General features: G+C 42.7%; 3 protein-coding genes and 1 pseudogene across 4 annotated transcripts in view; 1 reads left to right on the forward strand and 3 right to left on the reverse strand.

Annotated features, from left to right (window-relative positions):
- The window catches only part of LOC101403985 (cytochrome P450 4B1), a 20,267-nt gene extending 15,470 nt beyond the window's left edge, over nt 1-4,797 (reverse strand). For both annotated transcript variants that reach the window (XM_087445991.1, XM_004442051.3), the window contains exon 1: nt 4,618-4,797. In XM_087445991.1, the coding sequence (XP_087302117.1) occupies nt 4,618-4,797 (180 nt within the window). The remainder of the gene's footprint in view (nt 1-4,617) is intronic.
- Nucleotides 4,798-16,837: 12,040 nt separating this feature from the next.
- LOC147914054 (cytochrome P450 4X1-like) lies at nt 16,838-77,214 on the reverse strand (annotated as a pseudogene).
- Nucleotides 77,215-84,124: 6,910 nt separating this feature from the next.
- Nucleotides 84,125-112,197, forward strand: LOC106803782 (cytochrome P450 4A6-like). Its single transcript, XM_087447080.1, is given in 9 exon segments — nt 84,125-84,247; nt 85,162-85,303; nt 85,985-86,029; nt 86,509-86,636; nt 87,584-87,708; nt 88,084-88,238; nt 88,700-88,800; nt 88,887-89,020; nt 112,098-112,197. Coding segments are annotated over 9 exon segments (1,053 nt in total).
- Nucleotides 112,198-128,448: 16,251 nt separating this feature from the next.
- On the reverse strand, nt 128,449-134,983 carry LOC147914055 (cytochrome P450 4B1-like). The gene is given in 9 exon segments (XM_087445993.1): nt 128,449-128,926; nt 129,326-129,408; nt 129,509-129,573; nt 130,347-130,480; nt 132,301-132,506; nt 133,309-133,415; nt 133,566-133,717; nt 134,008-134,132; nt 134,963-134,983. Coding segments are annotated over 9 exon segments (1,062 nt in total). The 5' UTR covers nt 134,969-134,983; the 3' UTR covers nt 128,449-128,742.
- Nucleotides 134,984-144,179: the final 9,196 nt, after the last annotated feature.

A 144,179-nucleotide genomic window follows, 5' to 3' on the forward strand; every position in this document is an offset into this window, starting at 1 on the left:
AAAATCTCCCTTGGTTCTACTTCCTCCTCTAGCTAACACCCTATTTCCTCCTCCTTTCATAACCTAACTTCTCAAAAGAGCTGACTCCTCAGTTTCCACTTCCTCCCTCCTTGACTCCCACCTCTCTGACACTGCCCCTCCTAAGGGGACCAGCACCCTCCTTGGTGGTAAGCCCAGAGGACTTCCAGCTGCCATGACACAGTTGATTGCCCTCTCTTTCTTGAACTCTCTCCTAGATGTCTTCCCATCTCTTCTGATGCCCCTTCTCAGGAGCTCCTCACCCAACATTTGTCAATGAAAGACTGAGGCTCCTCAAAATCCAGCCCTTGGCCTCTTCCCATGCTGCACCTCCTCCCTGTAGGCTCTCACAGCTCCCGTGGCTTCCTTTGCCATCTACCTGACACTGGTTCCTAAATCAACAGCTCATCCCAGTTTATCTTTCTCCTGAGCTCCAGAAACATGACCAACCACCTCCTGAACACCTCTGTATGACATCCTCCAGGACCCCCTCAGACCCAGCATTTCCAAACATGAACACAGCATGTTTGCCCCCCAAATCTGCCCCTCCTCTCGTACCTAGGAATGGAACCACCGTCCACCTTGATACCAGCCAGAATCATGGACTGGAGTTTTCCCCATAATTTATAGCAATACCAAGGGGGCTGCCCTGTGGAGGATGTCCCTCTCTCCTGCAGGTCCAGAAGTGACTATTACTTTGGAAGCCACAAACCAGAACTAAGAGAGCAAGATGTAGCAGTTCCCACAGGAAGGTCCTGCCATGAAACTCTGCAAATCCAGAACTCATGGCTCCTGTGCCCAGACACTGACAAGTGCTGCCAGCTCCTGAGCCTCCTCTTCCTGGGTCTCAGATCCCCACATGTTTGCACTTAGACGTAGAAATTCATTCCTCCTGGTTACAATCCAGTCTTGTGGCTCAAGGGGTCCTTATCCCTCTTTCAGTGACTTTGCCAACTCTGCTGTGATCAGCTACATTGATGCCACAGTTTAACAAAGCCCCCAGGGCAATCTTGTGCCCCCATTTTCCTAGCGCATAAAGGAGGCCTCACTGACACCCTCACATCTGGCTGTGGTGGGGGCCTTACTGCCTCCCTTTCCCATGCCCACGATGCCAAGACAGCCTGTTCTGCCTCTCATTTCTCTCCACCTCACAGGCTCACTCCACCAATCTCTGCCTGGATCATTGCCTCAGCCTCTGCCCTGGTCTTCCTGACTCATCTGTAGTCTCTGTCAATCTAGTCACCACCCCAAAGCCAAAGTTATCTTTCTACCACACAAGTTTGAGCTGTTACTTCATTGTCTGAATTCCTTCAATGGTCCCCCATTGTCCTCAGAATAAAGTAAAGCCTTCTATCATGGCCTACAAGGTCCTATGTGATCTGCCCCTACCCACTTCCAGCTTCATCCTCTCCATTCTGTCCTCCCTCTCACCACTCAAGAAGTGCAGAGCTACTAACATAGGCATACACTAGACCTCCAGAAACAAATATTTGTTGAACAAACTTATTTCCTAAACACGCAACATTCTTTCCAGCCTCTGTGCCTTTGTGCAGGTAGTGTCTTCCACCCTTCCTTCTGCACTTCCACAGGCTGCTACTTCCAGATCTCTTAGGACTCACCTCAGCATCCCCTCCCTGGGCCCAAGGATCTGGAACACTGTGCTGTGTTATGTCTCTCCTACAGACTGGGGTCTTCTAGGGCCACCTCTAGTCTTGTTTCTTCATCCTCTGGCTTCAACATAGGGCCAGACCCGGAGTTATTGATCAGAGAATGCTAGTTGATTGCGAAAAGAGAGACCTCCCAAAGACTTGGTTGATTTGGGAAGAAGGAAGAGGAAGAAGGAAGCAAATGTCTCGGGGTGTTTTGTAGCAAGAAGACCTCTATAATGATTTAACACCTGACATCTATCTGCCCAGCAGTTTGCAAAGTACCTGTACTTGATCCCTTCTGATCCTCTTCTAACCCAGTAAGGTAAAAAGGCTTATCTCCATGTTATTGACAAGGAAAGGGAAGCCCAGAGAGGAAGCACAGTGAAGGCCCATGATCAATGTCTGCTGAATGAAAATGAGCCACAGCCCCAGACCAGGGCTCTTCACTACACAGCACAAGGTCATGGGAACCATCCCAGCGATGAGCAAGGCCAGGGAAGAGGCCTATGCCGTCTCAGGGGATCACCTTTCCTGGGCTTGCATCTGGCATTCCCCCCTCCTACCAGCCCCCCAACACACACACACACAGACACACACACAGGTCAGATTCGTGGGTCCCTGCCAGGGGCCCCAACCTCAGGCCAACAATAAGGCTGAGCACCTCCTATGTGCAAAGTCTTCCCTGGGCCGCAGAGTGTAGTGAGGGGGACCCTGGAAGAATAGGACATGACCCTGCCTCAAGTGGACACATTCTGAGAATTGAGGAGGATGACAAGTACATGTTTCCAGGGCCTCTGGACTGTAACTGGAGACTAGAAGGGAAAAGTTAATCCTGATGGGCAGCTCTTCCCCGCCCCAGGCCCTTCCTTCCACCGCCAGTCCTCCTCCTCCCCATCCTACTTCCATCATCGCCAGGCCTAGGAATCAAATTTGCGGTCACTTTGTATGGACTTATCATGTCCTAAATGAAAAGGCACAAGTCTTGGGCCCAGCCTTGACTTAATTCTCGAGCTACTACACGGACATAGGCAAATACCTTGCCTTTCTGAACCTCAGTTTCCTTGTCTTTACGTTAGAAAAAATAATCCCCTCCCTCCCTCCCCATTTCTCAGTCTCAGGCTCATTTCTCTCTGACTGAGAGCAGAAGTGCCAAGCCCTGGAGGAATGCAGAGGTGTTGGGGCTGCCAAGGTAACTGGGAAACCTTTGTAGCACCCACGAGCAAACACTCCTACAGCCCTGCCAGCCATTTTTGGCACCAGGACCTTTCAGATACTGTGTTATAGAGCCAAGAAGCCAGAGCTACGCTGTGTTCCAGGCCCTCTACACACTCTCAAGGTGGGAGGCAGGGGCATTTGCAGGAAAGGGGACAGCCAGTTCTGACACAGGAGGGTGAACAAGGTCCCTGTCCTAGGGAAGCCCACTGGCTGAGGGCAAACATAGCCTTGATGGAGAAGTGGAGAGAACACGATAGGAGAGGGATTGATCTCCTTAAATGCCTCTCATACCCCCATCAGGGTTAGACTTCAACTTTCCCATGACCTCCTTGTGGACTTAGCAAAGCCTCTCCCAAACTCCTTCTGGTCCCTCCACTTGTCTTCTCCATCACTCTGTCTCCTCCATCAATTCCCCTCCCTACCTTCATTTTTGGTTCATTTGGTGATGCCTGCTCCATGTCAGGCTTTGTGCTGGACCCTGAGGGTACAGGGATGAATCTGACCAGATCTTCATCTCCCAGGTCTAGTGGGGAAGATGAACCAGTAAACAGAAGATGACAACCCAATGGCACAAGTGCTGAGATACAGAGCATGGGGCTGATGCTAAATCCTAGTTAGATACCACACCCAGCATGAGGCAGGGAAGGCTCTGGTGTCTGTTTTCTCCTCTAGATAGCAAGCTCCTTGAGAGCAGGGCCTGGGTCTGATTCATCTCCCTGACCCATCCTTTCCTTTCCTAGGTATCTCCAGGATGCATGTAGGTGTCTAGGCCATCCTGAGAGGGTGTTATTTGTAGGGGCAAGAATAAGCCTGAGCAGTCCTCATCTGGAGGTCAAGCTCATTCCCAGCGTCAATCATGGAGGAGAGGCAATTCCCTTGACTGTGAATGGAAAAGTGTACTCAGGAGATAGAAGAAGTCATTATGCCTCCTTCTGAGCCTTAATCTCTGAGTTCCCAAACCTGGCTGCAGATCAAAACACTTGGGGAGGTTTTTAAATTCAGACTCCTAGTTCCAATATGCTAATTAGGATCTCCAGGGGCTGGGGGCCAAGGAATCTGCTTCTCCCAGTTGATTCCTCCAGGTGTCCCTTGCCCTGTGTTCAGAAACCTCTAGTCCAGATCCCCATTATGGTAGGGAGATAAGAGGTGTTCCTGACAATGGGTGCTAATGTGGACCCCACTACCCTGAGATAACTGGGGAGGACAAGCCAGGATCTGAACCCAGGAAAATACCACGGCTCCTGAGCCAGCCCACCTTTGGGGGCACCAACTGCTTAGATGCTCCAGGATGTCTCTCAGGTGACAGCCCTTATCTCTGCCTCCATTCGCATTTTCTGGGTTAAAAATGGAAATCTTTCCACTGCGCAGAACAAAGGAGGTGCTGGTTACCCTCTAAACAAGACTGCCTAGTTCTATCAGACTGTCCAGGGCTTTCTCCCCAACTCTCTGACTGAGGCTTTAGCAGAGCTTTGTCTAAGCCTTGGGCCTCAAAATGATGGGAAGGAGTCTGTGGCCTGCTTGGGCCCCAACTTTGAAGTGCCCCCATCTGAGGCCAGCTGGAAGGCAGGAGTGAGGGGGAGATCGGTGGGAAAGCTGACTGGGAACCATGGCTCCCAGGACATCATCCCCACGCCCAAGCGTAGGGTCTCCCTCCAAGGTGCCAGGAGATTAGGCTGGATTCTCTGAAGGAGAGGAGGCCGTTTTCTTTCTCTACCCCTCCCTCCCCAAAACGTACCTCGAGGGCATGCCCAAAGAGCCAGTGGGTGGGAGGCCCTGGGAAGCTGTCCATAGCCCTGGCCAGCTTCTGCCTCCGCAGCAGCACTCTAAGGAGCTTGAGGAAGCCTAAGACCAAGATCAATCCAAAAGCCCAGAGGCCCAGGCGAGACAGACTCAAGGAGAGCAAGACGGGCGCCATGGCTGGAGACGCAGCTGCCCTGGCTCTGGTCTGCCTCCTGCTGCCCTGGGGTTCCCTTATGCTCTGGACCCAGGCACCCTGCCAGCTCCTACCCCCGGCCACGCCTTGTATCCAGCAGCAGCCCAGGCTGGGCTGAGCTCCACGGGGCGGAGACAGCAGCCTCAAAGTCACGGATAACAGAGGAGACAGGACTCAGCTGAAGAGAAACCAGGTGGTGGGCTTTAAAGAAACCAGGCATTGGATATCTGGTCTTGGTTCCACGGAGGAACACGCAGAAGGCAATTCTTGGTGTGATCATCACATAATGATGACTGGCTTTTTTTTTTTTTTTTAATTTTTTGTTTATTGCAGTAACATTGGTTTATAACATTGTAAAAATTTCAGGTGTACATCATTGTACTTCTATTTCTGCATAGATTACATCATGTTCACCACCAAAATACTAACATGAAAAGATGTTCAAAATCATTAACTATCAGGGAAATGCAAATCAAAACTACAATGAGATATCACCTCACGCCCGTCAGAATGGCTATAATTAACAAGACAGGAAACAACATGTGTTGGAGAGGTTGTGGAGAGAAGGGAACTCTCATACACTGCTGGTGGGAGTGCAAACTGGTGCAGCCACTATGGAAAACAGTATGGAGATTCCTCAAAAAATCAACGATAGAACTACCATATGATCCAGTTATTCCACTGTTGGGTATTTATCCAAAGAACTTGAAAACACCAATTTGATGACTGGCTTTTGGTAGGAGCACCTTGTATGTTTCAGGCACTTTCTACACACTATCTCATTTAACCCAAACAAGTAGGTCTTAGGTACTCAATCTTTTTTTTTTTTTTTTTTTAAAGATTTTATTTATTTATTTTTTCCCCCCAAAGACCCAGTAGATAGTTGTGTGTCACAGCTGCACATCCTTCCAGTTGCTGTATGCGGGACGCGGCCTCAGCATGGCCAGAGAAGCAGCGCGTCGGTGTGAGCCCGGGATCCGAACCCGGGTCGCCAGCAGTGGAGCGCGCTCACTCAACCACTAAGCCACGGGGCCGGCCCGGTACTCAATCTTTATACTCATTTTTCAGATAATGAAACTGAGGCTCAGCTTGCCTGTGGTTTCTTAAAAGAAAGCTTCCACTGTCCCCTGCTATATGAACCACTGGGAGGGCTTGCTTTTCTGCCAGGCTCATGACATTTTGAGTCCTTTTACAGGAGGCACCTTCAGGGACAAAGTTCTAGCCCCAGAAGGGAGATCCTGGGTCAGAAAAAAGCTAACTCCACCCCCAAGACAACAGTACAGACTTGACACTTAGGAACATAGCATATTACTTTCAGGGTAATGAGGAGAGATCAACACATTCAATCCCTCCTGGACTGATGGAGAGAGACACCTGGGCCCAGAGAGGGCAGGGAATTGTCCAAAGACTTACAACAAGGCAGTGGCAGCTCTCAACTCCCCATCCCAGGGTTCTGTTGAAGAACAAGTTTGGCCCAGGCCCCAGACTTGCCTGGGGAGAGTCTGCGATTTCTCCCTCCAGTCTTGGGTGGTAACATTCCGTGTCCCACAGGAAACAGAATTCACTGCTGATGTTTCAGATGAAGAGACTTGGATGCAGGGCTCCTTTCAGAGGGATCAAACAAGGTATGATGTGGCATTCAGAGACTAGCAACAGGGGAAGCCCATTGACATCTCTAGGCTGAAGGAACATGGGGAGGAGACAGCGTTGCTGGAGCCAGGTGAGGCAGCTATTGCCAGAGAAGTGATGCCGGAGCAGGGAAGAAGCAGAGAAGAAATATCCAGCCTCTTTCCTCTCCCACCTCCCAATCTCTTATTGGTATCTCCTATCAGCCAAAACCAGCCAGAAGTGAGAGGGCAAGGGAGCCTAGGGAGTCAGTATGGGGAAGTCAGTCTCCCAGCAGGGCAGAGAAGAGCAAAGGCTGGGCCTGGTGTGGAGGTGGCAGGGGGCAAACCAGCAAACAGGTGGACTTGTGACTTGATCTCAGAACTCAGATCACAGGTGTGACCCAGAGAATGGTAAAGTATCAACATGGCCTCCTCCTCCTCTGCTGAAAAGACAACATTATCTGGTCCTACTCATAGGCAGAGAAGGCAAGATGAAAGCACAATAAAAGGAACTCCAAGGAGTTCCTGAAATTCCACATTTGTGCTTCATGTCCTTAGATCAAGACTTGAGTGCCTCAGTAAAATGCAAGTCATCCAGTTCAGAGAGTAAGGGAGCAGGCAGTGCTATCAGCAGACTTCCACGCTTTACAGTGTGGTCGCAGCCTGGCAGTGTAATGAAGGGAGTGTTTAGGGGAGAGCCTCAAGGAGCTCCTACCTGATGAAGGAGCCATGGCTCCTGGCAAGGATCATTTAATATTCCCCTGGGAAGTGAATAGGGCTAGCCTAGAAGGTGGTAAGTGGGAAGAGTGGACATTGGTTGAATGACTCCCAGCATTCATTCCCTGCTTCCCCTGTCCAACCGGTGCCACAAATTTCTTGGCTTAGGGGTGCAGTGGGACTGGGCTCACCAACTCCAGCATGGGCCTGTATTTATTTAGGACAGTCTGCATTGACCTTGCTCACAGTGATTGTTTCAAGGGTGGGCACACGACCAAAGTAGTCAATCAGGGCTAGTAAAACTCGATTTCTGTCTTTAATTTAAGCTCTCTGGAAACAGACTCTCTAATATTGGATTTGAACCTGAAAGCATGTGCTCTCATGAGTCATCAGTGTGGGGAGAGCCAGAGAAGAAGGTACTCTAGGTCAAAGGACCCAAACTGAGAACTAGACGGAGAGAAACTGAATACTCATCACATCGTTTGAACTCCTGGATCAAGCTTCACCTAGTGCTAAGAGTGCCTCCAAATCTTTTAATTATGTGAGCCAGTAAATCCTCTTTGTTCTTTAAGTTCAGTTTGAGTTGGGCTTTTTGTTACCTGAAGCCAGAGGATTCCTAAGAGGTATACTGGGGAAAGCCCAAGAAAGTGGGAGGGGCTTGGTTAATTTGGGCTGAAATATATTTAAGGGCTAGCCTCGACAAACTGAATGGAATTAAACTGGGAAGGGACAAGTGGGAAAAACATGGTGTACTTTGAGCAGTGGAGCTAGCCTGGGAAGTACTGAGAGGGCTCATAGAGGAATTCTTAGTGAGATTAACCTGGGAAAAGCTCCCATAAGAAGGAGCAAGAAACAATCTGGAAAGTAAAGGGCATGGCTTAAAGGAGAAGCAAATATCTGAGGTATTATGAAGCAGAAACCACATGGGGAGGAGCAGGTCAGGAAATTGGAGAGTCAGGAGCAGAGTTAACATGGAGCCTCAAACAGAACAGAAGGGTGAGGAGACTTGACTTTGTCTTCCATGCTGTAGGGAGCCATGGAGGAGGTGTTCAACAGAGGAACAAGGGTGGTCAGAGGTGTGTTCCAGGAAGATCTCCCCCTGTGTGTGTGCAGTGGCTCTGAGCTGGCCTGGTGTGGAAGGGGCCTGGAGCCTGGGTTGGCAATCAGGAAAAGGAAGTCAAGGGAGGACCAGTAGGGTGGATGTTGCTTATGGCTTGAGAGGACCTGCATACCTTCTCCTGCCACAAACATGGCCCAGAACTCATGGTCTCTTCATCACACACCCTGATCTCCACTCCCTGGCTGAAATCTGGCAGTCGTCCACACTTATAGAGCTGAGGACAGGTCACCATGTGGCCAGAATCAGAGACTGGACGGTAGCCAACTCCCAGGTCCTGATCCTACCAGCTACGCCTCTAGCTACCTTGGTAGTGTGATTCTTGGAAGCCAAGATGTGCCTTGCTGAAGCTTTCACCCAGTGGTCTTAGTTCTGCCCTTAAGGACCTAGTAGAAAACTTCAACTGTAAAGAAAAGCTTGGAGATAACCCCCAGTCCAGTAGTGTGTGCGTTGGGAAGATGGAGACAATGAAATTCTGCCTTTATCCAAATGCTTTCCAATTCTCCTCATCCAGAAATCCTTCCTCCACACACACACCACCCACTCCACTTCAGAAACACCAGTTAGAGCCAGTCTTCTAACTCTGCCAACTTCATCTGCAACTCTTCTCGGATTTGTTGGCTTTCTCCCTCATAGCAGTGATAAATAAGTGAAAAGCAATAAGATATATTGGAGTGTATAAGGAAGCCATTTGGTTTAAAACTAATTCAGCCTAACTTTGTTTTTCCAAAAAGGCCTGACATGGCCTGTTGAGCACGCATTGTACATCTGCTTTAAACATTTACAATGTCCCAAAGACAAGAATGATGCCCTTAAAGATAGGGATGTAGCTTCCCCCCATATCAGCATTTCGTTAAGGATGGGTATCTCTTCCTAGAAACTAAGGATTAATTACTGACCCACTGTGCTCACCTGTGACCACTGACCTGCTGTGCCAGCTAAGCATCTCATGACAGTAGTGAAAGAGATATTCCTATCATATGTGACGTATGCTTTCTGTTCCAAGACAGTATATAACCACTCTGTACACCCTACTTCTTTGGTGTGCTTCCTTTGTTTGGAAGGAAGCCCCCTGGGCTATAGTCCTCAGACTTGTTTCATAATAAACTCACCAAAAATTTTGATTTATAGATTGATTATGGATTATTTGCATTGACAGCAGTTATCTGAGTTTGTCTTATCCTGAAATCTTTCCATTCTGCTGCAAGCCAGAGACTGAGCTTGTCTTTCCCTCACTTTGCATGGCTGAGATGGGACAGACAAGTTACAAGCACTCAGTGAATCCATGACTAGGTGCATACATGAAAGAATGGACCACCCTTGAGTGTTGTGCAGGCACTGAGTTTCGTGGGAGTTGAGAGAATGTTGGCAATGTGCACCCATCACACCACCCCTCTCCTACCCACAGCTCCATAAACCTTCAGGGGGGCTCCTTGTCAGGGTCCTCTCTGCTTCCCTAACACCCAGCACACAGTAGGCATTTACTAAACAATTGTTTGTTGAATGGATGTTGAAGGGATTTGCTATTATAGCAGGGGATGTGTAGAGGTGAGGAAAGGTTGACTGCCCAATGCAAAACATATTGGAAACGCCATACTGGTGCCCTTCTGGACAGCAGATGTGTCATCTCTTGTGGCTGGGTCCCAGTAGCCACTGCCTGGTGGGGAGCCCAAAGCTCACCACCGTCCTCAACCTGACCCCTACCTCAATTTCCCAGGGATGTCAGACAAACTGAGGGAGTAGTGAGTGTGAATTCTTGATAGGGGAAAACAGGGACCAGATTACACTCAGAATAAAATTTGTATCTAAAACAATAGTTCTAGATCTTGGCTGCACATTGGAATCACCTGGGGAGCTTTAGAAACACCTGATGCCCTCACTGCCTCCCTGTCCTCTGTGCTTGCCCGCACCCGTCTCTCCTGCTCACATGGCCTTCTTCATGGGATGTGGTGAGGATCCTGAGAGCATGGCAATGCTCTGTGCATGTTGTAAGGGTGGTGCACAGGTGAGGGGTGGTTTTCATTGCTACGGTCACTGCCCAAAATGAGTGGGGGGAGGCAGGGGAGATGGCTTCCCACCCTGGCATCTGGAACTTCTGATCTTTGCAGTCTGCCCAGCTCCTTCCACCTAGGCTGTATTTGCCAATGAACAATCCCAACCAAAATGAGTGAGGACCTTAGTCCTGAAAGTGTGAGATGTAGAGGAGGGAGGTGTGGAGGGTGTAGATGGGAAGGGCAGGAGAGCAGTGAGGAATGTGAAGTGGCTGGGCTGGGCACAAGTTGGTTATTCTGCAGGCTCTGTCCTGAGGTGAGGCTCCAGAGAGTGTCGGGGCCTTCTTTCAATGTGCTCTGATCCACCCCAAGGAAGGCTTTGCCATGAGGACAGGTTACTAAGGATACAGCATGATGGGAGAGGGCAGGTCTCAGAATCCCTGCTCTTCCAAGGACACCACCTGGAATGGTGTGATACTTTAGGTTCTAGGTAAAACTGTGAGCCATGTAACACTTTGAGGAAAACGAGTAAGAGACATGTCCCTGGGAAGGATGGGTACAGACTTGGCAAATGGAAGGATAAAGGGAGGTGAGGGAACAGAAGAGGCAAAACCCAGCAGACCTGAGTTACAGTAAGCGAACAAAGACCTGTCAGTGCTGTGAAGATCAACATCAAAGAGGAGGACCGTCTTCATCTGCACACAAGAGAAGAAGCCAGGAGTGGTGCCACTTGTCTCCTATCAGTCATCAAATGGATTCATTCGCACACATCAACACACATGTATTGAGTACCTATCGTGTGCCAGATAGTATGTTGGGTACTTGAAATAAAATTATAAAAAGACAGACAAGGAGCTAACATTCTAACATTGTTCTGCCAAAAAACAGACTTGTCCCTGTCTTCCCAGGAGCCTGGATCCAGAACTCAGGCATTCTCTTGCTTGCCAGGTGACATTGTTCCTGGGAAGACCACTTCTATATAAGCCCAGTAAAATGAAGACCTTTGGTTGGGAATCAGGAAATTCAGGTTCTGGTTTCAAGTCTCTCTGTGGCTCACTGGTGACCTCAGATGAAACTCTGCTGCTCTCAGTGCCTCAGTTGCCCCACGTCAGTGAATCAGGTGGCGTCCAGGGGTTCAAGAGCTGTGGTGAGGATCCTAAGAGCATGGCAATGCTCTATTCTCTCCTGTGTGCAAAGTGTGCTATGGCTGCTCTGGCAGCATTTATGCCCCGTCTCACATCCTCTCTACCTGTCTTTTTGCTCTGACCGTTTCAGAAGTAGCCAGTTGCATGCAGGTGTAGCCTGTTGGCACCTCACCTCACTTCATACTTCTTGTTTTCTGCCCTAGGACTTCCCCGCTGCTGCCAACCAGGACTCCTATAGGAGGCTGTTTGGACATTCCACACAAGTATACATACCTGCTAGGGCCAGAGAGTTGACAGACCTGAGGCAACCTTTGACCAGGGAAGAACAGGAGCTACTAAATAAACAAACACTCTCCTCTCCCATGCCCTGGGCAAGCAATTCTGAGGTGCATTTTACACAGTCCTTCAGAGAGTCGCCTAGCAGGACTGAATCTGGTTGCCTCCAGTGGTAACCAGCTCAGTAACACACCTTGGGTTGTCTTTGCCTCCTCCCTCTTCACCCTTCCCAGGCACCAACCCCCTCCCATTATCTGAGATCAACTACCTGCTAATGAGCCTTTCCCTCAAGCTCTGCATTTTGGAGGAGCCCAAGCTAAGACATATGGCTATGTGACTCCTGGTTACGTGACTCTGTGTGGATGGGGATTGCTGGGATGACAAGGATCAGAAGGCAAGGGGCAGGGTTTACATGCTGATGCTAAATGTATGTGCTAATCCCATTTTATTGCACTGATTAGTGCAATGGACCCTGAGTCAATGGGCAGTTCCAACAGCCTGGTCCTGGGAAACCATGAAGCTTTGGGACTCCCACATGAATACTCAGTTTCCCAGATACCAAGGAAAGAGATATGGGTATTTCTCAATTGCTTCAGAACCCATAGGGGGAGGGGATGTGTTTGGCACATCAGAGAAAACTCCATCTGACAGTCCAAGAGGACCTGTTTCCTCTCCCTCCCCTTCCCTTCTTTCCTCTTTGTCCTTCTCTCTTCTAGCAGGGATGATGTCTCAGAACTTTTCCTGATTGGCTCCCCTGGGGGAGAGCTAGACCAGTTGGCAGTGTGACCTCAGGCAAACAGGCCTTCCGTTCTCCCCTGGAGGAACCCAGGTAAGAGGGCATGTTTCCCCATGAAGGTGGGCTCTGATAAGTGGACTCGTAGCCTTTTTCTTCTGGACAGATCGTCCCACAAGATAAACTTGCTTCAGAGTAATTCCCACTGCTCATGGCTGGTGCCTAGGCCTGGGTATATACAAAGTGCAGGGAGATGGCTCGGGATGTGGAATGTAGGCAGAGCAGGGCAGGACCAGGAGGCCTGGAAGTTGGCTATGTTCCATTCAGGCACTACCCAGTAAAGCAACCAGGATTCTGCCCCTGGAGAAATAGAACCTTTAGCTGAACACATGGTTGCCAGCAAATACCACCTCTTCCAGTCTCCCTTTCAGCTAAAGGAGGGGCTAGGTTTATGTGTCTACATTTTTGGCTGAGCTGTGAGCAGAAATGATGTGTACATCCTCCAGCTCATATCTCAAAAGGAAAGGTGCATGAGTTCCCATTCCCTTTTATCTCCTCCCACTTGCTCGAAGGCAGATGTGGTGGCAGGAGATAGCAGCTATCTTAGATCATTAACTGAAAGCCATGTGTCGAAGATGGAGAACAAGCTAGAAGGAGCCTGGATGTCTGATGACATTGTAGAGCAAACTACCTTACTAGCTCTGGACCACCTACCTCCTCAAGACTTTCATGTGAGAGAGAAAGACATTGTTACTGATGGAGATCAGGGCAGGCTTCCCCAAGATGCACCTCTCTGGTATGTGGATTATTTCCAGCTGAAGACAATAAAGGCTCAGAAGACTCAGGAAGAACATTTGACCTTCCCCCAAACTGCCTAAAAGAATTTAACATGGAAGGCCTGTTCCAGGATAGCTATAGTATAATGTAAAATAGTTGTGGTAAGAAAGGCACCAACAAGCCCATCTTATCAAAATTCCATGTCTCAGGCCACATTCTCTATAGGTGGCCCATTAAAGAGTTGTCTGACAAACACTTGCATTTCCATCTCCATGTAAATTGTCTTCCTCCCCTCTGAAATCCCAAACCACTACCCACAACATCCTCCTTCTCTTTAGCTGGATAAAGAGATCAGCTTAGTCAGAGTGGCCCAGTTGCTCAGTTTTTTGTTTTTTGTTTTTGTTTTTTGAGTTTCTCCCATGTATACATGTTATTAAACTTTGATTTTTCTCCTGCTAATCTTCCTTTTTAATTATTTGGCCAGCCATAAGAACCTTAAGGGAAAAGCAGGGGGGAGGGGAATTCTCCCTCTTCCCCTACATTATCTTGTGTTAGCTCCTCTATTGGGGGATCTTTTTTGTTACAGTAGACTGCTATTGATGTGACCAGTGCTTTATACTCATTTCCTATTGATGGTGCTCAGGGCAGGTTACCCCAGGAAGCACCACTCTGGTATGTGGATTATTTCGAGCTGAAAACAATAAAGACTCAGAAAACTCAGGAAGAACATTTGAGTTTCCCCTCCCAAACTGCCTAAAGAATTTAAAACAAAATATCTGTTTCAGGAAGGAGTTATTATCATGATGGCTGTAATAACAATGTAAAATAGATGTTACAATAAGAAAGGCACCAAGCCCCTCTTATCAAAAACTTTGTCTCTCCCTGGCCACATTCTCTATAGGTGGCCCTGAAAAGAGTTGTCAGACAAACATTTGCATTTCTATCTCCATGTGAATTGTCTTCTTCCCCTCTGAAATCCCAGACCACTACCCACCCCCAACACCTTCCTCGCCTTTAGCTACAATACTTAAGCGAGCAGCTTAGACAGAAGGACGAGCTGCTCATTTCTGAGTTTCTCCCATATATACATGTTATTAAACTTGGTATTATTTTCTCCTGCTAACCTGTTTTGTTGATTATTTGGCCAGCCATAAGAACCTTAAGGAAAAGGGCAGAGGGGGATTCTCCCTCTTCCCCTACACTATCCATCCAGATAGTCAAGATCAGTTTGCTTTTACTTGGCAGGGACAATATACTTCTAATGTTTGTTTCAGGGTGATTTAAATTGTCCACCTATTTGCCATAATTTTGCTGCCAGGAAGCACATGAGAAAAAGCAGGGGTAACTTCCATCATGACCTTTCAGGTCTCAACTTATATGTCAGATTCTTAAACAGGATTTTCTAGTCAAGTCAATTTAAGGTAAGTTCTCTTGGACTACACTCTAGCTCAGCCCACTCATTTCCTTCATGGCACTTAGGACAATGCGTAAATGTTACCACCCAAGGGCAGTCTTCTGCTAGCTGCAAGACATGCCAATAGTCAAGAGGCAAGGAGGTAGGAGAGAAAGGACTTTTTATTACAGCTTGCTAGCAAAGGGGAAGATGGCTGACTAATGTCCAAATAAACATCTTTTAGAACAAGATTATGGGCCTGTTATATAGGGGGCTGGTCTCTGGGTGGGGGAGGCATCTTGTCTCTGGGTGGGGGCATCCATCTGACCTCCAGGTGGGGGCAGACATCTGTTCTTAGATCCTGATAGTCTTTGGTTTTACTGGATATGCATCAGAGACCGGAGCAATGCCCTATACCCTGATCTTTTAGTTGTTCTTGATGATGGCTATCAGCATAGACTCTCTGCCCAGGGATCATCACATTCCTAAGGAACTCAAGAGAACAAAGTTATCAACTTATAGTAGCTGAGAGGGGCCAGAAAATCCACAGAGTGTGTCTGGGCTAGTTAATCAGAGGTCATTCAACGTTACAATAGTGTTTCTTTTCTATAGTATGGCTTCCCTTATGTCAACCTTGTATTGAGCCAGTAAAATAAATGTCTATTTCTCATCCATCTTCCACTTTAGAACACAAGCCCCAGGAGGACAGGGACCATGTCTATTAATCCACTGAATTCCTAGTGCTTGTCACAGTATCTGACAGGGAGTAGCACTTAAATTTCAAATGAGTGATAAATCTGGAAATCATTAACAAATTCCTGTTCAGACTTCACAAGAGTTGTTAGCACCAGGAAAATATGTAGAATAGCTTGATAATATTCCAAATGAGGCTTTCTTAGCCAAGACTCAAAACCCAGAAAACATAAAAAAATGTTTATATATCTTACTTCTTGAAAATTTAGAAGTTCCGTATGGTAACAGACACCATAAATACAGTTTTTAAAAAGTAAAATGATGGTAAAAAATTACAAAGAAAAGTTACAAAGATTATCATCCACAATATATAGAGAACTCATATGAATCAATAAGAAAAAGACAAACAACTACATAGAAAAATAAATAATGTACAATCACAGAGAACAAAACAAAGATAAACACAGATGGCCAATAAGCATGTTTTTAAAACTACAAGTAGCTCAACTATCCAATATTATGAAAATAGTTAAATTATTATAATACATCCATATTACAGAATATCATGAAGCCATGATTAGGAATGAGATATATTTTTATTACATGAAAAAAGCAAAAACAATATGGATATGATTCCATCTATAAGAATACATACATACATGTGTACATATGAAATGTACAGCAAAAAGTCTGAAAAAATGCACAGCAAACTATTCTGTTTTAGGAAAAGCAGTAGGATTAGTCAGGGCAGGGAGATGTGAGCTATGTGAAGTGGGACTTTTACTTTTTACTCTACATAGTTTTCTAGTCTTGGAAATCTTTTACTATGAGCATACATTCACCTATTACTTCTGTAATTCTGAAAATTATTTTTAAAAACAACAGAAAATGTATGGAAGTCACCTAGCAAAACTCTTTGTATCTAGCACTAACAGTAGCCAGAATCAAACAGAAAAGATCTGAAAATCTCCCAAAGTCATACAGAAACAGATCTAGGGAACACCCCATGTGGTTGTCAACCTAAAAAGAAGAAACTGATTCAAGAGATAATAGTTTATTTGGGATCAAAGAATTGCAATTCCAGGCACACAGATTTGGGTAGCATCCCAAATAGTGTCCCACTGTGGAGCAAAAACCAAGTATGGAGTGTCATTTTAAAGAGAAAAAGGGAATGTTTGCATAATTTTGATCGGTGTTGGCAGCAGAAAACTCAACTTGGCTAAACAGAATTGGTTGCTAAGGTTGACTGAGCAAAAGTTCATTACTGTAGAAATTTACAAGTGTTCTTACAGAGTCCTTGGAATATTTGTGGTTTGGCCCAGTTCAACAGTTCATGATTCCACTCAGTACTATCTTAATGGCCTCCCAGCTCCATTTTAAAACACTGTTGCGTAAGTGGCTCCATTTTATTTCAACTTTCACACTATGTTTTTGGATATTGTGCAGCTCCACAGAGACCCCCATCCCACCAACCCCTAGTCCTCCCACCACATTTTGATGCCTCTTCATTTCCTTGGACCATTAGCTGTAATTTAACTTTAAAACAAAATATATATAATCATCGTACCCTGGGCTGTAGCATTAGGGGAGCTTCTTCAGGTGCAAGTGGACCCCACTCTTGGGTTTGAGGATAACCTGGGGCAAGAAGACAAGAGGCCTGGTGGGGTCTGGAGTCACCTTGAAGTGGAGCAGAATCAGAGCAATGGCCACCTTTAACTCAGCCATGGCAAAGTGCTGCCAGATGCAGTTCCTGCAGACACCCAGGGAAAGAAAGAGATACTTGAAGAAATGCTGTTTCTTCTGACTCTTTAATAAGATACTAGAATAACAAGTCTGATGTTCACAGAAAAGCAACATTTTCACAGTAAATGCCACAGAAACTTCTGGACTTTGGACTCATTGTCCCTGTAAGAATGTGAGCTGGGAGGTTCCAATGTGACACCCTCTCTAAACAAGGTGACACTTGGAGTTGCTCATAGAATGTGTCTCCTGTGAGGATCTAATGTAAAACATGATGACTATAGTTGATGACACTGTATTGTATAATTGAAATTTGCTAAGAAAGTAGAACTTAAATGTTCTCACACACACACAAAAAGATAAATATGTGAGTTGAAGGAATTAACTAGGTGGGGAGATTCTTTCACAACTTACATGTACATCAAATCACCGTGATGCACACTTTAAATATCTTACAATTTTTTATGTCAATTATACCCCAATAAAGCTGAAATTAAAAAAGGAAAAGAATTGTTTCTCCTGCACTTGGGGTGGGCCTTCATTGAGCCTATGAGCAACTGCTTGCATCGTGGGTGCAGGGGATTTGCCACCCCAAAGTTTGTCTCTTTGGCTTGAGGATTATTTTGGGTTGATTATGTTAAGAACAAAAGACTCAGGAATCAACTTGGAACTTCCCTCTAACTGCCTAAAAGAATTTAAGATAGAAGGCCTGTCCCAGGAAGGAGCTGTCACCGTAGATAATTATAGTATAATATGAACTAGGTGTGGTAGGCAGGGAGGAATCTAGCAAGGCCCATTCGATCAAAGTCCTCTCTGCGTCCCATTGTCTCTAGATGGCCAAACAAACATTTGTTTACCAAATATTATCTTTTTCTATCTTTCTGTAAATAACCTCCAGAAAGGAGGTGATTGAAAGTCCAGACCCCTGCCCCTTTTCCTTAGTCCAGAATGACATATGTGTCTTATTTTGCCTGACTGTATTTGCAATTTTTCATGCTCATGTGAATTCCCTGTGCCCACATATTAAACTGTTTGATTTTCTCCTGTTAACTTGCCTTATGTCATTTTACTTATTTGACCAGCCATAAGAACCAAGAGGGGAAGGGGGAGAATTTTCCCCTCCCCTACAGGGAAGAGCTTTCTGAGGCATGGCTGTATAGGATGTGATAGAGAAGAGTGTTGTTCTTTTTGAAATTAATGGGACCTTTCAGGGGCTCAAATAGGCACCAATATTTACCTCATGGTCAGGTGAAAAGATGGGGTTCCATGGAAGAATTTATAGAGCTGAGGGGCTAAAGAGAGAAAGCTGTTCTTAAGTAAACATTTTTGTGTACTTTCAACAATTTCAAATTGTTCTCACCTTGGTCCAGCTGGAAATGGAAAGAAGGAGTGGGAGTGTCTCTGATCAGAATTCTTCCAAGAGAACCTCAAGAGGTCAAAGACCCAAAATGCAAACGCAACCCCACCACCACATCCAGAACACCATTAACATATTTCTTTAAGCTATTACTTAGCACTGATGAACAGAAATATACTGTGACCCATAAATGTAATTTCAAATGTTCTAGTAGCCACATTTTAAAAGGGCAAAATTAATTATAATAATAGAATTTATTTTACAGAAAATATTATCATTCTGTAACCGCGGGCCCTCCAGGACAAGTTCAATTGACGCCAACTTATCAACAGAGTGACTAAGAATTGTCTTTCAGAAAATCTGCAAAGTCACAAAGCCAGAGCATGCATGGAAGAGGAAATCTTGACCTGAAATGACCATGGGACCAAAGATCCTCCTTCCCATGGAAACCAAGGACAAGGACGTGGCCGGAACTTGAAAGTCTGACTCATCAGAAGCGAAGGGTCCCTCATTCAGGAAGATCTGGTCCTAAAATGCCTTCCCCACCTCATCAAAAATGTTTAGAACCTCATCATAAGTGATTAGAACCCTGTCATAAATGTTTAAAACCTTACCATACATTCTTGAAACCCACCAATCAAAACCTGTCCTGCCAGCATTTCTGCATGCCAGCCTGTTCTCTGTATCCTCTTAAATTTCACCCCAAATCCTGAATCAGGGAGACAGATCTGAAGGCACATGCCCCCTGCATCCCTGCAGTTTGATCTCTCAGAACAAAGCTCATCCTTCTCCCAAAGGCTGATGCCATAATTAATTGGCTGTTTATGTGCATCGGGCAAGAGAACCCCAATTTTATGCAATAACAATTCCAACATGTACTCGATGTAAATAATTATTAAGAAAATATTTCACCTTTTTTCCACTACATCTTCAAAATCCAGTGTGTATTTTACATTTCAAACACATCTCAGTTCCGACTAGCCACGTTTCAAGTGCTCAATTGTCACATGTGGCTGATGGCTACCACAGTGAACAGAGCAACTCTAGACATGCAGAGCTTGTCTGGCCTCCCAGTGGACTAGTCTGCTACCCAGACTAAGTAAGGGGAAAGCAGAAACACTATGGCCAGTGGTGTTTTTTCACTTTGGAGGTAAGGGAGGACCTACTTAGAAGTCAGGCCAAAATATATGAGCAGTTGTTACTGAGACATGCGGTCCAACTTCCCATTACATGTAATAGATCTTAAACTCTAGCAGATTATGTAAAAGGATATGGCTGTACATGTTGTGAGGGTTTAGAGTTTCAAGAACACTGAATCAAGGAACTGAGGTATGTTACACATCTTCTTTTAGCCTCTCCAGATCCTCTCTCCTCCCTTCCCTACCCTGCTCTGGGCACCAAGAAGCTGACGCACATGGTTTCCTGTTGTGTTTGGCCAATAAAAGACACTAATAGGCCATCTGGAGAGTGGGAGGAGAGAGCGTTTGGGTTATTTATTCCCAGGGCCCCTCCCTCCCAGGCTGCATCAGGTTGGCTGCAGACTCTACTGGAGCCACAACTCCTGTCTGATGGCCTTTCCTAGCAGCAGTCTCTCTCCAGGTTTGTAACCCTCTCTCCCATGTCCCATCAGGCCTAGAAGCAGTAAGCACTTGTTAACATGAAAAGCCTCGACATGAGTTTATTCAGGAATAGCTGAAAGAATTGCAATTTGGGATGTGCATGCTATGGCAAACCATAGGCAAATTCAACAATGAATAGGAGCTGTCTTTATAGAGAAAAAGGGGGAGTAGGGAAGGGTTGTTCTAAAGGAAAGTCTATTGGGAGAAAGTAACAGTTCAGGGTGGCAATGGCTTCTCTTTGGCTGAGCTGAGGCTTTTCTCATTGGCTGGGATGTTGCCACGTGGAAAGAGAAATCTTCCTTCAGTAGTAAAGTAGTTTTACTTCCTGTCCAAGATGCAAGCATCCCTATCTTCCCCTTTGGTGTAATAGATGATGTGTGATAGGGCATGAGAGCTCCTCCTAAGGCCTTCCTGACTGCAATTTAGCTAAGGTTTCTTTTATTAATTTCCACACGCTTCAGTAGTTGTTTGCTCCATTTTCCTTTTCCTAAACCCTACCCATACCTTTGTAAATAGTTCCTTTATGAAACTCTCCTCAAATTGCCCAGCTTGAGTGTCATTAGTTTCCTGCCAGAACCCTGATTGTTACATCCAGCAAAGGGATTTTGTATTGCCTGAATTACTATTGGGAGTCTACACTCTTGCAGATATCTAGGTAAGTGTTTGGTAGAGCTTGTTAAGTAAATGACTCCTGTGTAGACTGTGGCAATTTAGAGTAGATTGTGTGGCATTGTGCCAATCTGCTTATTCAAAGCAGAGAGAAGGTAGGAATAGGGGAAGAGGAGTTTTCCTTTGGGGGAAAAGTTTTACATTGTTGGTTTTTATGTTTATTTTTGCTTGCTTTGTGTCATTGGCCACTTCCATGCATAGGTACAAAAAGTGACTTGCACAACATTAGTTCTTTAAAGTGCTTACATGTAAGACAGTCATCCTTTACATTTTCCCAGATGGCAGAGCTGTGGTGAAGACCCCAAATACTGTGAACCACAGTTATTCCTGAAAAAGAAAGGAAATAAAGAGGTCACAAGAGAAAGAGCAAGTTGTGGGCTACAGTTATACTGCTCTTGGGTAAGAATTTTCTTCTTGAAGGGAAAGAGCGATCTCCCTCCAAGGCAGAGCTCTGAGTGCTGTAGCTGATACCAGCAGTGAAGGACCCATGGGAAGATGAGGCTGGGTGGCACCTTAGTATTCAAAGCAATGATCTATTTAATACATGATTCTATCTTAAGGAGCTACTGGTATCATGTCAAAATGGTAACCCATACTTACGTTTTCTACTACCTCTGGGTATTATTTATATATCTATTAATGGACTAAAAAGTATCCACTGGAGACAGTCTGGGTGCATAAGAACAGAATCATAATGCCATTGTGCAGATCCAATGACAAATTTCTGATGGTGCTGTTCATATAAGGAAGCTGGGGAATTTGGGCAAATATCCATATGGTTTGGAGATTTTTTTTTAAACACAGAGAAAAGATAATTTGAAGATTATTTGGTTACCAGAAATACTTCTGGTAAATTAATTCTGGATCTGTCAACAAAGTCACAGTAAGTGACAGGCTGTTGGTATTTGCTACAAGCAATGCAACTTGTTTCCAAGTTGCCACCTTGTTTCCAAGGGCAAGAGTCAATAGAATAGATGCAGATGAGTGAAGGCTGTCTCATGTGATCCCTCTGCCTCCCACTGGCCCTGCTCAGAGACCTGTGTTGTTCTGAAGAGAACTGGTCTCAGGGCGTAGGAGCTCTGTGCAAGTTCTAGCTCTGCTCATCTGCACATTGGGGCTCCCCAGTGGGTTTTTGGCTACACCAAAAATATTTGAAATTGCTTTCTAAACTGCCAAGCACTGTATAGTGTCTGCTAAGATCATGTTCGAAGAGAAAAAAAAATGAAAGAATTTTTTTGAAGGCTCTCTGTAAACTATTAAATGGTGCACACTTACAAGGGTGATATTATAATGATGAAGACAAAGACCATCCTTGGGTCTTCTAGATAAAGATAATAGTGCTCATCTCCCAGTCTCATCTGGGTCTCAAACTCAGCCAAACAAGAATTATCTGAGAAACAGTGTCCCACAATGGAAGAAACCCCGGGTTGGGATTCTGGCAACACTGGTTCTGGACAGATCTTTGCTGCAAATGGTTATGTGCCTTGGGGGAAGTCTCTGAAACCCAGATCCGATCAAGGCATTACCCACTAAGCTCTTAATAGATGCCCAACCCTAAGCCAGCTGTCCTTAGGATTGTGTTTTGACTACTCCAAGAGTTGAGAAACCTGCTGGTCTTCATCTATGTGGTCCCAGGATCCCACAGTCTCTAGGAACTGCTTAGGAAAGTAATGCAAAGAGCTGCAGGCACGGAGCGTCCATCTGGGAAGGTAATGGGCTTGCTGAGTTCTCTGGAAATGGATGGGATTGGAGGGGCCAATCAGAGTGACTCCTTGATCCACATTGTGGTTTATGACATCTCACCCAGCTGGTCCCTGTGAGGACAAAGGAGGGAGGGAAGGGAACCCAGACACCATAGCCAGTTTGTAAATACTGATATTATTTTTGTATTTGATGTTTGTTCCTGGTATATATCATTCTCAGATTAAAGCTATTATGCAATTGGTTTATGTAACAGAAAGTTAAAATGGGACTCTTTCTGCCTCAGGATCAGCTGATATCTGAGAGCAAGAGGAACGAAACATTACAAAATGAAGAACCTCATTACAAAGTGAGGAGGGTGCTAAACTAACAGTAAAGGATTTGCTAAGGAGATTTCTGAAAACCAGTTTTGCAACCCTTAGCTCATCATATAAATCAAGAATGTATAAGGATTGAAGAGAGGAGGCTTAAGAGTTTTCAGAGGGAAAAAGAAAACATCCTTTAAAAAGAATTGTTGGAATGCCAGAGTGCCGGGGAAAATGGAGGACGGTACTCCACCCCTCCATGTGAAGCAAAGGGGGGCTTCAGAAGGGTCACTTATATGATCTGACATGTGCTCCCCGGAGTTTGGGAAGCATAGGACTGATAGGAAAGGCTGTGACTCAGAACAGAGAGGCAGGGGAGAGCAGCATGGCAAGGCAGGAATGTTCCAGTGTGTCCTGTGGGCCAATGACCTAGGACAAGAATTCTCTTGTCCCTTGATCACCATTGCAAAGTCCCACTGGGGGACTCTCCAAGAAACCCACAGATGCTCCCATCAAGAGTAAAAGGAAGCATTGACTATCCACCAAGTTCAGAGGGGAAGATCACAACAGTACCAGCTCCTTTCTCCTTATCCCCTCTCCCTCCTGGTGCTTTGCTAGAAAGGTCAGAAGAAGGAGCTACTGGGTAAGGGAGGAGCTGGTCAGTAAGAAGAAGATACCACAACCCCTCACCCACGGCTGGCTTCCAGACCCAAAGAAGTACTGAGCTGGATGGGGGAAGACATTCCCAGTGGATCAGAACTTGAAGTTTTTATTATGACACTGGACCAGACACCTTCATTACTGAAATGAGGCTATTCTTGAGATTTAAATAAGGGAATGATTTAAAAATTTAAAATAATTTAAATGAAGGGAAATTCTATGAGATTCACTCACGTTACACCCCTGAGATGAAAAGAACTTGCCCCACACTGGAAGTGTGAAGTGCCAGTGGGAGAAGAATAAAGTTTTTATTTGCATCCTAGCTGGTCAGGTTGGTTCAATAAAATGACTGCATGTATTCAGTCTATTTGCTTTATTGTGTTTCTATTTGCTTTTCTGATTACTTACTTTGAATGCAGGCTTTAGCCATTAGTTAATGTGAAATTTTAATTTTGAACTCCCTCCTCCTCAATGCCAGAATAAAAAGAATAATTCTGCTTAGCCTGTCACTTTGCACGCTTAAGAAAAAACAATGTTGTCCATCTTAGCCCTGGTGCAAAAAGAAGAGAGGAATTTTGACCCAAAGCAGATGTGGGCTGACAAGGAGCCAAATGGAGACGTTAAATAACTTTCCAGCTTTTCCAGAAATTGTTCTTTGCAGTGTGGTTTTATTATCTGTCTAAAAGAATTATAAGTTCTCAGATTGCTATATACAAATGTCATTAAATGTATGCATAAGGCCATATTGTGGAATAAAACTATTTTATGGGAGAGAATAAAATGGGACAGAATATCCACAGTGAGGCTTAAATGATGCAGATGCTCACTCAGGTCCCTCAGAAGAGGAGCCCACTTGAGCCCAATCACTTAAGCTCTAAACGTAAGTCTTGGGATCAAATCCCCATTTCCAATGTGCCAGAGCCTGGGTGAAAGACAGAAATACGATATTTTACACATCACCGATTAGGAAAATAAATGAAATAGATAGCTTATGGATGAGTGAACTTCTTTGGCAAAAGACAAAGGGATAATTGAGAGCCCTCTAGAAAAGAGCAGAATGGTAGCCTGCCTCTTCTGCTTCCACATACACGTATCTTGAAGCACTATGGTCACCAAGGTACAAGAGGAAAGAATAAAGCAGAATCCCAGGAGGAGAACTAGGATGAAATGTTGAGGGATGCAGATCTTACTTACCAGGTGATGGAAGACCTGTCTCCCAGGATGCCCCTGATCCCCTCCCGGCATCTCTCCTGATGCTCAGGGCTCAGAGCCAGGTGGTAGAGGAGCCAGGAAATGCCCCCTGCCATGGTGTCCAGCCCTGCCAACATGAATGTGTTCACTTCAGATCGCAGGTCAGTGTCTGAGGAGTTTTCCGCGTAGAAAGTACAGTAGAGATCATTTTACGCAATGTCAGTTTATAGATGTTTGGAGCCCCAATCAAAATAATGATTTACGGAAAAAATTAGAGTTTCAAATGAGATTTTCAATTTTAATTCAGTTCAAGAAATATATACTATGAGCCACACTTTGTCCAGAGAATAATTGAGAACAAAGTTAGATTAGGAAATCAGTCCTTGCAAAGAGTTCCTCCACTCATCCTGCCCGATTTATCCAGATTTCCCAGCACCTCCTCCTCAGCATTTTGCCAGCTTACTCAGTGACCCTTTCTCCTGTGCTTCCCTGCACTACTTTGCGTCTTTACGATAATCTCGTCAAAGCAGTAGAAAATTTAGTCTTCTCTGACTCCCTCTAGTGACAGAGTCGCAGAATTCTATCTTTACCTCAAACTCTACGGAACCAATCCATCAGTTCAGAAGTATTGTCAAATTTGGGTGATCAATTTTGCTTGTGTCTCCCCTCCTCCCCGCTCATCCACCTACTCACACAATTAACTAGATATATGAGCAGGCTCAGAAATTTGAAAGATTTACTTTGGCAGAAAGGACAACATCCTGAAAATCCTGGTACCTCCTCTTATGAGTGTTATCCTGCCTCTTCTCATCCTTGAGGGATTTCTTTCCATCCTGGATTACCTTTACTGGGTAGAATAATAATACACCTTTACCAAAGGATGCCAAGACTATTCAATGGAGAAAAGACAATCTTTTCAACAAATGGTGCTGGGAAAACTGAACATCCACACGCTAAGGAATAATGTTGGACTCTTGTCTAATACCACAGACAAAATTAACTCAAAATCGATCAAAGATCTAAATGTAAGGCCTAAAACAATAAAACTCTTAGAAGAAAACATACAACGAAAGCTTCATGACATTGGATTTGGCAAGAATTTCCTGGATATAACACCTAAGGCACAGGTAACAAAAGAAAAAATAGAAAAATTGGATTCCACAAAAGTTAAAAATTTTCCTGCATGAAAAGACAATATCAACAGAGTAAAAAGGAAATGCACAGAATGAGAGAAAATATATGCAAACCATATTTCTGATAATGGCTTAATATCCAGAATATATAGCAACCTTCTAAAACTCAACAACAAAAAACAAGCAACCGTATTCACAAATGAGCCAAGGCTTGAATAGACATTTCTCCAAAGAAGATAATACAAACAGCCAATAACCACGTGAAAAGATGCTCAACATCACTGATCGTTAGGATAATGCAAATCAAAACTACAATGAGATACCACCTCACACCCATTAGAAAGGCTATTATAAAAACAAAAACAAAAACAAAAAATGTGTTGACAAGGATGTAGAGAAATTGGAACTGTTGTGCACTGTTGGTGAAAAAATAAACTGGTACAGCCACTGTGAAAAACAGTATGGTAGGTCCTCAAAAAATTACAAGTAGAATTATCATATGATCCAGCAATTCTACTTCTGGGTATATATGCAAAACAATGGAAAGCAGGGTCTCAAAAACATAACTGTACATCCATGTTCATATCAGCATTATTCACAATAGCTAAATATGGAAGCAACTCAAGTATTCATACATGGATTAATGGATAAACAAAATGTGGTATATACATACAATGGAATATTTTCAGCCTTAAAAAGAAAGGAAATTCTGATATATCCTACAACATGGATGAACCATGAGGACATGCTAAGTGAAAAAGTCAGTCACAAAAAGAGAAATACCATGTGATTCCATTTATATGAAGTACTTAGAAGAGTCAAAATCTTAAGACAGAAAGTATAATGGTGGTTGCTAGGGCCTGAGGGAAGGAGAGAATGGGAAGTTATTGTTTAATAGGTATAGAATTGCAGTTCTACAAGATGAAAGGAATTACGGGGATGGAAGGTGGTGATGGAGGCACAACCATGTGAATGTATTTAATACCACTGAACTGTACATTTAAAAATAGTTAAGATGGTAAATTTTATGTTATGTGTATTTTACCACAACTAAAAAGAAAAAACCTACAAAGACACACACAGACACACACTCACACACAAATACAAATAGATTAACAAAGCAAAAGAAAAAGCAATAGAAATGAAAATAAATACATTAAATCCTAACTAAAAAACTAGAAAAAGAACAATAAAATAAACCAAAAGATAGTACAAGGAAGAAAATAGTAAAAATTAACAATGTAAAGAACAGAAAAACAGTAGACCAAATTAATAAATCAAAATCCTGGCTCTTTAAAAAAAAAATTCATACCAGGTATATTACAGCTAACTTAATCAGAAAAAAACGGGCAGAAATCACAAATATACAAAGTAAGAAATGACAAGGGGGAAATAACTATTGATATTGAGAAATTTTTTAAAAATCATGAGCCTACCAAATTCTATTCAAATTAATTTTAAAACCTAGTTGAACTGGAAAATTCAATGTACCAAAATTGACCCCAGTAGAGATAGAAAATTTAGACTAATTTCCACAGAAGAAATAAAGTCATCAAGGAACTACTTCCACCAGGAAACTAAAAATAAAGGACCAAGGAGAAGAAAGAGAAAAAAGGAATACAAAAATATTTGAAACAATAAATGACTGAGAACTTTTCGATATTAATGACAGAAACCAAACCACAGAACCAGGAACCTCAAGGAACACCAAGCAGGAAAATATCAAAAAATCTACACCTGTACACATCATATTCAAATTGCAGAAAAATCAAAGACAAAAAAGAAACTCTGGAAAGTTAAAGGAATGTCATGGTTACAGGAAGAAAACACCTTACCTATAAAGGAGGAAGAATAAGATTTACATTGACCATCTCTTCAGAAACCAGGCAAACAAGAAGAGAGTGCAGTAAAACATTTAAAGTGTTCCCAAAAAAACCCACCAACCTAGAATTCTGTAAAATTACCCTTGAAGGTAAAGGAGAAATAAAGACTTTCTCAGACAAACAAAAATAGGGAATTTGTCACTAGTAGACTGGCTTTGTAAAATAGTAAAAGAAGTTCTTTAGAAAGAAGAAAAACAATACAGGTCAAAAGCTCAGATCCACATAAAGAAAAGAGCATTAAAGAAGGAATAAACAGAGATAAAATATTTTCATTTTCCTATTCATAATCGATCGACAGATACCATTTTGTTCAGAATAATAATAACAACAATGTATCCAGTGATTACAGGTTAGGGATAAGTGAAATAAATGATAACAATTTTATAAAAGATAGGAAAAAAATTGGGACTACTCTGCTATCAGGTACTTGCAAACATTATTTGAAAGTGAACTTGGATTAATTGTAAATATATATTGCAAACTCATGGGCTAAAAAGAAGTGTAATTTATGTGCCAAGAGAGGAGAAAAATAGAATCATAAAAAATGCTCCCTTAAAACCAGAGAAGGCAGAAAAAGAGTGGAAGATTTTTTTTAAAAAAGCAACAAATAGCAAGCAGTAACAAATATGGTAGCCGCTAATCCAGCTGCATTAACAATCACTTTTAACATCAACAGTTTACTACACCAATTAAAAGACAGAGACTGTCAGAGTGGATTAAAAAACAAGACTCAACTACATATTGTCTACAAGAAACCCACTTTAAATATAAAGATACATATTGATTAAGTGTAAAGGGATAGAGAAAGATATACCATGCTAACTAACCAAAAGAAAACTGGTGTAACTATATTAATTTCAGACTGAGCAGATTACGGAGCAAGAAAACTTATTAGAGATAAAGAAGGGCATTACATAGTGATAAAGGGGTCAATTCTCCAAGAAGATAATAAACTTTAATGTGAGTGTGCTTAACAACAGAGTGTCAAAATACATGAGGCAAAAACTAACTATAAGGAGACATAGATGAATCTACTTTTATGAGTCAGAGACTTCAACAACCCTCCATCAACAGGAGAGATCCAGCAGGCAGAAAACCAGCAAGGACATAGTTGAGCTGAACAACATCATCAATCCACTGGATCTAATTGACATCTATAGAATACTTCACCCAAAAATAGCAGGATACATCTCCTTCTAAAGCTCACGCAGAACATTCACCAAGATAGACCACATTCTAGACCATAAAACACACCCTAAACTTTAAAAGAACAGAAATCACACAAGGTATGCTCTCAGATCACAATGGAATAGAAGTTAACAACAGAAAGATAGTTGGAAAACCTCGAAATACTTGGAGAATAAACCACACACTTCTAAATAACACATGAGTTAAAGAAGAAGTCTCAAGAAAATTTTTTAAATATTTCAAACTATACAAAAGTTAAAATACAACTGATCAAAATTGTGGAATGCAGTGAAAGCAGTGTTTAGGGGGAAACTTTAGCATTGAATGAACAGACTAAAAAAGAAGAAAGATCTAAAACCAATAATATAAGCTTCAATATTAGGAAAGTAGAAAAAGAAAAACAAATTAAATCCTAAGTAAGTAGAAGAAAAGAAAAAATAAAAATTAAAGCAGAAAGCAATGAAATTGAAAAATAGCAAATCAAGAGATAAAAGTCAATGAAACCAAAAATTCCTTCTTTGAAAAGATCAATAAAATTGATAAATCTCTAGCCAGGTTAACTAAGAAAAAAAAGACAGAGACACAAATTACTAATATAAGAAATAAAAAGGGGCCATCACTACTGATCCTATTAACATTAAAAAGATAATAAGGAAATATTATGATCAACTCTATGCCACAAATTTGATAACCTAGATGAAATGGACCAATTTCTTGAAAGACAACAAACCAAACTCAAAAAGCAAAATAGATAATCTAAATAAGCCTATATCTATTAAAGAAATTGATTTAATAACCTACCAAAACAGAAAGTACTGAGCCTAGATGATTTCACTGGTGAATTCTACCAAACATTTAAGGAATACATTTTACCAATTTTCTACCATCACTTCCAGAAAATAGAAGCAGAGAGAATACTTCCTAGATCATTTTATGAGGCCAACCATTATCCTAATACCAAAACCACACAAAGACATTACAAGAAAGGATGTAAAAATCCTCCACAAAATATTAGCAAATCAGGAGTGACGTCAGCATCATGGCGGAGTGAGCTTTCCCGTGAACTCTTCCCCCGAGAAGATACAACAAAAGCAACAGCCACAGACCAACAACAGAATCCCAGACAGTGAAAACCTAGAGCGGAGGGATCCACACTGCCGCACATCTGAGAGCGGAACGTGCTGGGCCTCCGGAGGAAGTGGGGAGAGGTAAGGAGAACTCCGCTCCCTCCCCATCAGATCAGCGATCCTGGTCCACGCGGCTCCCAGAGAGGGCAGAGGGGCAGCCCTCGGGGGGGAAACCGTGGCTCTTCAGACTCTCTCAGCAAGTGGGAAACTCCCGCACAGAGGACTCAGAGGAGCCACAGGGCTACCATCAACATCTGAGCACCCCAGAGAGCAGATAAAGAGGGGCAAATGAGAAGCCTCCCACGTCAGGGACACAGAGGGCAAAAGAGAGAGCTCCCCCCTCCCCGCAACCCGGACTCTGCAGCTCGACCAGACCAGACCTAGCGATCCGAGGCAGACCTGATCAAATGACTGGACCCGTGGATCGCAGCGGGGGAAAAAAAAACAAAACTGCGGATCGCAGCAGAAAAACCGGGGCAGAGCGCAGGGGCCTTAGACTACACAGCCCTTTACCACCAGACAGTGGCGGCAGGTGGAAATTGCAACCAGAGACTTCCAGCATGAGGAAAAACAAAACCAACACAGGAATCACAATGCAAAAATATATGAAATCACCAGACCAGAAACAAAACGACAAGCACCCAGAAATCAACCCCGAAGACACAGAAATCCATAAACTAAATGACAGAGATTTCAAAATAGCTATCATAAAAACACTCAACGAAATACGAGACAACACAGACAAACAATTCAATGAGATTAGGAGTTTCTTCACAAAAGAGATTGAAATCATAAAGAAAAACCAATCAGTGCTGATGGAGATGAAGAACACAATGGAGGAGATAAAGGAGAATCTGGAATCTTTAAAGAACAGAGCTGACAATATGGAGGAAAGAATTAGCACTTTAGAGGATAAGAATACAGATATACTCCAGATGGAAGAGGAGAGAGAACTAAGACTAAAAAGAAATGAAGAAAGACTCCGAGAAATATCTGACTCTATTAGAAAATGTAACATAAGAATTATAGGTATTCCTGAGGGAGAGGAGAGGGAAAAAGGAACAGAGAGCCTATTCAAGGAAATAATAGCTGAAAATTTCCCAAATCTGGGGAAGGACCAGGAAATACCAGTAAGCGAAGCCAACAGGACACCTATATATATTAACAGACAAAGGCCTTCACCACGACACCTAGTGGTAAGGCTAGCCAGGGTCAACGACAAAGAAACCATATTAAGGGCAGCTAGACAAAAACAAAAAATAACGAACAAAGGAACTCCCATCAGGCTCTCAGCAAATTTCCCAAAGAAACTTTTCAGGCTAGAAGAGACTGGAATGATATATTCAAAATTCTGAAAGACAAAAACTTTCAGCCAAGAATACTCTATCCAGCAAAAATATCCTTCAAATATGATGGAGAAATAGTAACTCTCCCAGATAAACAAAAGCTAAGGGAGTTCATGGCCACGAGACCCCCACTACAAGAAATACTCAAGAAGGCCCTCAGGCCTGAATAAAAGAAGAGAAAGGGAACACAAAGCTTGGAGGAAGGAGAAAAGTAGGTAGACAAAATCAGAGAAATAGTAGATCTTTACCGGAATAGGTTAGCAACCACTTAAATACTAAACTCAAAGATCAAAGGAAGAAATTCACCAAAAATAAATTTAACCTCATCACTGTAAACACACAGCCACAACACAAGGTAGAATAGGTATAAAAGAGCAACTTAGAAGAGGAAGAGGAAAGTGACTGAATTGACTTACTATAAGGAAATAGGAGGCTATCAGATAATGGACTATCTCATACACAAGATTTTTTGCCCAAACCTCAAGGTAACCACTAAACAAATAATCAAAGCAAAACCACATATGATAAACAAAGAGAAAACTAGAAGAATCATAAGACAGAACAACCAAACTGAATTGGCAGTCCAAAACAAATGGGACAAGAAACAAAGGAAATGCAAAAGAACCAGAAAATAAGTGACAAAACAGCAACATTAAGTCCTCATATATCAATAATTACCCTAAATGTAAATGGATTGAACTCTCCAATCAAAAGATACAGAGTGGCAGGATGGATTAAAAAGCAAGACCCAACAATACGCTGCCTTCAGGAAACACATCTTAGCACTAAAGACAAGCACAGGCTCAGAGTGAAAGGATGGAAGACAATACTCCAAGCAAATGGCAAACAAAAGAAAGCAGGTGTTGCCATACTCATATCAGACAAAGTAGACTTCAAGATAAAACAGGTTAAGAAAGACAAAGAAGGGAAATATATAATGATAAAAGGGACACTACATCAAGAAGACATATCACTTATAAATATATATGCACCCAACATAGGAGCACCAATGTACATAAAGCAACTATTAACAAACCTAAAAGGAGAAATCAACAACAACACAATAATAGTAGGGGATCTTAACACCCCACTTACAGCAATGGATAGATCATCCAGACAAAAAGTTAATAAAAAAATGGTAGACTTAAATGAAAAACTGGACGAGATGGACCTAGTAGACATATACAGAGCACTCCATCCAAAAACAGCTGACTACACATTCTTTTCAAGCACGCATGGAACATTCTCTAGGATAGACCATATGTTGGGAAACAAAGCAAGCCTCAATAAATTTAAGAAGATTGAAATCATAACAAGCATCTTTTCAGACCATAAGGCTATGAAACTGGAAATGAACCATAAAAAAAAACTGGGAAAGTGACAAAAATGTGGAGATTAAACAACATGCTACTGAACAACCAAGGGATCATTGATGAAATTAAAGGAGAAATCAAAAACTATCTGGAAACAAATGAAAATGATAACATGCCATATCAAACCATATGGGATGCAGCAAAAGCGGTCCTGAGAGGGAAACTCATAGCGATACAAGCCCACCTTAACAAACAAGAAAAAGCCCTAATAGGCAACCTTAAATTACACCTAACAGAACTAGAAAAAGAAGAACAAACAAAGCCCAAAGCCAGCAGAAGGAGAGAAATAATAAAAATCAGAGCAGAAATAAATGATATTGAGACCAAAAAAACAGTAGAAAGGATTAATGAAACAAAGAGTTGGTTCTTCGAGAAGATAAACAAAATAGACAAACCCTTAGCCAGGCTTACTAAGAAAAAAAGAGAAAAGGCTCAAGTAAATAAAATTAGAAATGAAAGAGGAGAAATTACAACGGATACCATGGAAATACAGAGGATTATAAGAGAATACTATGAGAAATTATATGCCAACAAATTGGACAATTTAGAAGAAATGGATAAATTCTTAGACTTATACTACCTCCCAAAATTGAACCAAGAAGAAATGGAGAATCTGAATAGACTAAAAACAAGTAAAGAGATTGAAATAGTAATCAAAAACCTCCCAAAAAATAAAAGTCCAGGACCAGATGGCTTCTCCAGTGAATTTTACCAAACATTCAAAGAAGATTTAATACCCATCCTTCTCAAACTATTCCAAAAAATAGAGGAAGATGGAACACTTCCTAAATCATTCTATGAGGCCAACATCACCCTGATACCAAAACCAGACAGAGACAATACAAAGAAAGAAAATTACAGGCCAATATCGCTGATGAACATTGATGCAAAAATCCTCAACAAAATATTGACAAACTGAATACAACAATACATTAAAAAGATCATACACTATGATCAAGTGGGATTTATACCAGAGACGCAGGGATGGTTCAACATCCGCAAATCAATCAACGTGATACATCACATCAACAAAACAAAGAATAAAAACCGCATGATCATCTCAATAGACGCAGAGAAGGCATTTGACAAGATACAACATCCATTTATGATAAAAACTCTCAATAAAATGGGAATAGAAGGAAAGTACCTCAACATAATAAAGGCCATATATGACAAACCCACAGCTAACATCATACTCAACGGGGAAAGACTGAAAGCCATTCCTCTGAGAACAGGAACGAGGCAGGGCTGCCCACTCTCACCACTCCTGTTCAACATAGTACTGGAGGTTTTGGCCAGAGCAATTAGGCAAGAAAAAGGAATAAAAGGAATCCAAATAGGTAACAAAGAAGTGAAACTCTCACTATTTGCAGATGACATGATTGTATATATAGAAACCCCTAAAGAATCTGTTGGAAAACTATTAGAAACAATCAACAACTACAGCAAAGTTGCAGGGTACAAAATCAATCTAGAAAAATCAGTTGCATTTCTATATGCTAATAATGAACTAACAGAAAGAGAGCTCAAAAAGATAACACCATTTACAATTGCATCAAAAAGAATAAAATACCTAGGAATAAATCTTACCAAGGAGGTGAAGGACCTATACAATGAGAACTACAAGACATTATTGAGGGAAATCCATGACGACATAAAGAAAAGGAAAGATATCCCATGCACGTGGACTGGAAGAATAAACATAGTTAAAATGTCTATATTACCTAAAGCAATCTACAGATTCAATGCAATCCCAATCAGAATCCCAATGACATTCTTCACAGAAATAGAAAAAAGAATACTAAAATTTATATGGGGCAACAAAAGACCCCGAATAGCTAAAGAAATCCTAAAGAAAAAGAACAAAGCAGGAGGCATCACAATTCCTGACTTCAAAACATACTACAAAGCAATAGTAATCAAAACAGCATGGTACTGGTACAAAAACAGACACACAGATCAATGGAACAGAATTGAAAGCCCAGAAATAAAACCACACATATACGGACAGCTAATTTTCGACAAAGGTGCTAAGAACATGCAATGGAGAAAGGAAAGTCTCTTCAATAAATGGTGTTGGGAAAACTGGACAGCCACATGCAAAAGAATGAAAGTGGACCATGTGCTATCGCCATTCACAAAAATTAACTCAAAATGGATCAAAGACCTGAAGGTGAGACCTGAAACTATAAAACTCATAGAAGAAAATATAGGCAACACACTATTTGACATTGGTTTTAAAGGAATCTTTTCGGATGACATGCCTACCCAGACTAGGGAAACTAAAGAAAAAATAAACAAGTGGGACTTTATCAGATTAAAGAGCTTTTATAAGACAAATGAAACCAGAATCAAGATGAACAAACAACCAACCAACTGGGAGAGAATATTTGCAAAACATACATCTGACAATGTGTTGATCTCCATAATATATAAAGAACTCACACAACTGAACAACAAAAAAACAAACAACCTGATCAAAAAATGGGCAGAGGAAATGAAGAGACACTTCTCCAAGGAAGATATACAGATGGCCAATAGGCACATGAAAAGATGCTCAACATCACTAATCATCAGGGAAATGCAAATCAAAACAACACTAAGATACCACCTCACGCCTGTTAGAATGGCTATAATCACCAAGACAAAAAACAACAAATGTTGGAGACGATGTGGAGAAACAGGAACCCTCATACACAGCTGGTGGGAATGCAAATTGATGCAGCCTCTATGGAAAACGGTGTGGAGATTCCTCAAAGAATTAAAAATAGAGATGCCCTATGATCCAGCCATCGCACTACTGGGAATCTATCCAACGCACCTGAAATCAACAATCCAAAGAGGCGTATGCACCCCTATGTTCATTGCAGCATTATTCACCATAGCCAAGAAGTGGAAGCAACCTAAGTGTCCCTCGACTGATGATTGGATTAAGAAAATGTGGTATATATATACAATGGAATACTACTCAGCCATAAAAAAAGACAAAATCGTCCCATTTGCAACAACATGGATGGGCCTGGAGCGTATTATGTTAAGTGAAATAAGCCAGAAAGAGAAAGACAAACACTGTATGATCTCACTCATATGTGGAATATAAACCAACACATGGACAGAGAAAACTGGACTGTGGTTACCAGGGCAGTGGGGGTGGGGGGTGGGGGGTGGGGGGTGGGCACAAGGGTTGAAGGGAGTCATATATGTGGTGATGGACAAACAAAAATGTACAACCCAAAATTTCACAATGTTAGAAACCATTAAAACATCAATAAAAAAAATATTAGCAAATCAAATCCAACAATTCATAAAAGGAATTGTACACCATGTCCAAGTGGGAATTATGCCAGGTATGCAAGCCTGGGTCAACATTCAAAAATCAACTAATATAATCAATCACATCTAGAAGCTATAGCAAAAAATCATATGACCATATCAAAAGATGCAGAAAAAGCATCTGAAAAAATCCAACACCCATTCATGATTTAAAAAAACAAAACAAAAAAACCTCTCAGCAAACTAGGAATACTGGGGGAACTTCCTCAAGTTGATAAAGAAAATCTACAAAAACCCTACCACTTACATCATACTTAATGGTGAGAAACTAGATGCTTTCCTGCTAATATCAGATACAAGGTAAGGATATCCCCTCTCATCATTCCTATTCAACATTGTACTAGAAGTTCTAGCCAATGCAAGAAAAGGAAATAAAAGTTATATAGATTGAGAAGGAAGAAATAAAACTGTCTTTGATCATAGATGACATAATTGTCTGTGTAGAAAATCCCAAAATCTTAAAAAACCTCCTGGAAGTAATAAGCAAATATAGCAAAGTTATAGGATACAAGATTAATATGCAAAACTCAATAGCTTTCTTATATACTGCCAATGCATAATTAGAATTTGAAATTAAAAACACAGTACAATTTACATTAGCACCAAAAAACTGAAGTACTAAGGTGTAAATCTAACAAAATAAGTACAAGCCTTATATGAGGAAAACTACAAAACTGATGAAAGACATCAAAAAAAGATCTAAATAAATTGAGAGATATTCCATGTACATGGATAGGCAGATTCAATATTGTGTTCTTCCTAACTCAATTTATAGATTCAACACAATCACAATAAAAGGTCCAACAAGTCATTGATGGCTCTCAACAGACAGATCCTAAAGTTTAAATGGAAAGGCAAAAGACTCAGAATAGCCAACACAGTATTTAAGGAGAGGAACAAAGTCAGAAGACTGACTACCCAGCTTCAAGACTTACTCTACAACACAGTCATTGAGACAGTCTGATATTGATGAAAAAGAGACAAATAGATCAGTGGAACAGAATAGAAAACCCCAAAATAGACAACACAAATATAGCCTCTGATCTCTGAAAGAGGAACAAAGGCAATTCAATGAAGAAAGAATAGTCTTTTCAACAAATGGTGCTGGAACAACTGGACATTCACGAGCAAAAAAGAGAATCTAGACACAGATCTTATAACTTTCACAAATATTAACATAAAACGGATCATAGACCTGTAAATGTAAAACTGTAAAACACCTAGAAAATAACATAGCAGGAAATCTATGTGACCATGGGATTGGCAATGACTTTTTTTTTTTAGAGAACAATATTGTATTTTGTGTGTGTGTGTGAGGATGATCAACCGTGTGCTAACATCTGCCAATCCTCCTCTTTGAGGAAGACTGGCCCTGGGCTAACATCCATGCCCATCTTCCTCCACTTTATATGGGATGCCACCATGCTGGCGTGCCAAGCGGTGCATTGGTGCGCGCCCAGGATCTGAACTGGCGAACCCAAGGCCGCGGCAGCAGAGCGCGTGCACTTAACTGCTTGCGCCACTGGGCCGGCCCCAACAATATTGTATTATACTCATCAAACTTGCTAAGAGACTGGAACTTAATTATCCCAACCACTAAAAATAAACAATAATTATGTAACATGATAGAGGTGCTAATTATTGCTACAATGACATTCATATTACAATGTATAAATGCATCAAGTTAACATGTTGTACATCTGAAATTTATACAATGTTATATGTCAAATATATTTCAATTTAAAAAAACTCTCACCTTTCCAAATGGTCCCTAAGTACACGGTACCACCCTCAGTTGAGAACCACTGCTCCAGATCAAAGAGACTGACCCTCTCTCCCACCCACATTAGAAGTTCTTTGTTTTTTTGTTGTTGTTGTTGTTTATTTTGGTAACATGGCTTTAGAACATTGTATAAATTTTAGGTATACATCATTATACTTCTCTTTCTGCATGGATTACATCATGTTCTCATGTTCACCACCCAAATACTAATTACAATCCATCACCACACACATGTGCTGAATTATCCCTTTTGCCCTCCTCCCTCCTCCCTTCCCCTCTGGTAACCACCAACCCAATCTCTGTCTCTATGTGTTTGTTTGTTGTTGTTATTATCTACTACTTAATGAATGAGATCATACGATATTTGACCTTCTGCCTCTGACTTATTTCACTTTGCATAATACTCTCAATGTCCATCCATGTTGTCACAAATGGCTGGATTTCATTGTTTCTTATGGCTGAGTAGTATTCCATTGTGTATATATACTACATCTTCTTTATCCGTTCCTCGCTTGATGGGCACTTAGGTTGCTTCCAAGTCTTGGCTATTGTGAATAACGCTGCAATGAACACAGGGGTGCATGTATCTTTACGCATTGGTGTTTTCACGTTCTTTGGATAAATATCCAGCAGTGGAATAGCTGGATCATATGGTAGTTCTAGCCTTAATTTTTTGAGGAATCTCCATACCATTTTCCATAGTGGCTGCACCAGTTTGCACTCCCACCAGCAGTGTATGAGGGTTCCCTTCTCTCCACATCCTCTCCAACACGTGTTGTTTCCTGTCTTGTTAATTATAGCCATTCTGACAGGCGTGAGGTGATATCTCTTTGTACTTTTGATTTGCATTTCCCTGATAGGTGATGATGTTGAACATCTTTTCCTGTGTCTGTTGGCCATCTGTATATCTTCTTTGGAGAAATGTCTGTTTGGGTCTTTTGCCCATTTTTAAGTTGGGTTCTTAGTTTTTTTGTTGTTGAGATGCATGTGTTCTTTATATATTTTGGAGATTAACCTCTTATCAGATGTATGGTTTGCAAATATCTTCTCCCAACTGTTAGGTTGTCTTTTTCTTTTGTTGATGGTTTCCTTTGCTGTGCAGAAGCTTTTTAGTTTGATGTAGTCCCATTTATTTATTTTTTCTATTGTTTCTCTTGCTTGAAAAAATGTTGGAAGACAGATGTCAAAGAGTGTACTGCCTATGTTTTCTTCTAGAAGTTTCAGCGTTTCAGGTTTTACATTCAAGTCTTGAATCCATTTTGAGTTAATTTTTGTGTTTGATGTAAAGTAATGGTCTACTTTCATTTTTTTGCATGTGGCTGTCCCGTTTTCCCAACACCATTTGTTGAAGAGACTTTCCTTTCTCCATTGCATGTTCTTGGCTCCTTTGTCGAAGATTAGCTGTCCATAGATGTGTGGGTTTATTTCTGGGCTTTCGATTCTATTCCATTGATCTGTGTGTCTGTTTTTGTGCCAGTACCATGCTGTTTTGGTTACTATAGCTTTGTTGTATATTTTGAAATCAGGGAGTGTGATACCTCCAGCTTTGTTCTTTTTTCTCAGGATTCCTTTAGCTATTTGGGCTCTTTTGTTGTTCCATATAAATTTTAGGATTCTTTGTTCTATTTCTGTGAAAATTGTTGTTGGAACTTTGATAGGGATTGCATTGAATCTATAGATTGTTTTAGGAAGTATGGACTTCTTAACTATGTTAATTCTTCCAATCTAAGTGCACAGAATATCTTTCCATTTCTTTGTGTCTTCTTCAATTTCTTTCAGCAATATTATATAGTTTTCAGTGTACAGATCTTTCACCTCTTTGGTAAAGTTTATTCCTAGGTATGTTATTCTTTTGTAGCAAATGTAAATGGGATTGCACTCTTAATTTCTCTTTCTGCTACTTTGTTGTTAGTGTATAGAAATGCAACTGAGTTTTCTATGTTGATTTTGTATCCTGTAACTTTACCGTATTTGTTTATTAACTCTAAAACTTTTTTGGTGGGTTCTTTAGGGTTTTTTATATATAAAATCATGTCATCTGCAAATAGTGAGAGTTTCACTTCTTCCTTTACAATTTGTATCCCTTTTGTTTCTTTTTCTTGCCAGATTGGTCTGGCTAGGACTTCCAGTACTATGTTAAATAGGAGTGGTGAGAGTGGGCATCCTTGTCTGGTTCCTGTTCTTAGAGGGATAGCTTTCAGTTTTTCACCATTGAGGGTCATATTAGCTGTGGGTTTGTTATATATAGCCTTTATTATGTTGAGGTACTTTCCTTCTATACGCATTTTATTCAGAGTTTTTATCATAAATGGATGCTGTATCTTGTCAAATGCTTTCTCTGCATCTATTGAGATGATCATGTGATTTTTTTTCTTCATTTTATTAATGTGGTGTATTACATTGATTGATTTGTGAATGCTGAACCATCCCTGCATACCTGGAATAAATCCCAACTGATCGTGGTGTATAATCTTTTTAATGTATTGTTATATTCGATTTCTGGTATTTAGTTGAGGATTTTTGCATCGATGTTCATCAGAGATGTTGGCCTGTAATTTTCTTCTTTTTTGTGTTGTCCTTGTCTGATTTTGGTATCAGGATAATGTGAGCTTCGTAGAATGAGTTAGGGAGCTTCCCCCGCCCCTCAATTTTTTGGAAGAGTTTGAGAAGGATGGGTATTAAGTCTTCTTTGAATGTTTGGTAGAATTCACCAGGGAAGCTGTCTGGTCCTGGATTTTTATTTGGGGGGAGGTTTTTGATTACTGTTTTGATCTCCTTACTGGTGACTGGTCTATTCAACTTCTCTATTTCTTCTTGATCCAGTTTTGGAAGGTTGTATGATTCTAAGAATTTCTCCATTTCTTCCAGATTGTCAAATTGGTTGGCATATAGCTTTTCATAGTATTTTCTTATAATCTTTTGTATTTCTGAGGTGTGCCTTGTAATTTCTCCTCTTTCATTTCTGATTTTACTGATTTGAGCCTTCTCTCTTTTTTTCTTGGTGAGTCTAGCTAAAATTTTGTCAACTTTGTTTATCTTTTCAAAGAACCAGCTCATGGTTTTATTAATTTTTTCTATTCTTTTTTAGTCTCTATTTCATTTATTTCTGCTCTGATTTTTATTATTTAATTTCTTCTACTGATTTTGGGTTTGTTTGTCCTTTTTCCAGTTCCTTTAGGTGCACTGTTAGATTGTTTATTTGAGATTTTTCTTATTTGTTGAGATAGGCCTGTATTGCTATAAACTTCCCTCTTAGAACAGCTTTTGCTGTGTCCCATAAATTCTGGCATGTCATATTGTCACTTTCATTTGTCTCCAAGTATTTTTTTATTTCTCCTTTGATTTCTTCATTGACCCAATCGTTGTTCAGTAGCATTTTGTTTAATCTCCACATATTTGTTGCTTTTCTGATTTTCTTCCTATAGTTGATTTCTAGTTTCATACTGTTGTGTTCAGAAAAGATGCTTGGTATTGTTTCAATCTTCTCAAATTTATGCAGAATTGTTTTGTGGCCTAATATGTGATCTATCCTGGAGAATGTTCCATGTCCATTTGAAAAGAATGTGTATTCTTCCGTCTTTGGATGGAACTTTCTGTATATATCTACTAGGTCCATCTGTTTTAGTGTGTCATTTAAGGCCAATGTTTCCTTATTGATCTTCTGTTTGGATGATCTTTCCGTTGGTGTAAATGGAGTGTTCAACTCCCCTACTATTATGTGTTACTGTCTATTTCTCTTTTTATGTCTGTTAATAATTTCTTTATATATATAGGTACTCCTACGTTGGGTGCATAGATATTTACAAGTGTTATGCCCTCTTGTTGGATTGTTCCCTTGATCATTATGTAGTGCCCTTCTTCATCTCTCGTTACAGTTTTTGTTTTAAAGTCTATTTTGTCTGATATGAGTATGCTACCCCAGCTTTCTTTTCATTGCCATTTGCATGGAGTATCTTTTTCCATCCCTTTACTTTCAGTTTGTGAGTGTCTCTAGTTCCAAAGTGTGTCTCTTGTATGCGGCACGTATATGGGTCTTGTTTTTTTATCTAATGAGCCACCCTATGCCTTTTGTGTGTGTGTGTGTGAGGAAGATCAGCCCTGAGCTAACATCCATGCTAATCCTCCTCTTTTTTTGCTGAGGAAGACTGGCTCTGAGCTAACATCTGTTGCCAATCCTCCTCCTTTGTTTTCCCCCCCAAAGCCCCAGTAGATAGTTGTATGTCATAGTTGCACATCCTTCTAGTTGCTGTATGGGGAACGCGGCCTCAGCATGGCCAGGGAAGCGGTGCATCGGTGCACACCTGGGATCCGAACCCAGGCCACCAGTAGTGGAGCGCCCGCACTTAACCGCTAAGCCACGGAGCCGGCCCCCACCCTATGCCTTTTAATTGGAGCATTTAGTCCATTGACGTTTAAAGTAGCTATGGATTAGTATGTACTTACTGCCATTTTCTAACTTTTTTTCCTCAGTGTTTTAGTAGTTCTTCTCTGTTTCTTTCTTCTTTGCTTGCTCTCTTCCCTTTTGGTTGGATGGCTTTCTTTAGTATTATGTTTGGGTTCCTTTCTCTTAGATTTTGTGTATTTATTATAGGTTTCTGGTTTGTGATTACCATGGGGTCCATATACAATAACCTACTTATATAGCAGTCTATATTAAGTTCATAGTCTTTTAGTTTGACCTCTCTCTGAAAGCTCTACTCTTTAACTCCCTTCCTCCCACATTTTATGTTTTTGATATCATATTTAACCTCTTTTTTGTGCATTTGTATCCATTACCCTCTTATCATGAAAACAGATAATTTTTCCTATTTGTGGTCTTGTCTTTTCCCCTTAAATAAGTCCCATTAGCATTTCTTGTAGTACTGGTTTCATGGTGACGAACTCCTTTAATTTTTGCTTGTCTGGGAAACTTTTTATCTATCCTTCCATTTTGAATGATAACCTTGCCTGGTAGAGTATTCTGGCTATAGGTTTTTTCCTTTTAGCACTTTACACATATCGTGCCACTGTGTGAAGAGGGAGAAACCCCCTCTGCCCTTTCCCTTAAGGTTCTTATGGCTGGCCAAATAATTAACAAGACAGGTTAGCAGGAGAAAATAATACCAAGTTTAATAACATGTATACATGGGAGAAACCAGGGACACTGCGTTTCTCCACGCAATAGCAGAAATTCTCGTCTTAAATACCATCTTCAACTAAAGACAAAGGAGGATGTTGGGGGTGGGGGGAGTCAGTTACAGGAGATTACCACTAAAGCACAGTAAACAAAAGTAAGGTTATTATGCAGATTTAAGGCCTCACTTTCCACATTGATAAGTTTCTAGAAATGAAGTCATCCCCCCTCTTCCCAATACAGATGGGCGATACCTTTACAAATGGAGATTTCCCTTATAAATGTAAATGTTTGTCTGGCAACTCCTTGCAGGGCCATCCAGAGAATGTGGCCAGAGAGACAGAACTTCCGATAAGATGGGCTTGTTGGTGCCTTTTCTACTGTAACATCTATTTTACATTATATTACAGCCATCAGATGGAAGATCTGTTCCAGGAAGGAGTTACTATGTCAAATTCTTTAGGCAGTTAGTGGGGGAGGTCAAATGTCTGTCAGAGAAAACAATCAAGGTAAAGAGATATATTTCAGGGTAGCCAAATCTTGATCTCCCACACCACTCTCTTCTAGCCCATAAGGTTTCTGCTGAGAAGTCAGCTGATAGCCTTATGGGATTTCCTTTGTATGTAACTTGTCTTTCTCTTGCAGCTTTTAGGATTCTCTCTTTATCTTTAATTCTGGACATTTTAATTATGATTTGTCTTGGTGTGGGCCTCTTTGGGTTTATCTTGTTTGGTGCACTCTGTACTTCCTGTACCTGGATGTCTGTTTCCTTCCTTAGGTTAGGGAAGTTTTCAGCAATTATTTCTTCAAATAGACTCTCTGCCCCTTTGTCTCACTATTCTCCTTCTGGGACACCTATAACATGGATGTTAGTGCACTTGATGTTGTCCCAGAGGTCCCGTAGGCTGTCCTCACTCTTTTTAATTCTTTTTTCTTTTACCTGTTCAGCTTGGGTGATTTCTTCTAGTCTTTCATCCAGCACGCAGATCCATTCTTCTGTATCCTCTACTCTGCTTTTGAGTCCCTCTAGTGAATTTTTCATTTCCAGTATTGTATTCTTCATTTCTTTTTGGTTCTTTTTTGTATCTTCCATTGCTTTGTTGATGTTCTCACTGAGTTCATCCATTCTTCCCCCAAGATCAGTGAGCATCCTTAACACTGTTTGTTTGAACTCTCTGTCGGGTATGTTGCTCATTTCTGTTTCACTTAGTTCCTTTTCTGGGGTTTTGTCCTGTTCCCTTACTTGGAACGTATTCCTTTGCCTCCTCATTTTGCCTCTTTCCCTGTGCTCGTGTCTATGTATTACATAGGTCAGCTATGTCTCCTGCTCTCAGAGAGGTGACCTTATGTAAATGATGCTTTATGAGGCCTTGCAGTGTGCTTTCCTATGTTCCAGATGTTCCAGGAGTGACCCCTATGTGGGCTATGTGTGTTCTTCTGTTGTGGTGGGGTTGTTCTTCCTGTAGGTGCCCAGGGAGGTTGAGCTATGCCCCTGGACATCTGTTGTAATGCTCAGCTGCTTGTAGTAGTTGTTAGCCCTTCAGTCTCTTTATCGGGTGTGGGGAGCCGCAGCACAGTTAGCTGCATGGTCTAATAGCACATTCCTATTGCCATATTTCTATTAAGTGAGTAGGTCCCCAGTGTGGCAGGTTGTTAGGCTCAGGGGTTTACAATTGCTATAAGCCTCCAGCCTTTAGGTCTCTTGTCAGCTCTCTCAGGATTGCAGCCATGTGGGGCTTGCCTCTGTCATGAGAGCATCCAATTGTTTCAGGCTTTGGAAGGGGGGGCCACCCCCCATGTGGCTCTTTGAGAAGCACAAGTCTTCTGCAGCTGACAAGCCCCACCACCCACAGGTTCACACACACAGTCAACACAGTCCTGACCTGTGTGCGCACCCCGACCTCCTGAAGTGGACCCAGTCTCTCCAAGGCAGGAGCTCCACACACTCCACCACTGCCTCCCACTCTCCACCTCACTCCTTGTGCACACCCTGCACACAGAGGTGGACCCAGTCACAAGTCTGTGGAGAACCCAGGCAGCTCCCTTAGCAGGCCCACAAGTTGCCTGAGGGCTTGTTGCTCGGTGGGGCCAGTCCCTAGTGTGGGCTGCCTGCCCTGGCTGAGCGGGATTAAATCAGTGCTCTAGTGGATGGGGCAGACCTTGGGCTAGCAGGCCCCAGGGAGAACTCCAATGGCACCTGCCAGCGTCTGTGTCAGCACGCCCACACCAGGTCACCACAATGGCCGCCACCAATGTCCCAGTCCCTGGAGAGGTCTCACCTCTCACCGAGATGCACTCAGATCCTATCAGGTGAGCCGCTTTTCACCAAAGGGCTGTGCACTTTTTTTTCTGGTGATTTTAAGTTGCTGTCTGAAATGCATGAGTTTGTGCTTGGGCCCTTTAAGAGCAGGCTTTAATTTTTTTGTGAACCAGCTTTTCTGGGAGTACTCCCCAGTGTTCTAGTAGCAGGCAAAGTCAGATATTATGCTGCTCATCTCAATTGTGCTGGGTCCAAAAAATGCCTACAGTGGGGGCACTCCCAGGCTCAGGCTCCACTCCTCCAGGGAGGGCTGCATACCTTTGGGCTGCTCCCGGGCGGCTGTGAAGTGCTGCAGCTCTCAAAGGTGGCATTTTTTCTCTCCAGAAGGGAATGTCTGCCTCTTCCACCTCAATTAGGATTGCCATTTGTTCCAGGGGTTCCTCTTATTCAGTTTTCAGTTCTCTCTCGGGGGTAATTTTTCCAAGAGTAGTTGTAAATTGGCTGTGTCTGCGGGAGGAGGTGAGTTCAGAGTCCACCTATGCCACCATCTTGACTTCTCTCTGCCAATAACTTTTTAGATACAACACCAAAAGCATAATCTATGAGAGACAAAAAATGATAAGATGAACTTCGTTAAAATTAAAAATTTCTCATCAAAATACACAGTGAAGAGAATAAAAAGGCAAACTCCATATTAGGAGAAAATGTTTGTAAAGACACTTCTGATAAAGGACTGTTATCCAAAACATACAAAGAACTCTTAAAACTCAACAATAAGGGAAAAAAAGACCTGATTGAAAACTAGACCAAAGACTGAAACAGAGACCTCACCAATGAAGATATGCAGAGAGATAATAAGCATATGAAAAGATGCTCCACATCATATGCCATGAGGGTAATGCAAATTAAAAACAACAATGATGATTTTGAAGTCAGCATCACGGTGGAGTGTTATTCTTTTTGTCTCACCCCTCTAAGTTACAACCAATGGGACATCCATTTACCAATGGAGGACTCCCTACATTGCACAACAGGTCATCTAAGACATTCATGCACCTGCACATCTGAAGGTCGGTGGACTGGACCTCTGGGAAGCAGTAGAACTAGAGGAACAGCCACCTTCCCTTCTCCCAGCAGTAGCAATCCAAAATGCAGGTACCCACACCAGAGCACATGCATACAAACATAGGCTGCAGAGGCAGACATGGCACTCCCAGCTTAGTCCCTGCCCCCAGTCTTTCCAACAGTGGGGATAGTATACAAAACGTGGATTTTCCTGACTGGGACAGGGTTTTCAGACCTGAGTTTTTGACACACTGGCTCGTGCCAGCTACCAGAGGCTGCACGACCAAGCAGCAGTGAAAATCACTCCCTGATTAGCCCCTGCTCCATCTGTGGTAGCAGGTGGAACCTGCAACGTGAGGCTTCAGGAACCACAATAGAACCCATCACACAGCCCCCAGTGGTGGCACCCCTGACACTGGCTCTAACAGCAGCAGGGGCTGCATACAAGTCCCCGGGTCCCTGGGCCCCAGCAGCAACAATGACACCTGTGAACCCAGCACCCCTGACAGCAGTGCAGGCAGTACCCCCAGACAACACAAGAACAGCCCCACAGGTGCTGCACAGGGAAGCATCTGAGCCTGTGGACAGCCCCTGGAGATCCAGTGGGGGAACAAGAGATCCAAGTGACCCCAGAAGCAGCAGAAGTGCTGATAGCCTGATGACCCCGGTGGTGACACCAGAGACTGCAGTGACATTTTAAGCAGCAAGGCACCAGCAGCCTCAGCATCACAAACAGCATGAGGAGGGCACTGAAAGCACCTCTAGCTGAGGCAATGGAGACTGGAAAGTGCAGGCTCTCACGTTCAACCAGAAGCAGCTCAAAATGAAAGTAACCAAAGCCTTAGCCAAATAAGAAAGGTGGCTACCACCACAAATCTGCCAGCAGGTGATTAACTCATCAAACACCATGAAGAACTACAGTAACACCATAATACAGAAAGAAAATGACAACACTTCAGAAACCAAATTTGAAGTCACAGAAGATTATCATCTAACTGACAGAGAATTCAAAATAGCTGTTGTGAAAAGACTCAATGAGTTGCGAGAAAACTCAGAAAGACAGTTAAATGAGCTCAAGAATAAAATTAATGAACAGAAGGAGTACTTCACAAAAGAGAGTAAAAATATTTTTTAAAAAGCAGACGGAAATTCTGGAGATATAGAACAAAATTAATGAGATGAAAAATAAATTAGAAAGTGTTAAAAATAAGGCAGACCATACAGAATCAAGAATTAGTGAGCTCAAAAATAGAACTCTAGAAATTATTCTTGGTTTCTAGGAGGAAGAAGAGAAAGAACTAAGATTCAAAAAAATGAAGAAATTCCATGAGAAATACCTGACTCAATTAAGAAAAATAACATAAGATAATAGGTATCCCAGAAGGATAAGAAAGGGACAAAGGATCAGACAGCTTATTCAAAGAAATAATAGCTGAAAACTCTCAAAACCTGGGGAAGGAACTGGATATACAAGTAAATGAAGCTAATAGAACTCCTAATTATCTCAATAGTAAAAGACCTTCTCCAAGGCATTTAATACTAAAACAGTCAAAAGTCAATGACAAAGAACGAATAGTAAGGGCAGCAGAGAGAAGAGAATAACATACAAAGGAACCCCCATCAGGCTATCAGTGGATTTCTCAGCAGAAACCTGACAGGCTATGAGAGTGGAATATTCAAAATATTGAAAGACAAAAACAATCAGCCAAGAATACTCTATCCAGCAAAGTTATCTTTCAGATATAAAGGGGAAAGAAAATCTTTCCCAGACAAAGAAAGCTGAGAGAGTTCATTGTCACCAGAACTCCTTTATAAGAAATGTTGAAAGGAGCCCTCCTACCTGAAATAAAAAGGCAAAGGTTTACCAAGCTTTGAGCAAGCTCTTAAAAGGATGGACAGAATCAGAAAATTGCAACTCTATATCAGAATTGGTTAGTAAACAATTAATTATAACATAAAAGCTAAAGGGAAAGAAAGCATCAAAAATGACTACCCCCACTTCAATTTGGTCACAAACTCATAACACAAAAAATAATAATTTGTGACAACAAAAACATAGAAGGGGAAGAGGAGAAGGACAGAATCCCCATGGGTAATGGAGATAAGATGCTATCAGCTTTTTGGAAAGGACGCTCATGTATGAGATCTTTTATACAAACCTCATGGTAACCAGGAAACAATCAGAGCAGAGTCACAAATTATAAATAAAGATAAAATTGAGAAAACCAAGACAGAAAACCACAAAATTGAAAGGTCAGACAGAAATACAAAGGAAAAGGTAACACTGGAAATATGGAACAACCAGAAAACAAAATATAATATGGCAGAATTAAACCCTCATATATCAATAATCACTCTAAATGTAAATGGACTGAATTCACCAATCAAAAGTCACAGAGTGGCTGGATGGATGAAAAAGAAAGACTCAACAATACTGCCTCCAGGAGACACAGCTCTAAAGACAAATGTAGGCTCAGAGTGGAGGGATGGAAGATGTTACTCCAAGGAAATGATAACCAAAAGAAAGTGAGTGTAGCTGTACTTATATCAGACAAAACATACTTCAAGCCAAAAAAGATAATAAAAGACAAAGATGGACATTATGTAATGATAAAAGGGACATTCCATCAAGAAGACATAATACTTATTAACGTTAAAGTTAATACCTAACATAGGAGTACCAAAGTATATAAAGCCACTATTAAGAGAACTAAAAGGAGAAATTGACAGCAACACAATAATAGTAGAGAACTTTAATACTCCACTAACGTCAATGGGTAGATCATCCAGACAGAAGGTCAACAAGGAAACTGTGCCCTTACATGAAACACTAGACCAGATGGACTTAATAGGTATATATGGAACAATCCATCCAAAAGCAGCAATACACATTCTTCTCAAGTGAACATTAAACATTCTCAAAGATAGACCATACACAGAGAAACAAAGCCTCAATAAATTTAAGAAGACTGAAATCATATCAAGCATCTTTTCCAACCACAAGGCTATGAAACAAAATCAACTACAAGAAGAAAGCTGGAAAAGCCACAAATATGTGAAGAATAAACAACATGCTACAGAACAATGATTAGAGCAATGAAGAAATCAAAGGAGAAATCAAGAAATACCTGGAAACTAATGAAAATGAAAACACAACATACCAAAACCTATGGGATACAGCCAAACCTGTACTAAGAGGGAAATTTATAGCAATACAGGCCTACCTCAAGACACAAGAAAAATCTAAAATAAACAATCTAAAATTATTCCTAAAAGAACTAGGAAAAGAACAACTAACGAAGCCCAAAGTCAGTAGAAGGAAGGAAATAATAAAAATCAGAGCAGAAGTAAATGAAATAGAGACTGAAAAAACAATAGAAAGGATCAATAAAACTAAGAGCTGGTTGTCTGAAAAGAGAAACAAAACTGACAAACCCTTAGCCAGAGTTAATAAGAAAACAAAAGAAATAAGGCTGAAATAAAATCAGAAATGAAAGGGGAGAAATTACAATGGATACCACAGAAATACAAAGTATTATAACAGAATACAAAACAAAAGCTATATGCCAACAGATTTGGATAACCTAGAAGAAATGGATAAATTCTTAGAATCATACAACCTCCCAAAACTGAATCAATGAGAAACAGAAAATCCGAATAGACCAATGACAATTAAAGAGATTGAAATGGTAATCAAAACCCTCCCAAAAAATGAAAGTTCAGGACCAGAAGGCTTCTATGGCAAATTCTAAGAAATATTCAAAGAAGATTTAATACCTATCCTTCCCAATGCTTCCAAAAACTGAAGAGGATGGGATACATCCTAATTCATTTAACAAGGCTAACATTACACTGATACCAAAACCAGACAGGGACAACACAAAAAAGGAAAATTATAGGCCAATATCGCTGATGAACATAGACGCAAAAGTCCTCAACAAAATATTAGCAAATTGAATACAACAATGCATTAAAAGGATCATACACCACCATCAAGTGGGATTTATTCCAAGGATGTGGGGGTGGCTCAACAACCGAAAATCAATCAACGTGATACACCACATTAACAAAATGAAGAATAAAATTCACATGATCATCTCAATTGATGGAGAGAAAGCATTTGACAAGATCCAACAGCTATTTATGATAAAAAAAAAACTATCAATAAAATGAGTATAAAAGAAAAGTACCTCAACATAATAAACGCGATATATGACAAGCCCACAGCCAACATCATACTCAACCATGAAAAACTGAAAGCTCTAAGAAGAGGACAAGACAACAATGCCCACTCTCACCTCTCTTACTCAATATAATATTGGAAGATTTTTTGTGAGGAAGATCAGCCCTGAGCTAACATCCATGCTAATCCTCCTCTTTTTGCTGAGGAAGACCGGCTCTGAGCTAACATCTATTGCCAATCCTCCTCCTTTCCCCCCCACCCCAAGCCCCAGTAGATAGTTGTATGTCATAGTTGCAGATCCCATCCTTCTAGTTGCTGTATGTGGAACGCGGCCTCAGCATGGCCTGAGAAGTGGTGCGTCGGTGCGCGCCCGGGACCCAAACCCCGGCCACCAGTAGCAGAGCGTGCACACTTAACCACTAAGCCACAGGGCCAGACCAATAATATTGGAAGTTTTAGCCACAGCAATTAGTCAAGAAAAAGAAATAAAAGGGATCCAAATTGAAAGGAAGAAGGAAAACTGTCACTATTTGTGGATGACATGATTTTATATATATAGAAAACCCTAAAGAATCCACCAAACACTATTACAAATAATTCACAAATACAGTAAAGTTGCATGGTACAAGATAAACACACAAAAATCAGTTTCATTTCCATATTCTAATAACAAACTAGCAGAAAGAAAAATCAGGAATACAATCCCATTTACATTCACAAGAAAAAGAACAAAAAACCTATGAATAAATTTAACCAAAGAGGTGAAAGACCTATACACTGAAACTATAAGACATTATTGAAAGAAATTGAATAAAACATAAAGAAATGGAAGTGTATTCCATGTTCATAGATTGGAAGAATAAACATAGTTAAAATGTCCATATTACCCAAAGCTATCTACAGATTCAGTGCAATGCCAATTAGAATCCCAATGACATTTTTCATGGAAATTGAACAAAGAATCCTAGAATTTATTTGGAACAATCCCTGAATAGCCAAAGCAATCTTGAGAAAAAAGAACAAAGCTGGAGGTATCATGCACCCTGAATCAAAATATACTACAAAGCTATAGTAATCAAAACAGCATAGTACTGGCACAAAAACAGACATACAGATCAATGGAACAGAATTGACAGCCCAGAAACAAAACCACACATCTATAGACAGCTAATCTTTGACAAAGGAGCCAAGAACATACAGTGGAGAAAGGAAAGTCTCGTCAATGAATAGTGCTGGGAAAATTGGACAGTCACATGCAAAGGAATGAAAGTAGACCATTGTCTTACACCATACACAAAAATTAATCAAAATGGATTAAAGACTTGAATGTAAGACCTGAAACCATAAAACCCCTGGAAGAACACATAGGCAGTATGCTCTCAGACATCCATCTTAGCAGTATCTTTTTGAATACCTATCTCCTCAGGTGAGGGAAAGAAACAAAATAAACAAATGGGACTATATCAAACTAAAAAGTTTCTGCATGGCAAAGGAAACCTTCAACAAAACAAAAAGACAGGGCCGGCCCGTGGCATAGCAGTTAAGGGCGCATGTTCCGCTGCTGGCGGCCCAGATTCGGATCCCAGATGAGCACCGATGCACCGCTTGTCAGGCCACACTGTGGCAGCGTCCCATATAAAGTGGAGGAAGATGGGCAGAGATGTTAGCCCAGGGCCAGTCTTCCTCAGCAAAAAGAGGAGGATTGGCATGGATGTTAGCCCAGGGCTGATCTACCTCACAAAAAAAAAAAAAGACAACCCACCAACTGGGAGAAAACATTTGCAAGTCACATATCAAACAGGGGGTTAATTTCAAAAATATATAAAGAACTCAACAACAAAAATAACTTACAACCCAATCAAACCTGGTCAGAAGATATGAACAGACATTTCCAATGAAGATATTTGGATGGCCAACAAGTACATGAAAAGATGTTCAACATCACTAATTATTAGGGAAATGCAAATCAAAACTACACTGAGATATCACCTCACACCATCAGAATGGCTATTATTAAAAAGGCAAGAAATAAGTGTTGAAGTGCATGTGGAGGAAAGGTAACCCTCATTCACTGCTTGTGAAAATGCAAACTGGGGCAGCCACTACAGAAATCTGTATGGAGATTTCTCAAAAAATTAAAAATACAAACACCACATGATCCAGCTATTCTACTTCTGTGTATTTATCCAAAGAACATGGAAACACTAATTTGAAAAGATATGTGCACCCCCATGTTCATCACAGCATTATTCACAATAGCCAAGACTTGGAAGCAAACCAAGTGCCCACCAACAGATGAATGGATAAAGAAGACGTGGTATATATATACAATGGAATACAACTCAGCCATAAAAAAAATCATGCCATTTGTGACAACATCGATGGATCTTGAGGGTATTATGCTAAGCACAAAAAGTGAGACAGAGAAAGACGAATACCATGTGATTACACTCATATGTGGAAGATAAACAAAGAAAGAAACATGCAGATAAGGAGAACAGATTGTTGGTTACCAGAAGGGAAGGGGGTGGATGGAGAGTGAAAGGCATTAAAGGGGCACATATGTGTGGTGATGGATGGAAACTAGACTTTTGGTGGTGAACACAATGCAGTCTATACAAAAGCTGAAATATAACAATGTACACCTGAAATTTACACAATGTTATAAACCAACGTGACCTAATAAAATAATTTTTAAAACTATGACAATGAGATACCACTACACATCTATTAGAATAGCCAAAATATAGAGCACTAGTAATACCAAAAGCTGGTGAGAATATGGAGCAACAGGAACTCATTTATTGCCAGTGAGAATGCAAAATGTTATAGCGATTTTGGAAGACAATTTAGCAGATCCGTACAAAACTAAACATACTCTTACCATACCATCCAGCAATCATGCTCCTTGGTATTTACCCAAAGAAGTTCGAACATTATGTCCACACAAAAACCTGCACACATATGTTTACAGCAGCTTTATTCAAAATTGCCAGAACTTGGAAGCAACCAAGATGTCCTTCGACAGGTGAATGGGTAAACAAACTGGTACATCCATACAATAGAACATTATTTAGCAATGAAAGGAAATGAGCTATCAAGCCATGAAAATACATGGAAAACCTTTAAATGCACATTGCTAAGTGATAGAAACCAATCTGAAAAGGCTACAGACACCATGATTCCAAATAATGACGTTGAAAAGGCAAAACTATTCAGACAGTAAAAAAATCAGTGTTTGCCTGGGGTTCAGGGAGAGGGAAGGAGGGATAAATAGGTGGAGCTCAGTGGAGTTTTCAGGGCAGTGAAACTATTGTGTATGATACTGTGGGAGATCAAGATTTGGCCATCTTAAAACATATCACTTTACCTTGATTGTTTTCTTTGAGGGACATTTGACCTCTCCCACTAACTGCCTAAAGAATTTGACATGGTGGCTCCTTCCTGGAACAGATTTTTTATCATGATGGCTGTAAAGATAATGTAGGATAAATGTTATAATAGGAAAGGCACCAACAAGCCCATTTCATCGGAAGTTCTGTCTCTCAGGCCACATTCTCTGGATGGCCCTGCAAGGAGTTGCCAGACAAACATTTACATTTATAAGGGAAATCTCCATTTGTAAAGGTATCTCCCTCTCTGTTTTGGGAAGAGGGGGGGATGGCCTCATTTCTAGAGGCTTATCAATGTGGAAGGTGAGGCCTTAAATCTGCATAATAACCTTACTCTTGTTTACTGTGCTTTAGTGGTAATCTCCTGTAACTGACTCCCCCCACCCCCAACATCCTCCTTTGTCGTTGGCTGAACATGGTATTTAAGATGAGGATTTCTGCTATTGTGTGGAGAAATGCAGTGTCCCTGGTTTCTCCCATGTATACATGTTATTAAACTTGGTATTATTTTCTCCTGCTAACCTGTCTTGTTAATTATTTGGCCAGCCATAAGAACCTTAAGGAAAAGGGCAGAGGGAGATTCTCCCTCTTCCCCGACAGTTTTGGCGTAGTCGCCAGGAGCCACTCTGGCTGGCAAGTTGCCTTCTCTGGCTGGAAGACCTGCCTTCTCCCTGGACTACTGCAGATGATGAGATACGGGAACGCCTGACGAAAGCCGGCAAAAGGTAAGACTTCTTACCACGTCAGTGTCCTGGAATCTCTATCTGCAGAGTCCGATGGAAGGAAGAGGTGAAAATTTTTCTCTTTCTAAATTTAGAGTGGCAGGAGAAAATATTTGGGAAACTAGTTTCTTGTGCTTTTAGTGACTCTTGGTTTAAATTTGGTAGAGTACTCTTGGTTTTGATCTTGATCCCTTTTCCTCCCAGAGTAGTCTCTGTCTTGTTCTGTGTCCTGAGAAAACTTGGCTTTGTGACCAGTGACAATATTCTCTTTGGTCTCCACCATACGGAAGGTGCATTTACCAGGGTGCCCCTTGGTGGTCAGTCAAGTAGACTGGGGTTCCGAACTGTCTCTTTGTCTGGCTGTGCCAAGCTCTCAGGGGAGTTTGTCATAAAGGGCCCAGTCCATAAGGGCTTTTGTCGTCTTAACCTTCTTTGCTTGTTAGTGCAGGAAAAATCCCATTCCAGTATCGCCCGCCCGGTGTCACAGATTAGCAGGTCTGTGACTGGAGGCGTCCCACACTATTGTGGGAGACCAGAGCACCACACCATCCTTACCGCCTGTGCAATGAAGGTCTTTACTTTCTCTGAATATCTTTGGGAGTGAATTCTGTGGATCATGGGGGCAACATCCTCTGCGCCCTCACCAGGGACGCCTCTTGCGTCCATGGTAAAGATTTATTCTAAGTGTGGAAAGTTACCTCCGTGTCTTTCCTTAAAAAGGCTTATTGGATCGAGTCACTATTGGAATAAATATACAAATAAAGATCCTACTCATCAATGGCCAGATGACGGATCCTTTAAATTAGAAAAACTTCTAAATTGGGGAAAAAAATTGTTTTGAGAGCTCTCACATAATTATTTATTTGGTACCTAAGAAAAGGCCAGAAAAAGGAAGGGAAAAATTTAAATAGCCTTAAGACCTTGACTCAGGTTACAATTAAATTGAGAACATGTAAAAGTATAAGTGTTGATAAGATTATAAAGGTTGGAATGTTTGAGCTAATTTTATATAAAGAGGTTACATCAACTTTGCTTGAGTATGTTTTAAAATGTCTGACTGGGAATGCTTCTCTTGTCCAAAATTATAAGACCAAGACCTATTGATAAAAATCTTAATGATAACTATGTTTAAAGGTATAAGAGATGATGAAATTTACATGAAATTTTGTAGGAAAAAACTGATGTTATTTCTATTACAGAACTGGTTAACAAAAATAATAATTTAAATGATAGCTAATTTTATCTAATGTCTTATGAAGTCTTATAGGCAATCTAAATAATTATTGGGAATAAATAACTAAATAGTTGTGAAAAAGATGAATGTTGGATGAAATTTAAACAATAATTATGTGTTATGGTGGTTAGAGCTTCCAAACTCTTTTTGGTGACTTAAAACTTTAGAGTTTTGCTAAATTTTATGATAAAAATTCAATTGAGTATCTAGATCGTTTCCAAATAAGATAAGATGTTAGACATTGATTGCTAAATGTACGTGTGTCTACTTTTAGCTTTTCATTACAGGAAAACTAAAAGGTGTTTTGGGTCTATTAATAAACATGTGTTTTATTAAAAGATTGTACTATAAAGTAACATATTTCTAGAAGTTACGAAACGTTCATAAATTTTCCAAGCCACAAGATACTAATGTAAAAGAAAGTTTATAATTGTTTACTTAGTTTTTACTTACAAATTAAGGTTTCTAGAGGTTAAAATTTCTAATTAATATATGTGATTGAAGCTACTAAAAATTTTAAAAATATATCTGTGTACAGAGAAAATAAAATATATAAAAAAGATACAAAGAATGAAAATATTTTGTTTGATTGATTAAGAAAGATAAATTTGTCCTCAAGTACTAGGCGGGAAAAGAAAGACATGAGACAAATTCTAAATGTAAAAAAAAGTTATAGGTTTGTGGAAGAAGAATTCTGGAAAAAGAGTTTTTGCATGGTCAAGTTGGCTAAGATTGAAATGAATTTAATTAAGTAAATGAGTTTTAATATCAGAAGTAAGCTCATACAAAATTATAATTTGGTCTTATTTCTCTTAAAAAGATAATTTTCTTAAACTTGATAAAGAGGTTATAAAAGATTTTTCTTTACCTTTGGGTAAGTTTACCTAAAAGACAGAAAAAAAAAAGCTGTTAAAATAATTTCCTGTGTTCAAAAGACTGAGGTCTCTCTATTAAGGCTTTTTAGACTATTAATGCTCTGTTTGCTTTGACTTTTTATATTTTTGACAAACTCCCCAAAATTCATATCTTAAATAAAGTCTTTTTTTTTTTTACTTTTCTTCTTTGAAAATTTTCAAAGGACCCTGGAATTTCTCAAAAAAATTTGCTCTCTTCCTATAAGGAGAAAGATACCTAACTTATTAGGCTTATTCAGTATGTTAAATTACATAGAAAACATTGTCAGACAAATGATGATAAGTCTGCTTAGGTGGTATTATGTGGGCAAGTGTTATTGACATAGGTGTTTTAAAATTGTATAACATTACTGAAATTCTGATCTGTCCTGGTTATCAGTCATAATTCTGGTAATTATTATTTTAAAGTGTTGTATGTCACAAAATTAACCAAATTTCTCTGTCAATTGCCATTTTGAGGTCTTGTTGTTTACAGACATTTCTTTGCTCTAATGCTTTTGCGAAATGTTTCAACTTCAGAAAAATTCATAGAAAATACTCTGACATTTACACTAGAATACAGGTTTCTGACAAACTTTCTCATCATAAAACTAAACTTGGTAAGAAATTACAGAAATCTGATAAAGAGACTGATAACTTCATAAAGCTGCTAACAAAAAGATTGGGATCAAGAATAGATTACACAGGACTAAATGAACTGATAAAGATTATTATAATTTTTATGACTTTTCATTTAAAGTATTGCTAAATTTTTAATGTTTTGTTTTTTCAGGTTTAAAAAAAACTTCTCTTTTCTCCTGAGCTAGCTATGACATAACAATTTGGTAAATGATACTTTTATAAGTAAAATTAAAATATTTATCTTTTTCTCTCTATCTGATCCCTCGAATTTAGAAACTCTTAGTAAGTGAGTATTGTTGTTTTCATGGCAATATAGTTATTTACATAAGTTCAATAAAAATCTGTTCTCCTTATAACAGGACACAATTAGAAACACTGGTTATATTACCAAGGTTGTGACTAGAACATCATATTTGCGATATAACCATACAGCTTTTGAGGAATGAAGATTGGACTTTATAGAATAAAGCCACATAGAAATATTGGCCTGGTACCTTATGTTCCAAACAACACTTACCAGGATAAGTAAAAAATGTCACTTATCTGGCAAGTACAAAGAACCTCGAAATATTTTGGGGGAACCACGGAAGAGAGAAATTCACCCAAATCTGTAGGTATTGCAGGCAAAGTCTGATGACAAAATCCTTGGCTTGGCTTTCCTGGCCTCAAGAGGCCTTTAAAGTTCAATGTGAGATTCCTTATAAAGAGTTCCAGCAAAGCAGATTTAAATTTTTTTTCCCCCCAAAGCCCCAGTAGATAGCTGTATGTCATAGTTGCACATCCTTCCAGTTGCTGCACGTGGGACGCGGCCTCAGCATGGCCGGAGAAGCCGCGCGTCAGTGCACGCCCGGGATCAGAACCCGGGCCGCCAGCAGCAGAGCGCGCGCACCCAACCACTAAGCCACCGGGCCGGCCCGCAAAGCAGATTTAAAAGAGCCTATGTGATCAATCGCTATTCTTGCTATACTTATGTAAATAATTGGGCCAACTCTATTGGAACTAGACTTATTTTGCAAACTAGTTAGTTTTAATTTGGCTATCTTAATAAAAATGAGGGTGATTTTAGAGAAAAAAATTATATTTCAATAAAAACTATAGTATACATTTGCAGATATTAGATCCTAGTTTTGTTCATTGTCTTTTGAGGTTTTTGTTTTATATCTGTTGACTGGACTGAATCCTGATTTCTTCTAGTCTCCTGAAATATGTGGCTACAGATGTCCAAACTAACGTTTTTGATTTTTTCCATCATTTTCATTTAGAATCACTGAAAATTGAACCTGCCCTTTTTCCTGAAGCCTTACAAACTGAAGCTGATGGACTTGATATAAACTTAAGAGATGACCTGATGACACCATCAGAGACATTTTAAACTGCAAAAGATACTTTGACACTGAAATCTAAAAATCTTCTTAACTGGCTGTCCTCTTAACTCAAACTCATTTCCAATTTGCTCCAACCATTAACCTTGCTTTTCTTTTGTTTACATAAAAGTGCTTCTATAAAATACTTGATTGCTTGCTTCCACAATATAGGCATAACCTTGAGAGCCCCCACCTGCATCACCACCTTCTAAAATAAACTTAATTAAACTGATCTATTATCAGGACTAAAAAATGTGTTCAGTGAGATGAAACAGCCTACCAACTCAGCTTCTGGACTATAAAACTTCTTTAAGTTTCAAAAGGACTGTGAAACTTCTAGTTTCAAAGGTGGGACTGTGGGAGATCAAGATTTGGCCATCTTAAAATATATCTCTTTACCTTGATTGTTTTCTCTGAGGGATATTTGACCTCCCCCACTAACTGCCTAAAGAATTTGACATGGTGGCTCCTTCCTGGAACAGATCTTCTATCATGATGGCTGTAAAGATAATGTAGGATAAATGTTACAATAGGAAAGTCACCAACAAGCCCATCTTATCGGAAGTTCTGTCTCTCTGGCCACATTCTCTGGATGGCCCTGCAAGGAGTTGCCAGACAAACATTTACATTTATAAGGGAAATCTCCATTTGTAAAGGTATCTCCCTCTCTGTTTTGGGAAGGGGGGGATGGGTTCATTTCTAGAGGCTTATCAATGTAGAAGGTGAGGCCTTAAATCTGCATAATAACCTTACTCTTGTTTACTGTGCTTTAGTGGTAATCCCCTGTAACTGACTCCCCCCACCCCCAACATCTTCCTTTGTCGTTGGCTGAACATGGTATTTAAGACGAGAATTTCTGCTATTGTGTTGAGAAACGCAGTGTCCCTGCTTTCTCCCATGTATACATGTTATTAAACTTGGTATTATTTTCTCCTGCTAACCTGTCTTGTTAATTATTTGGCCAGCCATAAGAACCTTAAGGAAAAGGGCAGAGGGAGATTCTCCCTCTTCCCCCGACAATACTGTAATGTGGATACATATCATTATACATTTATCAAAACCCATAGAGTGTGCAACAAAAAGAGTGAACCCTAAAGTAAACTAAGGACTATAGTTAATAATAATGTATCAATATTGGCTCATCAATTATAACAAATGTACCAAACTAAAGCAAGATGTTAATAATAGGGGAAACTGTGTGGGGGAGGGGGAAGTGTATGGGGACTCTCTGTGCTTTCTGCTCAATTTTTCTGTAAATCTATAACTCTCTAAAAAATAGTTTCTCAATTTAAAAAAAAAAACTACAGGTTCTCTTTAAATAAATGTGTGCTTCTAGCACATGAATTGATAGACAAATGGAATAGAAAAGAAAGCCCAGAAATAGGTCCAAGTATATATGTCAATTTAAAATATGTTAAAGGTGGTTATCTCAAATCACTGGAAAATATGGAACTTTTTAATAAGTGGTCGTGAGACAGCTGGACAACCATTTGGGAAAATTAGATCAACACCTCACATCATACATAAGAAGAAGCTCTAAATGGATCAGAGATCTAAATGCAAAAAAAACAAAACCCTTCAACCACTAGAAGAAAGCATGGATGAATTTCTCTACAATCTGGGCATAGGGCCGTGATTCTCAACCAGGGACAACTTTGACCCCAGGGGACATTGGGTAATGTCTGCAGACATTCTCAGTTGCCACAACTGTCAGAGTCCTACTGGCATCGAGTGGGTGGATGTCAGGGATGCAGCTACACCCTACAATGCACAGGACAGCTCCCCACAGCAGAGACATATCCAGGCTAACGTCATTGGTGCCACGGGTGAGATACCCTGGACTAGGGGAAGGCTTTTGACTATTACTCAAAATCCAGATGCAATAAAAGAAAATATTGAGAAATCTAACTAAAGAAAAATAAAATTTTTTGAAAAGGTTTTATTTTGAAGAAATGTAACATTTAATCTTTTCCCTAATACTTTGCTTTTTTTATCATAATTATGTAATACAAAGAAAACATAAAGATTTTTTTCACCAAGTCCCATGTAGATGCCCCAAATCTACTCCTGTTTCCTCCAATGAGCCACACAAGCATTAACTTTTTCTGTGTGGACCATGATGAGAACAGATTGAGATCTCCGGCTATAAATAATGCCCATTTGTGTCTTAATTGTTTCTAACCTGCTTATCTGAGTGTCCCCCTTACAATATCTATGTTCATGTGGGCACATATGCATGTGAGCGCACATGTAGGTGTGTCTTGCAAATTTCCCGGGGGCAAATATATTTGATATTTCACATCTATTCCATGCCAGACACTGTCTTAAGTGCTTTACATATACTAACATATTTAATCATCACCACAAACCTATGACATAGGTTCTTTTTTATCCTAATTTTACAGATGACACTGAGACAAAGCAGTAAGTAACTTGCCCAAAATCACACTGCTACTAAGTGGTGGAGCTGAGGAAGGATTAGTTAACTGCTTGATAAATATTCTCCATATGGTGTTCACGAGAAGTCATGTTGAATTGCTTAAAAAGCTTCATCTATTTCAACTTTTATGTTTGTTCAGCTAAAACTATTTGTTTTTTGGACTGAGCTTCTTTTCTTTTATTTTTTATTCTACTAAGAGCACTTACCCTGAGATCTACCCACTCAATAGATTTGTAAGCGGACAACACAGTGTAGTGACCTACACTGTGAACACTAACGGCACTGTGTTGTACAGCAGAGCTCCAGAACTTACTCATCTGGCATAACTGAAACGTCACACCCATTGAACGACTCCCCATTTCCCCCTTCTTTTAAATGTGTGTCCATGTTTACTCTGTTCTCCTCTTCATTCCTATGTTGCATGAATGCTTTCAGCTTGTCATCATTACTGCAATCTCTAGGCAAAAAGCCATAGGCCATGTGTGCTTTGAAATATTAAATGCCCGCTTGTTATGTTCTATTTGTACTAATAGAAATTGTAGAGTTGTATTTGTACTAATAAAAACTGTATAATATAGAGAAAACTTCTGATAAGACCACCATTCTGGATGTAGCAAACTCCTCTAAAGGACGTGTATTTCATTGGAGCAGTGTGCACATAAGAGCTCCATTAGGACAAGAATTCTTTCTCCTTTCACACTGAGGCCTATTCCTCTAGACAGATGATACAGTGATGACAGTCTACGGCCTCGGGCAGCCCAAACCCAAGAACTACCTGTGTGCTGATGCAGCGTTTTGCTTATCTGCTTATCTTAAGTGGTGGCCCTCAGGGCTGAATTCGAAAAGTATGGCATGGTGATATAAGAAACTGTACAAGTGGTAAAAGATGATTTTGCTGGCCTCACATGTCCCTTTTACATAAAGATCACGGGTGCTAGAAGAGAAAGTGGGGTAATGTCAATAAATGACTTAGATACTGACAAAGTGTCTTTTGGCCCTCCTGTCACTGACCTGTTTATCTGGCAGTTGGTCTCCCGGCTGAAAGCACATTTCATGAGTATGTCCAGGGTCATCAAGTTGATGTGCTCAAAGACCTCCACAATTGTGTCCTGAGTGTCACGAATCTTCTCCCACTTTCCCTGGCACAGGAGGTCAAATCAACAACATCACCATCATCAGACTGGCTGTATCTGAAGGCTCCTGCCTGATCCTGCCCTTATGATGTAGGGGAGATGACCCTGACCAAACAGGAGCCAAAGGGTGTGTGAGTAAATAAGCCAAGAGCTTCCTTGGCATGAGGAAGGGGAAATGCACCCAGCTGGGTGAGAAAGACCCTGGAGCAAACCAGGTATCTGGTAAACGGCTGAGTTAAGTAACTTTGGACTTTCTATTATTACCATAACTCTGCTTTGAAACAGATCAGAGTCCCAATAAAAAGGCAGTCTCTCTGATACAAGACCCATTATTACAGAGTTTCCTCCATCATCAGCTCCCAATTGATAGGCACCCTACCCCGTCACTACTCTCAACCACCATAACCAAACTTAAAATAAACTTGGAATATTAAAAAAGAAAACAAAGGGGCCGGCCCCGTGGCTTAGCGGTTAAGTGCAGGCGCTCCGCTACTGGCGGCCCGGGTTCGGATCCCGGGCGCACACCGACGCACCGCTTGTCCAGCCATGCTGAGGCGGCATCCCACGTACAGCAACTAGCAGGATGTGCAACTATGACATACAACTATCTACTGGGGCTTTGGGGAGAAAAAGTGGGAAAAAAAGGAGGAGGATTGGCAATAGATGTTAGCTCAGGGCCGGTCTTCCTCAGCAAAAAAGAGGAGGATCGGCATGGTTGTTAGCTCAGGGCTGATCTTCCTCACAAAAAAAAAAAGAAAACAAAACAAAAAAAGCATTCTCAGGCCGGCTCCGTGGCTTAGCGGTTAAGTGCGTGCGCTCCACTGCTGGCAGCCGGGGTTTGGATCCTGGGCGAGCACTGACGCACTGCTTCTCCGGCCATGCTGAGGCTGCGTCCCACATACAGCAACTAGAAGGATGTGCAACTATGACACACAACTATCTACTGGGGCTTTGGGGGGAAATAAATAAATAAATAAATAAATAAATAAATAAATAAATAAATAAATAAATAAATCTTTAAAAAAAAAAAAAGCATTCTCAATTCGAAAGTAGGAGACAGAGAGAAGCCGGGAATAAGGGCAGCTGTGGGGAGGTGGCTCCCAGCCAAGTGCTGCCTGTGTCCACTTTACTTCCCCCGAAAATGACCTAGTCACACCCCCTGAAATGCTTTGTGGCTTAAAGTGCCACAAAGTTCCCTGACAAACGTGTATTTGTCATAATAAGGATTCACTGTGTAAAAATACAAATAAAATCTAAATGTTTAAGTTCAGATCAATCTACATTTGTTGAACACCTATGTCTATGGCTGAGTGCTAAGTATTTGGAGGCCATGGAAAAAAGGCAAAAGGATTTTTTTTTAAAGCTTTAACCTGAGCATCAGTGTTTAGCCAATTGCTTTCATCCTGAATTACATAAGTTTCTACTAAACTCACAAGAAGTGAGTTGAGAAGAAATGAGAGCAAAGAGGAGGCTCCAAGCTGGAGGCACTTTGGAACAACTCAGCAGAGGGAGGAGCTGTGAGAGGAATCTCAGGGAAATGTGGGACTGAGAAGCCAGGAAGATGGCAGTGGTTTATCGAAATGGAGATAAACCCAAATACCACCACCGGCTGATGTGCAACTGTGCATAAAGCTGCACAGCACCCGAATCAGAAGAGCATGCCCCCTCTAGCCTGCACCTCTAGCTCTCTCCCTCAGGAACTCACACGGGTATTTTCACCACAATCCAGCAAACTTCAGGTTAAACCTGCTTTGTGAGGTTGGCTGAGAACCCAGCCAACCAGCTGGTAACAGTGGTGCTATGGAAAAGGGATGGGTTTGCAGAAGGCGGAGGGAAACTTTGGCTTTGTCTGTGGTGTTTGAAGTGTGTATGATGAAACTGTATTAATGAATCACTTGTCTGATTTTTAAATAAGTACAATTTAAAAATATATCATGGGAGAGAGAAGTCAAGATGGCGGCATAAGCAGACTCTGAACTCACCTCCTGCCGGGGACACAGCCAATTTACAACTACTCGTGGAAAAATTACCCCTAAGACACAACTGAAAACTGGATAAGAGGAGCTCCTGCAACAAAGGACAATCCTAATTGAGGTGGAAGAGGCAGAAACACCCTTCTGGAGAGGAAAAATGCCGCCTTCACAAGCCACAGCGCCTCACGGCCGCCCAGGAGCAGCCCACAGGTACGCAGCCCTCCCTGGAGGAGCGGGGCCCTGAGCCAGGGAGCGCCCCTGCTGTAGGCATTTTGTGGACCCAGCACAATTGAGATGAGTGGGATAAAATCTGATCTAGCCTGCTACTAAAACATTGGGGAATACCCCCAGAAAAGCTGGTTCACAAAGAAATTAAAACTGGCTCTTAAAGGGCCCAAGCACAAACTCACCCACTTCAGAAAGCAACTAAAATCACCACAAAGAAAGGTGCACAGCCCTTTGGTGAAAAGAGGCTCACCTGATAGGCTCCGAGTGCATGGCAGTGAGAGGTGAGACTTCTCCAGGGACTGGGACATTGGCGGCAACCATTGTTGTGGCCTGGTGTGGGCGTGCTGACACAGACACCATAGGAGTTCTCCCTGGGGCCTGCTAGCCCAACTCTGCCCCACACGCTAGAGCACCGATTTAATCCAGCTCAGCCAGGGCAGGCAGCCCACCCTAGAGACTGGCCCCACCCAACAACAAGCCCTCAGGCAACGTGTGGGCCTGCATAGATTGGTGACTGGATTCTCTGCAGCCTGGCAACTGAACCCACTTCAGTGGAGCAAGGCATGCACAAGGAGTGATGGAGAGTGTGGGGCAGTGGTGGAGTGTGTGGGGCTCCTGCCGTGGAGAGACTGGGTCCACTTCAGGAGGTCGGGGCATGCACATGGGGCAGGACTGTGTTGACTGTGTGTGTGGACCTGTGGGCAGCAGGGCTGATCAACTGCAGAAGACTTGTGCTTCTCAAAGACCCACATAGGGGGTTTGCCCCACCTTCGAAAGCCTGAAACAATTGGGTGCTCCTGTGCCTGAGGCCAGCCCCACACAGCTGCAATCCTCAGAGAGCTGACAAGATACCTAAAGGTTGGAGGCTTATAGCAATTGTAAGCCCCTGAGCCTAACAACCTGCCACGCTGGGGACCTACTCACTTAAAGGAAATACTGAAACACAAATGTGATATTAGAACTTGCAGCCAACTGTGCTGGGGCTCCCACACCTGATAAAGAGACTGAAGGGCCCACAACAACTACAAGCAGCTGAGCATTACAACAGCTGGCCAGGAGCATAACTCGGCCTCCCTGGGTGCCTACAGGGAGAGCAAACAGGCCACAACAGAAGGACACACGTAGCCCACATAGGGGTCACCCCTGGAACATTGAGAACTGAGGGAAGCACACTGAAGGCCTCCTGAGGCATCACTTATATAAGGTCACCTATCCAAGAGCAGGAGACGTAGCTGACCTACCTAATACATAGACACAAGCATGGGGAAAGAGGCAAAATGAGGAGGCAAAGGAATACATTCCAAGTAAGGGAACAGGACAAAATCCCAGAAAAGGAACTAAGTGAAACAGAAATGAGCAACCTACCGGACAGAGAGTTCAAACAAAGAGTGTTAAGGATGTTCACTGATCTGCGGAGAAGAATAGACGAGCTCAGTGAGAATGTCAACAAAGAAATGGAAGATATAAAAAGAACCAATCAGAAATGAAGAATACAATACTGGCAATGAAAAATTCACTAGAGGGACTCAAAAGCAGAGTAGAGGATACGGAAGAATGGATCTGCGAGCTGGACGAAAGACTAGAAGAAATCAACCAAGCTGAACAGGTAAAAGAAAAAAGAATTAAAAAGAGTTAGGACAGTCTAAGGCACCTCTGGGACAACATCAAGCACACTAACATCCGTATTATAGGTGTGCCGGAAGGAGAAGAGCGAGACAAAGGGGCAGAGAATCTATGTCAAGAAATAATTGCTGAAAACTTCCCTAACCTAAGTAAGGAAACAGACATCCAGGTACAGGAAGCACAGAGAGCCCCAAACAAGATAAACCCAAAGAGGCCCACACCAAGACACATAATAATCAAAATGTCAAGAATTACAGATAAAGAGAGAATCCTAAAAGCTGCAAGAGAAAGACAAGTTACATACAAAGGAAACCCCATAAGGCTATCAGGTGACTTCTCAGCAGAAACCTTACAGGCTAGAAGAGAGTGGCATGATATATTTAAAGTGCTAAAAGGAAAAAACTTACAGCCAAGAATACTCTACCCAGCAAGGTTATCATTCAAAAATGGGAGGAGACATCAAAAATTTCCCAGACAAGCAAAAATTAAAGGAGTTTGTTACCAAGAAACCAGTGCTGCAAGAAATGTTAAAGGGACTGATTTAAGGGGAAAAAAGAAGACCACAAATAGGAAAAATTATCTATTTCCATTATAAGAGGGTAATGCATACAAATGCGCAAAAAAGAGGGTAGATATGATACCAAAAACATAAAATGAGGGAGGAGAGGAGTTAAAGAGTAGAGATTTCAGACAGAGGTCAAACTAAAGAAACCATAAGTTCTGTATAGAAGGAGAAAGGAACAGAGAAGGACTGCTAAAACACTGAGAAAAAAAAGTTTAAAAATGGCAGTAAGTACATACTTATCAATAGCTACTTTAAATGTCAATGGACTAAATGTCCCAATTAAAAGGCATAGGGTGGCAGATTGGATAAAACACCAAGACCCATATATATGCTGCATACAAGAGACACACTTCAGACCTAAAGACACTCACAAACTGAAAGTGAAGGGATGGAAAAAGAGACTCCACGCAAATGGCAATGAAAAGAAAGCTGGGGTAGCAATACTCATATCAGACAAAATAGACTTTAAAACAAAACTGTAATGAGAGATGAAGACGGGCATTACATAATGATCAAGGGAGCAGTCCAATGAGAGGATATAACACTTCCAAATATCTACACACCCAATGTAGGAGCACCTAAATATATAAAGCAATTATTAACAGACATAAAAACAGAAATAGACAGTAACACAACAATAGTAGGGGACTTTAATACTCCACTTGCACCAACGGACAGATCATCCAAACAGAAGATCAATAAGGAAACATTGGCCTTAAACGACACGCTAGAACAGATGGGCCTAGTAGATATATGGCGAGCATTCCATCCAAAAACCAAAGAATACACGTTCTTTTCAAATGCACATGGAACATTCTCCAGGATTGATCACATATTAGGCCACAAAACAAGTCTACATAAATTTAAGAAGATTGAAATAATACCAAGCATCCTTTCTGACGACAACGGTATGAAACTAGAAATCAACTATAGGAAGAAAATCAGAAAAGCCACAAAAACGTGGAGATTAAACAAAATGCTACTGAACAACGATTGGGTCAATGAAGAAATCAAAGGAGAAATCAAAAAATACCTGGAGACAAATGAAAATGAAAATAACAACATGCCAGAATTTATGGGATACAGCAAAAGTAGTTCTAAGAGGGAAGTTTATAGCAATACAGACCTATCTCACCAAACAAGAAAAATCTCAAATAAACAATCTAACAATGCACCTAAAGGAACTGGAGAAAGAAGAAAAAACAAACCCCAAAATCAGTAGAAGAAGGGAAATAATAAAAATCAGAGCAGAAATAAATGAAATAGAGACGAAGAAAACAATAGAAAAAATTAATAAAACCAAGAGCTGGTTCTTTGAAAAGATAAACAAAACTGACAAACCTTTAGCTAGACTCACCAAGAAAAAAACAGAGAAGGCACAAATAAGTAAAATCAGAAATGAAAGAGGAGAAATTACAACAGACACCTCAGAAATACAAAAGATTATAAGAGAATACTATGAAAAGCTATATGCCAACAAATTCGACAATCTGGAAGAAATGGATAAATTCTTAGAATCATACAACCTTCCAAACCTGGATCAAGAAGAAATAGAGAATTTGAATAGACCAATCACCAGTAAGGAGATCGAAACAGTAATCACAAACCTCCCCAAAAATAAAAGTCCAGGACCAGACGGCTTCCCTGGTGAATTCTACCAAACATTCAAAGAAGACGTAATACCTATCCTTCTCAAACTCTTCCAAAAAATTGAGGAGGGGGGGAAGCTCCCTAACTCATTCTACAAAGCCGACGTTACCCTGATACCAAAACCAGACAAGGACAACACAAAAAAAGAAAATTACAGGCCAATATCACTGATGAACATCGACGCAAAAATCCTCAACAAAATACTAGCAAATTGCATACAGCAATACATTAAAAAGATTATACACCATGATTAAGTGGGATTTATTCCAGGTATGCAGGGATGGTTCAACATTCACAAATCAATCAATGTAATACACCGCATTAATAAAATGAAGAATAAAAATCACATGATCATCTCAATAGACGCAGAGAAAGCATTTGACAAGATACAGCATCCATTTATGATAAAAACTCTGAATAAAATGGGCATAGAAGGAAAGTATCTCAACATAATAAAGGCCATATACTCACAGCTAATATCATCCTCAATGGTGAAAAATTGAAAGCTATTCCTCTAAGAACAGGAACCAGACAAGGATGCCCACTCTCACCACTCCTATTTAACATAGTACTGGAAGTCCTAGCCAGAGCATCAGGCAGGAAAACGAAGTAAAAGTGATCCAAATTGTAAAGGAAGAAGTGAAACTCTCATTATTTGCAGATGACATGATTTTATATATAGAAAACCCTAAAGAATCCACCAAAAAACTTTTAGAAGGAATAAACGAATACAGTAACATTGCAGGATACACAATCAACATACAAAAATCAGTTGCATTTCTGTACACTAACAACGAAGTAGCAGAAAGAGAAATTAAGAGTAGAATCCCATTTACAATTGCAACAAAAAGAATAAAATACCTAGGAATAAACTTAACCAAAGAGGTGAAAGATCTGTACACCGAAAACTATAAAACATTTCTGAAAGAAATTGAAGAAGACACAAAGAAATGGAAAGATATTCTGTGCCCTTGGATTGTAAGAATTAACATAGTTAAGATGTCTATACTTCCTAAAGTAATCTATAGATTCAATGCAATCCCTATCAAAGTTCCAACAACATTTTTCACAGAAATAGAACAAAGAATCCTAAAATTTATATGGAACAACAAAAGACCCGAATAGCTAAAGGAATCCTGAGAAAAAAGAACAAAGCTGGAGGTATCACACTCCCTGATTTCAAAATATACAACAAAGCTATAGTAACCAAAACAGCATGATACTGGCACAAAAACAGACACACAGATCAATGAAATAGAATCGAAAGCCCAGAAATAAACCCACACATCTATGGACAGCTAATCTTCGACAAAGGAGCCAAGAACATACAATGGAGAAAAGAAAGTCTCTTCAACAAATGGTGTTGGGAAAACGGGACAGCCACATGCAAAAAAATGAAAGTAGACCCTTACCTTACACCATACACAAAAATTAACTCAAAATGGATTCAAGACTTGAATGTAAGACATGAAACCATGAAACTTCTAGAAGAAAACATAGGCAGTACGCTCTTCCAGATCGATCTTAGCAACATATTTTCAAGCACCATGTCTGACCAGGCAAAAGAAACAATAGAAAAAAATAAACAAATGGGACTACATCCAACTAAAAAGCTTCTGCACAGCAAAGGAAACCATCAACAAAACGAAAAGACAACCTAACAATTGGGAGAAGATATTTGCAAACCATACATCTGATAAGGGATTAATCTCCAAAATATATAAAGAACTCATGCATATCAACAACAAAAAAACTAAGAACCCAATTTAAAAATGGGCAAAAGACCCAAACAGACATTTCTCCAAAGAAGATATACAGATGGCCAACAGACACATGAAAAGATGTTCAACATCATTAACTATCAGGGAAATGCAAATCAAAACTACAAGGAAATATCACCTCACGCCCGTCAGAATGGCTATAATTAGCAAGAAAGGAAACAACACGTGTTGGAGAGGATGTGAAGAGAGGGGAACTCGCATACACTGCTGGTGGGAGTGCAAACTGGTGCAGCCACTATGGAAAACAGTATGGCAATTCCTCAAAAAATTAAGGATAGATATGATCCAGCTATTCCACTGCTGGGTATTTATCCAAAGAACTTGAAAACACCAATGCGTAAAGATACATGCACCCCTGTGTTCATTGCAGCGTTATTCACAATAGCCAAGACTTGGAAGCAACCTAAGTGCCCATGAAGGGAAGAATGGATAAAGAAGATGTGGTATATATACACAATGGAAAACTACTCAGCCATAAGAAACGATGAAATCCAGCCATTTGTGACAACATGGATGGACATTGAGGGTACTATGCAAAGTGAAATGAGTCAGAGGGAGAAGGTCAAATACCGTATGATTTCTCTCATTAAGTAGTAGATAATATCAACAACAAACAAACACATAGAGACAGAGATTGTATTGGTGGTTACCAGAGGAGAAGGGGGGAGGGAGGAGGGTGAAAGGGATAATTGGGCACATGTGTGTGGTGATGGGTTGTAATTAGTATTTGGGTGGTGAACATGATGTAATCTATGCAGAAATAGAAGTATAATGATGTACACCTGAAATTTATACAATGTTATAAACCAATGTTACTGCAATAAACAAAAAATTTTTTAAATAAATAAAAAAATAAAAATATATTACGTACAGTGGAGTTTTGGAATAGAACTCATTTGTACATCAGGGCCCGCCCATAGGAATGTTCCTCTGAAACGCCTTCCTGCCCCTTGGGAAGGGCTCAGCTCAGCTCCTCATGATCATCCTCTGTCTACAAGGGGAAACTCTCATCTGTGACTTGAATGTAGACACTTATCCTTTGCTAGGTCCCTTACCGCCTTCAGGCGAGTCCATTCCAAACTCCAAACCTTTGTTCATGCTGACTAATTCTGCCTAGAATTCCTTCATCCATATTATCCACATATTCAAGTCCAGCTCAGATTTCATGGTAAATTTGAGTTTCCTCTGAATCTGAAGCTGTTATAGCTGCTCCTGGTTTCCTTACCTGTCACCTACAGCACTTACTGTCTGAATCTTATTACTTGGTCCTTAGTTTACTGCCATAGGATCTCAAAATATATCTAAGACAGACTACCAGATCTTCATCTTTTTTTATCACACAAAGAACCATCGCAAAGGTTTACATAGACACTTATTGCTCAGTGGGTAATTGCACATTGGTTAATTTCTAGAAATCATCCCCCTTTGACTCTCACTACTCACTAAACATATGTCCAATTTATTCCCTGTTGGACGCAGTTTTCAACACACCAGGGCTCTTGTGTGCCTTCATTTATCAGCATTGTGCTCACAGAATGGATCATCAGCTCAAGATATGATTTCAAGATGTTAAAGTGAATCCAGGAGTTAGTAGGCTACAGTGCTGGAACCACTTGGGTCCATCGAGACTCAATAGTCCTTTTCCTTGAGAAACAAAAGGCACAAAACCTCATGCCTCTTTATTAGAGGAGATGAGGAAGAAGAGGTGAGGCACACAGACATCATGGAGTGACGGTGATGCACAGGCAGTCATGACATGGTGGAATATCAAAGTAGTGCTCACCTATTAAGATTGAGGTGACTTTTGATGCTTACATCTGGGATGGATGTATTCAGCATTGTGAGAAAGATCCCAAGTTTCAAAGCCTAATGAAAGTGCTAATCCTAAAATGCCCAGTTACTACCTTTGTAGTATAGTCATATGTCATTTAATGATGGGGATACGTTCTGAAAAATGCGTTGTTAGGTGATTTTGTAGTTGTGCAAACATCATAGAGTGTACTTGCACAAACCTAGATGGTACAGTCTACTACACACCTAGGCTATATGGTACTAATCTTATGGGACCACTGTCGTATATGTGGTCCATCATTGACTTAAATGTCATTATGCGGCACATGACTGCAATTGAGTAGGTTACTTAACCTTCCTGAGGCTTGGTTTTCTCAATGAGAAAGTGTGATAATAAATATCTACTTCACTGTGTTGCTGTGCACATTAAATGAAGGTGTATACATAAGGCACCAACCTGGTTTCTAGCTCAAAGTAGAAACACAACAAATATTCATCTCCTCTCCACTCCAAACCAATCCATGCACTACACTGGGAACACAAAATTCACAGGGAACTGGACAAGAGGGTCCACTCTGTCCCCAGATATCTCTTCCTTGAGCCATAGTCTGTGCTTCACACCTGGAATGATACAAAGTGGAAACACTCATCAAGGCTGATGCCTCACAATCCTCTGTTACCAGGGTAGTCATGAAAGATTAGGCTTTAAAAGGACCTTCACGTTTATTAATATATAATTGCCATCATTCACTGAGTGCTTCCAACATACCAGGGTTGCGATGCATGGTCCAGCGCTGGTACAATGCAGCCATTACACTAAGTGCTGAAATTTGTGTTTCATTTAATCCTCACAACATCCTAGAGATGTAACTCATTCTCATTTTCAAAGAAGAGGAGAGAGAGGCTTAGAGAGATGAGATGACTTCCCCAAGACCACACTCACTGGTCAATGGATGGCCAGTTCAAATCCAAGTAGCTCTGAATCCAGCACCTATGTTCTTTCATTTAATTCATTCCTTGTCTAACACAAATACCAATTATAGGACGAAGAGGCCTAATTCATCTGCTCACGGAATACTACCAAACTGTACTTCAGAGCAAAATTTTACTGATTTGCATATGGAAACCAAGGAACTCCAAAAGAAAGAAAAAGATCCAAGAAAACAAGAGTGAAGACTAAATGAAGAATATGGATACTGAGGCTGCAGTTTGAAAGACAGAGGTGGGACACATTCTCACATAAGCTGCCCCAAGAATGAGACTTTGGGGAGAGAAGTGGACGAGGAGGGCTCCTAGGAAGCTGTGCTGTGCTGACCTTAGTGGTCCCTCTTGACCTTCCCCTGGATAACTTGCAGCGTAGACCCACCATACTCCTGACGCTTATGAATTCTGGTTTCAGTTTCTTTGGAACGCTCTCCCATGGAAAGGGGACTTCAAGTGAGAGAGTGGGGCACCACTCTCGTCTGCACATACATACCAAGACACGGAATCAAGAACTTGTACAGGTTCTTGGACTTGGGATCTGCAGAGTGAAGCAGAGGAAACAGGAGACAGCATTAGAGGAAAGTTACCAGTCACGGCTGGTGAAGGTTCTCTTCATTTGCCTGCACCAACCACAAACAGTGAGCAAAAGGGGGCCCAGGGCTCACTCCCTGCAGCCCTTGGCAGGCCCAGGGAAACCCCAAGTTTTGGTTCAGGAACCAGAGAATAGCAAGCCCATGAGACAGACAGGTACACAAACCCAGATTCTTCCCTTGCTTACATGTCCTCCAACAGACACAGAGATTGCCCAGGAGGCACAAGTTTCCAGAAGAGGAGTTGGGACAACATATCATATCCTTTCTGGAAAGCAAATGAACTCTTAGAGCAGGGGCGGCAGACACCAGAGAGTGAGGTACTGATGCCTCCTGGGGTTCTTGGGAACTCTCACTGGACGTGCTTTACAGCTCTTGGCCTTTAAGAGGTGAGCTTGAGACGAATCAGCTGGGGGATGGGGAAACGTGGAGACTTTCAGGAAAGGCTGTTCTTTTATTAGGTTTTACTAAGAGGAATGGAGACAAGGGCACAGGGAAGAAAGATGAGAACATCAGACCTTAGTTTTACAGAGTTCATGGAGCAAAAACTGGACATTTTAATTTTGTGCTATGAGATAATCCACCATGGAAGCCTTGGAAAAGGGTTGGATGGGGGAGTCAGATGACCTGTGCCCCAAGAGGTAACACAGATGAGAAATAGGAAGAAAACAAAACAAAATCTGGACCACAATCAAGAGGGTAGACTGGTAAATTAATGACCTGGAACTCAGGTTCAGGTACTGAACTGCAGAGGCAGAGCCAATTCTGAATCCCCTGACGATTTCTGCTCAGGAAAGGGCTGGGGGTGGGGAGTGTTGCTGACACCAAACACACAAAAGATAGAGAGGCCAAGGAAGCCCCTGGTGAACTGGTGGTGTCACCTGGGCTCTAAGATACACTGACCTAAAAGGACCCATGAGAGCCTGAACTAGACGGGGGGCTGGGGAACATGGGACCCCCTTCAGGATTGGTGGGAAACCTCCCCACACTTTCTCCACTGTCTCTTAGAGGACCAATAGTGATCTCTGCTGCAGAATTCCTTTAGAATCCTGCCTGTGGGTTGCGCATATCTGATTCCTTCTGAATTCATCACCTCCCCAATTACATGGGCTCTGAAGATCCCAGCAGAAAATTCACAGCCAGGAGAGGATTGTGGAGGAAAAGGCCAGGGATTCCTTTCATACCAGGAATACCCCTGGGCACAGTTTCAGCCAGGCCCCTCTTGAGGCCTCTCCTCCCACACACCCCTGCCCCCAGAGCCTTACTCAGTCCCAAAGGAGGTAGTGGATTCCAGGTCTACAACTGACTCAGCCCCAGCCGCTGTCATTGTTCTCACTGCCACAAGGTGGCACTGTTGGAAACTGGTTTTGCTCCCTGTCAGGCCACCTGGGAGTGCTGCTGAGGGACCACTGAGCCTGCCCAAGCTTCCGTCAGGGGTCCCACCTATGGGGTTGCTAAGGTCACAGTTCTTTTTAGTCGACACCCTCTCCCCATTTCAGCCACTGTTCCTCAAAGCACCGCACCAGAAAAAGCTACCAGAACCAGCCAGAAACAGAGGCAAAAATCATTCCTTCCCCTAAAAACTCCTAAGTCCTCACGTTGAGTGTAGTGCCCAGTCTAGAACTTCCCTTTGCATGCGGTAATTTTATTTCAACAGAATCACTGCCCTTCCCTCCACTGAGACTGTCAGGACCACCTTCTTGATCCCCCAGATCTCCCTCACTTCCAACTATGCAGCTGAGGGTGGAGTACTCATGCTTTCCTCACCTGTCTGTGTAGAGAGCCGTGACTCAAAGAGGGACAGATTCTGCCAAATCTCACAAACAAACGGTCCTATTACACCCTGAGGTGTCCCAGGTAAATGGACATCTGTTCTCCCACAACTCAAGGGACTCTCATAGGACAAAGTGAGTCAGCTTCAAGGGGAGCATCTGGTTCTTCTTCTGTGGAGGCAGCTGAAGATTTCTCAGTTAAGACTGTGCAGCTCTTGTAGCTACACGAATGGAGGAGGCAGGAATAATCTCAGAGGAAGGTGTTAGGTTTCTATTACTGCTGTAACAAATTACTGCAAACTTAGTGGCTTAAAATAACACTAGTTTATTATCTAACAGCTCTGTAAACCAGAAGTCCGACATGGGTCTCGCTGGCTAGAATCGAGGTGTCAGCAGGGCTGCATTCTTCTGGGCGATCTAGGGGAGAATCCATATCTTTCCTTTTTCCAGCTTCTAGAGACCACCCATATTCTTTGGTTCATGGATGCCTTCCTCCATCTCCAAAACCAGCAATATTGCATCTCTCTGACCCTTCCTCTGTAGTCACATCTCCCTCTGACAGCCAGCAAAGGTTCTCTGCTTTTAAGGACCCCATGTGATTAGATTGGACCCACGCAAATAGTACAGAATAGACTCCTCATCTCAAAGTCTTTGACTTACTCACATCTGCAAAGGCCTTTTGTCCTCTAAGGCTACATATTCACAGGTTCTGAGGATAAGGACATGGACATATTTGGAGGGCAGTTATTCTGCCTATCACAGAAAGGAATCCAAAAGTTAACTGAGGGCTTTGTCCAGGTAACTAAGTGGGTGTTTGAAGCTGACATATTTGGCAAACACATCCAAGATAATGTAGCATATTAGGTAAGATTCCTGGCTCAGTATTCATAACAAACAGGTTTCGAATAATGGGCACATTATTTACTGTCTGTGTAGCCTTAAGCAAGTTGCTTTACCTCTTTGGAGACTCAGTTTCCTCTCTTATAAAATGGGCATTTTTATAGTACGTATTCATAGGGCTTGTAAGAGAAACCCTGGTTCACCTTTGAGATCCCCCTGCAGGACCAAGACTCTCATTCCACAGGCTCCCTCTGTGTTGACTGCTAATGGCTCAAAGCAGCATCTCTCTGCAGGGTCTGACCTGCTGTAGCCAGAGAGCAGAAAGGACTGAAGATCAGCTCCAGGACTTAATTCCAGGAAGAGCAGAGCTCCAGAGGAGGTTGAATTTTCAATCTCATCAAGACTGCCACACCAAGGTCAGGGTACCAGTTGGGCAGAATGAGACCATAATACATGAGATAGGGACATCGCAGTCAATGCACTTGAAAATCTTGGGTCCCCAGATTCCCCATGAACATCTCCAGAATTGATCTTAAGTGGATTTGCCCAAGGTCCACTTATGGGTTTACCATTTTTGCCTGTAGAGCTTCAGCTAACACCACTGTCTAAGGGGTTACATAGTGTTTGACCTACTAAAACAAAGTCTCACATAACGTCACCTTGGACCACGGGACCTGCTTTAGAGGAAAGGAGGTGTGGCAGTGAAAACATAACCATGGGATCTACTGGCCCATCACATACTGCGCACCAAAAAATTTCTGTCCTGCAAAGGTAATGTAATGGCCTTTTGAAGACACAGCTGAGGCTCCAACTTGGAGACAATACCTTCTGAGAATGGGACCCCAACCTCAAGGAGGCAATATACAACCTACTTATTGACCTGTGGCCTTGAAACCACAAATGGTAATCTCATAAGCCTTCCTCTTCTAAGTTTCCCAAGGAATTTACTGTATGAAGCAAGTGGATCCCAGCAGTGAACAGGGTGGATTATAGAGAATATTCTGGCACATCACTGAGTTCCCCCTTCAGGACTGAGGCACTTATTTCCCCACTGCCAAGAGTATTAGCTGCTGATGGCTCACATCTGAGTTCCTCTCTGGGAAATTCCTTAGGCCACATGAACCAGCCTTCCCCAAGTTTACACTCCTCCTTTAGGGGTCACCTGCAAGCAATGACTGGTCAGTGTGGAGGTACAATGGTGAATTCCCCTCACCTCCTTTCAGGACAACTCTAAAGGACAGCCCAGTTTCCGTGCTCACCATGAGATTGCCTGAGGAAACTGTTTCAAGTGCCTCATAGTCCATGTTCTCCCCCTGCCCAATCCCTGCTGCCCTTGCTTCCCCACAGGTGTTGTTCCCAGTATCCACCTGACAGGGTAGTATAAGCATCAAGGAAGCTAATTTAGTACAATGCTGAGAATATAGTATTATGATAAATAAAGTATAGGCAGGTAGTAGCAAAACTGGAGCTAGAAATCTGAGTTGTTAGGCCTGACTCTGACACTCACTTGCTTTGTGACGTTGAGAAAGTCAACTAATGTCTCTGAGCCTTAGTTTTCTTGTCTGTAAAATGAGGCTAAAAACACCTGATAAATTGAGAAGTAGCTGTGATTGTGCTTCGGAAAGGTGAAGCACTGGGCAAATGTAGCATAGACATTTATTTTTGCAGCTCTGCTATGTGTCGGCACTGTGTTAGGCACTGAGGAAAGGAAACCTCACCTTCTCAGAACTTCCCCTGACTCTCATTCAGATAGGAAGTGGTGATACACAAGGTTCCCAACTGGAGGGAAACTTGACAGTTCTGTGCTTTCCCCCGGATGGAAAAGCAGCCAAATATTTGGGTTTAGAAGACCCTCTGCCAGAGTGACATTAGGGAAGGTGACAACAGAGGAAGCTCCAGGAATCCATATCTCCACTGAAACAACACTTGAACTGGCAGGAGGTGTCTGAAGCAACTGTTTTGGAACTCTGAGTCCAGCAGACCATGTGCAGCATCCAGGGGAGAGCTTGATGAAGAGACTGGTAAATTTCAGTCAGTTTCAGCTTTCCACAAGAGTAGCTACCATCACCCATTCCCCAACCCCAGGGCAGGTAGCTGTGGGGACAGTGGCTCATGTTCCCATGGCAGCTTGCTGGAGCCAGGGTGGGCAATAAGGCCTTGTCCTCCCAGATTTGGAGTTGTGTGTTTGGGTTACTGATTGCTGCTATTGGATGCTAAGGGACCAGCACAAGTTGTTTTGGCCCCCACAGGCTGAAGTGGCTTCCCACCTAGGAGAGGATTTAAAGTGACAGGATCCATTTCCCCCACATCTTGTAAGCCAGACTTTAAAGAAATTTTTGTCAGGTCCCTGGATGAACACAGAGACAATGGAAAACAACTGGTTGACTGCACACAACAAGGAATCACACATTGCAAAAATACTTTGGGAGAGACAAAAGAATGGCTCCAGCCCTCCAAAGGAAAATGCGTGTAATCACTGAGAAGTGAGAGAATTAGACTCCCAAGTTACTACAATAATAGTCAGAATGTCCAGTTCTCAACAAAAAATTACAAAACATACAAAAAACGAAAATATGGCCCACTCACAGGAAGCAAAGAATATGACAGACACCATTCATGAGGAAGCACAGACATTGGAATTATTAGTCAAAGGTGTTAATCAACTGTCTTAAATATATTCAAAGAGCTAAAGAAAACCAAGGACTAAGAACTGAAGAAAATCAGGAAAATGGTGTCTGAACAAAATGAGAATAAAAAGAAATTATAAAAAGGAACCAAACAGAAATTCTAGAGCTGAAAATGAAAATAACTGAAAAGAAAAATTCACTAAAGGGATTCAAGAGAAGATTTAAGCAGGTATAAGTAAGAATAGAGACTTGAAGATAAAACATTTGAAATTATTCAGTCTGAGAAGCAGAAAAAAAAGAATGAAAAAAATAAACAGAGCCTGAGATCTGTGGGAAACCATCAAGCATACCAACACATGAATTGTAGGAATTGCAGAAGGAGAAGAGAAAGAGAAAAAGGCAGAAAAAAAATATTTGAAGAAATAATGGCCCAACACTTCCCAAATCTGATGAAAGATAAGAATATACACATCCAAGAATCTCAATGAACTCCAGGTAGCATAAACTTAAAGAGATCCACACCAAGATACATTATAGTCAATTATAAAAACCCAAAGACAGAGAGAAATTTTGAAAGCAGCAAGAAAGAGGTGACTCATCACATACAAAGGATCCTCAATGAGAATAATGGTTGATTTCTCTTCAGAAACATGAAGGCCAGAAGGCAGTGGGATGACATTTTAAAATATTGAAAGAAAATGTCAACCAAGAATTCTGTTTCTGGCAAAATTATCCTTCAAGAATGAATGAGAAATTAAGACATTCCAAGATAAACAAAAGCTGAGGGAATTTATTAGCAGTTCACCTGCCCTACAAGAAATACCAAAAAAAGTCACTCTGCCTCAAATAAATGGACACTAGACAGTAACTTTAAGACATAAAACATATGTCAAAGAATGCTGGTAAAGGTAACTTCATAGGTAAATATAAAAGCCAGTATTATTGTACTTGTCTGTTGGTTTGTAATTTCCTTCTCTTTCATATTTAATTTAAGAGGAAAGTTCGTTAAAATTATATATCTATGTTAATGGGCATACAATGTATAAATATATTGTATGGCATCCACATAGGGGGATGGAACAGAGATGTATAGGAGCACAGTATTTATATACTATTAAAAATAAGTTCGTATAAACCAACGTTACCGCAATAAACAAAAAATTAAAAAAAAAATAAGTTCGTATTATTCAAATAAGATTGGTATAAGTGTAAAATGTTAATTGTAACCCCCAAGAAAACCTCGATAAAATTTAATTTAAAATATACATGAGAGGAAAGATGAAGGGACTTGAAGAGGCACACTACAAAAAATAAACTAAATACAAAAAAGGGCAGGAATGGAGAACTGGGGAACACAAAACATGTAAGACACACACAAAACAAGAGCTAAATGGCAGACGTAAATCATTCTTTATAAGTAATCACATTAAATATAAATGAATTAGACTCTCCTATTAAAAGACAGAGGTTGGGAAATTAGATAATTAAAAAAACTGGATCCAACTATATGCTGTCTAGAAGAGACACACCTTAGATATAAGAACACAAAACTGTTGAAAGTAAAAGAATGAAAAATATATTCAATGAAAATAGTAACAAACCATAAGAGAGCTTAAGTGGCTGTATTATTGTCAGACAAAATGGATTTTGAATCCAAAAAGTTTACAAGAGACAAAGAAGGACATTGTATATTGATAAAAGGTTCAATACAGCATGAAGATATAACAATTATAAACATATACACACCTAACAAAGGAGCCCCAGAATATATGAATCAAAAGCTGACAGAATTAAAGGGAGAAATAGACAGTTCTACAATAATAGTTGGTTACTTCAATAACCCACTTTCAGTAATGGATAGAACAACCAGAGAGAAGGCTAAGGAGAAAATAGAGGACTTGAACTATAAACCAATTGGAATTAAGGGTCATATACAGAACACTCTACCCAATAACACATTATTTTCAAGTTCACATGGAACATTCTTAAAGACAGACCATTTGTTAGGCCACAAAACAAGTCTTAGTTAATTTAAAAGATTGAAATAACACAAAGTGTACTTTCTGACCACATGGAATGAAACTAGAAATCAATAACAAAGGAAAACTAAGAAATTCAAAAATATATGGAAATTACACAGCACACTGTTAAACAACTGATGGGTCAAAAAAGGAATCACAAGAGAAATAAGAAAATACATTGAGACAAATGAAAACAAAAACACAATATGTCAAAACTTAGGGATGCAGGGAAAGCAGTGATAGGAGAGAAATTTATAACTGTAATCAGATACATTAAAAAAGAAGAAAAACCTCAAATCAATAACCTAACTGGACACTTTAAGGAATTAGAAAAAGAAGAGCAAACCAAACCCAAAGAAAACAGAGGGAAAGAAATAATGAAGGTTAGAGTGGAGATAAATAAAATAGAGAATAAAAGGCAGTAGAGAAAAATCAACAAAACCGAAAATTGGCTCTTTGAAAAGATCAAAAAGATGACAAACCTTTAGCTAGATTGACTGAAAAAGAGAGATGACTCAAGTTACAAAATCAGAAAGGAAAGTGGGGACATTACTACTGATTTTATGGAAATAAACGGGATTATAAGAGAATACTATGAAGAGTTGTATACTAACAAATTACATAACCTAGATGAAATGGACAAATTCCTAGAAACTCAATCTACCAAACTGACTTAAGAAATAATAGAAAATCTGAATAGAGCTGTAACTAGTAAGGAGATTGAATCAGCAACCAAAACCCTTCCATGTAAGAAAAGCCCAGATAAGATGGCTCCACTGGTGAATTGTATCAAATGTTTAAAGAAGAATTAACACCAATTCTTCTTAAACTCTTCCAAAAAGAGGAAGAGGAAGGAACACTTCCTTACTCTTTCTATGAAGCCAACATTATCCTGATACCAAAACCAGATGAAGACATCACAAGGAAAGACAGCTACAGGTCAATATTCCTTATGAATATAGATGCAAAAATCCTTAACAAAATACTAGCAAAGCAAATTCAGCAGCATATTAAGTGGATTATACATCTTGACCAAGTGGGATTTATTCCTGGAATGCAAGTGTTTTTCAAGATACAAAAATCAATAAATGTAATACACCACAATAATAGAATAAATGGAAAAAACCACAAGATCATCTCAATTGATGCAGAAAAAGTATTTTACAAAATTCAACACCCTTTCATGATAAAAATACTCAATCAACTAGAAAGAGAAGGGAACTTCCTCAAAAAATGGCTTTTTATGAAAAACCCACAGCTAAACACATACTCAATGGTGAAAGACTGAAAATTTTTCTACTAAGACCAGGAAAAACAAGGATGGTCACTTTCACCATTCCTATTCAAGAGAGTACTGGAAGTTGTAGCCAGAGCAATTAGGCAAGAGAAAAAAAGTTAAAAACTTCCAAATTGGAAAGGAAGAAGTAAAATTATCCATGTTTGCAGATGATCTGATCTTATATGAAGAAAATCCTAAAGAATCAACAAGAGCTCACTAGTAAACAAATTCAGCAAAATTGCATGATATAAAACCAACACACACAAAATCAGTTTTATTTCTATATACTTACCATGACCAATCTGAAAAGAAAGTTTTTAAAAATCCGGCTACAATAGCATCAAAAAAATACTTAGGAATAAATTTAATCAAAGAGGTGAAAGACTTGTACACTGAAAACTATAAAACACTGCTGAAAGAAATTACAGAAGATGAAAGTAAATGGAAACGCATTCTATGTTAGATTGAAACACTTAATATTGTTAAGATGACAATACTACTGAAAGCAATCTTACGGATTCAATACAATCCCTATCAAAACTTCAATGACGCTTTTTACAGAAATAAAAATAACCCATTCCCAAATTTAAATGGAATCTCAAGGGACTCCAAAGAGTCAAAACTAACTCAAAACAGAAGAACAAAGTTGGGTTTTTTTCCAATTTTCTGAAAGCTTCCTGATTTCAAAACTTACTACAAAGCTATAGTAATCAAACTACTGTGGTACTGCCATAAGGATAGACATATAGACAAAAGAACCCAGAAATAAACCCTCACGTACATGCTCAATCGATATTCAACAAGGCTGCCAAGACAATTCAATGAAGAAAAGACAGTCTTTTCAACAAACGATGCTGGGAAAACTGGATATTCACATGCAGAAGAATAAAGTTGGACTCTTACCTTACACCATATACAAAAAAGTAACACAAAATGGATCAAAGAGTTAAAAGACAACCCACAGAATGGGATAAAATATTCGCAAATCATATCAGAATGAAAAAGAACTCCTACGACTCAACAACAAAAAATCAACAACCCATTCAGAAATGGGCAAGGGACTTCAATAGACACTTCTCTAAAGAAGATATGCAAATGGCCAAAAAGATGCTCAATGTCATTACTCATTAGGGAAAAGTAAATTAAAACCACAATGAAGTACCACTTCACACCCTTTAGAATGGCTATAATTACTTTTTAAAAAGCAAATGGAAAACAAATGTTGGACAGAATGTAGAGAAACTGGGACTCTTGTGCATTTCTAATGAATATGAAATGGTGCGGCCACTATGGAAAATAGTTTGGCAGTTTCTTAAAAAGCCAAGTTTCTTTAAAAATATAGATTTATCACTTGATCCAGTAATTCTACTCCTAGGTATATACTCAAAGGGATTGAAGCAAGGACTCAAACAGATACTTGTAAGGCAATGTTCATTGCAACATACTCACAATAGGCAAAAGTTAGAAAGAACCCAAGTGACCGTCCATAGATGAATGGATACACAAAATGTGGTATATAGGTACAATGAAATATTATTCAGTCGTAAAAAGGAATGAAGTTCTGATACACTCTACAACATGGATGAACCTTGAAAATATTGTGCTAAGTGAAAGAAGCCAGACACAAAAGGAAAACTATAGCATAATTCCACTTCTGTGTGGAACTTAAAAGAGGCAAATTCATAGACACGCAATGTAGATTAGAAATTACCAGGGGCTGTGGGAAGGCAGAATGGGAAGTCAATGCTTAATGGTTATAGAGTTTCTGTTTGCAGTGATGCAAAAATTCTGGAAATTGGTAGTGCTGATGGTTGTCCAAAAGTGAATGTAATTAACGCCACTGGATTGTATACTTAAAAATGGTTAAAGTGGTAAATTTTATGTTATATATATTATACTGATTAAAACAAAATAAGAATGTAATATACCAAAAACCATTGATGGTAAATGGGTGAATTGTATGGTGTAAAATTTATATCCCAATAAGGCTGTTTTGATTTGTTTTGTTTTAAAAAAAAAAAAGGCTTCTACCTGGAAGATGCAGTCCTGTACAGGAGTAAAAGTAAACACAATGTGATAAATTGCATCAGCATCAAACCCAACTTTTCCAAACCCAGAAAACAGGAAGTGCCTGGGTGACCTACCCACAGGAGTACTCGCTTCAAGCTGCCGCCTTGGGGATTGACTTGATTTTAATCAAGAATCACTCATTCACTGTTCTACGTGTCATTCATTCCTTCATGCACTAATCCCTTCCTTGAAAAATAAGGCATAATTCCTGTGAACCATGCTCTATGCTGGCTCTAAGAACACAGAGATCACAGATACAGAAGGTAAGTTTGCCAACATGATGCCCAGCAATGAGAACAGTGAGTTGAAATATGATAATAGAGACACCCAGGGAGCCTGGGTACCTGGGGGAAGGACACCTCGGGGTCAGCAGGCTTGGGTTGAAATGCAGCTCACCTGGGCATATCCTTCAACACGGGTCTCCTCATTCTTCAGTGATCTACAGGATCGAGTAATAATCCATCCCTCACCCAGGTTTGCCTCGAGCATTACATATTGTTCTAGTTTCCTAGGGTTGCCATAACAAAGTACCACAAACTGGGTGGCTAAAACAGCAGAAATTTAGTGTCTTACAGTCCTAGAGACTAGACGTCCAAAATCAAGGAATTACTGGGGTTGGTTCCCTCTGCAGTCTGTGAGGGGAGCATCTGCTGCAGGCTGTCTCTTCGGCTAGTAAATCACTCTCTTCTCCATACATCCCTTCACATCATCTTCTCTTGATGAGTGTCTGTCTCCATGTCCAAATTTCTCCCTTTTTATGAAGACACAGTCATGTTGGATTAGGGCCACCTCTAATGACCTCACTTAAACTTAATTACCCTATAAACACCATATCTCCAAATAAAATCACATTCTGAGGTACTGGGGGTTTGGACTTCAACATATGAATTTGAGGGGGACACAATTGAACCAATAACTCTGATATATTAAGTCTATGAAAAAGTTTTGTAAACCACAGAGTCCTTCACTGCACATTTATCAAGCACCTAGTATGGGTAAGATTCTGAAGGGAGTATTGTGAGTGAGGGCCCAGAGACGGCCAAACCAAAAGGCAGAGTCAGGCCTTAGCCCAAGTCTTGGCAAGAGATCAAGAGTCCAGACCAGAGTCCAGCTCATCAGAAACAGTTCCAAACTCCTAATGGCTGCTGATATATCCAGAGCTATCTCCCTGTGCCCGTCCTGTCCTTCACCACCACTCCAAATACTGGACCTAAAGACAAAGGTTTTATTGATTTGTCTTTCCCTTGGTGACAGTTGCAAAAGGGCCAGGACCTACAAGAGCTTGTTAAAGGGGTAGAGAAATTTCCTTATGACTCTCCCACCTGGCTATGGGGAAACAAGGATGCCCTCCTGGGCTATGACCATGACTACAGGGAGGTAATCCTGGGGAGATCAGGTGAGAGCAAAACCCACATCCTGGCTGGAGCAGCTCTTCCCTCTTGGGTACATGCCCCTGGGTCTGTGAAATTCCAGAACAGACTGGCAGTTCAGCCATCAATACCTCCCCTCTTCCAACCATTTTCCCAGCCCACAAGCCAGCCTAAGGCCAACACTATTTACTTAAGCTGAAGGCTCAAAGAGCTGTGCAGGGCTGAATTTCTATTTCTTTTCCTTCTTCTCCTTTTAAGCAAATTGAGATGGTCTGTTATGTAAATAGCCCCAGATCTGAAAGACAATTTCCTTTGCACACTGACTTGGGTTTGGCACCTCTAGTTGTTGCCTGTCCTGGCTCATGGGATGGCTAAGCCACCACCAATTGTAGGAAAATCATAGACTTCTGTCTTTTCTTTGGCACTGAGGGCAGAGCCTGTATTTCTTGCAGATTCACCATCCTAGCCCTCTAGGTGTCCTGCTGCTGGAACACTCAGTGTGCCTTCCTAAGTCCACAGTGGCTATCAGGACAGACACAGTCAGGGATAGAAGACAAGTGGGAGGTGGCTTAAGACCAACTGGCAGCTAGCTGACAATCATCAGGAAGAGATGGCAGCCCGTGGTCTGGACCACTGCTGCCTCCTGGGGGCCACAGGCATTGTTTGGTCCCCTCCAGCTTCCTGTAATGCCCTTCCTTACCTTTCAGACCCAAAGTCTCATGGATCTTACAGATTCCTGGCTCCTTGGATTGGTAAGTATGTCTAACTAGGACTGTGGTCCCCCTGCCAGTTTGGTTTGCCAAGAGCTATCTCTTTGGCTCATAGAGAACAACAGGTGTCTGGCCACCAAGTCGTCACCCTCATCTCTGGATCAAGCCTCATTTCTCTTCTTGTAACAAGACTGTCTCCCTTCCTAATGGTAGTGAGAGGCCTCCTGAAGCTCATCTTCTTGCACATCACTTCTCAGTCCTTGCCATGATCCTAGCCTAACTTTTATTGAAGTCCTTCTATGACCTGCCTCCTACTCTTTTTCAACCTTTGTCTCACAGCTATCATAATCACTTTCTATGTACCAGCCATTTGGGGAAATCCTCATTCCTGAAATGTACTGGTCTTCCCTGCCTTTTCACATGATTGGTCTTCTTCTGACACCCTTAGTTCCTCCCAAGTTGTCTCCAGTCATCGCTCTGATCTCATCTCCCACATCCACACACCCACATCTCTGGTCTAGGGTATGGCCTGCTCCTGTTGAATGGGCATATGTGGTTCCAGCACTGGCAGATGCTGACCCCACCGTTCCCCTATGACATTCTGAAACCCTATGTGGGGCTCATGGCCGACTCTGTCCAAGTGATGCTGGTAAGTCCATCCCCCTCTCACTTGCACATGCTCACACACAGCAAAACTCACAGAGTCCACTCCAGACACATGTATCCCTCAGACACCCATCAGACACAGAATAATGTACTCAGACCTTACTGTGAGACAGAGCTCCTCAAAAGTGGATGAGACAGGAGAGTACCTACACACCAGCTTCTACCAACACTCTGCTCATTGCCAAAGGAAAGGAGGGCCGTGGTGAATACAGGGTCTGCTCTCCTCCCACTTTCACGACTTCAGCACGGTGGACAAGAGCAAGGGTCATTCTCCTAGACAGCAGGACAAGCTGACCCTGGCTAACCTGAGCAACGGAAGCATCAGTGACAGAGTGGACAAGCCAGGAGGTCACTCAGGTGGGCTCTGGCCTGGGGACAAGGGCTTCCACATGGAATTGAGCCACTCCACGGAGGGAAATGGAGACCAGGTCTATACTCTCAGAACCGTGTCCTGCCATCACATCACATCCCATCAGGACTGTGATACCTCACCAGCTGTGCTCAGCTTACATTTGATGAATGATGGGAATTGAAGTCCCTGATGTCCTTTCCTTAGGAGCTCTGGTGCTGACCCCTTAGTCTTTTTCTTGCTTTGACACGTATGCTCCCTAAAGTTAGACTTCACCTGTCCCTCAGGTCTAGCTCAGTCCCAGGACAGAGAAGCTTCCCCCTTTGTCTCCTGAAAAACATTGTTTTCTGGTCTGCCAAAAGGTGGTTCTCATTGTAACTTGTTCCTAAAATTCAGCCTAATTCAGACTCTTACGAGAGAACATGTTTAATTACGTAACAAAAGTTTCTGAGAAAATAGGCCTCACTTTATAAACATTTGCTTTACAGTCTTAATTTGCTATAATGCATCTGTTCTCTGGCCTTGTAATCAGGGGACGTCTGGGGGAGCAGAGGAGAGTCAATGTCCTCCTTGCACCACAGGACAAATGGGAGGAGCTCACTAGACAGGACTCACATCTGGAGACCTTTGGACACATCTCCTTGATGACCCTGGACACCAACATGAAGTGCGCCTTCAGCCACCAGGGCAGCGTCCAGACAGACAGGTCAGTGATAATCCTTAGCTGCAGAATTCTTGTTTTTACCAACTGGCGTGGACTTACTGAGAGACAGTTAGGGCAGCTTGGATGCTTACCAGCACAAAATGCAACATTCTCACGAGAGCCCTGGACCATGGTCCAGTTCTAGTCTAGACGAAAACTTGACTCAGTCACAGATCCCTGATCCCCGGCACAGACAGAATCCTGGATGCCCAAGCCACTTAAAAAAGGCTGAGGGTCTCGAGGGCTGTAAGACAGAAGTGATCAATGCCTCAGTGTCCTGTCCTCACTGATTGAGGAAACCTCTACCAAGAACCCCACTCCACCTCCAGGTCAGAAGCCTCCCTTTACTCCAGTTTCTTCTGCATCCTCTCCCTTCAGGAACTCCCAATCCTACATCCAGGCCACTGGGGACTTAAACAATCTGTTTTTTTCTTGGAAGACGAATGCCTTCTACCAGAATGACATCATCTACAGGGTGACCCCTGATAGACACTTGAGCCACCAGGCCTGCCAGCTTGCCCCTCAACACACAGGTTGAACTCCACCTCCAGGGCTCCTCCCTTCCTTCATCAGGTACATCCCAAATGGACTACCCTTGAGCCCTCAAGCAGACCCCTGCTGCCCCTTCAGGAGCTGGGACACACCCACACTGGGTACATCCCTGGTACAAGGGGTGGGAAACAATATGTGAGGGGGCCAGATGTTGTGCAAGGATTAACAAGTGTCACCAATTGGTGATGGTTGAATGAGACCCCCACCCAGCAATATTCAAGCAGAGCCTCTAGGAGCCATGCTATTGAGAGGAGGCCTGACCTGCAATCAGATGGTGTGAGAGCTCTCACCCCTGACAGACATCTATACTCCCACACTCATCCTAATCCACCTGGTACCCAGATTGGGGCAGGAGGGCAGGTGGGGCTACCGTGGGTTGCTGTATCTGGGCAACCAGAGCTCTCAGCTCTGCCTGGGAACCACTGTTCTGGGACAGACTGAGTGGAAAAGCTGAGAAAGGCTCACCTGCAGAAGGAGGGAGAGCTGGAGAAAGTCAGGAAGAAGAGGCACTTGGATTTCCTGGACATCCTCCTCTTTGCCAAAGTGAGTGTGTGTAGGAGAGGCTGGAGGCTTAGCCCAGAAGCTCAGAGGAAGAAGCAAACGCTGCACCCTTGCCATGCCTTCCCCAGATGGAGAATAGGAGCAGCTTGTCTGACAAGGGCCTCGATGCAGAGGTGGACATGTACATGTTCAAGGGCCATGACACCACAGCCAGGGGCATCTCCTGGATCCTCTAAGTTCTGGCCGCACACCCATCACACACGTCATTCATTCATTCATTCTTTCACTTGCTCATTCACTCATTGAGCAGATTGTTGGATATTCTATGTTCCTGGAACTGTCCTGGGCACTGGACAGGGATCTGTCCTTGAGTAAAACATTAATGATGCCTTGGGGATCTGTGGAGGAAGAGATAGAGTCAGCAGACAGCGTGAAGGTGGGCTGTCGTTGGACTTAGCCTTGAGCTTGTGGCAGGTAGAGGCAGAGGGCAGCATTCTTGGCAATCTCAACACGCGCTGAGCTAGGAAGTGGAGCTGGACAGGTAACAGGTGAGTGAGGTAACAACCCATAGAGGGCTTTGGTGCCAGCTGAGGCATTTGGACATGTCCTTCCTGTGATGGAGGGCATAGGAGCGTCTGAGCTGAGCCGTGGCTTCAGTGTAGATGGAGGGGAGGCAGGGAGACAGAAAAGTCCATGGGCCGGTCCCGTGGCTTAGCAGTTAAGTGCACGTGCTCCGCTACTGGCGGCCCGGGTTCGGATCCCGGGCGCACACCGACGCGCCACTTCTCCGGCCATGCAGAGGCCACGTCCCACATACAGTAACTAGAAGGACGTGCAACTATGACATACAACTATCTACTGGGGCTTTGGGGGGAAAATAAATAAATAAATAAAATTAAAAAAAAAAGATTAAGTAACTTTAAAACAAAAAAGAAAAGTCCAGGTGAGGTGACTGAGGGATGGCAAGGAGGGACATTTCTGGGCTAGACTGGAAGGCTACAGAAGACAGTTGACTGAGGGGATGAGGGGGAGGCCGGAGTCCGGACCACTAATTAGGAGGCACATGGTACGGGAGGCTGAGGGTCACTAACCCGTGGCCCCTCCGAGAAGCTTCCCTGTTGCCATTCTGACTTCCTTACACAACTCCATCTTGTCCTCTCTCTGAGGATCAGGGTCCCTGTTTGTCACCCTAGAAGGTGAGGGCCTGAGAGTGTGGCCCACTCTGCCCCCTACTGTGCCCTGACCTGGCCTCCACATTGTGAAACCAGAAACTGCTTGTGGAGAGAGTGAGCAAATAATAACATTTTAGTGATTCACTTGACTTGACTTGTGGCTTAGAGCACTGACCCTCACCTAACAGGATTCTAGGCCGGCTGAGAGTGGAAGTAGGAGTTAGGAGCTAGTCCTGGAGGGAAGCAGGCTTTGTCAGAGGTCAGGGTGAGGGTGTGAACCAAGGGTTGGGGTGAGGTGCATGACCTTTAAGGATGGGATCGGGGCTGGGCCACATGCAGGAGAGCCCTGAATGCCCTGACGGAATGAATGAATAATTCTATGAGGTGTTCAGAGAAAGAATTATTATCCCACCTATATTACTTTCCTGGGGCAACTGTTAACAACTTACCAGAAATTTGGTGGCCTTAGGAGTATCCCTAGGCCAAAATCAAGGTATTGGCAGGACCATACTCTCTCTGGAATCTAGGGTGAATGCATTGCCTGCTCCTTCCAGCTTCTGGTGGGTCCTGGAATTCCTTGCTTATAGCATATATCTCCATTCTTCAAAGTCAACATCTTCAAATCTCTCTCCACTCTGTCTTCACGTGGCCTTCTCTCATGTGTGTGTCAAATCTTCCTCTGTCTCTCTCTTATCAGGATACAAATGATCTCATTTGGGATCCACTTTGATAATCCAGAATAATCTCCTGATCTCAAAATTCTGATTGTGATCACATCTTCCCAGACAATTTTTTCTAATAAGGTAACAATTACAGGGTCCTAAAGTTAGAATCTGATATCATTGGGGGTCGTGATTCAGCCTACCAAAGTCTGCCTTCTGTCTCCCAAAGATTCATGTCCATCCCACATGCAAAATACATTCACTTCATCCTTTAATCCCCCAAACCTGAATCCATTATAACACCAACTCAAGTCCAAAATCTCATCTAAATATCATCCGCTCAAAAGTCTCCATCTTATCACCTAAAACATCTAACTTTGGTATGGGTGTGACTCTGGGTATAAACCATTCTTGAACAAAATTCCTCTAAATCTCTGGACCTGTGAAAATAAAAAAGTTATCCATTCCCCAAATAAACTGGGGACAAGCATAGTATAAAAGTTATAGACATTCCTATTCCAAAAGGAAGAAAAGTGAAGGGAGAAAGGAGTCTCTGGTCTGTAGCAATTTCAAAATCAAGTAGGGCAAACTCCATTATGTTTCAAGTCCTGGGAATAATCTCTTGTAGTTGAGGCTCCACCCTCTAGGCCCACAACTCTACCCTCTGAGACTGAGGTTTTGCCCTTGGAGTCATTCTTCCTTGCTCTTGAAGGATAGCATATGTTTCCAGCTGAACAGTTTTGTCAGTTTGTTTCTTTCCTGGAGAATTTGGAGTCCAACAGCCTTCCTTCATTTTGTCCTTTCTCTGTCCCTTTCAGTACAAGCTAGCTCTGCTGATATAACATTCTTATAAACCTTGTGAATCTCCCATGTACATCACAGGGATTCACACCATCAGACAAGAAGGTCCTCCAAAGATCTTTCCCGAATAATCCCATCTCTATTCCTGGCCTCTGAGTTCCTTGAGAGAATCTATGTGTCACACATCTAATCTCTTCAGCACCAGCAAAGGTTGTCCAACCACACACTTGGCCTTCTCTGCACAGCATGCTTTCATAACGGTGATTCTCTTAATTTTAACATTTTTTTGTTGCAATCTGGATAGGCTGACAATTTCCCAGATCATAAAGAACTAGTTTCTTCTTGTTGAACAGTTCTTCTCTCAATTTTTATCTTTACTTTCACTTCTCGCTATAAGCAGCAAGAAGAAACCAGGCAACTTTGCTTGGAAATTTCATGAGCTAAATATCCGTGCTTACAAGTCCTGCTTTCTGCACAGCTGTAGCACGTAATTCAGCTAACTTTCCTGACACTATATAACAAGGTTTCCTTTTCTCCAGTTTCCTGAGAAACACATTCCTCATTTCCTTCTGAGCCAACATCAGAGGTCCCTTTGATGTTTATCTCTGCCAACACTCTGTTATGATGACATGTATGTTCTCTAAGACAATGTAAGCATTTCCTTCTATGCCTCTCACTTCCTTCTGATTCCTCACCAAAGCATCTTTAATGCCTGTCTTTCTACAATAATCTGTTTAAGGCAGTCTACACTTTTTCTATCATGTGCTTCAAAATTCTTCCAGCGTCTATCTGTTATTCAATTCTAAAGCCACTTCCACATTTTTAGGTATTTATTACAGCAACACTCCCACCTCTGGTACCAAAATCCTAGGGCTGCTGTAACAAATCACCACAAACATGGTCACTTAAAGTAACAGAAATTAGTTCTTTCACAGTTCTGGAAACCTAAAGTCCAAAATCAGTATCCTGGAACAAAACCAAAGTGTCAGCAGGGCTGTGCTCCCTCCAGAGGCTCTAGTGGAGCCATTCCCTGATGCTGCCATCATTCCTTGGCTTATGGCTGCATCTCCCCAATCTTCAAGGCCAGCATCTTCAAATCTCTCTCTGCTCCATCTTCACACTCTCTTCTCCCCTGTGTGTGTCAAATGTCTCTCTGCATTTAGGGCCCGTCTTTATAACCCAGGATAATTTCTCCATTTCAATATCCTTAAGTTATCACATCTGCCAAGACTCTTTTCCCAAATAGTGTCAATTTACAGGTTCTCAGGTTTAGAGCCTGATGTCTCTGGAGGTCATTATTCAGCCTACTACAGTCTGCCCTCTGGCCCTCAAAGATTCATGTTCATCCCCCATGCGAAATACATTCACCCCATTTCAACATTCCGAAAGCTTCAATCCCTTACATTAACTCAAGTCCAAAATCTCATCTAAATGTCATTGGCTTATAACTAGAGTAACTCTTTTTTTATGTTTGTGGTGGGATGGTGATAATATAATGGAGATTGGAACATGTCACATTCATAGGGCTAAGGTTAGGGGCAGGAAATTCTTTCATAGGAAATGTATGAGTTGGCCATAATGAAATAGTGGGAATGATGCTTGTACCCACAGAAATAAAATTGTTAGCAGTAGAGTCTTAAAAATAAAATCAATTATGTAAACATCTGGAATATAGAGGTTATGAAATGCTCCTAAAAACTAAATTTTTCTAGGAGTATTTATCATGATGATATTAGCATACTCAGCCATGGAGAATAGGCAAATGGTCCAGCTGCATATTTAACGTGAAAGCCAGACACAAGTTCCAATTCTTCTTCAGTTAAGTCAGAGGGAGATCAATTAGTTTCTTTAAAGTTGAAATAAATCTTATTATGGTAAATGGCCATGATGAGATAATTAATCATAAATATTCTTGAGTAATTGCAAGGCTAAATATAGTGTAAATGACCCACTTATTAATATAACTGATAATAAAATAATTGTTGAAATTACTTCATATGAACTCGTGCAGCTGCTCCTAATGTACCAATTTAAGGCATATTTTGAATTTGAAGCTCATCCTGATCTTAGGATGGAATATACAACCAGGCTTGATATTGGTAGAATAAATAATATCCCTAGGTTTATCTTAAATAGTGGATATGGTATAGGTAAGGGAATTCATAGTGTTAATATTAAGGTAAGCAACAGAATTCATGGAATGATAAACATTAATATAGAGGAAGTTCATGGTTATAATGATTCTTTCATAAATAATTTTACAGCTTTGGCAGTTTGTTATCGTAGTCCATAGGGGACAATAATATTAGTTCCTTTTCGAAGTTGTGTGTACCCTAAATCTTTTTCTACAATTATTAGTAAGAACGCTATGGCTAATTAAATAGGAATAACTAATAATAAGTGATTAATAATGAACATATTGTTAAGAAGAAGTGTTGCACTTCTGATTATAAAGTTTTAAGTTTTACACAATTACCAGGTTCTGCCAACTTAACAAGCCCTGTTATGGGGGAGGGCTGGTGTTTATTATTTAGATTGAGGTTACTTCATCAATTTAATATAAAGTGCTTTTGAAAGGTTGGCCTTACTTCTGCTGTCCTTTCTTTAGAACAGAAGCCTGTCAGGAATGGTATACCTGTCAGTGCTAGGCTTCCAATATTTAGTGAAGATGTAGTAAAAGACAGAGCTTTAAATAATCCTCTTATTTTTTGAAAATCTTGCTCATCATTTAAATCATGAATAATGGATCTGGAGCATAAGAATAACATAGCTTTAAAGAATGCTCATGTACAGATATTTGTAAATGCTAGGTATGGTTGATTTATGCCAATATTTCCATTTATTAAGCCTAGTTGATGTGAGGCTGAGAAAGCAACAATTTTTTTTCTTTTTTATTGAAGTATAATTTATATATAACATTATATAGTTTTACAACATAATAACTCAATGTTTGTATATATTGCAAAATGATCACCATAAGTCTAGTTAACATCCATCCATATAGTTACAAAGTTTTCTTTTCCTAGGATGAGTACTTTTAAGATCTACTTTCTTTGAAACTTTCAAGTATGCAATACAGTATTAAAAACTATAGATATCAGGGCCGGCCCTGTGGCTTGGTGGTTAAGTGCGCGCGCTGCGATGCTGGCGGCCCGGGTTCGGATCCCAGGTGCGCATTGAGGCACCACTTCTCTGTCCATCCTGGGGCCGAGTCCCACATACAGCGACTGGAAGGGTGTGCAGCTATGACATACAACTATCTACTGGGGCTTTGGGGGCAAAAAATAAAATAAATAAAATCTTTAAAAAAAAAAAAAAAAAAAACTATAGATATCATGCTGTACATTACATCCTCATGACATTTATTTTATAACTGGAAGTTTGTACATTTTGACTCCCTTCACCCATTTCATACACCCACCACCCCCTGCCTCTGGCAACCACGAATTTGTTCTCTGTATCTCTGAGCTCGGTTGCTTTTTGTTTATTCTAGATTCTATATATAAGTGAGGTTATATGGTATTTGTCTTCCTCTATCTGACTTATTTCACTTAGCATAATGCTTTCAAGGTCCATCCATGTTGTCACAAATGGCAAGATCTCTTTCCTTTTATGGCTGAATAATATTCATATATACATGTATATATATATAAATACCACTTTTTTTGAGGTAATATTGGCAGCTTTTTTTTATTGTGAAATTTTTGTTGTACATTATTGTTTGTCAGTGACCATATAAGTGCATCCCTCCACCCCTTGTGCCCACCCCCCACCCCCCTAGCCCCTGGTAACCACGAAACAGTTCTATCTGTCCGTGTGTTGGTTTATCTTCCACATATGAGTGAAATCATGGACTGTTTGTCTTTCTCTTTCTGACTTATTTCGCTTAACATAATACCCTCCAGGTCCATCCATGTTGTTGCAAATGGGACGATTTTGTATTTTTTATGGCTAAGTAGTATTCCATGGTATGTATAAACCACATCTTCTTTATCCAATCATCAGTCCAGGGACACTTGGGTTGCTTCCATGTCTTGGCTATAGTGAGTAATAGTGCGATGAACATAGGGGCGCATAAGACTCTTTGGATTGTTGAATTCAGATTCGTTGGGTAGATACCCAGTAGTGGGATAGCTGGATAATAAGGTATTTCCATTTTTAATTTTTTGAGGACTCTCCATAATGTTTTCTGTGGAGGCTGCACCAGTTTGCATTCCCACCACTAGTGGATTAGGGTTCCTATTTCTCCACAGCATCTCTAGCATTTGTTGCTTTTTGTCTTGGTGATTATAGCCATCTAACAAGTGTAAGGTGATATCTTAGTGTGATTTTGATTTGCATTTCCCTGATGATTAGTAATGTTGAGCATCTTTTCATGGGCCTGTTGGCCATCTGTATATCTTCTCTGGAGAAGTGTCTGTTCACTTCCTCTGCCCATTTTTTGATTGGGTTGTTTGATTTTGTTATTCAGTTGTGTGAGTTCTTCATATATTATGGAGATTAATCCCTTGCCAGATATATGGTTTGCAAATATTTTTTCCCACCTGGTGGGTTCCCTATTCATTTTGATTCTGGTTTCACCTGCCTTGTAGAAGTTCTTTATCTGATGAAGTCCCACTTGTTTATTTTTTCTTTTGTTTGCCTTGTCTGAGTAGACATGGAATTCAAAAAGATCTCTTTATGGCTGATGACACGTAGTGTACTACCTATATTTTCCTCTGGGAGTTTTATAGTTTCAGGTCTCACCTTCAGGTCTTTGATCCATTTTGAGTTAATTTTTGTGTATGGCGAAAGATGATGGTCTCCCTTCATTCTTTTGCAAGTTGCTGCCCAGTTTTCCTAGCACAATTTATCGAAGAGACTTTCCTTTCTCCACTGTATGTCCTTAGCACCTTTGTCAAAGATTAGCTGCCCATAGATATGAGGTTTTATTTCTGGGCTTTCAATTCTGTTCCATTGATCTGTGTGTCTGTTTTTGTACCAGTACCATGCTGTTTTAATTACTATCGCTTTGTACCATGTTTTGAAGTCAGAGATTGTGATGCCTCCAGCCTTGTTCTTCTTTTTCAGGATTGCTTAGCTATACGGGGTCTTTTGTGCCCCATATGAATGTTAGTATTCTTTGTTCTATTTCTGTGAAGAATGTCCTTGGGATTCTGATTGGGATTGCGTGGAATCTGTGGATTGCTTTAGGTAGTATGACATTTTAACTATGTTTATTCTTCCAATCCAAGTGTGTGGAATATTTTTCCATTTCTTTATGTCATCATTGATTTCACTCAATAATATCTTACCATTTTCATCATATAGGTCTTTCACTTTCTTGGTTAAATTTACTCCTAGATATTTTATTCTTTTTGTTGCAATTGTAAATGGGATTGTCTTCTTGAGTTCTCTGTCTGTTAGTTCGTTGTTGGTATATAGAAATGCAAGTGATTTCTGTAAATTGATTTTGTACCCTGCCACTTAGCTGTAGTTGTTGATTATTTCTAATAGTTTTCCAATGGATTCTTTAGGGTTTTCTATATATAAGATCATGTCATCTGCAAACAGTGAGAGTTTCACTTCTTTGTTGCCTATTTGGATTCCTTTTATTCCTTTTTCTTGGCTAATTGCTGGGCCAGAACCTCCAGTACTGTGTTGAGTAAGAGTGGCGAGAGTGGGCACCCTTGTCTTGTCCCTGTTTTCAGAGGGATGGCTTTCAGTTTTTCCCCATTGAGTAGGATGTTGGCTGTGGGTTTGTCATATATGGCCTTTATTATGCAAAGGCACGTTCCTTCTACACCCATTTTATTGAGAGTTTTTATCATAAATGGATGTTGGATCTTGTCGAAAGCCTTCTCTGCATCTATTGAGATGATCATATGGTTTTTATCCCTCGTTTTGTTAATGTGGTATATCACATTGATTGATTTGCAGATGTTGAACCATCCCTGTGTCCCTGGTATAAATCCCTTGATCATGGTGTATGATCTTTTTAATGTATTGCTGTATTCAGTTTGCCAATATTTTGTTGAGGATTTTTGCATCTCTGTTCATCAGGGATATTGGGCTGTAGTTTTCCTTCTTAGTATTGTCTTTGCCTGTCTTTGGTGTCAGGGTGATGTTGGCCACGTAGAATGTGTTGGAAAGTGTTCCATCTTCCTCTATTTTTTGGAATAGTTTGAGACAGCTAGGTATTAAGTCTTCCTTGAATGTTTGGTAAAATCCTACGGGAAGCCATCTGGTCCTGGACTTCTATTTTTTTGGAAGGTTTTTAATCACTGTTTCAATCTCTTTACTTGTGAGTGGTCTATTCAGGTTCTCTATTTCTTCTTGATTCAGTTTTGGGAGGTTGTATGAGTCTAGGAATTTATCCATTTCTTCTAGATTGTCCAATTTGTTGGCATATAGTTTTTCATAGTATTCTCTTATAATCTTTTGTATTTCTGTGGTATCTGTTGTAATTTCTCCTTTTTCATTTCTAATTTTATTTATTTGAGCCTTCTTTCTTTTTTCTTTGTGAGTCTGGCTAAGGGTTTGTCAATTTTCTTTATCTTCTCAAAGAACCAGCCCTTTGTTTCAATAATCCATTCTACTGTTTTTCTTTATTTCAATTTCATTTATTTTTGCTCTGATTTTCACTATTTCTCTCCTTCTGCTGACTTTAGGCTTTGTTTGTTCTTCTTTTTCTAATTCTGTTTGGTGTAGTTTGAGGTTTCTCATTTGGGATCTTTCTTGTTTGCTAAGGTGGGCCTGTATTGGTATGAGTTTCCCTCTCAGGACCGCTTTTGCTGCATCCCATATGAGTTGGTACAGTGTATTTTCATTTTCATTTGTCTCCAGATATGCTTTGATTTCTCCTTTAATTTCATCAATGACCCATTGGTTTTTAGTAGCAGGTTGTTGAGTCTCCACAGCTTTGTCACTTTCCCAGTTTTCTCCTTGTAGTTGATTTCTAACTTCATGGCATTATGGTCAGAAAAATGCTGGTTATGATTTCAATCTTCTTAAATTTATATAAGCATGCCTTGTTTCCCAACATATGGTCTATTCTTGAGAATGTCCCATGCACGCTTGAGAAGAATGTATAATCTGCTGTGTTTGGATGGAGTGCTCTGTATATGTCTCTTAAGTCCATCTCATCTAGTTTTTCATTTATGTCCATTATTTCCTTATTGATTTTCTGTCTGGATGATCTGTCCATTGATGTAAGTGGGGTGTTAAGATCCCCTACTATTATTGTGTTGTTGTTAATATGGGGCTCCTGTATTGGGTCCATATATATTTAAAAGTGATACATCTTCTTAGTGGAGTGTCCCTTTTATCATTATATATTGCCCCCTTTGTCTCTCATTACCTGTTTTATCTTTTTTTTTTTTTTAATTTTTTGTTTATTGCGGTAACGTTGGTTTATAACATTGTAAAAATTTCAGGTGTACATCATTGTACTTCTATTTCTGCATGGACTACATCATGTTCACCACCAAAATACTAATTACAACCCATCACCACACACATGTACCAAATTATCCCTTTCACCCTCCTCCCTCCCCCCTTCCCCTCTGGTAACCACCAATCCAATCTCTGTCTCTATGTGTTTGTTTATTGTTGTTATTATCTACCACTTAATGAAGGAAATCATACGGTATTTGACCTTCTCCCTCTGACTTATTTCACTTTGCATTATACCCTCAATGTCCATCCATGTTGTCACAAATGGCTGGATTTCGTCGTTTCTTATGGCTGAGTAGTATTCCATTGTGTACATATACCACAGCTTCTTTATCCATTCGTCCCTTGATGGGCACTTAGGTTGCTTCCAAGTCTTGGCTATCGTGAATAAGGCTGCAATGAACACAGGGGTGCAGGTACCTTTGCAAATTGGTGTTTTCAAGTTCTTTGGATAAATACCCAACAGTGGAATAGCTGGATCATATGGTAGTTCTATCGTTGATTTTTTGAGGAATCTCCATACTGTTTTCCATAGTGGCTGCACCAGTTTGCACTCCCACCAGCAGTGTATGAGAGTTCCCTTCTCTCCACATCCTCTCCAACACATGTTGTTTCCTGTCTTGTTAATTATAGCCATTCTGACGGGCGTGAGGTGATATCTCATTGTAGTTTTGATTTGCATTTCCCTGATAGTTAGTGATTTTGAACATCTTTTCATGTGTCTGTTGGCCATCTGTATATCTTCTTTGGAGAAATGTCTGTTTGGGTCTTTTGCCCATTTTTAAATTGGGTTCTTAGTTTTTTTGTTGTTGATATGCATGAGTTCTTTATATATTTTGGAGATTAAGCCCTTATCAGATGTATGGTTTGCAAATATCTTCTCCCAATTGTTAGGTTGTCTTTTCGTTTTGTTGATGGTTTCCTTTGCTGTGCAGAAGCTTTTTAGTTTGATGTAGTCCCATTTGTTTATTTTTTCTATTGTTTCTCTTGCCCGGTCAGATGTGGTGTTTGAAAAGATGTTGCTAAGACCGATGTCGAAGAGCGTACTGCCTATGTTTTCTTCTAGAAGTTTCACAGTTTCAGGTCTTACATTCAAGTCTTTAATCCATTTGGAGTTAATTTTTGTGTATGGTGTAAGGTAAGGGTCTACTTTCATTTTTTTGCATATGGCTATCCAGTTTTCCCAACACCATTTGTTGAAGAGACTTTCTTTTCCCCAATCTATGTTCTTGGCTCCTTTGTCAAAGATTAGCTGTCCATAGATGTGTGGGTTTATTTCTGGGCTTTCGATTCTATTCCATTGATCTGTGTGTCTGTTTTTGTGCCAGTACCATGCTGTTTTGGTTACTATAGCTTTGTAGTATATTTTGAAATCAGGGAGTGTGATACCTCCAGCTTTGTTCTTTTTTCTCAGGATTCCTTTAGCTATTCGGGGTCTTCTGCTGTTCCATATAAATTTTAGAATTCTTTGTTCTATTTCTGTGAAAAATGTTGTTGGAACTTTGATAGGGATTGCATTGAATCTATAGATGGCTTTAGGAAGTATGGACATCTTAACTATGTTAATTCTTCCAATCCAAGAGCACGGAATATCTTTCCATTTCTTTGTGTCTTCTTCAATTTCTTTCAGAAATGTTTTATGGTTTTTGGTGTACAGATCTTTTACCTCTTTGGTTAAGTTTATTCCTAGGTATTTTATTCTTTTTGTTGCAATTGTAAATGGGATGGTATTCTTAATTTCTCTTTCTGCTACTTCGTTGTTAGTGTACAGAAATGCAACTGATTTTTGTATGTTGATTTTGTATCCTGCAACTTTACCATATTCGTTTATTACTTCTAAAAGTTTTCTGGTGGATTCTTTAGGGTTTTCTATATATAAAATCATGTCATCTGCAAATAGTGACAGTTTCACTTCTTCCTTTTCAATTTGGATCCCTTTTATTTCTTTCTCTTGCCTGATTGCTCTGGCTAGGACTTCCAATACTATGTTAAATAGGAGTGGTGACAGTGGGCATCCTTGTCTGGTTCCTGTTCTTAGAGGGATAGGTTTCAGTTTTTCACCATTGAGGATGATATTAGCTGTGGGTTTCTCATATATGGTCTTTATTATGTTGAGGTACTTTCCTTCTATACCCATTTTATTCAGAGTTTTTATCATAAATGGATGCTGGATCTTGTCAAATGCTTTCTCTGCGTCTATTGAGATGATCATGTGATTTTTGTTCTTCATTTTATTAATGTGGTGTATTACGTTGATTGATTTGCGAATGTTAAACCATCCCTGCATACCTGGAATAAATCCCACTTGATCATGGTGTATAATCTTTTTAACGTATTGTTGTATGCGATTTGCTAGTATTTTGTTGAGGATTTTCGCATTGATGTTCATCAGTGATATTGGCCTGTAATTTTCTTTTTTTGTGTTGTCCTTGTCTGGTTTTGGTATCAGGGTAATGTCAGCTTCGTAGAATGAGTTAGGGAGCTTCCCCCCCTCCTCAACTTTTTGGAAGCGTTTGAGAAGGATAGGTATTAAGTCTTCTTTGAATGTTTGGTAGAATTCACCAGGGAAGCCGTCTGGTCCTGGACTTTTATTTTTGGGGAGGTTTTTGATTACTGATTCGATCTCCTTACTGGTGATTGGTCTATTCAAATTCTCTACTTCTTCTTGATCCAGTTTTGGAAGGTTGTATGATTCTAAGAATTTATCCATTTCTTCCAGATTGTCGAATTGGTTGGCATATAGTTTTTCATAGTATTCTCTTATAATCTTTTGTATTTCTGAGGTGTCTGTTGTAACCTCTCCTCTTTCATTTCTGATTTTACTTATTTGTGCCTTCTCTCTTTTTTTCTTGTTGAGTCTAGCTAAAGGTTTGTCTATTTTGTTGATCTTTTCAAAGAACCAGCTCTTGGTTTTATTAATTTTTCTATTGTTTTTGGTCTCTATTTCATTTATTTCTGCTCTGATTTTTATTATTTCCCTTCTTCTACTGATTTTGGGCTTTGTTTGTTCTTCTTTTTCCAGTTCCTTTAGGTGCATTGTTAGATTGTTTATTTGAGATTTTTCTTGTTTGTTGAGATAGGCCTCTATCGCTATAAACTTCCTTCTTAGAACCGCTTTTGCTGTATCCCATAAATTCTGGCATGACGTATTTTCATTTTCATTTGTCTCCAGGTATTTTTTGATTTCTTCTTTGATTTCTTCGTTAACCCAGTCGTTGTTCAGTAGCATTTTGTTTAATCTCCATGTATTTGTGGCTTTTCTGATTTTCTTCCTATAGTTGATTTCTAGTTTCATACCGTTGTGGTCAGAAAAGATGCTTGGTATTATTTCAATCTTCTTAAATCTATGGAGACTTGTTTTGTGGCCTAATATGTGATCAATCCTGGAGAATGTTCCATGTGCATTTGAAAAGAACGTGTATTCTTCGGTTTTTGGATGGAATGCTCTGTATATATCTACTAGGTCCATCTGTTCTAGTGTGTTATTTAAGGCCAATGTTTCCTTATTGATCTTCTGTTTGGATGATCTATCCATTGGTGTAAGTGGAGTGTTAAAGTCCCCTACTATTATTGTGTTACTGTCTATTTCTGTTTTTATGTCTGTTAATAATTGCTTTATATATTTAGGTGCACCTACATTGGGTGCGTAGATATTTACAAGTGTTATATCCTCTTGTTGGATTGTTCCCTTGATCATTATGTAATGCCCTTCTTTGTCTCGTTTTACAGTTTTTGTTTTAAAGTCTATTTTGTCTGATATGAGTACTGCTACCCCAGCTTTCTTTTCATTGCCATTTGCGTGCAGTATCTTTTTCCATCCCTTCACTTTCAGTTTGTGAGTGTCTTTAGGTCTGAAGTGTGTCTCTTGTATGCAGCATATATATGGGGCTTGTTTTTTTATCCAGTCAGCCACCCTATGCCTTTTAATTGGAGCATTTAGTCCATTGACGTTTAAAGTAGCTATTGATAAGTATGTACTTACTGCCATTTTTTAACTTTTTTTTTTTCCTCAGTGTTTTAGTAGTCCTTCTCTGTTCCTTACTTCTTCTATACAGAATTGATGGTCACTTTAGTTTGACCTCTGTCTGAAACCTGTACTCTTTAACTACCCTCCTCCCTCCTTTTATGTTTTTGATATCATATCTAACATCTTTTTTGTGCATTTGTGTCCATTACGTTCTAATCGTGGAAATAGATAATTTTTCCTATTTGTGGTCTTCTCTTTTCCCCTTAAATCAGTCCCTTTAACATTCTTGTAACACTGGTTTCTTGGTGACAAACTCCTTTAATTTTTGCTTATCTGGGAAAATTTTGATCTCTCCTTCCATTTTGAACGATAACCTTGCTGGGTAGAGTATTGTTGGCTGTAAGTTTTTTCCTTTTAGCACTTTAAATATATCGTGCCATTCTCTTCTAGCCTGTAAGGTTTCTGCTGAGAAGTCAGCTGATAGCCTTATGGGGTTTCCTTTGTATGTAACTTGACATTCTCTTGCGGCTTTTAGGATTCTCTCTTTATCTTTAATTCTGGACATTTTGATTATGATGTGTCTTGGTGTGGGCCTCTTTGGGTTTATCTTGTTTGGGGCTCTCTGTGCCTCCTGTACCTGGATGTCTGTTTCCTTCCTTAGGTTAGGGAAGTTTTCATCTATTATTTCTGGAAATAAATTCTCTGCCCCCTTGTCTCGCTCTTCTCCTTCCGGGACACCTATAACACAGATGTTAGTGCACTTGATGTTGTCCCAGAGGTCCCTTAGACTGTCCTAACTCTTTTGAATTCTTTTCTCTTTTACCTGTTCACCTTGGGTAATTTCTTCTAGTCTTTCTTCCAGCTCACAGATCCGTTCTTCTGTATCCTCTACTCTGCTTTTGAGTCCCTCTAATGAATTTTTCATTTCCAGTATTGTATTCTTCATTTCTGATTGGTTCTTTTTTATATCTTCCATTTCTTTGTTGACATTCTCACTGAGATCATCTATTCTTCTCCCCAGATCAGTATGCATCCTTAACACTCTTAGTTTGAACTCTCTGTCGGGTAGATTGCTCATTTCTGTTTCACTTAGTTCCTTTTCTGGGGTTTTGTCCTGTTCCCTTACTTGGAATGTATTCTTTTGCCTCCTCATTTTGCCTCTTTCCCTGTGCTTGTGTCTACATATTAGGTAGGTCAGCTACATCTCCTGCTCTTGGATAGGTGACCTTATGTAAGTGATGCCTTAGGAGGCTTCCAGTATGCTTCCCTCAGTTCTCAATGTTCCAGGGGTGACCCCTATGTGGGCTACGTGTGTCCTTCTATTGTGGCCTGTTAGCTCTCCCTATAGGTGCCCAGGGAGGCTGAGTTATGCTCCTGGCCAGCTGTTGTAATGCTCAGCTGCTTGTAGTTGTTGTGGGCCCTTCAGTCTCTTTATCAGGTGTGGGGAGCCCCAGCACAGTTGGCTGTAACTTCTAATACCACATTTGTGTTGCAGTATTTCTTTTAAGTGAGTAGGCCCCCAGTGTGGCAGGTTGTTAGGCTCAGGGCCTTACAATTGCTGTAAACCTCTAGCCTATTAGGTCTCTTGTCAGCTCTCTGAGGATTGCAGCTGGGTGGGGCTGCCCTCAGGCACAGGAGCACCCAATTGTTTCAGGCTTTGGAAGGTGGGGCAAACCTCCTATGTGGGTCTTTGAGAAGCACAAGTCTTCTGCAGCTGACAAGCCCTGTTGTCCACAGGTCCACACACACAGTCAACACAGTCCTGCCCCGTGTGAGCGCCCGCCCTCCCCAAGCGGACCCAGTCTCTCCAAGGCGGGAGCCCCACACACTCCGCCACCACCCCACACTCTCCACCCGCTCCTTGTGCACACCCTGCCCCGCTCAAGTCAGCTCAGTTGCCAGGCTGCAGAGAATCCAGTCACCAATCTATGCAGGCCCACACGTTGCCTGAGGGCTTGTTGTTGGGTGGGGCCAGTCTCTAGGGTGGGCTGCCTGCCCTGGCTGAGCTGGATTAAATCGGTGCTCTAGCGGGTGGAGCAGACCCTGGGCTAGCAGGTCTCAGGGAGAACTCCAATGGCGTCTGTGTCAGCACGCTCACACCAGGCCACAACAATGGCCGCCGCCAATGTCCCAGTCCCTGGAGAGGTCTCACCCCTCACGGAGATGCACTCAGGGCCTATTAGGTGAGTCTCTTGTCACCGAAGCACTGTGCACCTTTCTTTCTGGTGATTTTAGGATGCTTTCTGGAACGGGTGAGTTTGTGCGCGGGCCCTTTAAGAGCCAGTTTTAGTTTCTTTGTGAACCGGGTTTTCTGGGGGTGCTACTCAATGCTTTAGTAGCAGCAAAGTCAGATATTATGCCACTGGTGTCGATTGTGCTGGGTCCACAAAATGCCCACAGCCGGGGCGCTCCCCGGCTCAGGGCCCCGCGCCTCCAGGGAGGGTGCATACCTGTGAGCTGCTCGCGGCGGCCGTGAGGCCGGCGGCTTGTGAAGGCGGAGTTTTTCTCTCCGGAAGGGAGTCTCTGCCTCTTCTACCCCAGTTAGGATTGTCCGTTGTTGCAGGAGTTCCTCTTATCCAGTTTTCAGTTCTGTCTCAGGTGTAATTTTTCCACGAGTAGTTGTAAATTGGCTGTGTCCATGGGAGGAGGTGAGTTCAGAGTCTGCCTACGCCGCCATCTTGACTCCACTTTTACCTGTTTTATCTTGAAGTCAACTTTGTCTGATATAAGTATGGCAACACCAGCTTTCTTTTGTTTGCCATTAACTTGGAGTATTGTCTTCCATCCTTTCACTCTGAGCCTGTGTTTGTCTTTAGAGCTGAGATGCATTTCCTGGAGGCAGCATATTGCTGAGTCTTGTTTTTTAATCCATCCCAACACTCTGTGTCTTTTGATTGGAGAGCTCAGTCCATTTACATTTAGGGTAATTATTGATATATGGGGGTTTGTTGTTGTTATTTTATCACTCTTTTTCCGGTTCTTTTGCATTTCTTTTGTTTCTTCATCCCATGTGTTTCGGACTACCAACTTAGTTTGGTAGTTCTGTATGGGGGTTCTCTTAGTTTTCTCTTTCTTTATTGTGTGTGATTCTGTTCTGATTGTTTGGTTAGTGGTTACCATGAGGTTTGTATAAAAAATCTCATGGATCTGATAGTCCATTTTTTGGTGGCCTCTTATTGCCTTAGACTAAGTCAATTTGATCCCTTTCCTCTTCCCCTTCTAAGTTATTGTTGTCGCATCTATTCCTTCTTGTGTTGTGAGTTCGTGTTTAACATGATGAGGTTATATTTATGCTTGGTGCTTACCTTCCCTTGATCTTTGGTTTTATAATTAAGTGTTTGCTAATGTATTTTGATAGAGGACTGTGATTTTTCTGGTTTTGCTGACCTGTTTTCCTCCTTGTTCAAAACTTTGAGTCTCCTTTCTCTTTTTATCCTCAGGGATGAGGGCCTTCTTGAGCACTTCTTGTAGTGGTGGTCTTGTGGCAATGAACTCCCTTAGCTTTTGTTTATCTGGGATAGTTATTATTTCTCCATCATATCTGAAGGATATTTTTGCTGGATAGAGTGTTCTTGGCTGAAAGATTTTGTCCTTCAGAATTTTGAATATATTGTTCCACTCTCTCCTAGCCTGTAAAGATTCTGTCAAGAAATCGGCTGAGAGCCTCATAGGAAATCCTTTGTATGTTATTGTTTTTTTGTCTAGCTGCGCTTGATATATTTTCTTTGTCATTGACTTTTGCCAGCTTTACTACTATATGCCTTGGAGAGGGCCATTTGTGTTGATATATTTAGGGGATCTATTTATTTCATTCACTGGTATTTCCAGCTCCTTCCCCAGGTTTGGGAAGTTCTCTGCTATTATTTCTTTGAACAAGTTCTCTGCTCCTTTTTCCCTCTCTTCTCCCTCTGGAATACCTATAATCCTTATGTTGGATTTCCTAATTGAGTCGGATATTTCTCAGAGAGTTTCTTCATTTCTTTTTTGTCTTAGTTCTCATTCCTCCTCCATCTGGAGCATTTATGCATTGCTGTCCTCAATATTGCTAATTCTTTCCTCAATATTATCAGCTCTGATGCTTAAGTCTTCCAGATTTGTCTTTATCTCATCTATTGTGTTTTTCATCTCTAAGATTTCTGATTGGTTTTTTTTTATAGTTTCCATCTCTTTTGTGAAAAACTCCTGATTTCGTTGAATTGTCTGTCTTTGTTTTCTTGTATTTCATTAAGATTTTTTATGATGGCTATTTTGAATTCTCTGTTGTTAAGGTTATACATTTCTGTGCTTTCCAGGTTGACTTCTGGGTGCTTGTCATTATCCTTTTGGTCTAGAGATTTAATGTATTTTTGCATGGTGCCTGTCAGTGTTGGCTTACTTTTCCTCATAGTGAAAATATGTGGTTGCAGTTTCCTCTTGCTGCCACTGCGTGGGGGTCAAGGGCTGTGTATTCTGGCCTGCTTCAATCCGCAGGCACTCTCGTCAGCCCCTGGCTGATCTGAGGTGTGGCTGAGTGGAGGCTGCTGGGGGGGAAGCATGGGAACAGGTGGAGCTGGAGCATGGGAACAGCTGGGACTGGAGCACTGCTAGGCTGAAGCAGCTGGGGCTCAGGTGCAGGTGGGTTGAAGCAGCTGCAGCTGAAGTGCCTCTGGGCCAAAGAAGCAGGAGCTGGAGCACCGCTGGGCTGAAGAAGCTGGAACTGGAGTGCTGGGCCAAAGAAGCTGGAACTGGAGTGTGCTGGGCCAAGGAAGCTGGAACTGGAGTGTGCTGGGCCAAAGAAGCTGGAACTGGAGTGTGCTGGACCGAAGAAGGAGGAACTGGAGTTCCACTGGGCCAAAGAAGCTGGAACTGGAGTGCGGTGGGCCCAAGTTGCTGGTGCCCAGTCAGCTGGAGCCTGAGCACAGGCCAAGTGGAAGCAGCTGGAGCCAGGGGGATGGTCAAGCCAAAGGAACTGAGGGAGGGGCACGGTCCAGCCAAAGGAGCTGGGGCTGTGGCACGGTGGAGCTGGGGAAGCTGGGGCCATGGCTTGATCCAGCTGTAGCAGCTGGGACTGTCGCATGGTGGGGCCTGAGATGCTGCTGCCTCTGGTGCAGGGGCACAGGCTCACCCCGCTGCTGGTCAGGCCCAGGCACCTGGGGGCCACTGCCTGTGGGGGTGGGGCATGGTCACGCTGCCCCTGCTGGTGGGGCCTGGGTGCCCAGGGGCTGCTGCCTCTGGGGACTGGGCTGAGCTGAAGCGTGGCTGTGCTGAAGCACCAGTCCGGCGGGAAGGGTGGGGGAGGAGTGCTTACTTTCATCTCCCCAATCTCAGAGGTTTCTCACCTCTCTGTCACTCTCTGTTCTCCTGAGGGGCTAGCTTGTTTAAACTACCCTCAAAACAGTTCTGCTCCCTCTATAGGGGGATCCCCTCAGCTGTGAGGCATCTTGGAGAATGCTGTTTTTCACGTGGTGAGCTTCCCCTCCCCCCCTCTGAGAGCCACGTGGTCTCAGTCTCTGGGTCACAGTCCTTGGGGAAGGAAGGGAGCTCCTCTTAACTCCTTCCACTTACTCTGAGGATTCCAGCACTGCAGTCCTCAGGTGTACGGCTGCCTGAGTGCCTCAGATGTCCCCTGTGTTGTGTGAATAGCTTCTGTTGTAATATGAATGTCCTTTTTGTTGTGTCTTAGATGGGGAGAGTTCAATGGGGGAAGCTCACTCCACCATGATGCTGACGTCACTCCCTACATACCACATTTTTTTAATCCATTCATCTGTCGATGGACACTTAGGTTGTTTCCATGTCTTGGCTATTGTAAATAATGCTGCAATGAACATGAGATTGCACATATCTTTTCAAGTTAGTGTTTTCATTTTCTTCAGATAATTACCCATAAGTGGAATTGCTGAATCATATTGTAGTTCTATATTTAACCTTTTGACGCATCTCCATACTGTTTCCCATAGTGGTTGCACCAATTTACATTCCCACCAACAGTGCACAAGAGTCCCCTTTTCTCCACATTCTTGCCAACACTTACTTCTTGTCTTTTTGGTAATAGCCATTCTAACAGTTGCAAGATGATACCTCATTGTGGTTTTGATTTTCATTTCCCTGATAATTAGTGATTTTGAGTCTTCTTTGGAAAAAATGTCAATTCAGATCCTCTGCCCACTTTTTAATCAGATTGTTTTGTTTTGTTGTGTTTTGTTGCTATTGAGTTGTGTGAGTTCTTTATATATTTTGAATATTAACCCCATATCAAACCTATGATTTGCAAATATTTTCTCCAAGTTGGTAGGTTGCCTTTTCATTTCGTTGATGCTTTTTAGTTTTATGTAGTCCCACTTGTTTATTTTTGCTTCTGTTGCCTTTGCTATTGATGTCAGATCCAAAATATCATCACCTACTGATGTCAAGGAGCTTACTCTCCATGTTTTCTTCTAGGAGTTTTATGGTTTCAGGTCTTTTGCTCAAGTCTTTAATCTATTTTGAGTTAATTTTTCTGTATGGTGTAAGATAGTGGTCCAGTTTCATTCTTTTTGCATGTGGCTGTCCAGTTTTCCCAACACCATTTATTGAAGAAACTGTCCTTTCCCCATTGAATGTTCTTGGCTCCTTTGTGGTAGTTAATTGGCACATATGTCTGGTTTTATATCTGGGCTCTCTATTCTGTTCCCTTGATCTATAGGTCTGTTTTATGCCAATAACATATTGTTTGATTATTATAGCTTTGTGATATAGTTTGAAATCAAGGAGCATGATGCTTCCAGCTTTGTTCTTCTTACTCAAGATTGGTTTGGCTCTTTGAGGTCTTTTGTGGTTCCATATAAATTCTAGGATTCTTTGTTCTATTTCTGTGAAAAATGCCATTGGAATTTTGATAATACCTATCAAAATTGAATTGAATCTTTAGATTACTTGGATAACATGACCATTTAACAATATTAATTCTTCCAATCCGTGATCAAAGAGTAACTTTTCATTTGTTTGTGTCTTCTCAATTTCTTTCATCCATGTCTTATAGTTTTCAGTGTACAAGACTTTCATTTTCTTGGTTAAATTTATTCCTGAGTATTTTATTCTTTCTGATGAGATTGTAAATGAGATTGTTTGCTTCATTTCTCTTTCCACTAGTTCATTATTAACGTATAGAATGCAACTCATTTTTGTATATTGATTTTGTATCCTGCAACTTTATTGAATTTGTGTATTAGTTCTAACAGTTGTTTGGTGGAGTCTTTAGGGTTGTCTATAAATAATATCATGTTATCTGCAAATAGTGACAGTTTTATTTCTTCCTTTCTAGTTTGGATGACTTTTTTTTTCTTGCCTAATTGTTATAGCTGGGACTTCCAATACTATGTTGAATAAAAGTGGTGAGAGTGGACATCTTTTTCTTGTTCCTGATCTGGGCGGAAAAGCTTTAAGCTTTTCACTATTGAGTATGATGTTAGCTGCCGGCTTGTCATGTATGGCCTTTATTATGTTGAGGCATGTTCCCTCTATACCAGCCTTATTGAGTTTTTTTCGTAAATGGATCTTGAATTTTGTCAAATGCTTTTTCTGCATCTATTGAGATGATCATATGATTTCTATCTGTCATTTTATTAGTGTGGTGTATCATATTGGTTGATTTGAAGTTGAACCATCCTTGCATCCCTGGAATAAATCCTGCTTGATCATGATGAATGATCTTTATAATGTATTGTTAAATTCAGTTTGCTAATATTTTCATTGGAAATTTTTGCATCTGTGTTCATCAGGTATATTGGCCTGTAATACCCTTTTCTTGTGATGTCCTTGTCTGATTTTGGTATCGAGGTGACACTGGCCTCATAAAATGAGTTTGGAAGTGTTCCTTCCTCCTCTATGTTGTGGAAGAGTTTGAGAGTGATTGGTAATAATTTTTCCTTAAATGTTTGATATTAATTTTTCCTTAAATGTTTGGTATAATTCACCAGTGAAGTCGTCTGTTCTTGGACTTTTGTTTGTTGGGAGGTCTTTGATTACTGATTCAATTTCCTTCCTAGTAATTGGTCTGTTCGGATTTCTTATTTCTTCATGATGCAGTGTTGGTAGATTAGATGTTTCTAGGAATTTATCCATTTCTTCTAGGTTGTCCAATTCGTTGGTGTGTAATTGTTCATAGTAGTCTCTTGCGATCCTTTGTATTTTTGTGGTATCAGTTAAGACATCTCCTTTTTCATTTCTGATTTTGTTCATTTGAGTCCTCTCTTTTTTTCTTAGTGAGTTGGACAAAGTTTTCTCAAGAGAAAGCAACAATATTTAAAACATCATTTTGTGTTTAAGAACAGGCTGCGGTGACAACGTATACCAGCTCCCAAGCAGAGTGTAAAAGCTTTAATTGTATAATTATATTCTATTTTAGGATAAAGGGAATTAGTAAAATTACTCCTGCTACAACTATACTACTTCAGTGAAGTAGGACTTAAACTGGTGTTGGACCTTCTATCTACATGGAAGTGAAAGTGTAGTACCAATTGAGCAGGTTTTCTAGTTGCATTTAAAAGTAGACTTATTAATGAGAAAACATCATAATTAAGATTAGTTATAAAAATGTGTTGAAATTCTCATGCATTTGAATGGAGAAGTACTCATGCTATTGCTATTGCTATTGCAAAGCCAACCTCTCCAATGTGATTATAAAAAAGTGCTTGAAGGGCTGCTGGATTAGCATCAGTTCATCCACACAGTCATCCAATTAACAGAAATGACGTAATTTCCTCTCTTTCTCACCCAGTACTAGAAAGAGGTTGTTAGTGGCAATTAAAATTAGTATCATAATAAGATGTGAAAGTAAATATTGAAAAATTTGGCTATTAAAGTCTGAAGGTACATATCAAATTGCGAATTCCATTTGATCATGTTTTAACAAAAAACTACTCCTGAATGAACATTATTGGAATGTAGTAAGCTAGAATGTGGATTCCTCGAAGTCGGCATTCATGTCTTTCTTGCTTGCAGCTGTGCCCCAGCACCTAGCATCCTGCCTGGCACACCGTAGGTGCTCATTAAATGTTTTTGAGAAAACTGGTGAGTGGAAAGTTAATATGTACATGGCCATTATCACTGTCAGCTGAGAAAGCTTTTCTCCCACTGTTTGCCAAGGTGGATCCTCCACAGTTAATCAGCTCCGGTGGCCCAAGTCTAACCTCTGCCCTCACCTTTGCCCTCCCCACAGGTGGGCGGGACAATTCTCTCCTGACTGACTTGGGCTGGGTGCTCAAGGGAGGTCCACAACAGTCAGGGAAGTCAGCGCTCCAGAAGCCTCTGCACTATGAGTGTCTCTGTGCTGAACCCCATCAGACCCCCCGGCGGTATCTCTGGGCTCCTGCAAGTGGCCTGCCTGCTGGGCCTGGTTCTGCTGCTGCTCAAGGCAGCCCAGCTCTACCTGTGCAGGCGGTAGCTGCTCAAAGCCGTCCAGGAGTTCCCGTGCCCCTCATCCCACTGGTTCTACGGGCACAGTCAGGAGGTAGGAAGGAGTGGGATGGAGGAGTGGGAGGGTGAGGAGGGTCAAGGCTCTGAAAGTGTGGTCAACAAGCACATCTCACAAAGCCTTATTGTATGACAAGCATGTGGCCCCTGGGAAAAGCCAGTTACCTCTCATGTCTCTGCTCCTCATCCCAGTCCGGGGAGCTCATTCCCTCACAGGAAGCCTGTGCTGGTTGTTCTCAGGTCTGTCCGACACTCCCTCCTTAGGTAGACCTGCAGGCTGTCCTGGAAGCCCTGCACTTTAGGCCAATGACTCTTCTTTCCTGAGTCTCCCCCCTCCAGGCTGAGCAGCCTCAGCTGTTGTCACAGAACAGGCTTCTAGATGCTTCCTTCCCCGGTCACTCAACCTCCTCCTCTCTGCTTGGCCCTGAGCTTGCCTAGGAACACAAACAGAAGTCTGTGGATCCCTGCCCTGTGGGGTTCAGTCTGGAGATGATAGAAAGGGAATCTAAGAAAGTGACAGGTCATAGTAAAAGAGGCTTCCTGGGGTGGGAAGTGATGTCAAGTGTAGGCGGCAAACTGGCTCAGTTTGCCCGAGACTGAGGGATTTTCCAGACTGGTGATTTCAGTGCTTAAACTCTGACCAGTCACTGGCACCCATGAGCGGGAAGGTTTCCAGGATGGTGTCATGTAAGGAGTTCTGGCATTTGAGTTGCACCATTAACAGGATGAGGTGGCCTGCCTGCTCTCCTCCCTCACAGCCTGGGCTGTGAACTCTTGGAACTGAGCATATAATCCCCTTCTCCCCCAGTACCCTGCAGAGAGCCTGGCACAGAGGTGATCAAGTGTTAGGAGGAAATGGGAGGTTGCAGAGAGCTGAGGCCTCTCTTTATTCAGAGAAAGAGGCAACATGATCACAGCAGAGTGGAGCCAAAGATGGGGACCAGAAGCAGCCAAAGCCCCACATGGGCTGGCCGCAATACCTCTCTCCCTTCCCTTCCTAATCTCTTGCTTCACCCTAAGTTACTCATTGTCCTCCCTCCCTGCCTGTGCATTCCAGCCTGGATCTATGCTCACATTGTGCCCTCTACCTGGAATGATCTTGCCCCTCACATGTCCATCTACCATGGCCCAGCCCAAGCTACCTCCTCCAAGATGTCTTTCTGGGTGTCCCAGGAGCAGAGAGGACAACTCTTTTTCCCCTGGACTCTACTCCTCAAAAAACAGTGCTAACGAGATTCAGCTATTTTTGTTTGCAGTGTTATAGCTGTGAGCTCCTTCTGGGAGAGACCACCTCTGATTCATCTTTGTAACCCAGTAGCATCTCAATAAATGACAACTTGATGAATGTGCAAGTACACGAGGAAGACCTTTCTAATATCCAGTTCTTCCCCAAGCTCCCCCTGGAGGCTTGGGCTTCCTTCCATCACAACATTAATTATCCTCCATGTCATGGCCTCTTAAACTTTCTGTCTCCCCAACTAGACCAGCAGCTCCAAATAGGTAAGGATCTATGGCTGTACCCTAATTCAGTGTTTTAAATGTTACTGGCGCGTTGGGTTCTTGTTGTCCCCCAGGATAGAAATCAACAGAGAGAACAAACAGGAGTAAAAAAGTAAAAGTTTATTAGCTTGTGCACAAGGGAGGCACAAGGGAGCTGGTGTGGTGCAGAAAGGAAAGGGGCAGGTAACTGGCTCGTCAGGGAGCTGGACTGTGGGGCTTTTATTAGGCAAAGCCCCGGGAGGAGTGCCTTGTCAAGGCATGTAGGGGCGGGGTTTTTCTTGCGCTTGCACTTTTGTTCTACGTGCCACCACATGCATTGCATGTATCATTAGCATGCTAGCTCTGCACCCCTGGGTGTGATTTTTACTATGGTAATGGGGCTAAGGTCACCTTCAGACGACTCCTGGGTGCTAAGGCACGTGTGTAAGCCGGAGAAACTCCGGAGGCTGTGGAATGTGGATCTTGGTAGTCTCTATCCTGATTCTCTTACCTTGCCCATTGGTTAGGGGCCTTACCCTGTTAGGCCAGGGGCCTTGCAGGAACCTCTGCAAGGTTCCTGTCTCAAAACCAGTGCCTGGCACATAGTAAATGCTCCATGAATACGTGCTGAATGAAGGAACCTGTCCCATAGTAGGGAAAGTTGCCTCAGAGCTCATGAATCTTGGTTGTCAGAAGGATGCCGGCAATGATTAGATACCAATGTAGCAGAGAGTTACTCTGAGTTATGTCAAAGCAGTTGAAATAAAGAAGAGCTGACTAAATGGAACACTTAGAGGACCAAATGTCTACGAGAATTCCAGAGGTTATAAAACAAAGCCGAGTCTTAAAATTTGAGGAGAGGCACTTGCTCTGTGGCAAAGAGGAGGGCACTCCAGGTAGAGACAAGAGCATGTACCGAGACCTAGAAGGGCGAGCAGGGTTAGGTGGTGTAAGGAGCAGCAGCACCTTGGGGAAGGAGCAATGGGTTCTGGTGGAGTGGCCAGCATGGCAGGAGGCAAGAACAGAGAAGGTAAGCCAGAAAGCAAATGCCTCTGTGATCCACATTGAGGAGTTTCAAAAGACTACTCACAAAAGTGGGAAGCTCACAAAAGTTTCTTTTCACTGGTGAGTGAAAAGGAGATTAAAAAAAACAAAAATCAAAAACATAAATCAACAATATTAAGAGCCAATCCAAAAAGTATTAGGGCCACAGATGTTTTCCTTTATAGTGTTAATTGACTTAAGATCCATCAAAATGTTGTTAAAATGTCCAGAGGTTAACAATAATGATGGCACATGGGTCACGTTAAAATTCTTTTTGTGTGAAAAAAATAAAACGAAATGATAAAAAAAAATCAAAATCATCATTCAATATCACTTTCATATGGCTACATCCAGATTTTGTTCTACCACTGTGTGCATATTCAATATATAAAATAATTTTATACACACAATTTTGTATTTAATTTTTTTTCACTTATCCGTATACATCCCAGCACTATTTCATATTAACAAACATTTACATGTATGCTGGGATAACGTTGAAAATACATAACAACCAATATGGCAAAATGAAATGAATATATAAATTTAAATTTTAAAATGTAATCAATTTTATTCTCTAAATAAACAAAAGTGTATGGCAAAACTGATTGCCAAGTGATACAAGTTGTCACACAAATTGTTGACACAAATGTTGTAATGACTTCCAAAAGGTTTACACCGTGGAGTCAATCCCTGACCCACTTTCTCTGGGCAGTTCAGAGTGAGGGCCCATAGCTTCACCAACAATGAGATGGAATCCGGCCTGAGGACAAACCTTGGACAGCCAGCAAAGTCCAGAACAGAGCCCAGGTCATGTGAAACAGTTCTAAACTCTTAGTTCTGCTGATAGATCTAGAACTCTCTCCCTGTGCCCATCCTGCCCTTCACCTCCACTCCAGCCCTGGAACTAGAAGGCCTTTATTGATTTATCTTTCCCTTGGTGACAGTTCCAAAAGGATGAGGAGCTTCAACAGATGATGAAATGGGTAGAGAAATTCCCGTGTGCCTCTCCTCACTGGTTATGGGGAAGCGAGGTTCTCTTCCTGGTCTATGACCCTGACTACATGAAGGTGATCCAGGGGAGATCAGGTGAGAGCAAAACCCACATCCTGGCTGGAGCAGCTCCTCCCTCTTGGATACATGCCCCTGGGTCTGTGAAATTCCAGAACGGACTGGCGGTTCAGCCATCAATACCTGACAGTCTTACAACCATCCTCCCAGCACACAAGCCTGCCTAAGGCCAACACTGTTTACTTAAACTGAAGGCTTAAAGAACTCTGTGGGGCTGAATTTCTTTTTTCTTTTGTCTCTTTCATTCCTTTTTAACCAAATGAGCATGATCTGTTACATAAATTGCCCCAGATCTGAAAGACAATTTCCTTTGCACACTGACTTGGGTTTGGCACCTCTAATTGTTGCCTGTACTGGGCCATGGAATGGCTAATCTACATATTGTAGGAAAATCACGGCTTCTGTCTTTTCTTCGGCACTGAGGACAGAGCCTGTGTTTCTTACAGATTCACCATCCTAGCCCTCTGGGTGTCCTGCTGATGGAACACTCAGTGTGCCTTCCTGAGTCCACAGCGACCATCAGGACAGACACAGTCAGGATACGAGGCAAGTGGGAGGTGGCTTAAGACCAACTGGCAGCTAGCTGACAATCATCAGGAAGAGATAGCAGCCCATGGTCTGGACCACAGCTGCCTCCTGGGGGCCACAGGTGTTGTTTGGTCCCCTCCAGCTTCCTGTAATGCCCTTCCTTACCTTTCAGACCCAAAGTCTCACGGATCTTACAGATTCCTGGCTCCCTGGATTGGTAAGTGTGTCTAACTAGGACTCCGGTCCACCCACTACTTTGGTTTGCCAAGAGCTATCTCTTTGGCTCATAGAGAACAACAGGTGCCTGGCCACCAAGTCACCACCCTCATCTCTGGATCAAGCCTCATTTCTCTTCTTGTAACAAGATGCTCCCCTATCCTAATGGTGGTGAGAGCCCTGCCGAAGCTCAGCTTCTTGCACATCACTTCTCAGTCCTTGCCATGATCTCAGCCTGACTTTTATTGAAATCCTTCTATGACATACCCTCTATTCCTTTGCAACATTTCTCTCACAGCTATCATAATCACTTTCTATGTACCAGCCATTTGGGGAAATTCTCAGTCCTGAGGTGTAGTGGCCTTTCCTGTCTTTGCCCATGATAGGCCTTCCTCTGACACCCTTGGTTCTCCCCAAGTTGTCCCCAATCGTTCCTCTGATCCCCTCTCTTGATCCTACACACACCTCCATCTCTGGCCTGGGGTATGGTTTGCTCCTGTTGAATGGGCAGACATGCTTTCAACACCGGCGGATGCTGACCTCAGCCTTCCACTATGACATCTTGAAGCCCTACGTTGGGCTCATGGCCGACTCTATCCGAGTGATGCTGGTAAGTCCATCCCTCTCACCTGCACACACTCACACACATCACAACTCACAGAGTCCACTCCAGACACGTGTCCCTCAGACATCCATCAGACACAGGCACCCAAAATAACATTATGAGACAGAGCTCCCCAAAAGTGGATGGGACAGGAGAGTACCCACACGCCAGCTTGAATCCACACTTTGGTTATTGCCAAGGGAAAGGAGGGTCATGGTGGGTACAGGGTCCGCTCTCCTCCCACCTCCACATCTTCAGCACAGTGGACTAGAACAAGGGTCATTTCCACTGGACAGCAGGACAAACTGACCCTGGCTGGCCTGGGAGTTGACAGCCTCAGCACCAGAGTGGACATGCCAGGATGTCACTCAGGTGGGCTCTGGCCTGGGGCCCAGGGCTTTTACATGGATTTGAGCCACTCTACAGGAAAAAATGGAGACCAGGTCAACAATCTCAGAGCCAGGTCCTGCCATCACATCACCTCCCATCAGGACTGTGATTTCTCACCAACTGTGCTCAGCTAACATTTGAGGAAAGAAAGGAATTGAAGTCCCTGATGTCCCTTCCTTAGGAGTCCCAGTACTTTCCGCTTTGGCTTTTTCTTGCCTTGACACATTTGCTCCCTAAAGTTGGACTTCACCTGTCCCTCAGGTCTAGCTCAGCTCTCAGAACACAAAAGATTCCCCCTCTGTCCCCTGAGAAATGCTGTTTTCTGGTCTGCCAAAAGGTGGTTCTCATTGTAACTAATTCCTAAAATTCAAAACTAGTTCAGACTATTATGAGTGATCAAGATTAATTATAAAATAAAAGTTTCTGAGAAAATAGGCCTCACATTACAAACACTTTCATACACTTGCATGTAGTCATAATTTCCTACACTGCATCTGTTTTAGAAAGTGAGGAAATCCCTAAAGAATGTTTAGAGAGACAGAGAGAGAGCATGGCTTTGTCATCACAGGCCTTCTGGGAGAGCAGAGTAGGGTCAATGTCCCTGTTCCACCACAGGACAAATGGGAGGAGCTCATCAGCCAGGACTCACATCTGGAGATCTTTGGACATGTCTCCATGATGACCCTGGACACCATCATGAAGTGTGCCTTCAGCCACCAGGGCAGCATCCAGACAGATGGGTTAGTGATAGTCTTTCCGTCCCAGGGTCCCCTTTTTTCCAACTGGTGTGGACTTACCTGATAGGCAGTAGGGCAGGTTGGATGCTTACAGCACAAAAAACAACATTCTGCCAAGGGACACCCACAATGTTTAAATTCCATGCACCCAAACCTTGACTCAGCCACAGATCCTTGGCACAAGTAGAGGCTTGGCTGCCACACAGCATATAAAGGGCTGAGGGTGTTAAGGGCTGTAAGACAGCAATGACCAGTGCCTCACTGTGGCCTGTCCCCAGTGATTGAGGAAACCTCCAGCCAGAACCCCACTCCACCTCCAGGTCAGAGGCCTCCCTCCACTCCAGACTCTTCTGCATCCTTTCCCTTCAGGAACTCACAAGCCTACAACCAGGCCGTTGGGGACCTGAACAATCTGACTTTTTCCCAGGCGAGGAATGTCTTCTACCAGAATGACATCATCTACAGGCTGACCCCCAATGGCTGCTGGAGCCACTGTGCCTGCCAGCTCGCCCATCAACACACAGGTTGGACTTCACCTCCAGGGCCGCTCCCCTCGTTCATCAGGCACATCGCAAGGAGACTCCCCTGAGCCCTCAGATAGAGCTCGACCCCCTGCTGCCCCTTCAGGAGCTGGGATACACCCACACTGGGTACATCCCTGGTGCAGGGGTGGGAAACAATATGTTAGGGAGCCAGGTGTTGTGCAGGGATTTACAAGTGTCACCTCATTCATGATGGTTGAGTGAGACAGCCTCCCAGGAGCATTCAAGCAGAGCCTCCATGTGCCATGCTATTGAGGGAAGGTCTGACCTGCAATCGGATGGTGTAAGAGCTCTCACCTCTGACCTGCACACTCACTCCCACACTCATCCTGCTCCACCTGGCACCCAGACTGGGGCAGGGGGCAGATGAGACTACTGTGTGTTGCTGTATCTGGGCACCCAGACCTCTCAGCTCTGCCTGGGAACCACTGTTCTGGGACAGACCAAGTGGTCAAGCTAAGGAAGTCTCACCTGCAGAAGGAGGGAGAGCTGGAGAAGGTCAGGAAGAAGAGGCACTTGGATTTCCTGGACATTCTCCTCTTTGCCAGAGGGAGTGTGTGTAGGAGAGGGCTGAGGCTTAGCCCAAAAGTTCAGAGGAAGGGGCAAACCCTGCACTCTCACTGTGCTTCCCCCTGATGGAGAATGGGAGCAGCTTGTCTGACGAGGACCTCCATGCGGAGGTGGACACGTTCATGTTCGAGGGCCACGACACCACAGCCAGCAGTATCTCCTGGATCCTCTATGCTCTGGCCGCACACCCCGAGCATCAGCAGAGGTGCCAGGAGGAGATCCAGAGCCTCCTGGGGGGTGGCGCCTCCATCACCTGGTGAGTGCTCTAGAGATGGGAGAGCCATGCCCACTCACCTAGAGAAGCCCCTGGTCTCCCGGACCCTGCCCGCCCTTCAGGATGGGCTTGGGTTTCACGGACCACCGGGACCAGATGCCCTACACCACCACATGCGTCAAGGAGGCACTGAGACTCTATCCACCAGTACCAGACGTCGGCAGAGAGCTCAGCAATCCCATCACCTTCCCTGACGGACGCTCCTTACCCAGAGGTGTGAACCTCATCACACTCACTAACCTGAGCACTCTGCAAGAACACAAGGAAGATTAGAAATCCACATGTCCCAGAGCAGTTCCGAACCTCTCTGGGTTTTGTTTTCCCCTCAAGAAAATCTATACATACTTTGTAGTTAGGATGAGGTGTACGAAATCTTGGCACAGAACTTGAACCCAGAAAAATTCTATAAACAAATGCTAGCCTCTGAATGTGGGCTTGAGAATTAGCCCTAAAATTCTAATTCCCTGAGATCTGAGGGCTGGAGAGACAATCAGACAGGCAGAGGGGGAGATATGGTACTTATCTTACGGGGTCTAGGCAAATGAGGGCGATCAGAGAATCCACTGTCATGGGTCAGATGGACCAGTCTCTGAGGACCCCTCAGGTTGATGGCAGAGAGCAGCTGATGACCAGATCTGAGACCCCGGCCATGGCTGGAGAAGACAACCCCTTGGCTCACCTCCCACTGGGTTTGATTTCCAGCCCTGGCACATCCTAGCTGTGTGATCATAGGCAAGTCACTCAATCTCTGAGGATCAGGGGCCTCATCTGAACAATGGGGATATGAGAGCCTTTCTTGGAGGGTTAATGTGAGGAGTGAATGAGTTAATGCATATTTATCAAGGGCTCGTGGATGGCACTTGATAAATGTGAGTCGTCACTTGAGTTGCTCCAAAAAGTAAGCCCCCAGTTCTTTCTTGCTCCTCAATCCTGGGTCATGGTTTTCTCCTCCTAATCTGTGCACATGAGCTTTGCCATGTCCACCCCACCTCTCTTGCAGCAGGATCATTCCACTCAGAGTGAGGGGAAGTGGCTCCCAAGACTTTCCTGCATGCACATGCCCCCTGCTGGCAGAGAGAGGGGGCCCCACCCCATGGGTATGATCAGTCTTCTCTCTTCTCCGCCTGCCCCACAGGAATCATGATTGTGCTCTCCGTTTATGCCCTTCACCACAGCCCAAAGGTGTGGCTGAACCCGGAGGTATGATGGCCGTGGGAGGAGGAGATGGGGCGATCTCTCCAGACCAACACTTCCTCTCACTCCCACCTCGGGCGTCCTGTCCCCTCGTGGATTGCAAGGAGGGGCTTGACCCCACTGTCCTGTCCCTGGTGCTCTCTCTGCAGGTGTTTGATGCTTCCCGGTTTGCACCAGATTCTAGTCAACACAGCCACGCTTTCCTGCCCTTCTTGGGAGGACCAAGGTGAGATTTTCTGTACTTGAGGGCGGAGTGTCACCGGGCGCACACCCGATGTTTGTGACCTCCTACGTTCATATTGGTGTCTGCAGTTTTGCCCTTGTATGTCAGTGTGTGGGGAAGGAGGCATGTGTCTCTATGTACAAAAGAAAGGTGGCATTTCATGGCAAGATGCAGGGACTTTGACCTACTGACTTTCCAAATGGCCAGCCACAATTCAGTGTCAGTGTCTGTTCCAAAGTTCAGTGTATTCTGGTGTTTTCCCCACTTTAGGAGTGTGACTTTCCAGAATTACGAATTTTTCATGAAAATTAAACTTCAGACGGTTGCTTTTCTCAATTAACAGTAAACGTTAACAGGTGATTTCTCTCTTCCCACATTCGCAATCCAGCCCAGGGCCTTTTCTCCCTAATTCCCTGATCCACCACTCACTGTCTCACTGATGCCTGCATGTGTTGGGATTTCCAGCGCCTTCCTTGTCCTAACTGTTCAGCTATATACATGGAAGGTTACAGTAGCCAACAGAAGAAAGTTTCACACCAATGTGTGTCTTCTCTATTTTTGCAGTCTATCCCAATAAACTTTGACTGCATATTAATAATCACCTAACCATGGCAACTTTTCCTGTTGGCAAAAATTCTTTACACACAGTGGGATCTATATGCTATAGTCCCAGAGTCTACATGCTGCAGTGTTGGCAAAAAGCATACCAATCAACTACTTTTGAGAGAAAATCCACTATTCCAAGTATGACACATGCATTTGAAAGCTTCCTGGTGTGTAAAACATAAAGCACACTTGAGACAGCTGTTGAGCTGGCTGAGTCCACTCCAGAATGGCTGTGGTGAAAATCCTCCAATGCTGCTGAAATCATCCTGTGAAATAGTAACTTCCACAAACTTCTAAGTAGTTACTAGAAACAACTCTTTTCTGAATCCATAATTCTGTGGATTCTTCAAATGGTGAACCAAGTTTCGCAGAACAGGCTTTAAGCAAATTGTTCTTCCAGAAATTGGCTCTAGGATTTGGTTTCTCCCAGGACTGGGTCCTTCCTCATAGACATTGACTACAGGCTGTGGCTGCCACTAGAGGACAGAAGAGTACTACGCAGCTCAATTCCTAGGTCAGAACTAATGCTACTTTTATTTTATTCCATTCCACCTTTATTTGTTTTTCAGTTCAATTAACTTCATTCAATTAGAAAACTATTTTTTAAGCCCGCCTCTGTGGGCCAAGTCCAGTACTAAGAGGTGGGAACACAGAGATGAAAGACACTGTCCCTGCCTCCAAGAGGCCACAGTCAAGAAACAAATACCTGTACACAAGACACACATCATTCATTCATTCATTCATCCTTTCACTCATTCACTCACTGAGCAGATAGTTGAATGTTCCATATTCACTATGAGTGCCCACTGTCCTGGGCACTGGACGGTGATGTGTCCTTGAGTAAATCACTAATGGTGCCTTGAGGGTCTAGAGAGGAAGAGTTAGAGCCAGCAGAGGAAGTGAGTGTGGACTGTCATTGGACTTAGCCTTGAGCACCTACTTGGAAGGCAGAGGTGGAGGGAGGCATTCACGGCCATCTCAACATGAGCTGAGCTAGGAAGTGGAGCTGTACAGGTAAAAGGTGAGTGAGGCAACAACCCATAGAGGGCTTTGATGCCAGGTGAGGCATTTGGACATGTCCTTCCTGTGATGGAGGGCACAGGAGGGTCTGAGCTGGACCATGGCTTCAGTGTAGAGGGAGGGGAGGCAGGGAGACAGAAAAGTCCAGGTGAGGAGACTGAGGGATGGCAAGGAGGAACATTTCTGGGCTAGACTGGAAGGCTACAGAAGCTGGTGGACTGAGGGGATGAGGGGGAGGCAGGAGTGTGGACCATTAATTGGGAGGCAGATGATAGAGGAGGCTGAGGGTTGCTAACCCCTGGCCCCTCTGAGAAGCTTCCCTGTTGCCATTCTGACTTCCTTACACGACTCCATCTTGTCCTCTCTCTGAGGATTGGGGTCTCTGTGTGTCCCGCTAGAGGGTGAGAGTCTGAGAGTGTGGCCCACCCCACCCCCTACCGTGCCCTGACCTGGCCTCCACATTGTGAAACCAGAAACTGCTTGTGCGGGAGTGAACAAACTAAGAATTAACGTTTTTAGTGATTCGCTTGACTTGACTTGTGGCTTGGAGCACTGACCCTCACCTAACAGGATTCCAGGCCTGCTGAGAGCAGAAGTAGGAGTTAGGAGCTAGTCCTGGAGGGAAGTAGGCTTTGTCAGAGATCAGGGGGAAGGTGAACTGAACCAAGGCTTGGGGTAGAGGTGTGTGACATGTAAGGATGGGATCGGGGCTGGGCCACATGCAGGAGAGCCCTGAATGCCCTGTTCCTGGCCGGGGCCCAGTGGTCAATGCCTGCCCAGCTCAGAAGGGAGTTTAAGGCCACTTCTCATTTTGTTTCCCCTCCCTGGCCCAGGAACTGCATTGGGAAGCAGTTTTCCATGAACGAGCTGAAGGTAGCCATGGCCCTGACACTGCTCCGCTTTGAGCTGGCGCCGGATCCCTTGAGGGTCCCTGCTCCCCTCCCAAGAATTGTGTTGAAGTCCAAGAATGGGATCCACCTGCGTCTCAGGAAGCTCCTCTAACCCTTCTTGGGGACAAGAACAGGCTCTGAGGGGCCCCTGCAGCCATCCTGTCTTCCTGTCACTCTCTCCTGTCCCCTGCCTGTCTGCCCACTTTCTCTATTCTATCTGCCCACCTGGCAGCCTACCTGATCTCCTGCCTCCTGCCCATCAGACTGTCGCCCTTCTCTCTCTCATCCTTCTCCAGGCTTCCTATCCTTCTGTCTGTCTCTGACCCACCTGCATCTCTGACTGTCACCAAACTCCTCATCACCTGCCTGTCCTCCAACCTGTCTACCTTCTCCCTGTCTTTCCCTTTCTGCCTGCCTGTCCATCCCTGTATTAGTTTCCTTTGCTGCTATAATAATTTACCACAGCCTTAGTGACTTAAGACAATGCAAATTTCTTCTCTTATGGTTCTGGAGTCAGAAGTCTGAAATGTCTTCGCTGGACCACAACCAAGGTGTTGGCAGGGCCATCCTACCTCCGAGTCTCTAGGAAAGAATCCCTCTCTTCTCCTTTCCAGCATTTAGAGCTGCATTCCTTCATTCCTTGGCTCCTGTTGCCTCCTTCATATTCAAATCCAGCAGCATCTTCAAATGTCTCTCTGCTTCTGTCTTCACCTGGACCTCTTCTTTATGAGGACCTTTGTGATTACACAGGCCCACTCACATAAACAGGACGTAGTCACAGGGTCCAGGGATTAGGATGTGGAAACCACTGGGAGCCAGTATTCAGCCTGCTGAGTCCCTGTGTAACTGCCCTTGGTCTGTGCTCCCGATCTCTTCTGTGTGTTAACTGCCTATACATTTGTCATTCACTCACCCTCTTCTTTCCCACTCCCTGCAATAAAGCTCACAGTGTTGCATGGAGTGTTGTCTTCCCTTGGAAGGAGATGGATGGAAGAGAAGAGAGAGAGAAGGAGAGGGAAGACAGAGGAGACAAGGAAGGTAGATAGTATCTGCTCTGTGGTGCCAGGACCCCAGCAGGGCCAGTCGCGTCCCATCGCCTCAGACGCCATGGCATGGGCGTCTGTCCAGGAGGGACTGGGAGGATCCCAGGTGGGCAGGTGTGTTGACTGTTGGGAGATGACATCAGACCCCAAACAGTGAATAGCTTGTGGCAGCTCTCCTACAGGACAGCCGCTTGGCAGTCCCCTGCATCTCTGGTCAGCCACCCTGAGGGAAGAGGGGCTTCTTCAACCCTAACATACCTGGTGACTGGGTGGGGACTGGTCCCCCGTTACTGAATCAGGTTCGTTCTGCCCGCTACATGAAATGCCAGTCACAAAGATGACGAGTTTGCAGCAGAGAAAAGGTTTATTCACAAGGCAGTCAAGCAAAGAGAGGGGAAAACAAACCTCAAATCCACCTCCCAAAAAATGGGGAGTGGGGCTATTTATGGGATAATGGGGGCAGGATGGTCTGAAGTGTGAGAATAGATGATTGGAGGTAAGGAGAAGTGAGGTAATTGATGATCTGCACAAATGTGGTCAAGCTTCACGGCTCTTTATAGGATGCTTGTTCACAAAATGGTGGCGTCAGCATAATCCAAGGGTGGAGTTTTCAGCCCCCTGATGTCAAAGGGTCACCTATTGGTCATCCACCCAGGCTGTTGATGAGTTGGGGGTCTTAACTGGCCTGAACTGGACAAAGAGTCAACTCTTAGTTTCTGAAAAACTTAAGCACCCATTACCACGGCGACCCAAGTGTCAGAGATGTTATCTATAGGGTGGGCTTTAGTAATGCATTATCTAACCACTTTTGCAAACAGACAGCTAACTGAGTATAGTTAAAGCAAGTTGGCCCCCAGTTTCACTCCTGACCCTGGGCCCTGTTCCAGCACCAGGCCCCTTTGCACTCCTCCACCAGCCTCTCTCAACCCAGCCCTGCTCTCTTGCTGGTTCTGCACACAGGTCCTCCCCGCTCCCATTCCCTGCCTTTCCCAGCCCAGGGCCCAGGATGCCATAGACAGACCTCCCTGCAGCCCTCTGGCTGTGGTGTGATGCCACGCTCTGCCTCCCTGAAGGGGCTTCTCCCCCAGCCAGTGCTGAAACAGAGGATGAAGTTAAAATTTCCCTGGATTAGGGCGAAACCTGCCTGTACCCACAAGGTTGGCATGGGAAACAAAGTAACCAAAGTTTCTGAGCTTGTTTTGCAGAACAGCAAGAGGATCACTGATAAGACAGCAGCTTGGTGACAGCTCCCCCCCACTAAACATCGCGCAGGTGCACTGAGAAGCTAAAATGACCAACTGTAAACTTTAGACGTCACAGACAAAAAATCCACTGCATGCAACACATAGAACCCCCCCCCGAATTGCACACGGGACCCATGAAGAAACATGAAAGACAGTCGTGGCTGTGCAGAGAACTCTCAAAACTTCAGCCCCCAAGGCCACATGCTCCTCCTCCCCTAGCTAAAACCCCAAATAAAAACCCTTGCTTTTGGGGGGGGGTTTGGGGAGGGTTTTTTTTTTTGGTGAGGAAGATTGGCCCTGAGCTAACATCTGTTGCCAATCTTCCTCTTTTTGCTGAGGAAGATTAGCTCTGAGCTAACATCTGTACCAACCTTCCTCTATTTTTTGTATTTGAGACACTGCCACAGCACGGCTTGATGAGTGGTGCATATGTCTGCGCCTGGGATCCGAACCTGCGAACCCCGGGCTACTGAAGCAGAGCACATGAACTTAACCACTACACCACCGGGCCGACCCCTAAAAACTCTTGCTTGTAGCTCTTTGGGGAGTTCGGGATTACAGCGTTAGCTGCCCGTTCTCGTTGTTCAGAGCTTTGCAATAAAATTCCTAGTTCCTTCCACTACACCCAGAAATTGGCTTACTGTGCGACGGGTGAGTGAACCCACTTCAGGTTCGGTAAGAGTGCCTGCAGTCAAGACCTCCCTCCCAGTCCCCTGTCCTCATGGTCACTGGGCTAGTTCAACCCTGCTCTGAGAAGGGGCAGGGCAGACACTCAGTGCTTGACTGGGGTTTGGAGCATGAGAGTCCGCTGGTATCATCCTGGACAGGACGTTTGGCAGGTGCCCTGGCATCAGGTGGTGCAGAGGGTTCAGCTGACCACCCTTAGAGAGCAAAGACAATGAGAACTTGGAATTCTGGGCCGCAGGCCATGGACACGTGCTATAACCACAGGATTCCACAGGGGGTGAAGAGAGTGACCAAGAAATGACCCTGCTGGCTCCAGGCAATGGAGAAAACCAGGCTGAGTTCACCCGCATATGCACACCCCCGTGACACACACAGAGACACTCCTGTGCAGCCATACCTGCATGTGCCCCTCACACAGCACACTCTCCCCACACACACATGCACAAAAATGCCTGGGATCATTGGAGGCAGCAGACTGTGTTTGCAGAGCTAGAGGGATTGAGTGGAATTCATATTTGGTGCCAGTGGGTCCCCAGCCTCTGTCCTGCCCTCCCACAGGGAACCCCCCCCTTCCCTCAGGCTCCGGAGCTCTCAGCTCTATTTCCCACTGACTCCTGTCCCCAGAGAGAGAGTCAACGCTCCCTATGGAGTCTTGGTCAAAAGAGGCCAGAGTCAGAAGGCCTCAGCTCAAGCTCCTCCTTGATGAGCATCTTGGCAGCTTCCTTCCCTTAGTATTGAAGTGGCCTAATGACCCCTCCAGTCCTGACTCACAGGCCTCCTGACAATCCAGAGATGAGAGAAGTAGACACGTCTTAGACTCGGGCACCATCCATGGGCCAGAGGTGGTTATGACCTCTGGGCTCAGCTCCCTGGTGATAGCTCTTGAGACCATATCTTCACTGGTGCAGAGAAAGGTCTGTCCAGGGCCACGGCAGAGGGGGTAGTTGGTGGCATGGGGTCACCCTGGCTGAAGCCTCTGCATCCCAGCCTCAGGACGGGAAGGGGGTCTGGGTCTTGACAGGGCTTTGCAGGAGTGAGCAGGTGGCCCCTGGCCAAGCTTCCAGGACTGTGGCCTTCTGAGGGAGCAAGCATCTATAGCAAGAAGGATGTCTCCAGATGGTCCATCTCCAGGGTAACGTGGAGACATCCTTAAGTCCCAGGGCTAGAATTCCCCTCTCCCGTCCCTCCCTCAGGCTCCAGTGCCCTCCCTTCCACAGCTGTCTCATTCCTGCATTGGAGTCCACTAATGGCCTTAGACCCGAACTCGAGAGGCATGTGTGCCCCCAGCCATCAGGCAGCTGCTGCAGGGACTCCTGGGGAGCGATCTCTGATTCAGCATGTGGCCCCATCTGAGTGCTCCCCAAAAGTCCTCCTTTGCACCTTCGTGCCTCACTCTACCTCAAGGCCTGACTCAAGCACCCTCTCTTCCAGGAAGCCCCTTCAAATGCTACTCTGCCAACTTCCCAGCCAAAGTCCCAGTGCTCAGAGTGCCAGGTGACTGTGACACAGACGCTGACGATGGCAGGAGTGCCGCAAAAACCCATCACAGGAGGGGCAGAAGACACACCCAAGGAACCATATTCCATATTCCTTGATCTTGGCAGTGGTTACTTGGGAGTTTGCTTTAGAAATTCATTGTTCTCGACATTTCTGGTTTAGGCAATTTTTCCTTACTTCTGTTATACTCCAAACACACACACAAAAGTGAAACAAAGAAACACCTCTCAGTGAAGGCACAGCCCCGAAAGCCATCCCTCTGTCACGTGGAATGGGTGAGTGCCTGCTCACAACCATGAATCCCCAGGCACAGCTTCCATTGTGTTCACCGTGTCACTGAGGCTGGATGTAAGTTTCTGCTACATTTTAGGAAGACTGCCAATTATGGGAGATAAGTGAAGATTCCAGCAGGAAGCGGGTGCTCACCATATGTTTGTGGAAGGAGTGAGTGAGCTCTAGAATACATGCATGATAGGCATGTATAGACACACATGGCCCTGCCCTCGAGGTGATTGTCCATGCCGGTGCCGACTCCCCCTCTAATCGACAAGCCTCCGGAGGGCAGGGAGCCACAGCTACTGCACAATCCAGCCTGGGGAGGGCGGTGCCCAGGGTCAGGCCACGGCCTGGGCTGTCTGGGCCCTACTCTCGGCAGAGCTACTTCCCAGAGCCTGAGCCCAGCGGCTTCAGGTGGAAGTGGATGCCATTTCCGGAGCACAGGACCAGCTGGGGCATCGCGATGGATGGTCGGCAGGGGTCCAGGGCGAACTCAAAGCGGAGCAAGCAGAGGGCCGTGACCACTTTCATCTCATTCATGGCAAACTGCTGCCCGATGCAGTTCCTGTGATGACAGCACAAAATGGCATCAGGCTGTGGGGTGTACAGAGTGAGGGACCCAGTGACCTCAGTGGCCAACAAAACCAATAATTATTTTGGGGTGAACAATTGGCTGATCGATTGATTGACCTGGGCTTAGGAACCAGATCCTGGGAGTGTGGTGAGGGTCCCAGACCAGGTAGATTCACAATGGGGGTTCTGGCTCAGGGGTCCCTCTTGGAAGGACTCACCCACCCCACCACCTGCCAAGGACATGAATATGGAACGTACCCTGCCTTAGGATCACCACAAACCCAGCATGGTCTCCTCATCACAGAGTGCCCCAAAATGGTGCCCCCCCACAACACCTTCCATCCTCACCTGCCCAGACCTTAGGGCCTAGGGATGTTGGGCCTCTCCTTACCTGGGTCCAGCGGAGAAGGGTATGAAGGCATAGGGGTGGCGTCTGGCCACATTCTCAAGGGAAAAGCGCAGGAGGTCAAAGACCTGAGGGGACAGGCCTTGCTTCAATACCTGCCAGGTCCTGGGGGAGGGGGACACACACAGCCTCCCACCCTACCTGACCCCTGGCCCAAGGATGGGGTACCTCAGGGTCAGGCCACACTGTGCTGTTCCTATGGAGGGCATAGATGTGCAGAGAGATCAGGTTGCCTGTGGGCAGAGCAGAGGCCTGGTGACCAGGTGGTCCTGGGACAGCCAGGCCCACCTCCTCAGAGGACCAGCATCCCCTAGTGTCCCCTAACTGGGCACCAGCCCTGCCTGAGCGCTGCCAGTGACGGAGACTGCATGACCACCCTCAACACATCAAAGGGCTTTTGATCCTCATCACACCTGCTTCCTGCAGCCCCAGCACTGGACACAGCACCTGGCATGGACGGCTGTGGAAAGTAAAAGAAGGGGGACTGAACCCACTCCACCACGAGGTGGGACTGGCAAGGACTGTTATTCACTTTCTGCTTTCCATCAACTGACTCTCAAGGGAAGATATTATTCATAAGATTATGCTATGAATAGTAACAGCTACCACTCATTGGGTGCTTACTATGTGTCAGATACAGAGTTAAACACTCTTTACAAAGCCACCTCACATGGTTGTACAGGTTGTGCACTGCACAGCATCATAGTCTATGTGAATGATGCCTCCTGAAGTTGTTCAGGGCACAGCCCGCATGGTGGTACACGACAGCCCTGATGAGTATTGTCTCTTTAATCCTGTCAACAATGTTGTGAAGCAGGTACTCTTCTCATTCCCATTTTACAGAAGACGAAACAGAGGCTTAGCGGTAGAGGGATTTACCCATACGTTGTGCAGCCAGGATTGGGACCAGCCGAACACAAAGCCTGAGCTCTTCCCCACTGGGGCAGAGATTTGGCCAAAGACACAGAGAGTATCAGAGAAGCATCCCCAAATCCACCCCATGCACCTGCGGGCAGAGAGCGGCCATCCACAGAGCTGACAGGCTTGCTGAGCTGGCGGAACACCCGGGGCACGGGCGGGTAGAGGCGGAAGCTCTCCTTGATGCACATGGTCAAGTAGGTCATCTTGCCCAGATCATCCCTGCCAACAACACAGCCAGGACTTTCTGGGTCTGCGGAGCCACAGGGTCACAAGGGAAGGCAGGCCCCAGCCCCACCATCCCCTTCACCTCCATCACACACCTGAGAGTCAGAGGGACACAAGCGCTCCAAGTGTCCAGGCCAGACTGGACATGGCGTGGCCACTCAGGCCCAGGGGTTCTAGCTCCACTCCTCTCCATCCCTCCCTCATCTTCACTGCTAGGAAAGGAAAGCACAAGACCCTAGAGGTGTATGCGCACCCAGGCATCCAAACAAGGTCACTCCTGTGTCTCCCAGGGCCCCACAGGAGCCCCACGGGGACAGTTCTCTAGGTTCTGTTTGGTTTCCCCTGTGGAGCTGGAACAGGGCTGATACACACTGGTCAAATGAAGTAATAAATGCGTGAACAATGACAAGCTCAGGTAAAAAGAAAAAAAAACTATATATAGAGAGAGAGAGTCATATATAAAATAATATATATTAAAATATATATATAAATATAATAAATATAAATATATATAAATATACAAATAAATATATATATATATGTTTTTCTTTTCCCTTTTGCCACCAGGAAGCTCAGACCCGAATGTGGTAGAACTATAACTCTGTGCAACACCTTATTAGAGAGCCCCAGCCCCTAAGGTATTTTTTCCCCTGGTCCTCATTTTTCATTTGTGTTTTACTATTTTATTAAATAAATGCCCTTTAAGTTGCTTCAAGTTCTAGATGGAATGAAGTGAAAATAAAATAAATAAATATTTTAACTCCCTGCCTCAGGCTGTGTTCACACTGTTACCCACACTGGAGGGCCCAGCTCTCTCTCCCTCTGCCTATCCGAGTTTCACCCCTCCTTAGAAAGCCAACTCGAGCCCCACGCCTTCTTATTCCTCTGCCCTCAACATGGGGCCACTCAATCTTACCTATTCTGTGGTTTTCTCTAGCTTGTTGGTTATGTGAGTTTGTCTCTAAAAACTCCCCAGGGGCAGCAACTTGGCTCCTCCTCCTCCTCTCCCCACCCGCACCCCCAACACCTCCTGACACATGGCTGGACACACTGGGAGGCTTCCAACATCTGACCAATAAATGGGTAGTGAAGACTCGTCCTCCAAATCTTAGACCCTGGAATTACAGGTCAGTGTCCCTAAGCGAATCCGAAGTTTCTCCCAACGACTGAGCATATTCCATGTCCCTGCTGTGTGCCGGCCTCGTGGAGCACAGAGAGAGAGGGGATGTGAAGGCCTGTGGGGAGGAGGCAGGGAGAGAGGGATGTGAGGGCAGAGGTGGGAGCAGAGCCTGTGGGAGATTCCCAGAGATCATGCTGCAGAGAGAGGTCAGCTCCAATTGGTCTCGTGTTGATGAGTTCAATCCCAGAGAACAATTGAAAGATTTTCAGTGATGGAGTTTCGAAACAGACTTTTCTCCTTCCCCCGAGGAGTCTGGAGGCTGCAGGCCACCGTCCCAAGGCAGGTGGAGGGATCAATTCCCCTGGCTTTCCCAGCTCTGTTTCTCTCCCAGAGCTCCCTGCTCTATCCAGGAACCAGAAGGGCAGTCAGGTTCTGCCATCTGACGGAGTCAACACACAGGACATCAGCCTCCTGTTGACAACCTTCTCTCATGACTCACACCTGAAAAGGCTCCTTTGTGGGAGAATTGGCTCAGGGGTGCGTCCACGCACAGCTCCCAAAAAAAAGCCATTCAGTGGAGGGAACAGGAGAGCTGCCACCACCCTCACCTGGTTTCCAGGGTGGCCTTGTGTCATCCAAGGATGACAGCAGACAGCATGGGCACAGGCCTTCCCTGGGGCTGAGCAGGACAGACTGCAGCCTCACTCTCCACTGGAAGGAGTCTCAGTTCTCGAAGATCTCGTGGACCTCCTCCCGACAACGCTGCTGGTGCTCGGGGTACAGGGCCATGCAGTAGAGAAACCAGGAGATGCCACTGGTGGTGGTGTCATGGCCTTGAAACATGAATGTGTCCACCTCAGCCCGGAGGTCTGCGTCTGACAGCTTGATCCCATCTTCATCCTGGGTCACCGGAGGTACAACAAGACGGCCCAAGGCATTTGAGGTGGGTACCAAGAGGAACCCATAACAGTAGTTGTCACATGAAGGCCCAAGGGAGGGAGGGAGGGACAGTTCCTTTTCAGACTGAGGGTTAAAACCTTTCCCCAGATTCCCATCTGTACTCCCAAGCCCAGCTTAGATGCCTCCTACTCCAGGAAGCCTTCCCTGATCCCTCAGGCCAAGTGACCTGTGACGTTACCCAGCCCTGACTGTCAGTTATGCTCACTTGACACACAGAATGCCACCAGGTAGAGGAAGAGATCTCTGTCAATGTCCACCTCCTGTCTCCTCCACTAGACTATAAGCATCTAGAGGGAAGGGCCAAGTCTTTCTCATCTTCTGCATCCCTAGCACAGGAACTGACCCAGGGTAGGGCTCAGTCAGTTTGTGGTTGAATGAATAAAGGATCAACTGAATGAATAAATGAGTGAGTGAATGAGTAAACAAATGCAGAAACTCTAAGATTCTGGGGTGCTGAGATTCTTCTCAGTCTTAGAAGTCTAGAGCTGGTCGTCAGGCCTTCGCGCATGTGACCCAACCTCCCTGCTAGGACATCTCTCCCCAGCGCCACGGCCAGCCACACCCGGCACCTTCCCACCTCTGAGCCTGTGCTGACATGTGTCATGGGACAAGGAACAGGCCATGTTTGCTGGGCAAAGAGGAGGACAATGGTTAACAGCCCCGCTGCTGTCCAGTGAGCCCTGTCCTGGGAAGATGGTCTGCAGACCCCGTGGCGCCAGTTCCCAGGTGGGCGTGCGCTCACCCGAGCCCCCAGGAGAATGTCCAGGAAGTCCAGGTGCCTGCGGTTCCGGATCTTCTCCCTCTTTTTCTCTTCCTGCAGGGCTGTCTTCCGTTCCCTGATGACCTGGTCTGAGCCAGAGCACAGGGTGTCGCTGCCTGGGGACCCATCCTCTGCCCTACGGGAACCGAGCTCCTGCAGTGGGAAGGACCCCAGAGGGGCCGGGAGGAGCTGGACCAGAAGCCGGGCTGCCTGTGGGTGGGCCCTGGGCGAAGGCCCACCTGTGTGGTCGGGGGCCACCTGGCAGGCCCGCAGGAAGCGGCGGCCGTGGGGAGTGAGCCAGTAGATGAAGTCGTTGTGGTACTGGAAGGACTCCATGCACTGCTGCGTCAGCAGAGTGAGCTCACTGACCGCCCGGTAGTAGCTACTGTCCCTGCACAGCGGAGATGTGGGGGCTGACACCGACCTCCAGCAGAGCCCGAGCAGCTGCACTCCAGAGTCCACCCCGACCGCCGCGCCTTCCGCCCTTCCTCTCCCTGTCCCTAAGCCTCCCCGCTAAAGCCAGCATCTGTCTCCCGCTGTGGGCAGGGCCCGGCTCCCCCTGAGCTGCAGCTCCCTAGGGCAGGACCTATCGCCTCTCAGCCCAGGACCCAGGAGTCCTGCCAAGTCTCCCCTCTGGGCTGGCTGGGGTGGACAGTGTGGTCAGCCCGAGCGCCCCCTGACCTGTGACTCAGGCCACCGTCTGCTTTGCCGAAGGTGCACTTCATGAGCGTGTCCAGCGCCATGTGGCCCACGTCGCAGAAGATGTCAAAGCTCTTATCCTCCCGAGCCTTCTCCTCCCACTTGTCCTAGAGCCCAGAGATGGAAGGTAACGTGGGGGGCCAGCCGCACTGGGTGACCCACCCCTGTCCTCCAGAACCCACAGCCTGTCCTCCCCCCATGCACCCCCAGTCCTTGGCCTGGCCTCCATCCTGCTGGAGTGTGGGGGTTTAGGGTGGGTAGGGGCTTCAGGCCCAGAGGGCAGGACCAAAAGGCAGGCCCTGCACAGCGCACACAGACACTCTCTCCCAGCCAGGGCAGCCTGCACATAAGGGAAGAGGAGACCCGAGGGGTGGTGAGCTCCCCAGCATAGTCTGTGTGTAAGTCAGGCCTTGCAGTCATGCTGGGGAGGAGTTTCCTGCAAGGGAAGATACTAGCCTGGGTAAGCTCTGGGGATTATCAGGCTGAGACCCTGATCCTGACCCCTGACACCTGGCATCCCTTTTAGAGATGAGTTGCCAATGGCGGTGTTTTAGATAGTTGAGGTGGGCTGAGAATGAGGAGGAGACACTTTTAGATGTGAAAGGCCTTCCTAACACCCTCAAATGCAGGGAGCCCTCAACTCTGCTACAGAAGGAGCCTTATTGAGGCCCCACAAAGACACTTCGGTCTGTAAGGGAGGGCTGTGTCTCCTGGTGGAGACAAGGGCCAGGGCTGCCTGGCCACTCGGGCCTTCAGCACCTGGTCAGCACCAGCAGGCAGCAGGTGTCAGGCACAGAAGGCTCAGCACTGCTCTTGCAGGCAGAAGGGGGCCTTGGGCCTCAGCGATTCTCCTCACTGCCCTTCTCCAGGGAAAACTGGAGATGCGGAGGGGCTGGCCGGCAGCCACAGCCTCCAGGAGCCTGGCAGGGCTGCTCACCAGCATGGCACACGTGGAGTCAGCGAACACGGCCACATAGGGCTTCAGCACATCATAATGGAAGCCAGGTGTGAGCAGCTTGCGGTGCTGGAACCACTTGGGCCCCTCGAGGACCAGCAGGCCTTTCCCTGGGGAAAGGATGGGAGAGGGAGGGCCGGTCAGTCCACACAATCCTGCCCCATCCCAGGCAACCTGGGGACAAGCATACCCCACCCCAGACTTGGGCCCACCCTTGACTCAATTCCCGAGCTACTACATGGACATAGGCAAATACCTTGCCATTTCTGAACCTCAGTTTCCTCATCTTCACGTTAGTAAAAATAATCCCTCACTCTCTTCCCCATTTCTCAGACTCAGGTGTATGTCTGGGAAGAGCAGAAGTGCCAAGCACTGGAGGAATGCAGAGGTGTTGGACCTGCCATACTTCCCCAGGAAACCTTTGTAGCACCCAAGAGCAACAACCTCTCCAGCCCTGCTCGCCATTCCTGGTGCCAAGGCCCTTCAGACACTTATGTTGGAGCAAAGAAGCCAGAGCTAAGCTGTGTTCCAGGCCCTCTACACACTCTCAAGGTAGGGGGCAGGGGCATTTGCAGGAAAGAGAGCAGCCAGCTCTGACATGGGGGTGGGAGAACAATGTCCCTGTCCTAGTGAAGCCCACTGGCTGAGGAAAAACACAGTCTTGACAGAGGCAAGTAGAAGTGGAGAGGACATGATGGGAAAGGGATTGAAGGTCTCATTAAATGTCTCTCATAACCCCATTAGGTTCAGACCTCAACCTTCCCATGACCCCCTTGTGGACTTAGCACTCTCCCAAACCTCTCCCAAACCGCTTCTGGTCTCTCCACTTGTCTTCTCCATCACTCTGTCTCCCCCGTTGATTACCTTCCCTACTCTCCAACATTCACTGTGTATTCATTCAGTGATGCCTGCTCTGTGCCAGGCTTTGTGCTGGACCCCAAGGGTACAGGGATGAATCCGACCAGATCTTCATCCTCCAGGTCTAGTGGGGAAGGTGAACCAGTAAACAGAAGATGACAAACCAGTGGGACAACTGGGTTGAGATACAGAGCATGGGGCTGATGCTAAATCCTGTCTGGGCACCACACGCAGCCTGGGGCAGAGAAGGCTCTGGTGTCTGTTTTCCCGTCTAGACAGCAAGCTCCTTGACAGCAGGGCCTGGGTCTGATCCATCTCCCTGACCCATCCTTTCCTTTCCTGGGTATCTCCAGGATGCATGTAGGTTTCTAGGCCATCCTGAGAGAGTAGTTATTTGTAGGGGCAAGAATAAGCCGGGGCAGTCCCCATCCAGAGGTCAAGCTCATTCCCAGCGTCAATCATGGAGGAGAGGCAATTCCCTAGACTGTAAATGGAAAAGTGTACTCAGGAGATAGAAGAAGTCATTATGCCTCTCTCTGAGCCTTAATCTCTGAGTTCCCTAACCTGGCTGCAGATCAAAACACTTGGGAAGGTTTTTAAATTCAAACTCCTAGTTCCAATATGCTAATTAGGATCTCCAGGGGCTGGGGGCCAAGAAATCTGCTTCTCCCAGTTGATTCCTCCAGGTGTCCCTTGCCCTGTATTCAGAAACCTCTGGTCCAGGTCCCCATTATGGTAGGGAGCTAAGAGGTGTTCCTGACAATGGGTGCTAAGGTGGACCCCACCACCCTGAGATAACTGGGAAGGACAAGCCAGGATCTGAACCCAGGAAGATGTCACGGCTCCCAAGCCAGCCCAGAGGTGTAGCAGGGAGAATCCCACCCTTGGGGGCACCAACTGCTTAGATGCTCCAGGATGTCTCAGGTGACAGCCCTCATCTCTGCCTTCACTTCCATTTTCTGCATTAAAAATGGAAATCTTGAGTGATGTCAGCATCATGGCAGAGTAAGCTTTCCCGTAAACTCTTTCCCCGATAAAGATACAACAAAAGGAACAGTCACAGACCAACAATGGACTCCCAGACAGCGAAAAGCAAGATCAGAAAGATCCACACTGCTGCACATCTGAGAGGAACGTGCTGGAGGAAGTGGGGAGAGAGGACTCAGAACTGCTACTGGGGTACCATCAACACCTGAGCACCCCAGGAGAGCAGATAACGAGGGGTGAGCGAGAAGCCCCCCACGCCAGGTACCCAGTGGGCAACAGAGAGAGCGCCCCCCACCCAACAAGCCGGACACTGCAGCTCAGCCAACCAGACCAGACCAAGCAGCCGGCGGATCACAGCGAACAGCCAGGGCAGAGCGCAGGGGGGCTCAGATTACACAGCCCTTTACCCCCACATAGTGGTGGTGGGAGGAAATTGAACCAGATGTTTCCAGGATGAGGAAAAACAAAGCCAATACAGGAACCACAATGCAAAGATACATGAAATCACCAGACTAGAAGGAAAATGACAAGCACCCAGAAACCAACCCTGAAGACACAGAAATCCATAACCTAAATGACAGAGATTTCAAAATAGCTATCATAAAAAACTCAGCGAAATACAAGACAACACAGACAAACAATTCAATGGATTAGGAGTTTCTTCACAAAAGACATTGAAATTATAAAGAAAAACCAATCAGTACTGATGGAGATGAAGAACACAATGGAGGAGATAAAGGAGAATCTGGAATCTTTAAGTAACAGAGCTGACAACATGGAGGAAAGAATTAGCATTATAGAGGATAGGAATACAGATATGCTCCGGATGGAAGCGGAGAGAGACCAAGACTAAAAAGAAATGAAGAAAGTCTCCGAGAAATATCTGACTCTATTAGGAAATGTAACATAAGAATTATAGATATTCCTGAGGGAGAAGAGAGGGAAAGAGGAACAGAGAGCCTATTCAAGGAATAGGAATATTATTCAAGGAAATAATAGCTGAGAACTTCCCAAATCTGGGGAAGGAGCAGGAAATACCAGTATATTATATACATTTTATACTAAATGTTATATTTATTTTATACTAAATGTTTTTAAAGTTTTGTATTTTCTATTTTGGTCCTTAGTCCATCTTGAATGGATTTTTGCATATGGGGCAAATATGGATCCAATTTCACATTTTTCATTTCTCTCATATTATATGATAGGTACCTTTTGGGATTGTCTATTCTAATCCATATTGGCTAATTTGAACCATCACGCTGTCTTAATTACCATGATTTCATAATATGTTTTATTAACTGGTCAGGACAAGTCCTTTCTCTTTATTTTCTTCCTCAGAAATGTCTAGGATATTCTTGGCCTTTTCTTCTTCCATATTAGTTTACAATCAGCTTCTCAAGTTTTACTTAAAAAAAAGCCCTGTGGGGATTTTGATCGGGGTTGCATTGAATCTAAAATTAACCATATTAAGTGTTTTTATTTAGAGACATGGGATATATTGTCTCAATTTATTTAGGTCTGCTTTAATATCTTCCAGTAAGGTTTTTTCCCAACTTTTTATTTTGGAACAGTGTTAGGACTATATAGAATATCCACAAGAGTAATAAATCAACATCCGCATACCCTTGCAACATTTGCCTTAACTCTCCGTATTCATATAAGTATTAACATGTTCTTTTATTCTGAACCACTTGAGAGTAACTTACTCTCAAATTATGAAATTTAACCACCAAATATTTCTGCCTATAACTGCCAAGTAGACAGACATTCTTCTGTGTGAGCACAACACAATTATAACATTCAGGAAATTTAACAGTGATACATTTTTATTCTCTAATACGCAGTCCATATTAAAAATTCTCCAATTGTCCCCTTAATGTCCTTCATAGTTGATTTTTTAAAAATCAGGATCAAATCAAAGATTTCACACTGTATTTAGTTGTCTTGCCTCTTTTTTCTTCTTTCATCTGGAACAGTTCCCAGCCTGCCATTGACCTATGTGAATTTTGTCTTTGACTATAGTTTTAAAAGTATAGGCCAGTTGTTTTGCAAAAATATCCTTTAATTTAGATTCAAAATGGTTGTGCCAATATACACTCCCACCAGCAATCATTGTATGATTGTTTCTTCATGATTCAATGCAGGTTAAACATTTTTGGCAGGAATACTATGTCACTGAGATATCCATCTCCATATTTCACATCTGAGGGCATGCAATGTCATTTGTCTAATGATTGGTGACATTAGATTTGATCACTTGGATGAGGAAGTACCTCTCAGTAATATATTATAATTATTTACATATAGATCTTACACAACTTTTAGTTACAATTATGCCTAAGTACTTTATAATTTTGTTACTATTATATAGGGCATCTTTTAAATATTTTACATTTTCTATGTCAATTGTTTGTTGCTGGTGTGTAGAAATGTAATGACCTTTGTATAGTGACCTTACATCCAACTGCCTTGCCTAATAATTCTAATAAATTGTCTGTGGATTTTTTGTTTTGTATCATTTTATTTGAACAATCATATTATCTGTACATAATGTCAGCTTTATTTCTCCATTTCCAATCATTTATGCCTGAATGTCTTTTTTACTTGTTAGGGCTGGAGTTTCTCCTTTGTGCTCTCAGCGCCTGTGCTTGCCTCAGTCATGGCACTGAGAGAACTGTATTATCACTGTCTGATCACTTTATATCTCTTTACTAGCCTGAGAGTCCTTTGAGGACATGGATTCATCTCCGAATCCATGGTACTTAAGTCTTGGCCTAGAGTGAATGCTTGGGAATAATAATAACCATCTATTGAGCACTGTGCTATGCATTTTACATAAATAATTTTATTTAATCCTCCCAATAACACTTCAAGATGGTACAATTATTATCTACATTTTTAAATGAGGAAACTGAGACTCAGAGAGGTTAAGCAACTTACCAAAGGCCACATAGCCAGAAAAAGGCAGAGCTTGGATCTGAACTCAGATTTAACAAGAAGAACAAACAAAGCCTAATGTCAGCAGAAGGGGGGAAATAATAAAATAATAATAAAATAAATAATAAAAATCAGAGCAGAAATAAATGAAATTGAAATCAAAAATACAGTAGAAAGGATCAATGAAACAAAGAGCTGGTTCTTTGAGAAGATAAACAAAATTGACAAACTCTTAGCCAGACTCACCAAGAAAAAAAGAGAGAAGGCTCAAATAAATAAAATTAGAAATGAAAAAGGAGAAATTACAACAGATACCACAAAAATACAAAAGATTATAAGAGAATACTATGAAAAACTATATGCCAACAAATTGGACAATCTAGAAGAAATGGATAAATTCTTAGACTCATACAACCTCCCAAAACTGAATCAAGAAGAGATAGAGAACCTGAGTAGACCAATCACAAGTAAAGAGATTGAAACAGTAGTTAAAAACCTTTCAAAACAATAGAAGTCCAGGACCAGATGGCTTCTCGGAGGATTTTACCAAACATTCAAAGAAGACTTAATACCCATCCTTCTCAAACTATTCCAAAAAATAGAGGAAGATGGAACACTTCCCAACACATTCTACAAGGCCAACATCACTCTGATACCAAAGACAGGCAAAGACAATACTAAGAAGGAAAACTACAGCCCAATATCCCTCATGAACAGAGATGCAAAAATCCTCAACAAAATATTGGCAAACCGAATACAGCAATACATTGAAAAGATCATACACCATGATCAAGTGGGATTTATACCCGGGACACAGGGATGGTTCAACATCCGCAAATCAATCAATGTGATACACCACATTAACAAAACAAGGAATAAAAACCATAGGATTATCTCAATAGATGCAGACAAGGCATTTGACAAGATCCAACATCCATTTATGATAAAAACTCTCAACAAAATGGGTGCAGAAGGAAAGTGCCTTTACATAATAAAGGCCATATATGACAAACCCACAGCCAACATCCTACTCAATGGGGAAAAACTGAAAGCCATCCCTCTGAAAACAGGGACAAGACAAGGGTGCCCACTCTCGCCACTCTTATTCAACACAGTACTGGAGGTTCTGGCCACAGCAATTAGGCAAGAAAAACGAATAAAAGGAATCCAAACAGGCAATGAAGAAGTGAAACTCTCATTGTCTGCAGGTCACATGATCTTATATATAGAAAATCCTAAAGAATCCATTGGAAAACTATTAGAAATAATCAACAACTACAGCTAAGTGGCAGGGTACAAAATCAATTTACAGAAATCACTTGCATTTCTATATACCAACAGTGAACTAATAGAAAGAGAACTCAAGAAGACAATCCCATTTACAATTGCAACAAAAAGAATAAAATATCTAGGAGTAAATTTAACCAAGGAAGTGAAAGACCTATACAATGAAAACTGTAAGACATTATTGAGTGAAATCAGTGATGACATAAAGAAATGGAAAAATATTCCACACACTTGGATTGGAAGAATAAACATAGTTAAAATGTCATACTACCTAAAGCAATCCACAGATTCCATGCAATCCCAACCAGAATCCCAAGGACATTCTTCACAGAAATAGAACAAAGAATACTAACATTCATATGGGACAACAAAAGACCCGTATAGCTAAGCAATCCTGAAAAAGAAGAACAAGGCTGGAGGCATCACAATCTCTGACTTCAAAACATAGTACAAAGCGATAGTAATTAAAACAGCATGGTACTGGTACAAAAACAGACACACAGATCAATGGAACAGAATTGAAAGCCCTGAAATAAAACCTCATATCTACAGACAGCTAATCTTTGACAAAGGAGCTAAGGATACACAGTGGAGAAAGGAAAGTCTCTTCAACAAATGGTGCTGGGAAAACTGGACAGCCACTTGTAAAAGAATGAAAGTAGACCATCGTCTTTCGCCATACACAAAAATTAACTCAAAATGGATCAAAGACCTGAAGGTGAGACCTGAAACTATAAAACTCCTGGAGGAGGGCCGGCCCCCTGGCTTAGCTGTTAAGTGAGCGCACTCTGCTACTGGTGGCCCAGGTTCAGATCCCGGGTGTGCAACGACACACAGCTTCTCCAGCCATGCTGAGGCCACATCCCACATACAGCAACTAGAAGGATGTGCAACTATGACATACAACTATCTCCTGGGGCTTTGGGGCGGGGGAAGGGGGAGGATTGGCAATAGATGTTAGCTCAGAGCTGGTCTTCCTCAGCAAAAAGAAGAGGATTAGCATGGATGTTAGCTCAGAGCTGATCTTCCTCACACAAAAAAATAAATAAAATATAAAACTCCTGGAGGAAAACATAGGTAGTACACTACTTGTCATCAGCCATAAAGAGATATTTTTGAATTCCATGTCTACTCAGACAAGGGAAACAAAAGAAAAAATAAACAAGTGGGACTTCATCAGATTAAAGAGCTTCTACAAGGCAAGTGAAACCAGGATCAAAATGAATAGAGAACCCACCAGGCGGGAAAAAATATTTGCAAACCATATATCTCACAAGGTATTAATCTCCATCGTATGTAAAGAACTCACACAACTGCATAACAAAAAAACCAACAACCTGATCAAAAAATGGGCAGAGCAGAAAGAGAAAGACAAACACCGCATGATTTCACTCATATGTGGAATATAAACCAACACACGGTCAGAAAGAACTGTATTGTGGTTACCAGGGGCAAAGGGGGTGGGGGATGGGCACAAGGGGTGAAGCGAGACATGTATATGGTGATTGACAAACAAAACTGTACAACCAAAATTTCACAATGTTATAAACTACTAAGACATCAATAAAAAATAAATAAATAAAATTTTTAAAAAATGGGCAGAGGAGGGCCGGCCCCATGGCTTAGCGGTTAAGTGCGCACCCTCCGCTGCTGGCAGCCCAGGTTCGGATCCCGGGCGTGCACTGATGCACCACTTCTCTGGCCATGCTGAGGCCGTGTCCCACATACAGCAACTAGAAGGATGTGCAGCTATGACATACAACTATCTACTGGGGCTTTGGGGAAAAATAAATAAATAAAAATTATAAAAAATGGGCAGAGCAAATGAACAGCCACTTCTCCAAAGAAGACATACAGATGGCCAATAGGTATGTGAAAAGATGCTCAACATCACTAGTCATCAGGGAAATGCAAATCAAAACCACACTAAGGTATCATCTTACACCCGTTAGAATAGCTATAATCACCAAGACAAAAAACAACAAATGCTGGAGAGGCTGTGGAGAAATGGGAACCCTAATCCATTGCTGGTGGGAATGCAAACTAGTGCAGCCTCCATGGAAAACAGTATGGAGATTCCTCAAAAAATTAAAAATAGAAATACTTTATGATCCAGCTACCCCACTACTGGTTATCTACCCAACAAACCTGAAATCAACAATCCAAAGAGGCTTATGCACCCCTATGTTCATCGCAGCATTATTCACTATAGCTGAGACATGGAAGCAACCCAAGTGTCCCTCGACTGATGATTGGATAAAGAAGATATGGTATATATATACCATGGAATACTACTCAGCTATAAAAAAGACAAAATCATCCCATTTGCAACAACGTGGATGGACCTGGAGGGTATTATGTTAAGTGAAATAAGCCTGAAAGAGAAAGACAAACAGTGCATGATTTCACTCCTATGTGGAAGATAAATCAACACACGGACAGATAGAACTGTTTGGTGGTTACCAGAGGCTAGGGGGATGGGGGGTGGGCACAAGGAGTGGAGGGATGCACTTATATGGTGACTGACAAACAATAATGTACAACAAAAATTTCACAATAAAAAAAGAAACAAAAAATGCAATCGATTTTTGTATATTGTCCTTTTATCCCATGACTTTGCTAAATTAATACATTAGTTTCAATAGCTCTTCTGTAGATTCATTAGGACTTTTATTTATATGATCAGGTAATTTGTAAATAAAGACAATTTTACTTCTTTAGATCTATCTTTTTTGTTGTTGTTGTTGTTGTTTTTTTTTTTTGGTTTATGGGACTGCTAGAACCTTAGTACAATGTTGAATAGAAGTGATGAGAGCAAACAGCCTTGTCTTTTTCTTAACCTAAGAGTAAAAGTATTCCATCTTTCAGCATTAAGTACGTTATTAGCTGTAGGTTTTTCATAGATACTCTTTACCACGTTGACAAAGTTCCCTTCTACTTTCAATTTTCTTAAGAGTTTTTCTCATGAATAGATGGTGAATGTTGTCAATGCTTTTTTTTGCATATATTGTAATAGTCATATTGTTTTTCTCCCTTATTCTGTGGTGAATTACACTGATTTTTCAAATGTTACACTAATTTTGCATTTCTACGATGAACCCCACTAGGTCAAACTATATCATTTTTA

The sequence above is a fragment of the Ceratotherium simum genome, chromosome 22 (genome assembly GCF_057802395.1).
Source record: "Ceratotherium simum simum isolate JZ-2026a chromosome 22, ASM5780239v1, whole genome shotgun sequence".
Lineage (NCBI taxonomy): Eukaryota > Metazoa > Chordata > Mammalia > Perissodactyla > Rhinocerotidae > Ceratotherium > Ceratotherium simum.